At 43.8% G+C, this 144,179-nt stretch overlaps 1 protein-coding gene across 5 annotated transcripts; it reads right to left on the reverse strand.

The window, feature by feature from the left end:
* Positions 1–2,242: 2,242 nt before the first annotated feature.
* Positions 2,243–115,816, reverse strand: FNDC1 (fibronectin type III domain containing 1). 5 transcript variants are annotated; one of them, XM_032338580.1, is made up of 23 exons: positions 115,536–115,816; positions 87,141–87,335; positions 84,735–84,821; positions 84,222–84,290; positions 68,662–68,868; positions 62,541–62,639; positions 60,887–61,004; positions 58,779–58,966; positions 57,937–58,044; positions 54,604–54,792; positions 50,631–53,348; positions 48,804–48,904; positions 46,230–46,341; positions 44,827–45,267; positions 24,559–24,627; positions 22,759–22,902; positions 20,460–20,690; positions 17,463–17,571; positions 12,908–12,987; positions 9,297–9,326; positions 8,372–8,533; positions 6,116–6,238; positions 2,243–3,032 (listed from the first exon to the last, which is right to left on the reverse strand). In XM_032338580.1, the coding sequence occupies exons 1-23, from the start codon at positions 115,639–115,641 to the stop codon at positions 2,917–2,919; spliced, it is 5,802 nt and encodes a 1,933-aa protein (XP_032194471.1). In that variant the 5' UTR covers positions 115,642–115,816; the 3' UTR covers positions 2,243–2,916. The 5 variants fall into 5 exon arrangements, with proteins under 5 accessions (XP_032194471.1, XP_032194470.1, XP_032194469.1 ...); XM_032338579.1 differs by having other exon boundaries at positions 60,887–61,001; positions 87,141–87,359; XM_032338578.1 differs by having other exon boundaries at positions 87,141–87,359.
* Positions 115,817–144,179: the final 28,363 nt, after the last annotated feature.

A 144,179-nucleotide genomic window follows, 5' to 3' on the forward strand; every position in this document is an offset into this window, starting at 1 on the left:
GGAACTGACCAAATGGCTCTTCTCTCGTACATGCTAATGAACTATTTATACCCGAGGAGACACTTTCAGGAAATGTGCAGTCTGCTGGTGCTCTCCCCGACAGGGGCCTCATTTTGGCATCTTTCTCCAGTCTTCGATAGCAGGCCAGTGGAGGCTGAAACTGGACAGAAGTTCCAGAGGGGTGGGTGGGAGAAATGAAGGAGCCACTTCTGTGTTTATCAGGAAAAGTCACTTATATCTGAAGACCGTATCTTTCGCTTGGCCTTATGAAACATGTTTGAATGTTATCTGTGTGAAAAACAAGGTTTTTAGATATCCTTTTTAAAATAATCTCTCTTTCATGGATAAGAGCCCTAAAAGCTACTTAGAGGTTCCCATCCTGTTTTGCAAACTAAACTGTGAGTGATAGATGAACTTGGTATCTAATCTGCTCCCTAAGGAATGCTAGTACTTCCCAGGCTGTCGGAATGCTTGCAGTTTCTTTACTGTTGTTTCCTGTGGAAAGGGGATCGTGGAATCTGAGGAGAACGTCAGCTTTCACAGCCCCATGGAAAGGACCCTGCTAAGTTTCCTTCTAAGTTTTACCTTCGAACCCACCAGATACATCAGGCTGCCCCTCAACACAGTACTGGCACTGAAAGGAATGGATGCCAGGAAGCTGGACTGAATTCTGCCATTAAATCATTCCGTAGTAGTCTGGGGGCCCCAGAAAAGGGTACGTCTCCAGCTCCCCACCCCGCCACCTGCTTCTCCAATGCTGAAACCTTTAAGAAAGAAGACAAAACCTTCATGCCACGGAGCTGCCTGATTCCATGGGACAGCCGAGCACATGGAAAGGACACCATGTTTGAAAAAGAATTAGAATAATGTGGAAAGAACCAAGATGCCCTTCAACAGACGAATGGTAAGGAAGATGTGGTCCATATACACTATGGAGTATGATGCCTCCATCAGAAAGGATGAATACCCAACTTTTGTAGCAACATGGACGGGACTGGAAGAGATTATGCTGAGTGAAATAAGTCAAGCAGAGAGAGTCAATTATCATATGGTTTCACTTATTTGTGGAGCATAACAAATAGCCTGGAGGACATGGGGAGATGGAGAGGAGAAGGGAGTTGGGGTAAATTGGAAGGGGAGGTGAACCATGAGAGACTATGGACTCTGAAAAACAATCTGAGGGGTTTGAAGGGGCGGGGGGGTGGGAGGTTGGGGGAACCAGGTGGTGGGTATTAGAGAGGGCACGGATTGCATGGAGCACTGGGTGTGGTGCAAAAATAATGAATACTGTTACGCTGAAAATAAAGAATAAATTAAAAAAAATAAATAAAATAAAATAAAAATAAATTTTAAAAAAAGAATAATATGTCTTTAAATAAATGTTGTCATGTTGCCGTCCAAAGGGATAATAAGCATGTATTTTGAGGAGGAAATACTCAGGCAGGGAAGAGGAAAGGATTTTTTTTAACTGGACTTTTAAATCATTCGGGACCTAAAACCTTGATAATTCTGAAAACATACTGGATATGCCCCCATAGAGGCAAGTGGTAGTTTTCACCCAGGTCTGGACAGACTGCCACCTGAAGATATGGTCCATATATACAATGGACTATTACTCAGTCATCAGAAAGGATGAATGTCCACCATTTGCACCGACATGGATGGGACTCGAGGAGATTATGCTGAGTGAAATAAGTCAAGCAGAGAAAGACAATTTTCATGTGCTTTCACTTACTTGTGGAACATAAGGAATAGCATGGAAAATGTTAGGAGAAGGAAAGGAAAAGTGAAGGGGAGGAAATCAGAGGAGGAGACAAACCATGAGACACTACGGTCCCTGGGAAACAATCTGAGGGTTTCAGAGGGGAGGGGCGTGGGGGGATGGGTTAGCTCGGTGGTGGGTATTAAGGAGGGCACGTATTGCATGGAGCACTGGGTATTACACCCAAACAACGAATCATGGAACACTACATCAAAAACTAATGATGTCCTGTATGGTGACTAACATAATTAAAAAGAAAAAAAAAAAAAAAAAAAGATTGTCTCCTGAGGTAGAAAGCACTCGGCTTGCGTCTAGGTGGCCGGTGTCAGTCGCTGTCACTGCCAGCTCCCCATCACTCCCAGAGTCCAGCAGCGATCACTCTGCTGGTCTCATTACGCAGAGTACAGATTCTTTGGACACTTCTAAAAGAGGCTCATAAATAGCACCTTTGCTCCATAAAGTCCCACACGCATTTATCTAGTAAACAAGTACAAATTTAGCCATTTTAATCAATGTTCTTGCAGACAAGTGAGGATATGTATATGCCTATATACACACATATATATCTTTCAAAATTGAGAATTTACAAATATGATTTGATACATTTGGTCTAGCAATGGGTACACCCACGAAATAAATCTTAAGTATGGATATATTTCCTTTGGAGGTGTTTTTAGTAACTCAGTTCTACTGCATAGTGAGAGATCTGAAGCTTAGATCCGGCGACTTTCGGAAGAGTCCAGTGATAAAAGAGAAAGTGTGCAGCATTCCATGAAGCAAGCACAGCATATTGATGCTGTTCCCTGGAGACACTGATGTGTCTGACTTTTGTGCCTATAAAGTGTGAAGACTGCAGTGAGTCAGTGGGCATTCCCTGCAGCTGTGTGTTTCTGCTGTCTCTGGCAGGTGCTATTACAATCAAAACACGTGGAGAAGCGAAGTTAACAGCAACATTGAATTCTGTGTGTAGTCCAGGCCAATAAGTAGGATCGAGTTCCAGATGGGAGATGCCTGAAATGTCCAGTGTCCATCATGTGGTCTTGCTGGAACCAGGAGTCCATGGGGCTTGGAACACTGTCTTTTCCTGCTCAGTCCCTAGTGCAAGTTAGTCAAGGGGGCCGGAAGGATGAGCTTTCAGTATGATCTTCCTGTAGTTACCACTTCCCTGGAATGGAGACCCCACATTCATACCAGCCCACGTAGTAGTAAGGGGTTCCAAAACCGATGTTGCCGAAGCTGACTGGCTCCTGGCGATACTGGCGGAAGTAGCCTACGAGGGTAAAAGGAGAGGAACAGAAAGAAAATGCATGTGTGATATTGTGATTGATAATAAGAAATCTATATTTGGTCTTCATCCCTGTTCCTGGCACATAGCTCCTAAAACCCTAGGACTTCCTAAGTGATGAGAGTGGTATAGGTATCTTGATATTCCTAACAAACCCCATTAGACCACTCCTGAGTTTATGCTGATGGGAATCCTTTCAGAAAGCATCTATGGATGGGTTAGTCACCAGAGAGACCAGTCATGGGATTAGAGGTGAAAGTCCCACCTCCTGCCCTCTGTGGAGGGGAGAGGGGCTAGAGATTGAGTTCAATCATGAAGGGGCAATATTTTCTTCAATCAGGCCTAGATAATGAAAAACCCAAACACACCAGGTTCTGAAAGTCCTGGGTTGGTGAACACATGCAGATGCTGGCAGGGTGGTGCTCCCAAGGAGGACACTCTGCGTTCTCTCCCCACACTGTGCCTTTGCATCTCTTCCATCCGGCAGCCCCCAAATTGTACACTTTTGTAATAAACTGGTAGGTAGCCTAGTAAGTAAAATGTTTCTCTGAGTCCTGTGAGCCACTCTTGCAAATTACTCAAACCCAAGAAGGGGGCAGTAGGGCCCTCCAATATGTAGCCAATAGGTCACTCAGATGGCCGTCTGGACTTGTGACTGCCACCTGAAGTTGGTCGGGGGAAGGGTGTTCAGTCATATGGGACTGAGCCCTTAACCTGTGTGGTCTGATGCCACCTCTGGGAACACAGTGTCAGAACAGACTTGATTTGTAGTACATCCAGCTGATGTCCAGGAATTGCTATTGGTGTGGGGGAAAATCCCACACTTGGAATTGGTGTCACAACTGTAGTATCAAAAGTGGACAAACCAAGAGAAAAATCCTCATCCTTAGAACCTCTGTTCAGACAGAAGATCTCTGAGGAATTGTTCTTATAACAAATGTTACTTCCAAATAAATACTACCATTTTTATGTGGGTCACAATAACCCCTTGGGTTTATACCAGACATGATTTGAGGGGATAATCCAGTCCCACACGTGTGTGACACAGGTGGAAAAGTGTCCCCTATTTCTCTCTCCCCACAAAAGAAGATCATTTGTAGCTGCTCTCGAGGGAGACTCCCTGCAGGGTGAACAACTTCCAAGACTTAGGACCTCAAGCTTCCAGGTTTAACTCTTGAAGTCTGTGGTAGGTTTTTAGATCTTTCAGGTAAATCTCTCAAGGAAAGAATACAATAGCACTTTTGAGCCATTATACTTTAAAGTAAAAGCGAGGCCCCAGTCTGTTCAAAAAAATTTTTGGCAACTACTCTTTGGCCCTGTTTACTCTTGCCAGATGAAAGGTTGCCTACCATCCTACCAGTGAGCATGCTGGTTAGGCAATACCTCTGCTCAGAATCAAAACCATGACCACAGCAAAATACAAATAATGCCTAGTAACCCTGGGTCAATGCAAGATCCTGAAAAAAGGAAGAAATGTTATATATTTTGTATACTAACTGTGATGGTTAATTCTATGTGCCAACAGGGCTAGGCCATGGTGCTCAGATATTTGGTCAAATATTATTTTAGATATTTCTGTAAAAATAGTGTTAGATGAGATTAACTTTTAAATCATCAGATTTTGAACAAAGTAAGTTATTCTCTATAATGTGGGTGGGCCTCATCCAATCAGTTGAAGGCTCTTATAGGAAAAGATTACACTCCCTGACAAAGTCTGTCAGTACACTGCCTTCAGACACAAACTACAACCTAGACTCTTCCTTGGGCCTCCAGCCTATTGACCTGCTCTGCAGATTTTGGACTTGACTGCCCCTATAATCATATGAGCCAATTCCTTAAGACAGCTCTCTGTCAAACTCTCTCTCTGGTTCTGTTTCCCTGGAAAACTCTGGCTAATACACTTACTTTTCTGTTCTGTATATTTTACTCTATCTTAATTCTTTGAAAATAGGCAATTTGTGTTTACCAGTCAATCGTATTTTTTTTCCAATTTAAAAAAATTGATCTCGTGTTTTGAAATTGCCAGATCACTAAGAGTTGGGTGCATAATGGAAAGAGTGTTGGACTTCATTCAGTTGTTCTGTTTATTTTCTTGTTTTGGCAGTTGAGGGAATTAGTAGCATACTGCAGGTTGTTAAACTTTGAGATTAATATTTTTGTTCTCACCCTGTGATACCATAATGAAATAATTATTACATTACCTCCTGAAGTATATGATAAGCTATGGTTGGTTTGCATGTTTGTTTACCTTTCTTTCTCTGCACCTGTGTTCATGCTGTCCTCTGCCTGGAAGGCTAATCTTTACATGTCTAGGTCTTTATGACTCCGCTCAGACTCTGCTTCTTCTTTCCTGAGAGCCTCAACTAGCCTGCCTTCCCTGAACTCAGTTAGTGATTACAACCTGCACAATTACCTAAAAATAGTTCAACTATGTGATATAACTCCTGTCATTATCTGTACTTTAAGTTGTTCACTCTTAGTTGCCCTTCACATATTTATTTCCTCTTCCCAGTTATGGAGCAGGGAAGAGATTTTTCTGAAGTATGGACAAGGTCTTATATTCCTTTGTACCCCTGCCTCCTAGGTTCACACAAATTCCAGCACATGGTTGGAGTATTTTTTTGGTTCCTTATTTATATGATCCAAAATGCTGTCAACATCCATCATTTTTTAAAATTTTCTTATAGTATGTTTTTATTATTTATTTAAATTTTTAATTTTTTTAAATAAACATATAATGTATTTTAATCCCCGGGGGTACAGGTCTGTGAATAGCCAGGTTTACACACTTCACATGCCCTCCCCAATGTCCATAACCCCACCCCCAACTCCCAACCCCCCTCCCCCAGGAACCCTCTGTTTGTTTTGTGAGATTAAGAGTCACTTATGGTTTGTCTCCCTCCCAGTCCCATCTTGTTTCATTTATTCTTCTCCTACCCCCTTAACCCTCCCATCAACATCCATCTTTAAGTGGTAAGCAAAAAGGAGAGCTATGATGATTTCCTCCTTATATTAGCCCTCCTTTCCTAACCCACAGGGTAGTATAATCAGGACTTTGTTGGAATTACCTTGAATGGTAGGGAGAGCTTCTACATAGGACTGAGGCCCTGTTCTTCCATCAAGATGTGAATCCACAAACTGGCAATGATCTTCACCTCTTCCCCAACTGTCCCCAATGCTGTAGAATGTGTCTGCATGAGGGAATATCATGGGTTAGTGACTGGTCAAAACATAAACACTTTTCTAAGAGTTTGCGCAAGCTTTGGAGACCATTTGAACTGGGTACTTAAACTTGGTGTGTCATACTTTCCATGTTGGAAAAAGAGTAATAATGGCACCAAAGTCAAAGTGTTGTAAGGATTCAGCAAGATCACATACACTAAATACTTAATAAGTCCTCAATAAATGGAAACTATTAATATTATAGGCAGTTTCAGCCTATAAATGGTAGGGCTTTTTACTCCTTGGTTTTAAAAAAGGAATAGATAAAACCACAATAGGAATGTATTATGAAATAATTACAAAAGGCATGAAATCTGTAAAAAACAGAAGAACCTATTTTCACACACAACTAGAAATAGGGTGTGTGTCTGTGGCATAACCTGCTGTCCATGGTCCTGAATCACCGCTGCACAGTAGGGCATTTTTTCTGTCGACCCTGGGACACTGGAGCTGGCTGTGTAATTTCTGCCAGGAATTCTGATGCAGGGGAAGGCAAGTACAATGGTGGGAGAGAAAATAAAGAGCAGAGAGAAACACACAGTAGGTACTGGGAGAGGCATATGCACTGAGAAACTGCCAGAGAGGAAAATGGTAGGGAAGACTTTGTTTTGACATTGTCTTTAAATGATCACCACTAGCAAGAAATGAAAAATCTATAGCAGCCAAGGAAAAGTTTTAAAAACGTAAGTACTAAAAAAATTAAAAGTGTGCAAGTTCAAAAATAAAAACCAGATTTGTGTAGGTAGGGGAATCAAAGCCAGCTGGGTAGAAATGACATTTTGAAATGTTCATACTTCAAGGTGCTTATGGTATTCTTTGTTTCAATTCCCTACCATAATAAAAATAACGTAATTTTTGTTCAGGCATAGAACAAGTAATTCTGAGGTATGTTTAATCATCTACATTTTTTTTCTGCATAAAGGTGTAGCAATGGCAAGGGCAGGAAGGGGGTGGTTTTTCCTTGATATTTCTAGTTTATGCTCTTATCTAGTATTATTGAATACACAGCAAAGAAAACTGGCCTTCACACTTTTAACAGAATTTTGGACCTCATTTCTAAAATGTAGTGGATTTTAAAAAATAATATATTTATAAAGTAATGTATTTAAAAGAAATACAATGAGAGAGCACTTCACACCTACCAGGATGATCATAATGGGGAAAAAAAGAACATGGAAAAGAATAAGTGCTGGCTATGATGTGGAGAAACTGGAACACTCACATATTATTGGTGGACTGTAAAATGTTACAGCCACTTTGGAAAAACAGTTTGGCAGTTCTTCCAAACTTAAACACAGAGTCACCATATGACCCAGCAATTCCACTCCCAGGCATGTGCCCAGGAGAACTGAAAACAGGTATTCAGACGAAAACTCAGACATGAAGGTTCATTAAAGCATTATTCAAAATGCTGCAGAAGCAGAAACGACCAGAAATGTCCATCAATGATGGATGAATAAACAAAATGTGGTCTATCCATATAATGGGGTATTATTCAGTCTTTAGAAGGAATGAGATTCGTTTATATGTTACCATACAGATGAACCTTCAAGACTTCAAGACAAAGGGACAGATACATATTTCCAGTTCTACGAGGAAGCTGGAATAGGCAGATGCATACAGATAGAAAGTAGAATGGAGCTTACCAGGTGCTGGAAGAGGGGAAATGGAGAGACTGTTTAGTGAGTATAAGTTTCCTTTTGGGAAGGTGAAAAAGTTCTGGAAATGGGTAGTGGTGATGGATATTTAGTATTTAGTATCACTGAATTGTGCACTTAAAAATGGTTAAAAATGGTAAATTTTATGTTTATATATTCTACCACAATAAAAATACATACATTAAAAAAATAAAATGTAGTGGATTTAAAATATATATATAAGTGTGTGTGTGTGCGCGCGCAAGCGCGTGTGTGTTTCTGGATGTCAAAGTAAAAACAAGGAACTCCAAAGTAAAGCTTGAAAAATTGATTTGTGTTCAAGCCACAGTGAGATATAATGGGTCCACAGCTCAAATACATTCTGATGCACCTGCTATGTCAAGTTAGTACCTGACAACACACCTTCTCATACTTTCCCATACCTCACCATTCTCAAAGACCTACCTTTCAGATTGTCACTGAGGTAGATCTTATACCGCAGTGAATTACAAAGAACAACTCCCACAAATTTTTTATACCACGTCCGCTTCACGTACTGCCGGCCGTGGCAGTCGGTGTAGCTAGGGTCATGTTTGAAAGCAAATGGGATCCAGATGGGCTCACCACCTTGACAACACAAGACACACTCTGTCAGTCGCGGCATTCCACGATGTGTGTTCTCACACAAAATAGCAGAGAAGTTGACTTATTTATCAGTCCTTCCGCTCTTCTCAGGGCTTTTCCCGCCGCCCCGGTAGGCGCTCTTTCCCTCATTCTGCTTCTTTCTTGGCACTGAAGTACCACAGAGGAGCTTCTTACACCTGAACACATTTAAAGTATTTGAATTTCTACAAGGGATTCTTGAAGTAAGAAAAAGCCCTTCAGCTTCAAGGAAAATAAGATATAATGGCATATTTGATCTTTTGGGATACGCCATCCTACCTGCCCCCTACAGCAGTCCTCCTCATAGACTCTCACTGTTCTCTTCACTCCCAAGAACTGTCTTGAACTTAAGAAATAGAGCGTTCACAGTTTGTTTGAAATATGAAGTAAAATTCTGTTGTATATTTAATGTATTTTGCTACCTTTTCAGCCATTTAAAATATTTAAAGACATTATGTAAATAAAGTTATCTATTTTATAGATATTGGTCACCCCATAACAGTTTCTTTTACATAGATTGGCTGCTATGGTCCTATAAAAAAAATTCCCAGATCATTCTTTTCCCTAGATCAGGATAAAGGGGGCAGGGAAACCAAAGAAGTTGTCAGAAAATCATAAAAATGCAAGAACGGTCTAACATTTCTACTTGTGAGTAATCATAGCAATCTCATTGTCAATATCCAACTTGGTTACTAGAACGTCAAGTTTGTCAAGAAGAGAAACTTACCTGGTGGCCTCACAACAAGCAGAGGATTGTCTGTAAAATGAAAAAAGAAAGTAATGACTTCACTACCCTATTTGATAACCATGCAATTGTTGAAATGTTACTGTGGTGGAGACAGCTAACTTGAAGAGCTCCCTGGAATAAGTACAAATAGAATTTATTCCAGTGGTGCCAATGTTTTCCTTAGTTTTTATTTTCTAAACATTTCCTTTTGAAAAGTATCCTTTTCTAGTTAAACTATCTTGATATTTGTACGGAAGTTGTGGGTCAGTATTGTCAGATTTTGGTTTGGAGTACAACAGAATAATTCAATAATCATCATTTTTAAAAGATGTGTCTGTCTTGAGAAAACAGTTTTGTGGTTTCTTAAAAAGGTAAACATACACCTACTCTATGACCTCTCCATTCCACTCCTAAGTTTTTACCCAAGAGGCATTAAAATGCATGTCGGTGCCAACACTAGTACATGAGCATTCATAGCAGTTTTGTTTGTAATTGTCGAAAAGTAGAATCAGCTCAAATGTCTATTGGCCATGGTCGCCAAACTGTGGAAAGAACCAAGATGCCCTTCAACGGACGAATGGATAAGGAAGATGTGGTCCATATACACTATGGAGTATTATGCCTCCATCAGAAAGGATGAATACCAAACTTTTGTAGCAACATGGACAGGACTGGAAGAGATGATGCTGAGTGAAATTAGTCAAGCAGAGAGAGTCAATTATCATATGGTTTCACTTATTTGTGGAGCATAACAAAAAGCATGGAGGACATGGGGAGTTAGAGAGAAGGGGGTTGGGGTAAATTGGAAGGGGAGGTGAATCATGAGAGACTATGGACTCTGAAAAACAATCTGAGGGGTTTGAAGTGGCGGGGGGGGGGGTGGGAGGTCGGGGTACCAGGTGGTGGGTATTATAGAGGGCACGGATTGCATGGAGCACTGGGTGTGGTGAAAAAATAATGATACTGTTATGCTGAAAATAAATAAATGGAAAAAACTGTCTATGAACAAGTGAATGAGTAAGTTATGGCAAGTGGTTAAGTTATGATGAAATATTGCTAAGTAATTAAAAGAATGAACTATAAATAAGGCAACAATATGAACACAATGGTTTTGCTGAGGGGAAGAAGCCAGACAAAGGGTTCATATTGTATGATTTCATTTATATAAAATTATAGAAAGCACAAACCAATCGAAAGTGACAGACAGCAGATGAGTTATTCCTTGTTAACAGGGGAAAAGATGGGCCCATGGAGGGGGCAGGGGAGCTGGGTTGCACAGCAGCAGTCAGCAGGCTGGGGTGACGCTGATGTTCACTAGTGTGATTGTGGCGATGGCCTGAAGGGGGCAAATATACCTTAAAACACATTGAGTTGTACAGGGTACATATGTGCGTCTTACTGTATACCACTTGCATCTCAATAAAGCTATATGTAAAACATCTCTATGTCTTAGCTAAAGTAATGCCCCTTAGGAAAATATGGCAGCGCCTGGGTGGCAGCGTTGGAGAAACGTCTGACTCTTGGTTTTGGTTCAGGTCATGATCTCAGTGTTGTTAGATCGAGCCCCATGTCGGGGAGTCTGCTTGACTCTCCCTCTCTCCCTCTCCCTTCACCCTTTCCCCCAACTCTCTTTCTGTCTCTAAAAATAAATAAATAAATCCTAAAAAAAATATGGAACTAGTCTTTAAGCAATTCTGTTTTAGAAAAAAAATTCATTTTTATAAAATAACATGGGCCATTCTCCTTTTTTTTTTTGAAAAATTATCACGGAGTAAGATTACTCTTTTAGGGTAAATACCCTGTGAGTTCGAGCACATGCATTGATTCACAGAGCCCTACTACAATCAAGACATAGAACATTTCCATCACCCCAAATCTGCCGTGAGCTGCCCCTTTGCACAGACCATCCTTCACCCCCACAGAAGAGTGACCTACCCTTAGCTATAAGTGTAAACGCTCATTTTGCTCTCCTGCTCTTAAGTTTCAATAGGCTGCTGGAAAAAACCTCAAATGCTCCAGGGTGGAGGGGAACATGTAAACCAACAATAGCACAACAAAACAACATCAAAAGTTGGCCCCATGCTGCAGCCTGTGCTCACGCATGCATCATGCGTTTTCTATGTTTGGCAAGTGCCAAAATTCAATTACTTGATAGTCTTCCTGTTGTTAACCTAACCTCTTATGGCAGGGTTGTGCAAAGTGAAGGAGAAATTTGAACAAACTGACTGAATAAAGTGAAGATGGCCAAAACTAATAATTGTCAAATTTCAAGTAATTGTCAAATGGTGTGCATGAGGATCTCCTGGGAGCTGACGGTAAAAGAGGTCTGCATACAGGGCCCTGGAGTGCCGTCACCCATCCTTTAGGGGTCACAAAGTATAGGGTGGGGGCATGGTGGGGCTATTCTTGGGAGGGAGAGTGGCAGAGAGCTGTCTTTTCCAATTTATACTGCAGTCTCAGAAATTACATTTATATTTCTATTCTCAGATTTGGGGCCAATTTCTTGAAAGCTTCCTAGATTTGAATTATTTTTTTTTCCTATAGACTTTTATTATGTTAATTTTGATAGTCACTAAAGGTCCATTTCCTTTTCAGAAAATGTAGCCGTGAATATAGACACGTTCCCTACTTTAGCAAATTAGCCCTTGAAAATGGTTTTCTTTGACTCTTTCTTAATTACTAATGAGGAACACACTTCTTAAATGAAAAAAAAAAATGAAAACACTCTTGAGGTCCTTTGCCAACATTTCCAATATGAAGCTTACTCTCACAAAAGATTTTATTTTTTTCCACTTAATTGTGAGTCAGTAGATTTCAAAGAATACACACTTAGAAATAACTTCCAATGATCAATATTCTGGGATCAAGCTACATGTGGGAAATAATCTAACTGAATAGAAGCTAGAGCGGATTTAGTGCACAGCTGGTTCAGCCGAACCTCTGAAGGTGGCCTGGCTTAGAGGCAGAGGAACCAGCTCCCAGTGTGGCTTCCTGTGTGGAAAGACTGCCCACCTAGGATCATCACCATGGCCAGCTCAGGGTATACTGCTTCCGATGACCCCAAGATGACCACATCTTACAGAGGGCTGGAGAGCTCTGTACACCAAGCATCCCCCAGTGCAGGGCCATCCTCTGAGTAATACTGCTTCTAAGATTGGAAAGTATTCTAATTAAATCCTCCATATTAGGACCTCTTTGTCTCCTAGTGAAGGAACCATCTTGGAGACCTGACTAATTGGGAGAAGCAAATGACTCTCAGCCCACATGACATTTACGCTTTTCAGCTGTTTGCAATAAAAAAAAAAAATTAGCTCTGCAACTAAACATTTTACAGAGAGATTCAAAATTATCTTTCCCACATGGCTGAAAACTAGATTTTTTTCCCCTTTCTTTGGAATGTGACCTTTTCACTTTCCAGCCAGTTCCTCTTCATTTTGTTGTCCAGCACAAAGAAAACGATGTTTATTTTATAAAGTGATATCCAGTAAGACTCACTAAATAGAAAAGTGAGGACTTCACTTCTTCAGTTTTTATTCTATTGTGGTCACGATTCCAAATTATTTGTCTTTGAGGAAAACGGGGGAAAAATGAGAATGTGAAGTCACAGTTACCTGATTCTGTAACAAATGAGACCGAAGGGCTGATGGGTCCGTAGCCATGTGGATTTTTGGCTTGAACTTTAAAATAATACCTGAAATTATTAAAAAAAAAAAAAACAACAAACAGTTTTTTTGAAAGAGAAGATTGTTTAACTTCTGTGTAATAAGACAGATCCCAAACTACTGAGCACTTACCTCTGTGGCAGGGTTTGTGTGTTATTTCATAACAAATGCATACATTGCTGCTATTCATATTTTTTCTGAACTTTCTCACTTTCCAATAACTCAAAATAATGCAATTCACAGCATTGACCAATGTGGCTGATGGCAGGAGAAGGAGCACAGGGGGAAAATAAGCCATGTAGAGAGCGTATGCTCCTTAGGGCATCAAGACTGTGTGGCCCCACATGGGCTTGCCCCTGGATTGATGCTCCTGCTCCGACCCACCTGAGTTCCACAGCTCAAGAGGGAGAAGCTGGAGCAGCAAGACGCTTACAGCAAAATTCAAAGTTAACCTAATTCTTATCACTGGACTGCCTGTGAAAAAGCGTGTGTTTGACCCAGTAATGATACTCATTGTTGGTGGAAGGTGCCAGCCCGCCCTGAGGTTGGCCTCCTCAGTGGAACGAACGTGATAATGATGTTTTGGGTGCATGACAAGTACCGTGGTTGGCTCTGGAGCTTTAAAAGTCATGGAGTCCTGAGCTTCTGTGCCTCCAGGAAAGAAAAGCAAGTCCAAGAAGAGGAAATGGAAAAGGCTGGGAGAGGTTTTGCTGTCAGATTTATCCTTGTCTTGGAACAGAGAATGTACTCGTTCGCCTAGAGGGAGACTGATAGGCAGAGCGGGTGGGAAGTCCCCAAACATCTTGTTCTGTGCTCCGATGAGCTACAGGACAAAAAGTGATGGTGAAGTAATATTAGAGACCAACAGAGCAGCTGTGACCCCCTATATCCATGGTTAATCTCTGTATTTCCTTTCCCTCTGGGACACCCGACATTCCCTGTGCTCTCCAAGTCCTGAGCTACTTACAGGTGAAGAAGGGGGTAAGAAACCCCTGAAAGGGGAAGCTCTGCCATTGCAGAAATTTCCTGACAAGTCTCTTCCTATGTCAGTCTTGACACACAGGTTCTAAGCGCTAATTAAAATGCACTCTATTTTCAAAAGGTGGATAATTTATTCAAAGAACAAAGGCATACTTCCGTTACACCACTGTCCTGACGCCAAGCCTCCAGAGCTCCTGAGATCACCAAGGGAGCCTCCGGCTTCACGGTTACACAGAAATATTTGACTTTGGGTTTGAATAAACAGAGAGCAAAGAAAGGCTAATTTGGTAAATTTAGTCTTCTTTTCAGGCTTTCAAGAAAGTCATTCACATCTCATTTAGAAGAGAATCCTTTTTAAATTTCATTTTTAAAAAAAGATATGCACAATTAAGAACATATGAGTTTCCAAATCTCAATTCACTCAGTGGTCTGTGTTTTCCCAATTATGCATACTTTTATTCAGTGGTTATGGAGTTATTTAAGACAAAATTCTACAGGCAGTGGGTTTGGCATATGTCAATGATACTGGTTAAACTTTAAAGATACTTTTTCTTTCCTTAAAAAGGGAAATCAAACCCTAAGGAATGACACCTCCTCAGAGGCTACATGAAATATTTCTGCCGAACATTTCTTAAGCCTGAGTGGTCCTGACACCAGTTCTCAAGGTCCACAGAGGGAATCATGGCTCTACGGTTGTGGGGAGGGTACAGGATGCCAAACTGGTCTGATTCCTTCACTGTATCAGTTCTGTCTCCCCACTGAAACCCCAGTGTTCTCATCTACTTTCTCTGTCCCCACAGTTCCTCCAACAAGGCCCGCATGGCCGAATTCCACAGACATATTTCCATTTGAACCTTACAGAATGTATTAAAGCAAATTTAAATCCATGAAGTCGAAAAACACAAAATTATGGGGGAAAAGTAAGATTCCTGTTTCCCAAACCATATTAAACTCCTTCTAGAAAAAAAAAATCCATCTCATATTCTGAACAATCTCTGCCTCACCCAGGTAACAAGAGAAACCCATGCCTTGCCTTCTTACATAAGTTCTTGACACCTTCTCCTGAATAAGCCCCCACAGTCAGAATCCTTGTGCTTTGAAGGATGGATGAATTACGCAGATTCCAGAGAGTGGTCTGGGACTGAGTTGGGTAAACAAGGCAGGCAATCCCCAGACTGAGTTATAAAGAACCAAAGCTGGTGTCTTACATTCCGGCCCATCTTGAGGGGACTGGCTTCTTGTGTCTCCTACAGGGACGCGATGGTGGTGGGTTCCTGAGAAGCCCCGAGGATAGTGCTAAAAACGGGGACACAATAAGGGTCCTTACATCAAGCTGTTTATAAGGGTTTTGAGGAAATCTGTGTACAAGAGCCACATGTTCTCTATGCCCCTGCCCAGCGCCCTCCATCAGGAGAAAGAATAATTGAGCAGGCATCCCAGAGAGAAGGCTACAGTAGCAGCTACTGTTCCCAGCCCTTCTATCACGGCGCTGAATGTGGGTAGAGGGTAAGAGAGAAGCCACAAGGGACTCCCAAGGCCCTCTGGGACCAGCCTCTCCAGCCTCCCCTCCTCCTGCTCCCATCACCCTGGCCTCCTTACCCTTCCAGAACATACCATGCTGTTCAACATGCTTTCCACCTAAAATAACCTGGCCTCACCCCACCTGGCTTTTCCATGTTCAGCACTGCTTATCTATTTCCCCAGGAAAACTCACCACTACCCACCCCCTCCCCCACAAGCTCAGGAAGAAAGTCTCCTTCAGGATACTGATTAGTCAACGTTTCTAATTATGCTGCTGCTAAACAATCTGTCTCTGCCAAACTGTGAGCTCCGTGAGGACAGTTCCTCTGCACTTTAGAGCCCACCTCCCTGACCCTACTGCCTCCTTCTACCCTCACCCGCTTCCTGCCCCCAATGCCATTCCACCCTTGGTGCATAACCTGTGTCTGGTGCCGAGCAAACACCTAGTACGAATAGAAGGAATCGTGGGCACTCCTTCATACCAGTTGAAAGAACAAATAAGCCTTTATCTTCCATAACCATCTCCTGACATTCTAAACTCAAGATCAGCCTGGCAGCAAAAGTTAGAGAAAGAACATTGACCAGAGGGGTAGGGGGGTCAGGAGATGGGGATTCAAATTCCACCACAAGAAGCTATGCAGAAAAACCCCTCCGGTACCTCTTTCAGTTTTGGGATGCTGAGGCTGTGCTGGGGAAGCACCCTCACTCTGTACACAATAAGGAGAATTGAGCGTTGACTCCACTGTCTTAAATGTGTTCTTTGCTTGCTTTAATTAATCCATTTTCTCTCACTATTAGGGAAAAAATAAAGTCCTTTCTCAGGTTCCAGTTTTGCTCCTTGCTTTTTATTTGCCAAATCCACAAATCGATGATAGTTTATGAACTAAGTTTAGCTCAGAGAAGCCCACGGCACCCCCAGTACCCTGAGGAAAGTTCTCTGCTAGTTCAGCAGAGTCTCAGTACCCATGGCTATTAATTAGTTTCTAACCCCTTTGGCACATTTCTGTTTAAGGAGAGTATTTTTTTTTCAACTTTTTCCATATTCCTCTAACTATACAGGATATGAGAGATCTTAGACCCACAGATACATCATTTAGAGCTCTTTGCCCCTTAACTATGGGGCTTAATGTGACCCTGGGGTGCTGGACTCATTTGCATGGGCTTGAGAGAAGCAACCATTAAATATTCAAGAATCCTGCAGGCCCACTGGAAGGCTGGAATTGGCCACGGTGGGAGTGCTCACACTAGAGAAAATAGTAAGCTCCATAAACCAGGGACTTTTTCTTCTCCAGAGAGCTGGTTTACATGCACACCATGCTTGATCCTCATGTGCTTGGTGCTTTGCCCATTTTAACCGACCAGGAAAGCTTTCCTGATGATCATTAATATCAAAACCAGATAGTGTGAAAGAGGAAATGCATGCTCACTCTGTTTGTGACCCTGGGAACAAGTTTTGTAGATTTCACACTGAGTGCCACAAACTCTGGCTCCCAGAGGGGCCTCTGGCCAGCCAGCCACTGCCCAGTCTAGGAAGGCATGTGTGTAACCTTATTAATGTGCAACATTCATCTTTCTAAATGGTCTGAACTTCCACATCACAGAGTCTGAGTACAGTTAACTAATATGTTCAGCAATGGCTGCCTCATTAATGCTACATATGAAGGCTGTGCTCTCTAATGTCACCACCTGGGTGCCTGCACATGGATCTGAGTCCCTTTCAGCACACAGAACAACCTTTGTTTCCCCAACAGTAGGTAGTGTTTAGTCTCTGGAAAATTGGTAACAAAATATAAACACAAAAGTCTAACAACTCTAATAGATGCAGTAATTTCTTCTAAGAGAAATATAATGACATATGGTGGGTAATTCCTTGAAGTAAACAGAGACTACAAAAGAAATCATAAAACCTTTCATCAACCTTTTCATTTCTAACCTGAGGATACCTGTGACCATGCACACAGGTCTTTCTCTCTCTCTTTCTTTAATGACTGACACATCATACCTTGTGTTTGGCTTCAGGTTCTCAATGGGCAAATGAGTTACTGAGGAAGCTTGAGTGGACCACTTGTTCCTAATGAAGTCTTCATAGGATGCACTGTAAACCAGGTAACCTGCAGATGGAGATACAGAAGGATCCACTGAGCATCAAGGAACCACATCACCCCAGAGGCGTGTCTGACGGAGGGGGATGCAGAGGAGGCCATGGCACAGAGGCATTGCCGTCTGAGGGTAAAGTTCAAGAATGGGAGCAACCTCCATGTTGTGTCTGGATCGGTATAATGGAAACTTCTGATGAATTCAGATGTGGATAATAAAATTAAACACACTTCTTGACAACTGCTCGTTCCCTACTTCTCTTTATCTCCCACATGTCCCGGCCGCCTTCATTTCCTCAGAACTAATCACCTCAACTGACCTTGACAGCACAGAGAAAAAGACAGTGGAAGAAAAGCAGCGACCTCCACGGAAATATTTGAGAATTTCTTGTCAGAGATGTATACAATTGTCCTTACACGAAATGACAAAACTCTTGATAGCAAATGTTGTGTGTTTGTGTATGCACAAACGTGCACTAGCATGTGTATGTGGGACTAAAAAACTCCAGATCTGCAGTGGTCTCCTCACCCAGTTGGTGAAGGCTCTCCCTTGATTGCTAGCTGTTGAATATCTGTGCCTGCCCTTGACCTTGATGTCTAGTGACAGAAGTCAGGCAGCGCCTTCTGCCTTCTCTGCTATGAATGGACCCCAGCGGGCCCTGATATCTGCCCAGCCTTCAAGGAGACCTCGGAAGGCCAAGTGAAGTCATGGCTCAGCGCATCCTCTACAGTCTCCCATGTTATACACAAAGGAAGAAAACATCCATCAGGAATTTCCCATGTGTCAAACATTCCAAACACATTCAACCAAGTTTTATTTTGATTAATTCTCCTATTCCTAGTATGTTGACATCTCTATCCCCATTTTGACACAAGAGAAAACTGAGTCTTACAGAGCCATTAAAGCATGATATGAAACTGAAGAAGCATGAAACGGAAATATTCAGTGCCCTTGAGTCATGCAGGTTTTTACTTTTCATTCTAAAATAAAGGGGAAGACATTACAAGGTGGCACAACTAGACTGCTTTTTGTTTTGTTGTTTTTTCAGTGATCCAAGATTCATTGTTTATGCACCACACCCAGTGCTCCATGCAATACGTGCCTCCTTAATACCCACCACCAGACTGCTTTCAATGCCTCCCTCTGGTGCACAGTGAAATGGGTCAGGTATGGGGTGTGGATTGGGTGGTCTAGCCAGCTGGCTACTGTAATATCCAAGGGACAGATGGTAACAACTAAGGTTAACTTGGAAGTTAATGGAGAGAAATGTATGGGTTCATGAGAAACGTGGAAGGTAAAACTGATCGGATTCAGTGATGAATTGAATATGGTGGGGGAAATTAAGAAGATTTGAAGACAATCCCATGCTTACAGAAAAAGGGTGAAGAATAGGGTCATTCTCTGAGATAGGAAACTCAGATGAGTAGGTTTGGGAATCAGAAGGATCATGAGTTTGATTTGGGATATGCTGTCTGAGATGCTTTGGAGACATTCTAGTGATGATATCAAGTGCCCATTTGGTTTGTGTTTGAAGCTCGGAGGAGAGATAGGCTTAGCCTTGAGCTATAAACCAAGGACTCATCTCCAGGATGAATTAAAACTATGTTCCTGGGTAAGATCCTGGAGAGAGAAGAGATGGAGCAAAAAGGAAAGAGGAGTTGAGACCATGCCCTGAGAAGTACCAACACTTGATTCTGGGGCATTAAATGTCTGTCTCACAGATAAGCCTATGAGAATGACTCAGAGATTGAAAGAAACAGGTCACAAGTTTAGGGGGAGGAAAATGTTAACAGCATCGAATGCATCTATGAGGGAAGCTACTTTATTTAACAACCTGTGGCTGCTGATTACTTTTCACAAGAGTCATTCTGGTGACATAAAGAGAGTGGATTAGAGGCACACAGCTAACCAACGGGCATATCAGAAACAGGTGCACTGGGCTCCGTAGCCCTTTCCACACTGTTCCCTGGAGTTCATTCTTCTCTTCTTTCAACACATATTGTGTGAGAACTCATGAAGGGCTGCTGCTCCCTCCACAGGGTTTCCTCCTCTGCTAACAGTGATATCAAGCCATGTGTGCTTCCCGTGATGCTGTAGGTAACAATGGCTGGTGCTATGTTTGGTCTGTTGTTCTACCTGCACCTAGCAGGGCTGTCGTGACTGAAATGTTCCATGGTCATCAATTTAGCAGGCACAGCTTTAAACTGGGAATGCCCAAGTCCCCAGAAATACCTCCTCTGTATTATTTATACTAGGGACATGAGTACCTGTGATAGGAGTACTAAGGTTTGGTTTCGGATGAGGTGTAGGGTACATGATGATGTGATGAAACCGAAATCTCCAGGGAGCTTTGTACTCTATGGGATTCGTATTAACAAGAGAACGTGGTTCAGAAAGACACCCTCTATAGGAGAATACAGGAGCCGCATCTGAATTAAGTCCAGCGGCAGAATCTTGGTCCCAGGGTTGACTCTTCCACAGGACAGTGCACATTAAGAAGTCTTTCAGGGCCTGTGCTGCAGGGTCTGACCTTTCAAGTGGCTATGTGGACTCTGTGACCATTTGTGGGATTACAGAATGTTAGAGATGGAATCATATTTTGCATAGGAAGGAACCAAAGTCCAGAGAGATGAAGCAGCTAGTTCAAGGTCATACAAACCAATGTGGGACTAAGATTCAGGACTTTTGACTTCCACCTGGTATTCTTCACTACTTCACAAGGCTTCCCTTGTGGCCTGTATGTCATCCTTTTGAAAGGAGGCATTTGCCTTCATCCATCCAGTCCACCCATCCATCCACCCACCCACCCATCCATCCACTTATCCATCACCCATTCATCCCGTATAGTCTGTATTTTCCACCTACAGTCAATGAGAACTCTGAGCATCTGCCTTGGACACACCTGTTACTACATCTCCTGGGGTGGCTTTGTCCCAGTCCACAATGACAAATGAGTGGCAGCCTTCCATGGCGACCACAGTGATGTTGCGGGGGGGATGCTGCGGAGGCAGGTCATTCTTCCTCATGTCATTTGGAATGATTTCATCCAGGCTATCCACTTGGAAGTGATCCAGAGCATCAGTCAGAGAACATGGGGCTGATGGGTCTTTACTTAGGTATGTCACATAAGGAGCTGGAAAAGAAAAGAGATACCCAACTGTATTGTTGAAAACTTTCTCTAGAGGCAGAAACAGAATGTCTGCTGGATGGACCAGACCCACCATCCAGTCTTTCCCTGTTAGACAGAGGCTCCAGCACCATTATCCCCTCAGCCCTGATGATAAACTCATAAACACATCCTTAGTTCTCCTCAGTGGATCCACACATTCACATCTTCCAATCCCGAAGTTTCAGAAGATTGGTCTCCCCGTCAATATCAACGACTGGGTCTTCAAAGTAATTTTGAAGGACCCCTAAACTATAAATGAATGTCATATAAGTCTGCAGCATTCCACCATTTGTATGCCCAGATGTTTGGGAAGGTATGAATCAGGCCCAGCTGACACTTAACTAGAGCTCTCTTGGCACTGTTCACCTCCTAGACTGTGCTGGAACCAGGAAAAAAAAATACCCTGATGAGGACGTGCACCTTCTAGCCTCGAGTCATGGTGGTCTTCCCTAGAGCTTCAGAGATACCCAGATCATCCAGGATATTTGCACAAGGCCAGGCCTGAATAGCCTTTACAACATTACTGCTAAGTACAATACAGCTACTCACATCTATTGACAGGTTCATGGTTTTCTACACACATTATCTCAGTGGATACAAGGGCCCTGGGAATAAAGCAGGACATGGACAGATATTCCATCTTCCAGGTGAGCCAACTCATGCTGAGAGGGCCCACAAAGCGAGGCTCAAACAAGGCTCTACCTCCAGCCCACACTTCTTTATTATCAATGCTCTGTAAGAAGCAGAAATGTCAAGGAGTTGGAGCTGGGGCTTCATATATGCAAAACTCTGAAGTCTTTTCAAGTAACAATTTCTAATACTTTCTAAATGTCCCACTGCATCTTTTGGTATAGGTTCTCATTCTTGGTGGCCACTGAGACTAAAAGCAATTTTTAGACCCTCTAATATCCAGTAATTTATATAAAATTAGACCTTGAGAGCTTGTTGATGGATCTAATCAGGTAGTTCTGGGGAGTAATGTACTATGCTTTGAAGAGTTTACAAACATTAAAAAAAAAAAAAAATAGCCGGACAATAGTAAGCCTCTCAGTCTTGAGAAGAGTTCTGTGGAACAACAAACAATAGTGCTGAAAGCATTTTCATTTCTGTTCTGGAGCCACAGAGAGGACGGACCAGAACATTCAGCAAATTCAGTCTGCTTAATGCCAGGGGCCAGCATTAGTGCTTGCCTCAGGAATGCTACCTCAAATTAATATTCTTGTTCTTCAAGCACATGAGATTAAGACACTCAAGACTACATCTTGGCTGGCAAGCACTTTTCTCTGCTTATGGCAGAACATTTGTTTTGGAAACAGAAAAGTGTGATATTAGTTTAAGCTGTTGCCTGTCTCCACTTGGTAATATTTTTTTCCGCTTTGTAATGTACTAATCTAACTGTCTCGTTAGTGAAGTTCATTAAGGGCATGGGAAAAGAAGACTCCCAAAGGGAGTGAAGCACAGTGTAGCGAAATAGAATTTCTTCTTGAAATTGTTTAATAACTGAGAAGGAAGAGTCAAGTAAACATCTAGATTCCTAGTCCCCAAGGCTAACGAAAATTAGGAAACAACAGAAGAAAAGCCGCTTTGGCTCTATGGTACCTTAAGATGTACGAGTAGCTCAACTCAGTAAGCTGCTCATCTTTGAGGGAGAACTTAACAATGTATAGGTGAGTCTCAGTGGAAGCCCCAACTTGGAAAAGTTGCTAGAACACAAACAGTCATGTTCTCTGCTCCTGAAGATGTTTACAAGTATTCTTACCCTTGGTCTACACGAGGCAGACTCTTGAAGCTCTACTTGATTGGATATACCAGATGTTCTCCTGCCAACCCCATTCCCATGAATCCTGCAGAAAACAAGCTAATATGCCTTCCAGCAGGACTGACTCACGGAGTCACCCTGAATGGAAACTTCACTCTGGGAAAGCTTCTGCTCCAAATGTGCTGCCTTGGCCAAGTCAAGAAATTGGTTATGCTCTTCCTCAAAGAAAAAAGTTAAAACCCATGTTTCTCTGACAAAGGAAATTCTATTTACCAACAAATCGTTTCTTTCCAGCCAAATCGAACTCTTCTCCAGGAAAGGAGCTAATGGAGCCTTCTGGTGAGATGATCTCGGGCACCGCAGCCGTGGTGGAGGGCCTGGTGGTGGTCGGTGGCCTTGAGGTCTCAAATTCATAATCTGAAATGATATAAAGGCTTTGTAATTGGGCTCCTCCAGAAAAGGGGCATACCTTCTCGAAATTCAACTCAAGATTAAAGCACACATGTACCCACCCCTCCAAAATAAATGCTATGCCTGAACCTAATTTGTTCCCAATGAAAAAGTATCCCTCCTACTTCAATCCCCTCAGAGAAGCAGCTACAGATAAAAGAAGGGAAGAGGGAAAGGAAACACATACGAGCAGAAAAATGAGGCTTTATACTCAGAGCTGGACAGAACCTTAGAATTCATCCAGTTTAGCACGCTCCTGCTACTGGCCCCCGGACATTCTGTATCTAAATATTTTTCTCTTTTAGAGCCATGAAAGAGTCACATCAGAAAATAAACTTGATTTTTTAAAAAAATTTACCTTCTGGGTATGGGCTTCTTTCCTGGGGACTGGGTGCAATGAATCCTATTAAAAAACTAATCCTTTAACATTTAAAAAAGAAAACTCTGCTCCCTTTCAACCACTCAAAAATAAAAAGAAAGTAAGCATGGAGCTTAATGTTTTCAGAGATGCTAAGAAACTCTTCTTTTTCTCCTGACATCTGTTGTTTTTCTTTTAAGTCAGTTTTTTCTTAAACTGTGGGATGAAACCATTTTCAAGCTTTACGATGACTGCATCAAAGGTGACATTATTCTCACATCAGGGTTTGGGGGCCCCTGGAGTTACAGGTAATGGCAGACAAGGAAGCACAAAAGTGAGAATATCCTGAGTATCAAAGGCCAGCCCTGCCATGCAGACAAAATGCCCACAGGAAAATTGCAGAGACAATTTATAAAACAGACAGAACCATCACAGGGCCACAGGGTCATACGCAGACTAACTGCACTGGCTCCAGATTCTACCCAAAGCATATTACATTCTCAGTCTTATAAGCTTATACCTGCTTGAAAAGATTTTGTGATTAAAAAAAAAAAAACAAAACCTGCATAGCACTGCATTTCTCTTTCTTTTTCTCTTTCTTTCTTTCTTCCTTCCTTCCTTCCTTCTTTCTTTCTTTTCCTTCCTTCTTTCCTTCCTTCCTGTTCCTTTTTAGAAAGCGAGAGAGCGCAGGCATGCACATGAGCAGGGGGTGGGTGGAGGGGGAGGGGCAGAGGAAGGGAGAGAAACTCAAGCAGGCTCCATGCCCGGTGTGGAGCTCCAGGCAGGGCTTGATGGTTCCAACACTGAGATCATGACCTGAGCCCAAATCAAGAGTCAGATGCTCAGCTGAATGAGCCGCCCAGGCGCCCCCATAGCACTGCGTTTTTTAAACACTATTAGGAAAGGAGAGGAAAGAACAGTGAGAGGAGCAGACAGAGGAAGCGGAGTCATGGGGTAAACCAAGTCAGGTCACACGGGGTGGTGGAAGTACAGGCCCAGACCCGCAGCTCCGGAGCTCCAGGGGGCAGGGAGAGAACAGGGACAAAGGTGCTCGCGTGGAGGCTTCATTCGCATATGAAACTCACAGTTTTCCTTTGGATCAAATAGCACTGGGGGCTAACTTGGAAGCTAGGGTACAACCGCCTTCCCTGAGCATTACCATGCAGCCCAGAGTTCTGAGAGACACTTGGAAAACTGAGATCATCCACGTAGTAATTAAAGTGAGAGAAACTGTCCGCATCCAAACTGTAAAAATCAGTGGGTACCTTCGTCATAGATAACGTATGCCTCTTCTGTGGGCAATGCGGTGTCAGTCTCCAGTCCTGAGAATTCATCTAGTGAAGAAAAAAGGGAGAAAGGTTTCCTCTCAGTGGCTGGGAGCCGTGCCCCCGGCAGAGCGTCCAGTCCCCACCATCCTTCCACAGGGGTCAGTGGCCAGGCCAGAGTCGCCCAGCTTTCTCAGAACGGAGAGCATTAGAACCCAGACAGGAAAACCAGACTGCCTTTCCTTTACATTCAGGGGCGGGAACCCTGAATGCCCCCTGGCGATCGGAGGAAAGCCACCCACTAGCACACCCACTTTCTGGCACAAAGCACCTTCTGACCTCCCTACCACACACAGTGCTCACTCACCCGCCTGCCCAGGGAGCTCTCAGGAGGCCGTGAGAAGGGCCCCAGGCCAGCAGTCACAGGCCTGAGAACACACATTCTCAGAAAGCAGTGGGGTGGGAAACTGCTGCTGGGGGGGGCATCCCTCCACCTGCGAGCTCCCTTGTTTATTAGGTCTTCATATTCCTTACCCCCTCAATCTTGCCACAATCACATATTCTGGAAGCAGGTTGATTTCCTGCCTCTCCCATATTCTATGTTGGCAAACCACACCAATGTGAATTACCTGTGCCTCACTGCTTCCCTTCTAACCCCCCACCCTCTCTGGTAGGAAGCCCGCAGCCCAGGGCCTATGAGATGCTCTAGCACCTGCTTTGCCATTTAGGTGGGGACCCTCGGTGTGTTCTGATGGGGCCAATGGATGTCAGCAGGACAGAAGTTGTAAATTACTATCCACCCTTCAGGGCTCAGGACTGTCATTTCAAGAACAGTGATTAAGACATATTTTTCGGGACAGCTGGGTGGCTCAGTGGGTTAAAGCCTCTGTCTTCGGCTCAGGTCATGATCTCAGGGTTCTGGGATTGAGCCCTGCATTGGGCTCTCTGCTTGATGGGGAGCCTGCTTCCCCTTCTCTCTCTACCTGCCTCTCTGCCTACTTATGATCTCTCTCTATCAAATAAATAAACAAAATCTTTATTTTAAAAAAAAGCATAATTTTTCCTAGGTTAGCCCAACGTCAGTACTCGTGGATCCAAGAGGAATCACTTCTGGGGTGGTTCAAATCGGTTTTCAAGTTCACACCACCCGGTTTGGGGCTATTTGGCCATTGCTTCCTTGGGTGCCATTTTCTTTCCCTTGTCAATTGAACTTTTAAGAACATGGTCTTCTTTTTCTTCATTCTTGGTTCACATTCATTTCTTTTTATTTTTAGCCAGATCAAAAATGAATAAATTGTATAACTTTGCAACCCAAAAGCAAAGAAGAAAAGGGAAAAGGATAGCATTTCTTTGCTGGATTCTCACTGTGGAGTGTAATTCTTGTACTGGAACACTGCAGTGCACGCAGCAGGCCACAGAAATCATGCCTTTTACCTATAGACTGGGATCACTTCTTGAATGAGTGTCTTTTAAGTCTTCTGGCAAAAGTAAACATTCTACTGAGTGATTTAGTGCTCTTTTTTTTTTTTTTTACTTAAGCTCAAATAAAGTCAGGCATAATTTTCCTAAAATAGCACCATCTTGGCTCCAAGTAAAAGTAAATTCCAGATGGAAGAAAGTGGTTTTTTTTTTTTTTTTTTAAATTGACCCTCAGAATTTGTCCCACCTGATTGCCATTTTGAAGCATTGGGAACTACATAAAATTAGATACTTTATATATCAACTCAGCATCATTGTCAAAAGCTTCCAGCTTTTCACATGAAAGAGCCACAGCTGGCAGGCACCAACATAGTAGTATGGTTCATTCTCTGAGTGGTTTGCCCAAATGGTTATGAAAAAAATTGAGTGCAAGCTATCACCAAAGAACTAGGGTCTTGGCTCCAGAGATATTTAACAAAACTATAAAAAAAATTCTGAGTAGAAGTTTAAAGAAAAGGTAAGATAGCCCTTTGAAAACCAAGGATATTCGTAAATCATAAAGTTTGTCCAGCTCAAGTGAATTTTCAATTATTCTCCTTGTATTTTCTGTTTTCAGAGTGAGCTGTGAGTGAGTGGACTCATTTTCCATAATGACTGATGTTTTTCTTTAATGGCCCAAGATCATGTTACAAATTATTGAAGATGTTCAATTTCCACACATTTCCACACATGCATGATAGCATCTGATCCACTGTAGAAATGCAACCTGAAAAACAAAGACCACTGGCTTTTACTTGTGAGTTAGAAAAATGGAAAGTGCCTATAGATTAAGACATTGCTTAGATACCCAAAGACAAATAATAAGGTACCATGAAGAATATGAGATGAGCAGAAGGCACTGTCTTTACTGCAAAGAATTTGTTATTTAATGGGGGAATCAGATCAAGCAAAAAAAAAAAAAATGTGTGTGTGTGTGTGTGTGCGCGTGCGTGCACGCGTGCGTATGCATGTGTGTATGGCAAGAAAGCAAGAAGAGTAAAAGCAACAGAACACTGAAAACCAGCATATAATATGCTTCCAGGAATATACATACACATATGGCATGCAGAACAAATGAGGAAGTACGTAAATACTGCTTGAATTACTGGAATTGTTGAATGACACAAGGTTATTCCTAGAATGTTATTTTAAAGCAGCGTTTTAAAGGAAAAGAGTGCATGATTTAACCAGGGGAGCCAAGACTTTGAGATCTGAAAAAATGATTTTAAAATTGGAGGGCTAGGGGCACCTGGGCAGTGCAGTGGGTTAAGCCTCTGCCTTCTGCTCAGGTCATGATCTCAGAGTCCTGGGATCAAGCCCCGCATGATCAGAGAACAGAGAACAAGGCTCTCTGTTCAGCAGGGAGCCTGCTTCTCCCTCTCTCTCTGCCTGCCTCTCTGTCTACTTGTGATCTCTCTCTCAGTCAAATTAATAAATAAAATCTTTAAAAAATAAAATAAAATCGGAGGGTTAGAAACAAAATTTTAGGACTTCACCAGTGGGATATAATAACAAATGGGTGACTAGGTGGGATTGTGGAGCAGGGGTCTTGAAGGACAGGTATTCATTTGCTGATCACTAATGTAGGTGCTAGATCATAAGCACTACCACAACAAACATTTGAGACTACTGACCTACAAAGTGCTATGGCTAAGTGTCACTTGCTTAATACCTACTATGTACACATGGAGCCCCAGCACTTGTGAGTATACATTATGGACTTCACTAAATACAACAAAAGAGAAAAGCTATGAGAAAAACACAAACCTGAGAGCAGAGTAAGAGGAGACAAGATATAGATGGTTCTGCAGTTCATGTGTGAGGGAGAGCCTTGGGACTGTCCCTCAGCTGACATCAGAGCCTCTTACTGAAAGCATCTCTCTGCTTTCAGTATCATTACAGCATTTACAAAATAAATATCAACGCCACTAAGAGTTGTTTCACCAACAAATGACAAACTCCATTGTATTTCATAGATAATGCACAGGATTTTCCAGAGTAATTTGGACTGATTTTCAAATTATAAGCCATCTTTAGAAACTAATTCCCACCCAAGATGCTTGCTCCATTGCCTCTCTCCAGCATTGGCCCTGGCAAGTTTCATTCCAATGATGAAAGAAACTGGGACTATGTGTGGTATCCCCAGGCAAGTGGGGGCTGGTGGAAGGAAGCCCAGTAAAGAATAACAAAGAGTATTGGGCCAACAGGCCCAGCTTACAGATGGAGGGAATGGAGCAAATCTAGGAAGCATGATGAAGGGGAGGGGCAGATGGCAGTGGAGTAGGAGGACCCTCAGGAATGTGTCCCGTGAATACAACTAGATAACTATCAAATATTCTGAACGCCCCAGAAACCAACCTGAAGATTGGCAGAACAAGTTCCGCAACTAAAGGGAGAGAGGAGCCCACATCGGAGAAGATCAGAAGTGCAGAGATGCAGCTTGGAAGAGAAACAGATCATGGCTCCTGTGGTGGGAAGGGAGCCATGGTCACAGAGAAAGGCAAGAGATGGACTCGCACACAGGGAAGTGCATGGGAAAAATGAACCCCCATAGCAATTGGCTTAGAAAGTGAGAGAGGCCAAATTTTGTGACTTCTGACAGCCAGGAGGCCTTCAAGCCTAGAGTTTTAAAGGTCAGTGGGCTTGGCTCTGGGAGAGCCCAGAGGGTATTAAGGCTGCCCTTATAGAGAAGGCTGGGCAAACAGCATGACATGCAGCATGGAAACTGTGATCCGAAGCTCACCTGGAGCACACAACGAGGAGGCTATTCACTCATCTCAGACTGCATCCCAGAGAGACGGCATTCACAGACAGACCACTCCAGGAGCAAAGGAACTGGCAGGCATCGTTTCCCTCTCCCACCCCTCCGCATAAGCACAGGGCTACTTGCAGGAACCAGCACAGTGCCAACACTGGGTTCCTAACTTGTTTACACCAAGCCCCAACCCCCTGGAAGAACTGCCATTCCCCAAGTCACAGTTTCTTCAGTCCCAGCATGGCAGACCCCCTCCACTGGAAGATCAGCCCAAACCACTGCCAGTATCACATCTTCTGACCTGGGAGTTTTGCAAGGTCTCAGTTCTGGCAGTGATGGTGACAGGTCTCATTTCACAAGCAGACCAGAGCACACCTCCTCAAAACTCATATGTTTAGGCCAGGAACCAAACATGACTCACAACAAGCAAAGAGAGACTTTGGAGATGGCTGGTCTGAAGGATAACATGGCCAGGACACAACAGCAGAACACATGCAACCCACATTGAAGATACTCTCAGAATCACCAGGTCCTGATGAACAGGGGACCCTGTACTGCAGGGTAATACAGAACCTCTTCTCCATAAAGCCATTAGAACAAGAGACATGATTGACTTTCCTAACACAGAGAAACAGTCAGAGAGACTTAAACAAAATGAGAAGATGAATAAATTTATCTCTAATGAAAGAACAGAATGAGGTCACAGCCAGAGATCTAAGCAAAACAGATAGAAGTAACATGCCTGATGGAGTGCAAAAGTAGCGATCATAAGGATACTCATCGGGCTTTACAAAAGAGGGGAAGACATCAGTGAGACCATTAACATGGAGATAAGAAATAACAAAGCAGAGATAAAGGGCTCGATAAACAAAATGAGAAACATGTTTGATGGAAGCAGCAGCAGTTTGGAAGAGACAATGAGATGAATTAAAAAACGTAGACTGCTATGCTGAAAATTTAAAAAAAAAATAGATGATCGGGAGAAAATTCTCAGCAAAGGAAATTTGTCATATAAAAGCATGGTAATAAAAGACATTTTATTTCATAAAGTAAAAAAAAAAAAATCTCCAGAAGAGGAAGACGGAGACAAGATGGTGGGGAAGTAGGAGGAGGCGCCGTTTCAACCTGTACCCTAAAGTGAGCTGATTACCTACCAAAGAACTCCGATCACCCATGAAATCAGCCTGAGATCAGAATTACACACATCTGGATCTCTATGGGGACAGAAGACACCGGTGGGCAGGTACAGCAGAGTGGGAATGTCGGACTGATATCAGAAGATAAACAAAAGGAGGAGGGAGCCTCCAGAAGCGACCCATTGGAAAGTAATACCCCCATTCAAGAGTGCCCTGCACTGGGGACCAGCATTAACTTGGAGTCTGGTTGAAAGCACTCAAAAAGAGCAAAGGATCGCAGGGGAAATTGTGGGAATCAGGGCGGTTACGGATGGGAGCTTAAGTCCCCGGACCCAGGACAACCACCTCTGGCACTGAGCCAGAGAGAGTGCAGCAGAGAAACCAGGTCTTGGTCCCTGAGCCGCCAGCGCATCTGAGATCGCATGGGGTCCGGCTCCCATGAGGGCCTGGGAGCCTTGCCAGCCGGCACAAGCACAGACTTTTTACAGTCCCCACCCGAGGGCCATGCCGAGCTATCAGAATCTGAACTGCACCCCACGCTCTCCCCTAAGAGACGTGTGCGCAGGTGCCAGCTGGGAGCTCTCGGACTCCCAGCCCAGGCCAGTGGGAAAATCTCAGTGTGCGGTCACTGCTTGGAACCTCTCTGGCAGTCTGGAGCTGCCCAGACAGCCACTGCTGTCGTGGTTTTGGGTACAAGCAGGAGTTCCTGTGTCTCCAGGGACCGCAACTCGGAACGTGCTCTGCCAGCGGCCGAGGGGGAACTTATGTGCTCTAGAGCACTTACAGGGGAGCAGACTGAGGCTTCTCTCTGAGAGGGAGGTCGGGGTGCAGTTTGCTTTCCTCCAAACCTCCCCAAACCATCAAAAGCTGTCAAGGCAAGAGAAAACAAAAACAAAAACAAAAATGAACAAACAAACATAAAAACCTCCAGAGAACAAAAGCCTGAAAAACTGGTTTCCTCAGAGTCCACCCCCTTGAGGGGAGCAGGAGTACTTAACTCAGGGAACATTGCCTGAAAACCCACGTGGCAGGCCCCTCCCCCAGAAAGCCAACTAGGAAAAAAAAAAAAAAAGGAAAAAATAAAAAAGACTACAAGAGAACAACCACAACTACTTCATAGATACAACTTTTATTTTTAATCCGTTCCCACTATTCTGGTTCATTTTTCTTTATATAGATAACTTTTTAACCTATTTACCATCACAGTGAGATGTCCAGTACATCAAATTCCATTATAACCTTTTAACCTGAACTTTTTGATACATATACCCATGTTTTTCTTTTGCTTTTCTATTTTTAAATTTTTTTAAATTTTAGTTTATTCTTTTTTATTTTTATTTTTTAACATTCATGTAGAGTTAAACTTCAAGGTAATCCCCTTTCCCCAATCAATGCTACTCCTATAGGTAACCAATTTTTAATCCCCCTTTATCTTAGGAAAGTTGAGTCCTTTAACAAAGATATCAGGATACATCCAAGAAGAATCAAAATAACCTTCCTCGCCCACACTGAGAACTTATAACCACTCTCCTAGTGTTAGGAGTGTTCTGTGTATCTGTGTTTGTCCTGATAGTATCTAAATCTTATACTTGGGGTTCTTTTTGACGACATTCATATATATATATATATATATATATATATATATTTGACGACATTCTTTTTATATATATATATTCTTTTATATATATATATATATATATATTCTCTTGTCATATACTTTTATCAGTCTTTTTGTTTGTCTGTTTTTGTTTGTATACATCATAAATCTTACCTTGTGGCCCATTTGGGCTGAGCCTTCTCTTTTATCTTTCTTTTTTTTTTTTTCCTGTCTCTCTCTCTCTTTCTTTTCTTTTTCTCTCTCTCTTTTTTTTCCCTTCATTTGGGTGGGGACTCCTGATTGCTCAGAAGCATTCCAGGGTGCACCTTGACTGCACCACAGTCGATACATCCAGCTACATCCGTTCAGCCATCTCTCACCAAAATGACTAGGAGGAGGAATGCCCAACACAAGAAAAATACAGAGGATGGGCCTTCTGCAACAGAGCTAATGTCTATCAACATAGACAATATGTCAGAAAGGGAATTCAGGCTAACAATTATTCAGGCAATAGTTAGGTTGGAGAAAGCCATGGATGACCAAACGGAATTGATTAGGGCAGAACTGAAAGCCACCAGGGATGATGTTCACAATGCTCTCAATGAGTTCCAATCTAATCTAAATTCTCTAAAAGCTAGGGTAACTGAGACAGAAGATAGAATTAGTGATCTGGAGGACAAACAGAGAGAAAGGATCAGGAGGAAGACTGGAACAAACAGCTTAGAAACATGAAAACAGAATCAGAGAAATAAATGATGCCATGAAATGTTCCAACGTCAGAATTACTGGAATCCCTGAAGGGGAGGAGAAAGAAAGAAGTCTAGAAGATATAGTAGAACAAGTTCTCCATGAATATTTTCCCAATCTCGCAAATGGAACCAGCATTCGTGTACTAGAGGCAGAACGGTCTCCCCCAAGATTATAGATTCTAAAAAAACATGAAGGAAACTGATAGTAAAATTGAGAAATCATAATTGTAGATACAATCTCTTGAAAGCCGCTAGGACAAAGAGGCTCCTTACATACAGAGGAAAGCCCATCAGAATAACGTCAGACTTGTCCACAGAAACCTGGCAAGCAGAAAGGGCTGGCAAGATATATTCAGGGCACTAAATGAGAAGAACATGCAGCCAATAATACTTTCTCCAGCAAGACTGACATTCAAAATGGATGGAGAGATAAAGAGTTTCCAAGACCGGCAAGGCTTAAAAGAGTATGAAACCACCAAGCTGACACTGCAGGAAATATTAAGGGGGGTTCTATAAAAGAGGGAAAATCCTAAGAATATCATTGAACAGAAATATAGAGACAATCTACAGAAAGAAAGACTTCAAAGGCAACATGATGTCAATAAAAAATGTATCTATCAATAATCACTCTCAATGTGAATAGCCTAAATGCACCCCTAAAATGACACAGGTTGCAGATTGGATAAAACAACAGGACCCATCCATATGTTGTCTACAAGAGACCCATTTTGAACCTAAGGATACACCCAGACTGAAAGTGAAAGGATAGTGCATCTTTCATGCCAATGGACCTCAAAAGAAGGCCGGGGTAGCAATTCTCATATCAGATAAATTAGATTTTAAACTAAAGACTGGTCAGAGATACAGAAGGACACTACATAATTCTACAGGAACTATCCACCAAGATGATCTAACAATTGTAAATATCTATGCCCCCAATATGGGAGCAGTCAATTACATAAGAAAACTATTAATCAAGATAAAGAGTCATATTGATATGAATACATTAATAGTAGGAGATCTTAACATGCTTCTCTCAGTAATAGACAGATAATCCAAGCAGAAAATCAATAAAGAAGCAAGAGCATTGAACGACACATTGAACCAGATGGACCTCATAGATATATACAGGACATTCCACCCTAAAACAACAGAATACTCATTCTTCTCAAGTGCACATGGAACCTTCTCCAGAATAGACCACATACTGGGTCACAAATTAGGATTCAACCAATACCAAAAGACTGAGATTATTCCCTGCATATTCTCAGATCGCAGTGCTTTGAAACTGGAGCTCAATCACAAGGAAAAGTTTGGAAGGAACTCAAACACCTGGAAGCTAAAGACCACCTTGCTTAAGAATGCTTGGATCAACCAGGAGATCAAAGAAGAACTTAATTCATGGAAACCAATGAGAATGAAGACACTTCAGTCCAAAACCTATGGGATACAGCAAAGGCAGTCTAAGGGGGAAATATATTGCCATCCAAGCCTCCCTCAAAAAAATAGAAAAATCCAGAATACACCAAATGTCTCTACACCTTAAAGAACTGGAGAATCAACAACAAATCAAACCAACTCCATACAGAAGAAGGGAAATAATCAAGATTAGAGCAGAGATCAATGAGGTAGAAACTAGAGATACAGTAGAACGTATCAATGAAACTAGAAGCTGGTTTTTTGAAAGAATCAATAAGATCAATAAAACATTGGCCACACTAATCCAAAAGAAAAGAGAGAAAGCTCAAATTAATAAAATTATGAATGAAAAGGGAGAGATCACAACTAACACCAAGGAAGTAGAAACAATCATCAGGAGTTATTATCAACCGTTACATGCCAATAAGTTAAGCAACCTAGATGAAATGGATGCATTCCTGGAAAACTATAAACTCCCAAAATTGAACCAGGAAGAAACTCACAACCTGAATAGGCCAATATCTAGTAACGAGACTGAAGCAGTGATCAAAAACCTCCCAAAAAACAAGAGCCCAGGACCTGACGGATTCCCTGGGGAATTCTACCAAACTTTCAAAGAAGAAATAATGCCTATTCTCCTAGAGCTGTTTCAAAAAATTGAAAGGAAAACTTCCAGGATCTTTTTTATTAATTAATTAATTAATTAATTTATTTATTTATTTATTTTTATTTCTTTTCAGTGTAACAGTATTCATTGTTTTTGCACCACACCCAGTGCTCCAGACTCCTTTTATGAAGCCAGCATTACCCTGATCCCCAAATCAGGCAAAGACCAAACCAGAAAGGAGAATTTCAGACCAATATCACTGATGAATATGGATGCTAAGATTCTCCACAAGATCCTAGCAAACAGGATCCAACAGCACATTAAAAAGATAATCCACTATGACCAGGTGGGATTCATCCCTGGGTTACAAGGATGGTTCAACATTCGCAAATCAATCAATGTGATAGAACAAATCAATTAGAGAAGAGAGAAGAACCACATGGTCCTCTCAATTGATGTAGAAAAAGCATTTGACAAAATCCATCATCCATTCCTGATTAAAACACTTCAAAGTATAAGGATAGAGGGAACATTCCTGAACTTCATAAAATCTATCTATGAAAGACCCACAGCAAATATCATCCTCAATGGGAAAAAGCTCACAGCCTTCCTGTTGAGATCAGAAACACGACAAGGATGCCCACTCTCACCACTCTTGTTCAACATAGTATTAGAAGTCCTAGCAACAACAATCAGACAACAAAGAGAAATAAAAGGTATCCAAATTGGCAATGAAGAAGTCAAACTCTCTCTCTCTTCACAGTTGGCATGATTCTTTATACAGAACACCCAAAAGACTCCACAACCAAACTACTGGAACTCATACAGCTATTCAGTAATGTGGCAGGATACAAAGTCAATGTACAGAAATAAGTGGCTTTCTTATACACTAACAATGAAAATACAGAAAGGGAAATTAGAGAATCAATTCCATTTATATAGCACCAAGAACCATAAGATACCTGGGAATAAACCTAACCAAAGAGGTAAAGGATCTGTACTCAAAGAACTACAGAACACTCATGAAAAATATTAAAGAAGACACAAAAAGATGGAAGACCATTCCATGCTCTTGGATCGGAAGAATAAACATTGTTAAAATGTCTACACTGCCTAGAGCAATCTATACTTTTAATGCCATTCCGATAAAAATTCCACCAGTATTTTTCAAAGAGCTGGAGCAAATAATCCAAAAATTTGTATGGAATCAGAAGAGACCCCAAAATGCTAAGGAAATGTTGAAAAACAAAAATAAAACTGGTGGCATCACGCTACCTGATTTCAAGCTTTACTACAAAGCTGTGATCACCAGGACCGCATGGTACTGGCATAAAAACAGACACATAGACCAGTGGAACAGAGTAGAGAGCCCAGATATGGACCCTCAACTCTATGGTCAAATAATCTTCAACAAAGCAGGAAAAAATACACAGTGGAAAAGAGACAGTCTGTTCAATAAATGGTGCTGGGAAAATTGGACAGCTATATGTAGAAAAATGAACCTCAATCATTCTCTTACACCATACACAAAGATAAACTCAAATGGATAAAAGACCTCAACATGAGACAGGAATCCATCAGAATCCTAGAGGAGAACATAGGCAAAAACCTCTTCTATATCAGCCCCAGCAACTTCTTTCAAGATATGTCTCCAAAGGCAAAGGAAACAAAAACGAAAATGAACTTTTGGGACTTCATCAAAATCAAAAGCTTCTGCACAGCAAGGAAACAGTCAACAAAACAAAGAGGCAACCCAAGTAATGGGAGAAGATATTTTCAAATGACAGTACAGACAAAAGATTGATATCCAGGATCTATAAAGAACTTCTCAAACTCAACACACACAAAACAGAGAATCATATCAAAAAATGGGCAGAAGATATGAACAGACACTTCTCCAATGAAGACATACAAACGGCTATCAGACACATGAAAAAATTTTCATCATCACTAGCCATCAGGGAGATTCAAATTAAAACCACATTGAGATACCACCTTACACCAGTTAGAATGGCCAAAATTAACAAGACAGGAAACAACATGTGTTGGAGGGGATGTGGAGAAAGGGGAACCCTCTTACACTGTTGGTGGGAATGCAAGTTGGTGCAGCCACTTTGGAGGACAGTGTGGAGACTCCTCAAGAAATTAAAAATAGAGCTTCCCTATGACCCTGCAATTGCACTACTGGGTATTTACCCCAAAGATACAGATGTAGTGAAAAGAAGGGTCATCTGTACCCCAATGTTTATAGCACCAATGGCTACGGTCGCCAAATTGTGGAAAGAACCAAGATGCCCTTCAACAGACCAATGGATAAGGAAGATGTGGTCCATATACACTATGGAGTATTATGCTTCCATCAGAAAGGATGAATACCCAACTTTTGTAGCAACATGGACAGGACTGGAAGAGATTATGCTGAGCGATATAAGTCAAGCAGAGAGAGTCAATTATCATATGGTTTCACTTATTTGTGGAGCATAACAAATAATGTGGAGGACATAGGGAGATGGAGAGGAGATGGGAGTTGAAGGAAATTGGAAGGGGAGGTGAACCATGAGAGACTATGGACTCTGAAAAACAATCTGAGGGTTTTGAAGGGGTGGGGGGTGGGAGGTTCGGGGAGCCAGGTGGAGGGTATTAAGGAGGGCACGTTTTGCACGAAGCACTGGGTGTGGTACAAAAACAATGAATTCTGTTATGCTGAAAAGAAATTAAAAAAAAAAATCCTAGAAGACAGAGTAATGGAAAGTAATCAAACTGAACAAAAGAAGGAAAGAATAATTATGCAAAACAAGAACAAATTTAAGGAATTCCATGACTCCATCAAATGTAATAACATTTGTATTATAGAAGTCCCAGAAGAAAAGAGAGAAAATGTGACAGAAAATTTATGTGAAGAAATAATAGCTGAAAATGTCCCTAATCTAAGGAAGGAAACAGAAATCTGGATCCAAGAGTCACAGAGACCAGCCCCCTGCCAAAACCAACAAAAGCAGATCCGCACAAAGACATACTGTAACTAAATTGGCAAAATATAGTGATAAAGAAAAAAATACTAAAGCAGCAAATGAAGACAATTACATACAAAGGAAACCTGATAAGGCTATCAGCAGATTTTTCAGCAGAAACTTCCTAAGCCAGAAGAGAGTGGCATGATATATTCAAGGTGCTGAGTGGGAAAAACTTGCAGCCAAAAATACTCTATCCAGAGAGGCTATCATTCAGAATAGAGGGAGAGATAAAGAGTTTCCTAGACAAACAAAAACTAAAGGAGTTTATAACCACTAAACCAGCCCTGTGAGGAATATTAAAGGGACTGCTTCAAATAGAAAAGAAAACCAAAAATGACATGAATCTTGGAATACTGAAAAAATAAAGTTTAAAAAAAAAGAAATATAATACCAGTAAAAATGAATATTTCTGTAAAAAAATAAGCCAGGGAACTCACAAAATAAAAGGATGTAAAAGTATGATGTCATATATCTAAAACATGGAGGGGGAGAGGAGAAAAGAATGGGTTCAAACTTAAATAACCATCAACTTAATATACACTGCTATATGCAGAAGATGTTATGTACAAACCTAACAGTAATCACAAATCAAAACCACTAATATATGTGTAAAGAATAAAGAGAAAGAAATCCAAACATATCACTAAAGAAAACAAGTAAACCACAGAAGAGAGAAGGACAAGAAAGGATCAGAGAGAATCGTCAGAAACAACCACAAGACGAGTAATAAAATGGCAATAAATATGTACCTATAAATGATTATTTTGAACGGAAAGGGACCAAACATTCCAATCAAAAGACAGAGAGTAACAGAATGGATAAAAAGAAAACCCATCTATATGCTGCCTGCAAGAGACTCGTTTTAGACCTGGACACCTACAAACTGAAAGTGAGGGGGATGTAGAAATATTTATCATGAAAATGGATATCAAAAGAAAGCTGGAGTAGCAAAACTTAAATTGGACAAAATAGACTTTAAAACAAAGACTATGACAAAAGACAAAGAAGGGCACTATAAAATAATAAAAGGGAAAATCAAACAAGAAAATACAACAATTCTAAATATTTATGCACCCAACATGGGAGCACTTAAATACGTAAAACCATTATAATGAACATAAAAGAACTACTCAATAATAATACCATAATAGTAAAAGACTTTACTACCTCACTTTTATCAATGGATGACATTGAAATCCAAACATAGCACTAAACAGAAAGTCAAAAGAAAACAATGACTTGGAATAACACACTGGACCAGATGGATTTAACAGATACATTCAGAACATACCAACCTAAACCAGCAGAATACACATTATTTTCAAGTGCACATGGAATATTCTCCAAAAGAGATTACATATTGGGCCACAAAACAAACCTCAACAGATTCAAAAAGATTGAAATTATACCTTGCATTTTTTTCTAACCATAACATTATAAAACTTGAAGTCAACCACCAAAAAAAAAAACCAAAATCAGCTAAACTATGGAAAGAACCTAGATGTCCATCAACAGATGAATGGATCAAGAAGATGTGGTATATATACACAATGGAATACTATGCAGCCATCAAAAGAAATGAAATCTTGCCATTTGCGACAACATGGATGGAACTACAGCGTATCATGCTTAGCAAAATAAGTCAAGCAGAGAAAGACAACTATCATATGATCTCCCTGATATGAGGAAGTGGTGATTCAACATGGGGGCTTAAGTGGGTAGGAGAAGAATCAATGAAACAAGATGGGATTGGGAGGGAGACAAACCATAAGTGACTCTTAATCTTACAAAACAAACTGAGGGTTGCTGGGGGGAGGGGGGTTGGGAGAAGGGGGGGTGGGGTTATGGACATTGGGGAGGGTATGTGCTTTGGTGAGTGCTGTGAAGTGTGTAAACCTGGCGATTCACAGACCTGTACCCCTGGGGATAAAAATATATGTTTATAAAAAATAAAAAATTAAAAAAACAAACAAACAACAACAACAAAAAAACAAAATCAGAAAGGCCACAAATACATAGAGGTTAAATAACATCCCATTAAACAGTGAATGGGTCAACCAGGAAATAAAAGACCTCTAGAATGGATAAACAAATTTAGTAAAGTCACAGGATGTAAAATCACCATATAGAAAGTGCTGCATTTCTATGTATCAGTAATGAAGCAGCAGGAAGAGAAATTAAAGAATCAATTCTATTTATAAGTGCAACAAAAATATAAGTCACCAAGGAATAAATCTAACCAAAGGGTGAAAAACCTGTACTCTGAAAACTATAAAATGGTGATGAAATAAACTGAAGATGACATGAACAAATCGAAAGACTTTCTATGATCATGGACTGGAAACAAATATTGTTAAAATGTCTATAGTACTCAAAGCAATCTACACATTTAACACAATCCCTATCAAAATACTGAGAGCATTTTTCATAAAACTAGAAAAAATAATCCCAAAATTTGCATGGAATCACAAAATACCATGAAAAGCCAAAGCAATCTTGAAAAAGAAAAGCAAAGCTGGAAAATCACACTTCAGAGCTGTGGTAATCAAAACAGTATGGTACTGACACAAAAACAGACACATAGATCAATACAACAGAATACAAAATCCAGAAATACACCCACAATTATATGGTTGATTAATCTTTGACAAATGGTGTTGGAAAAACTGGACAGCAATGTGCAAAATAATGGAACTAGACAATTTTCTTACCCCATACACAAAAAATAAACTCTGAATGGATTAAAGGCCTAAATCTGAGATCTGAAAGCATAAATATCCTAGAAAAGAACACAGGCAGTAATTTCTCTGACATCGGCCATAGCAACTTCTTTCTAGGTAAGTCCGCTGAGGCAAGGGAAACAAAAGCAAAAATAAATTATTGTGACTACATCAAAATAAAAACCTTCTGCTCAGCAATGGAAGCAATCAACAAAATTAAAAGGCAACGTACTGCATGGGAGAAGATATTTGCAAGTGACGTATCTGATAAAGGGTTAGTATCTAAAATATATAAAGAACTTCTAGGGGCGCCTGATTGGCTCAGTGGGTTAAAGCCTCTGCCTTCGGCTCAGGTCTTGATCCCAGGGTCCTGGGATTGAGCCCTGCTTCGAGCTCTCTGCTCAGCTGGGAGCCTGCTTCCCCCCTCTCTGCCTGCCTCTCTGCCTACTTGTGATCTCTGTGTCAAATAAATAAAATTCTTAAGGGAATAAAAGAATTGCTATAACTCAACACCAAAAAAACCAAATAATCCAATTAAAAATGGACAGAAGACATGAAAGCCATTTCTCCAAAGAAGACATTCCAGATGGCCAACAAACTCATGAAAGATGCTCGTCATCACTTATCATCAGGAAATGCAAATCAAAACTACAATGAGATATTACCTCACACCTGTCAGAATGGCTAACACAAAATACACAAGAAACGCAAGATAAGGGAGGATGTTGGTGGGAAAGCAAAATGCTGCAGCCACAGTGGAAGAGTGTGGAGGGTCCTCAAAAGTTAAAAATAGAACTACCCTAAGATCTTGCAATTACACTACTGGATATCTACCCAAAGAATACAAAACAGAAGCACTGGGTGTTTTATGCAACTAATGAACCATTGAACACCTCATCAAAAACTCATGCTGTACTATATGGTAGCTAACTGAACATAATAAAAATAAATAAAATAAAATAAACTTATCTATCTATGGAAAACTACAAAAAAAAACCCACACTAATTCAAAGGGATACAGTCACCCCTGTGTTTATAGCAGCATTATGTACAGTAGCCAAGATATGGAAGCAGCCAAAGTGTCCACTGAAACATAAATGGATAAAGAAGTGGTAGATATATATAATGGAATATTATTCAGCTGTAAAAAAAGAATGAAATATTGCCATTTGCAATAGCATGGATGGAGCTAGAGAGAATGATGGTCAGAGAAAGACAAATACCATATGATTTCACGCATACATGGAATTTAAGAAACAAAACAAACAAGCAAAGCAGAAAGACAGAAAGAGAGAGAGACTGAAAGCAGGAAACAGGCTCTTAACTCCAGAGAACAGATGGTTACCAGAGGGGAGTGGGGTGGGGGTTGAGTAGGAAATGGGGGATGGGTATTAAGGAGTTAACTTCCCATGTTGAGCACCTGGTGATTAAAATTAAAACTTAAAAAAAAAAAAATAAGGAAGCCTGGAGAATGAGTGAGTGCGCAATGAGGTCTGGCAACGAAATGAAAGAAGTCCAAGGAGACACTGAGGTTTCAGACCTGGACAGCTCTCTGGGTTATTGCGAAAAAATTGTTACCCTGTCTCATGTTATTTTAAAGAGGAACAATTTGGGGGATGCCTGGGTGCCTCATCAGTGAAGCTTCTGCCCTTGGCTCAGGGTCCTGAGAATGAGTACCATGTCCTGTTCCCTCCTCCTCAGGGAGTCTGTTTCTCCCTCTTCCTCGGCCCCTCCCACTGCCCCCTTGTGCACACACACACTCTCTCTCTCAAATAAATAAATAAAATCTTAAAAAAAGATGAAAATGAACAATTGGTTTTCTGACAAGAGAGTGAATTGTTTCTGTCCACTGTAACTTCAGTTCAATCGCAAGCCCTTCAGGGGCACAGGCGGTCATCTGTGGTTCTTCTGTATGTCCCAGAGAACCTAATCCACCTGCACTAGATGATTAATCATCACTTGTGAATTTTATTTTACAAAATTTTGAATGAAGCCAGAATAACAAAAACAACAGTTACTCTATCCTTTCTAGTTTACCACATGAACTTTCTCATAATGACACCACCACCACAATGATAAAGATAAAACATTTTTCAAATAAATTTACTCCAATTCTACATCAGGACTGACCTAAGGCACCAAACATAATCCTGCTCACTTTCCCTTTCAGAACCTATCATTGGAAGGTACAAAAAATCACCATCTCCATAGCATTATTTATTAGGGAACTGGAAATCAGAACCACCGAGAGACATCACTTCACATCCACTAGGATAGCAAGAATCAGAAAGACAGAAAAGCAAGGTATTGGTGAGGATATAGAGAAATTGGAAGCTTCATGTGCTGATGGTGGGAATGCAAAATGGTGCAGCCATTGAGGAAAACACGTTAGCAGTTCCTCCCAAAGTTAAACACAGAGTTACCACTGGACACAGCATCTCTCTTACCAAGTGTATACCCTAAGGAACTGAAAACGAGTGCTAAAAAAATTGTACACACTGTTCATAGAAGCATTATTCATAATAATACCCAAAGGTGAAAACCACCCAAATGTCCATCAGCCAATAAATGGATAAAATGTGGTTTATCCACACAATGGAATATTGATCAGCAGGAAAAGGAATGAAGTACAGATCTACTCTACAATGTGGATGAAAGTTGAATACAATTCACGCTGAGCTGAAGATGCCAGACACAAAGTCCACATCTTGTAGCATTTCATTTATGTGAAAAGTCCAGAAGAGACGAACCCATAGAGACGGAAAGTGGATTCGTGGTTTCCCAGGGGTCAGCGGGGGTGGGGTGGGGATGAGGAGTAATAACTAATGGGTACGGAGTTTCTCTGGAGGGTGATGAAATTGTTCTAGAATTTGATAGTGGTGATGGCTGCACAATCCTGTGACTATAATAAAAGCCACTAAACTATACACTTTAGAAGAGTGAACTTTATGGTATGTGAATTGAATCTCAAGAAAGCTATAATTTAAAATTTTTTAAATAAAAATAACTACAATTAGAATTAATACGGGGAATAAAATAAAGTTGTTAGTGGAGCAGCATAAATAAAAAAGGAAGGTCAGCCATACAGGAATGTTTTTAAAATAATAATAATCATACATCATAACATTATATAAAGATCCTAAGTTTCTCTCCACAAATTTACTTTTTCCAAAGACTTTGTATTGATTTATACTTATTTTGAAAATGCTGCCTAGAGGCAAATTATAATTAATACTTGGCTACTAATTTGGCCGGGGTTGGGAAGTGGATGGATGACATAAGAGAAGTGAAAAAATACACATACATCATGATTTTCCAAAAAAAGAAGAAGAAGAAACAAAAATACCAAGAAAAACATTGACTTTCATGCCACAAAGAAGTCCCAAAATCCAAAGTAAATGAAAAGAATATGGTATAAGCCCTCTTAGACAAAGGAAAATGCAAAATATTCATAATAATAGTAGTAATTCAATCCAAAGCCAAAATAGTCACTCCCCTGTTTGCAAACAATTATTAAGTAAATATCTGTTCCAATTACACACACACACACACACACACACACACACACACACACACACTAGTGTATGCAGAAGAGAAAGGTCAAAGGAAGTACATAATGTTTTCATACCAGAAATCCAAAGGTAAATTCCAAATCATGCTCCCTGGGGAAAATGATAGTGTGTGAATCTTCTCCCCAGTGACCGTCTTCTCAGCATGGTTCCTTATTCTTTGGTGTGAATTTTTAGATGGGTCTGATGTTCCTGTTTACTTGGAGCTTTTCTGCAGGGTGGCCGACTTCAAAAAGAATTCCCATTTTGAATACAGCATCCAAGTTCAAGCTGATCATGGTCAAGAAGGCTGTGTAAAGAATTCTGGGTGTGCAAAATAATTCCTGAAATGAATCATCTTCACTCTGCGTCAGCTTAAAAAGACATAAGTTTCATAGCCTATGTGGTGATTCTTTTCCACCTAAGGGAAAGAAGATGAATTATTCTCCTCCAGGCCAGACACCAGTATAGGATGACCTCTTCCAAAGCAGCCTGAACAGGGACTGAGCAGAAAAGATGATGAGTCTGCAGGTCCACTGGGACCTGACCGAAGTGTCCTCGCTTCTATTCCACAGGAGGAACTGGCCATTCTCAGCAGGAAGACATGGTAGGGGCAGAGGACAGTCCTGACTGCGTGTCTCATAGCAGAGGAAACAGCACAGTCCTACCCAGTGGAAAGCAGTCCTACCCTTGCAGCCACCAGAGCCCAGTCACTCAAGGATTAGCATTTTGCAATGATCGAGAAAGTATTCAGGACACTCTACTTTTCTAGGAAATTCACAATGAGACCATTCAAGGATCTGAACGATCCAACAGTAAGAATCACTATTAGCCTTGTTTAAATCACATAGCTAATCACAGAACTTTTTTTTAACGTAATGCATACAAATCTACTAATATCCAGTAAAACACGCTTGGGGAAACGCTCGTCCATACTCACAATGTTCCATGTTTTAGCTAAATTTTTTGATTTGGTTTGTGATAAGGGTTGCCAGATAAAACACAGGATGCCCACTTAGATTTGGATTTTAAATGAACAGCAAATAATTTTTCATATTAAGTGTGTCCCATGCTGTACTTTTATTGACTAAATCTGACAACCCTGGTTGTGACACATACCCCTGAACAAACCATGTGGGACTTGAAATGCCTCTTGTTGCCATTCCCCTGTGCATCCTACTTACCTCTCCCTACACCCTTTATGACCTGACTTGAAAATGAAGCATGCTAGTTACGTGGGCCACCATTACAAGGAAGGCCATTACCTTCTTCAGGGTAGCACTCTGGCACCCCGCTGGAGCCTGTTATGAGGTTGCCATTTTCATCATGCCGTTCTAAGGTCCCAGGGGGACAGGTGGGAACAGGGGTGGTGGGTTCAGGGGTGGTAGTAGTGGTGGTGGTCGTCTGCGTAGTGGTTCGAATGGTGGTCGTTGGGCGTGTGGTGGTGGTCGTTGGACGTGTAGTGGTGGTCGTGGTCGTGGACGTGCGGCGGGTGGCTGTGGTTGTGGGCCTTGGGGTCGTCGTGGTGGGTCGTGTGGTTGTGGTGGGGGCACGAGTGGTTGTTTTGACAACTTCCAAGCCCACCAAAGGCTTCCCTCCTAGACTCAGAATGGGCTTATCCTGGGCACTGGCCACGGGTTTGCCATGCCGCCCCTGCCCAAAGAGGGGCAGGCCATCAGGGCTCACCACGGGCGTTCCTCCTAGATCTGAAACAAAATCAGACAAAGGCTGTGCAACAAGATGAGATCATCCAGAGGAAGTCAAAACCAAATGTGAAGTGTCTTCTCAAAGCTTATGGATTCTTTTATTCGAATCAGTAAAAAGCAAAGGAAACATTAAAAGGATACTCAGCAGAGGTAGCAATATCGGCTGCTATCCAGTAATTTCTCGCCGTCTTATATTGTCCCTTACTCTGAATTACCTTATATAATCCTCTAAATGCTTCATCGATATGCCCCATTACCCTGAAATAACTCTTAGTCTCTAGTCAGGGAAGTAATTCTTTCCTCCTCTTGATTCCTACACCTAAGGAAGAAGAGTGTTACTTTGTACCTGGAGTGGCAAACTTAGTCTGTAAAGGGCCAGAGAAGACAGAGAGCCAGATATTTGAAGCTTCATGTTGCAGCTTCTCAACTCTGCCCCCATGTTGCAGCTTCTCAACTCTGCCATTTCTGTGCAAAAAAGCACAGAAAGTACACAAGGGAGTGTGTCTATGTTCCAATACAACTTTGAATATGGACACTAAACTGTGAATTTCAAATAATTGTCACATATCACAAATATTGCTATTCTTTGGTGTGTTTTTTGTTTTTGTTTCTCTTTTTGTTTTTTGTTTGTTTGTTTTGTTTTTGCAATCATTTAAAAGCGAAGAAACTATTTTGAGCTTGCAGGCAGTAAAAAACAGGCAGCAGCCAGGGTTTGGTCTTTGAGCTGTCGTTTGCGGACACCTGCTGCTCTGGGCTGCCCTATCTCAAGAGGGAAGTCGCGTGCCACCTTTTCTGGAGGCAAGAGTAGAACTACAGTTGTATCAAGGAAAAAGCTAAGTTCTGCCCCTTTGGGACACTCCTTTCCACATGGCTAAAAATAACTGGACCAAGGGCCCCATTAAAAATGGGCAGGGATTTGTTATCCCACAGCTAGTTTGTTGCCTAAACCAATTCTCACTTACCCACAATGGTGCGACCATCTCCTCCTAGTTTAATTCGAAGAGGATTTCCTTGTGAATCCTGGAGGTACCTTCCTTCTGCGTTCAACACCAACCCACGATCCAGATCCACGACCTAAAACCATGACACAGATTAAAGAATATACTGAGCATGAATCCACCTGCACAAACATATCCAAGAAGGCTCTGCAGAAGGAAACCATAATGTGAGTAGAAAATATTATTTTTGTCTGCATCATTCACAAGGCCTAATAAGAATAAAGTGCAAAACAGTCCCATTTCACATTATAATGGCTTAACCATAGAATATACAAATTGTTTTCAATTTCTCAAATATGCAAAAAATGTTCATAATACTGCTACCATTTAGTATGCTGTGTGTAATGCCGAAAAGAAGCAAATAACTTAAGTATTCATCAGTGGAGGGAAGGGACTAAATAAAATATGTCCCATCCACATAGTGGAAAGCTAATGGGCAATGAAAAGGAATCGGAAATTCTACATATATTGACATTAACTGCTACAGACTGAGATTACAGGACTGACTATTTTGCAGAAATTTAAATATATTCATTTGTGTATATAAGCTTAAAACTGCAGAGAAAAATAATCTGGATAAATATATACTAAACTGTTAGCAGTGGTTATCTCTGGGGAGTGGTTTGGGATGTTGATTAGCTTAGAAATTATCTTTTGCATATATTTCTGAATTGTTTTAACTTCTCACCATGAACATGTACAGCCAGTGTATTAAAAATATGAAGTGTTTCATATGGGATCGGGAGGGAGACAAACAATAAGCGACTCTTAATCTCACAAAACAAACTGAGGGTTGGGGGGGTAAGGGAGTATGGAGAGGGTGGTGGGGTTATGGACACTGGGGAGGGTACGTGCTATGGTGAGTGCTGTGAAGAGTGTAAACCTGGCGATTCACAGACTTGTACCCCTGGGGCAAAAAATACATTATATGTTAATAAAATCTTTGTTTTCGGGCGCCTGAGTGGCTCAGTGGGTTAAGCCGCTGCCATCGGCTCAGGTCATGATCTCAGGGTCCTGGGATCGAGCCCCGCATTGGGCTCTTTGCTCAGCGGGAGCCTGCTTCCCTCTCTCTCTCTCTGCCTGCCTCTCCATCTACTTGTGATTTCTCTCTGTCAAATAAATAAATAAAATCTTTAAAAAAAAAAATAAAAATAAAATCTTTGTTTTCAATTTAAAAAATTAAAAGTTTTTAAAAAAGCATGAAATGTTTCCATCTGGCTGTAATGTCAAACACTGAAGTTGCTATAACAAAAAACAATTTAATTTGTAATTAAATCGCCTAATAGAGAATGTAGGCAAAAATTTCATATTCTAAGAAATTATAAAACTTTGGGGGGAAGAGCTATTCTTATCCCTGTTAAGGAACAAACTCATACTCTACACTGGTGGTTCTCTAACTATGGCCTGAACCAGCAGCCTCACTGGTCAGATCTGCTAATTACCTAGCCCTACTCCAAACCTTATTTGACACACCCCCAGAGATTCTGATGCTCCATAAAGTCTGAGAACTGTGACTGCACAGTAGGTCACTGGAGGAACCCCTCCCAGAGGGCCATTTCTTGGATGCTGTCTCAGTAATTAAAAATAAAATAAATAAATAAATAAATAAATAAACCCTTCTTTTGAACTCTACTCCACACTGTTTCAATGTGAAATTTTTTCAATAATATTTGACTTTAATATACATTCTTCCTTTATAAATTCCTGTTCCTTTAAGAAATGATAAAATGTATCTTGTTACCTGTGACTAAAAATTTTATGAAGTCTCTGAATGTTTTCCTAAACCTTACCGCTATAAAGGAATTTGTGACTGGGGATTCCCAGTCAAAATATGAATAATTTTGTGATTCTCTGAAAAAAAGTCTTTCAAATCCTTGAACATTGTACAGTGTTCTGCCCATTATCCTCTAAATTACAAAAAATTCCTAAGCATTTAACCCCAAGAAGTTAAAGTCATTTATTTTAAACACATATAAAATACTATTAATTATTTTTTTATTTCAGTCAAACGACAATCATTGGAAAATTCAAAAGGTGATCTAACAAAAATTGCCTATTTGATCCAGTGTTTTTTGGTTTGCTCAGTTGTTTTTACCGCACTTTCTTTTATAAAGGATCTGAGACAATTTGGAGAAAAATGTGTATATTAGTTAATCAAATAATAAAAAATAAAAATAAAACGAAGCTAACAGAGGTGGAGAAAAAGAAGTCCATTTGAGGAGCTAAGCATCAGAATCTACGTAATTGCTGTGAGGTTGGAAAAAATATTTGTGTGATCTTCCTAACCAGTCAAAGCAAACAGGAAGTAAAGGCCCACTTATCTTATTAATTATGAGAAAAACACGAACTAGTCACTCAGAAGAATAAAAGATCCTTCTGAGCACAGGAAGAAGCAATATAAGAATATATTGATGTATGAGTAGTTAAAGCTGGAGAAGAATACGAAAGACCATTTCGTTTATTGCTACACAGTGCCCACCACTTTTCTCTTTCCAACAGCATGAAAACAACTCGTATGTGTAAAGAAGTTTACCCTACCCACTTTGTTCCTTGAGGGCCATTGATAATTCTTTGTCCACTTGGATTTCCATTACTACCAGGAAGCACTTCCCCTTCTACATTTGGTCGGCCATTATAACCTACATGGCACACAAAAGAGAACAATAGCAGCAACAACAACAAAGCCAGAATCTGGTGAACTCAACACTCCTGTAAAGTTGGCTTCATACCAAACTCTAAGTAATAACACATCATTTCGAACAGAAATACTAAACAGAATTTTAAGACAATAATTAGTATATATTAGACTACAGTCTTAAATTGTGACTTCTGAGTACCAAATATGAATGTCTATGAAAAGTACAATAAAGTGACAGTTTTCTGACAATATTGGGGAAAGGAGAGAGTCCAGCACAAGTTTTCTAGATAAAGCTTAAGACAGTAGTGGCTAGCATGTTTATTTTAACCATTTAGAAGATGGAGGGAAGCAAAGTTGGAAGGATGGAGAAACTCTCTAAAATATACTAGAAGTTGTTCCGCTCTTCTTAGCAGATTATACTAAACCCAACAAGTATTTCTAGCTGAATCAGGTCCAATCATCAGCCACCAGCTGTACATGCTCAGTGCTGGCCTGTGTGGGGCTGCTTAAGAAGTGTCTGCTCAGAGATAAAGTCGAAGGTCCCGTTAGCTGCCCCTTCAGTTGCTGCTCTGTCTGTCCCTAGCACCTGCCCATCGTCCTCCTGGCATTTCTGATCAGCTGCAGTTACTCAAGGTCTGTGCTGGGAGCACTCTGATCCAGCCCCACCCATGGCATAAAGTACTTGGGCTTTCTGAGGGTCAGAGACTTACTTTTCTCACTCAAATAGCGAATGAAAACTAAATATTAATTGAATTTCTGCTGTATACAAGGGAATGTGGATTTTATATCTATTATCAGGGTCTAAGGTTTGCTTAAAATAGTCCATTTTAAGAGTAAACTGTCCTCTCCATGGGGCATTGTTCTATTTTTTTTTTTTTAACATTGGGCTAAGTACAGTCTGTACATAGTACAGACTAACAAACACTAATACATTGATTGAGGAATCTTCCATTAAGTACCAATTCCATGCAAGGAGAGTGCACGGTGTCACTAAGCTGAATGCAGACATGGACTAAACACCCCAGATCCTGCCCTGGGTCCACATAGACTTCAATTCATAGCTGTCTACATGGTGTCCTCAATGTAAGTCACACATCTGCCTCTTAATCCTCCATATGACAATCATCTTTAACATGCATTTTCTGGAGGTTTTAAATAACATTCACTGATTGAAATATCTAAACAATTCGCACACAAGACACTGAGTTTGTCCCAGGGTGTGTTGAGAGTTTTATTCGCAGAATCAACAAGAACAAGATCCAGCCTACACAGTTACCTAATTCCTTTCTGTGGATTCGTTAAATATACCCTGGCAGGTGAGCAGCTAAAAATAACCTAAAATACAGGAACCTCGTTTGGCATCATGACCGTGAAGCATTTTCACAGATTAAGAGCACATGTTGGGGAATGCAAAGAGGTAGTATGTGATCGAGGCATGGCAGAGGCCTGGAGAATTAGCACGTCTGGAGTGGGAACTGCAGCTCAGCCCTCAGAGCTGTCTGACCTCGGGGAACCGCGCAGATCCCTGGGCCCCTAGTCACTCATCTGAAAACCAGGAGACACAACACAAGAGGCAGTTAAGAAGATGAAATCAGTTACATCTGTAAAGCTCTTAACACAGTGCTTGGACGGAGCAGAGACTCAATAATGTAAAATAAAAGACTCTCAAGAATTGCTACGAACCCTTTTGAGGACCCCAAAGAGAACGTTATTAAAAAACGAATTACCTTGTCTGGCAGGGGATCTGGCCGGCTGGCGCGAGAGGGGGTTCCGGAATCTCGCGTTCATCATGCGCTGGCGCAAGGAGAGCATGGGGGTGGTGGAAGAATAGACCGCAGGGGCGCGGCTGGTGTACCGCTCCCGGGCCGGGGTGCCCGTGGGGGGGCTCGGGGTGGAAGGGCTGCGCTGGGGGGGTCTGGGCGGGAGGTGCGAGGCTCTCGGGGAGCTTCCTGGCGGGGGAGGAGGAGGACGCTTCACAGGAGTGTCGTTCTCGTCCTGGGGGGAGCCCACCCTGGGGAGTGAGAGCACGATGGCAGGGTCCCTCTTGTCCTTAGCGATGTTCCCATCCACGTATTTGCTGGCCCTGGGACTGGAGGAGGAGGGCCACTTTGGAACAGAGGGGAGAGGGTCCTTGTCCTTTCCTCCTTTAAAAAACATTGCGTCTTCACCCTCCTCCTCTGCCGAGACCGACTGCTGAGACTTAGAGGTGAGGGGCTCCCTCTTGGACGGCACGGCCTGGGGAGCGCGGTCCTTGTTCCCCACAGCCTGGGGCCCCACTCGGCCCGGGACCCTGGGGCGGGCGTGGGGGTAGTGGCGGGGGCTGCCGGGCCTCAGCGGGGAGCTTGGGGGTCTGCGGAGGTGACTGTCGCCCGCGCCTCCTGCGTGAGCCTCCAGCTGGCGGGGTTTGGGAAGGGACAGGATGGGGTCGCTGGCCCGGGCCGGGTGTGCGGGCGCCCGGGCGGCTCGGGCCTCTGCTTCTGTGCTGTCGTGGCTGTTTCCGCCAGATCTGCCCTCGGAGTCCTCGTCCCGATGGTGGGGCGACGTGGGAAGCACCCCTCGGGAGCTTGCCCTGTGGGGGGTCTGACTGCCTCTGGCCGCGTAGGGGTCCGGGAAAGAGGGCGCCGCGGGGTGGGGACGCCCAGCCTGGGGCAGCTCGGGCTTGGGTTTGGACAGCGGACGCCCCACTTCCTTGCTCTGGGGGCCGCGGGACTGCGGCTGCGACACGGAGACCGCGGGAGAAGGCTGCCCTTCCGGAGCGCCGGCCCGGGCACCCAGCCCCTGGCCGGGTGCCGTCCTTCTGGGCACGCCCGGCCCGGGGTGGTGCTGGGACCGAGTCGCGGGCCGCCGAGCGGGGGCCAGCTGCGCCTTGGGGTCGCCGCCCTCCACACCCACTTCTGTGCTCTGTTGCACGTCCAGCGCCTTGGAGGCCAGGGATTTGCCCTGAGGATGCACACCTGCCTCAGTCCCCGCGAATTTGGGGTTCTCCGCCAGGGGCTCCTTCCTCTGAAGGCTCGCCCCTCTCTGCGGGCCTTTTCTTAGGGGGTCCACGCCCAGGGAGGCAGGCTTCCTGGAGGAGGAAGACATGTGGTCGTTTACCACGGTGGCAGGAAGTGGCTTCTCGTCCTCCGCTTCGCTCTCTGCGCCGTCTCCATGGATGCCCAAGCCTTGCCTGTGGTCCGAAGCTGGGTGAGAATTCACCCTCGAGTGGACTCGGGGGGACACGGTGGACGGCGGGGAGCTGGAGGGATGCAACCGGGGTCCTCGGCCGCGGCCAGCCCGGCTTGGATATCTCGTATGGGCAGCAAAGGGCTTGTTTCTGAGCAAACTGAAATGTCCAGAGACAGGCGGACCTGCGGGTAGCCGGGCCCGAGACGTCGGGGCCGTGGCTTCAGCCTGCCTGCCCCTATCTTCTGTGTCATTGTCACCATTCTCATCAGAGGCATCCTCTCGCTCAGAGACCTGTGTCCTTGAGGAGAGACCAGAGGACCAGGAAGACTTGGACTGTGATGGCACACTGGACTTGGAGGTCGGGGTGTCCTGACCATCCTTCCAGCCCCTGGACAGTGGAGCCCCGGGGTGTGGTTCCGTGGGCAGCGGCCGAGATGATCCTTCCTGGGGTGGAGAAAATTTCGAGGATGAGACTGAGGCACCCGAATTTTCCTCCCTACCCCCAAAATGGGGTGCTCTCCGCGCCGGCAACGCTGGTTTTGTGCTGTGGTGCGCAGGGCCTCTGTCCCGCAGGGCGCTTGAGGTGGCCTGGCGGCTGGGCCACAGGGCGGGCCTGGCCTGGGCGGTGCTCTTAGGAGACAGCCGCTGGGAGGCCCCGTCCTTTGGGTCCCGGGAGCCGGTGGCTGGCTCGTCCTCCTCTTGGCCCACTGAATCATTGTCAGTAGAGCTGGGGGGCAGATGGGTGGAGGGCCCCCCTGAAGGGCGGCGAGGGCTACCCTCAATGGGTGTGTGGCCAGCGGATGAAGACGTCCCTGGATGGGGGTGGGAAGACAGAGAGGAGCCACCCCGGTCTGCGCCTTCCTTTCGGGGCAACACTGGGGTCTGCACTCCTACTGGGGTCCTCCCAGGAACAAGGACAGGGGGGACAGCTCTACTTGGTGGCCTCTGCTGTGGCTTCTGCTCTTGGGTCTCTGAGGGCAACGTTGGTGGGTCCCCCTGGGAATCCAGCTCCTCCTCATCAGTGATTTCTGTCGACTGAAGATCCAGAACTTCAGTCCTCTTAGGGTGCAGCTGGGGTCTTCTGGGCACCCCACCATTAGCCAATATTTTGTTCTTCAAGTCAAGAAGAGGGTTCTTGACGTTTCTGCCTCGGGGAGAAACAGGCAAATGAGTGTGTTTTGTGGAAGCAGGAACTTTGGGAGAAGTCTCTGGCTTTTCAGATTTCCAGTCATCTTCAGCATGGGTCTTCTGCTGCACATCGGACTTGCCGGAACCGGCTATAATAGATTTTAAAGATTCTGCCGTCAAAAAAATTGAAAGCTGAGAAACATCAGGTGAGTATTTCACAAGCCTGGTAAAAAGTGTTGAAGATCTATACTCAAAACTAAATGGGGATGTGTTGTGTGTGATTTGCAGGTGACAGGTGAGCAACAAATCTGTAATTTTAAGGCATTGCAAAGAGTTCCCTATTCCCCCTAACATGTCTGTATTTGTTTTCTCCTTCTTACTTAAAATCCCTTTAATAATGTATACATTATAATAGGGCCTGAACTCAAAAGACTCCCGGGGTAGGCAAAACATTTTATTACAGGTGCGCTACAATTTACTCTTTCCTGAGAGCCGGGTTGAATGCAGGAAAGGGCGCTGCTGGAGCAGGGAGAATTTATACGGCAGTGGGGGACCCAGAGGGAGCAAACCGCATCTATTTGAATTTTTCCACCACAGAACTGTTTAATATTGCACTGTACTGTGACTCCTCACAACACACCACGCAGGAGACAACTACCAACATCTGGTGTAAATATGGGGAGGCAGAAAAGAAAACACAGTCTAGGAACCATGAGAGACTGTGGACTCTGAGAGACAAATTGAGGGTTTTGGAAGCGAGGGGCTGGGGGGATGGGTGAGCCTGGTGGTGGGCATTAAGGAGGTCACGGATTGCATGGAGCACTGGGTGCGGTGCATAAACCATGAATCTTGGATCACTGAAAAAATAAAATTAAATTAAAAGAAATAGAAAATACAGTCTAAAAACACCTCACTCCAATCTGGGATTTTATTAACCTCCATTTTGACAGTGATCAGATAATGAGGTAATTTAAATTCTTCTGACTAGAGCTGCACTCCAAAATAATGGAATATAAACTAAAAATCTTAAGCACTATCTAGAAATTGAAGAGAGCTAGTAATTAAAAATGTCACATTACATCAGTAAAAATGTTATTTCCCTGTCATCATAAGCCCCAAATTACACAGTGTTATAAAATCAATCACATAATTAATACATTCATGTTATTGGAATTAATACATTCATGTTACATTCATATGACTAGAAATCAATAATCTTTTAGTCTCCGGCGAGACCAATTTCCCAATGGGCAACAAAAATATTTCAGAAATCAACAGGTAAGGGTAGCCCCCCAAATCGTCAACACAGCAGTTCTAAATCGATGAGCATGATTCAAAGTAAGACACCACATTTAGCAGTAATGAAGAGAGACAGAGATAGAGCCACAAACACACAATGCTTACTTGTTGGCATAGCGACAATGAAGGCTTTGGAGTGAGGCCCCAGTCCTCTCCTGTTTGCGGCCCGGATTTTGAAAAGATAGCGTTCCCCAGGCTGCAGACCATCCACTAGGGCAGAAGTAGTCTCTCCAGGATAGGTGAGGGACTTTGCTCCAAATGGTTTGAGAGCCGGGGCGTATGAAAGAATGTATTCTGAAATGATTTGGCAGACGGTTGGAAGGAGGAAACTGAAAACAGTCCTGTGTCCAGCAGACAGACTGTATGGGCAGGATGAATTAGAACGTGCATTACTAAAATTAATACTGTAGCAATGCACGCCAAGTCGGCAGCCGGAGCGTAAAGACACAACGGACGGTGAACTCACATCCATTCAGGCTACGAGACAAGGCCATAGAGTGAATTCTCGGGCAGATTCCCATTTTCGGCAAATTAAACATATGGAACCCAGGAGGCCAGTCTTCACACAACGACCAAATCTATTACACTGCATTGGAGTTTTTCTTCATTGTGCTTATTTAATTTACTAATTTACTATGTCAGCATTAATATATCCTGAGTAGAAAAACCCGTGGAAGATTTAAATGACAATGGTCAGAACTGAGTCGGAAGAGCTACCAAGACCTCAAGGAGTCTCGGAATATTAATCTGGGCTATTTTGCATTAATCCCATATATGGAGTATAATTTCCCTTTTGTAGGAATTACAATCCTGACTCAATATACCTAGGTAAGGATATTTCACAGTATTTAAAACTGTAAGGAAAAGGTGCCAGTTCATAGATTTATGTGATGTCTAATGTTTCCATCTCCAATCACTGATATTTATGAATATGTAATGCACTTGAACTTTGAAAATCAGAGCAAATTCAGTCCAAGCAACTAATATAGTTGTATGGCTTCTATGGAAATGCTGTACCATAAAGAAGCCATGTTTTTTTTTGTTTGTTTGTTTGTTTGTTTGTTTAAAGATTTTATTTATTTATTTGACAGAGAGAGATCACAAGTAGATGGAGAGGCAAGTAGAGAGAGAGAGAGAGAGGGAAGCAGGCTCCCCGCCGAGCAGAGAGCCCGATGCGGGACTCGATCTCAGGACCCTGAGATCATGACCTGAGCCGAAGGCAGCGGCTTAACCCACTGAGCCACCGAGGCGCCCAAGAAGCCATGTTTTGAAGCAGAATTTCCACCCTTGACTAAAAACTGTCATGCCTCTTTTCCTCTCAATGTACTCAAGACTTAGAAAGTTTATCAAATTAATGTGAGTAGGAGCTAACCACAAAAACTCATCTGAATCACAGAAAAACCAAGCAACTGTCATACTATCTTTCTCATATCTAGAGAAGCACAGAAGACCTTTCCTCTTCCCTGAGATCTAATCTTTAAAAAGTACATAAACCTAAAAACTTCAACCAAAAAGGTCTTTGCAGCATTTTTCTGAAAAAAAAAAAACACCCCACATTCTTTTCTTTTTGAAAATGAACAAACTAGTCATTTGTGGTGGTCAAAAGTAAAAATTAAAAGAACCCACTGTCTATAAAATTTGGTAATACAGGTTTTTGTAAGAATTCAATTCATCTGGAAAAAATGTAACCATGTCAAACTATATTCTTCCATTGTGTTTTATATTTGTCGCACATACAACTCCCCAGTGTGATTATGAATTTTCAGGCCCACCATCACTCCTTTGTGAAAACTGCCTAAGCAGAGTTAAGATTCTTGAGTTCTTTTGGACACAAAAACTCAGTAGCTGTTACTATTTTTGAAAATATTTCATTGACTACCAAGGAGGTTCATTCGCCAGAGAGCTATAAATATAAACTAAGATGTGGGAGAGGGAAAGAAAGCAAATAAGTAGCATGATAATAAAGTCAGGAAAGGAGCAACAATGGACTTTTTTATAACTAATGAAAGTCATCAGCCAAAAATGTCTTTATGCAATTTTCAGAATCCTTGCCAGCATCATGACAAACTGTCATAAAAAGGATGATTTAAAGGGCCAACTAAATATTTCTTCTCTTCATTTGCTTCTCATTTATTCCACTGGGAAAAAAAATGAGCAAGAATACTACAATATATTCTTTAAAATCTCCAAGCAAATGAGAAAGCATTAGGTTTAGAAACTACTCCCCTAGGGGCACCTGGGTGGCTCAGTGGGTTAAGCCTCTGCCTTCGGCTCGGGTCATGATCTCAGGGTCCTGGGATCAAGTCCTGCATTGGGCTCTCTGCTCTTCAGGGAGCCTGCTTCCTCCTCTCTCTCTCTCTCTGCTTGCCTCTCTGCCTACTTGTGATCTCTGTCTGTCAAATAAATAAAATCTTGAGAAAAAAAAATAAAAAGAAACTACTCCCCTACGTGTGCCTCCCTTAACTTCCATTGTTCCATCTTTACAGGTCCTCAAAGATAACTGAGATATCTTTGAAAGTTGAATACAAGAGAACATTTCAGCTTTTTCAATTAAGAAATTCTCAAAAGAGGTTAGTAGATAATTTTCTCAATTTCTTTAGCCTTACACAAACCTTTCATAGTTTTTGGACATAGATGTAGGTTGTCTTCCAAAATCAAGCAATAGTATAATGTACCCTTACGGCACATCTGTATATGCGATGTCAGAGGGAAACCACCATACAGCCTTCTCAAGTGTCTCTGAAAACACTTCTGAAAGGTTCTTGAATGTTTTTACACCAAAAAGAAGTAATTTGTGTTTTTATTTCATACTCTCAAGAGATTATTTTTAAATTTAGCTGTGAATATTTTATTCTATTTTAATTTGGTTTCATCTTTGGTATTTTTTTTTCTGTTTTAAAGTCACATTTTTCCTCAACCAAAAAAAATTTTAATTAAAATCTGACAAATAGGAAAAAATCCCTTTTTATTTAATTTTTACTACTTTTTTTTCAAACCCATTAAATACCTATGGTCTCATTCAAGACATCTGTGGTCCCACAGGGTTTCTACTTACTCCCACATTCCGTAATCTTATTGGTACAATGAGAAGATCCATAGAATGAAACACAAGGCTGTCATTTGTATGGGTAAAGGTTATGATGTCACACCCATACAATTAAAAACACCCCTCCTGATAGCAGCACCGAAATCGCTGTGGATAGGGAAGATGAAAAGTCATCTTTATGAGGACCTGGATCCTCCTGACAATGAGACCCCTACATGAAATAGCCTTGTTCGTTGGGTTAGCGCCCCATACACATATGTTGCTTCCCTATTGCTCTCGCAGTCACCAAGCCTGCTGTTAGAGTTGGTGTTGATCAGAGGCAATGTACACATCTCTATTTGGAGTATGTCTCTTCTGTGTGCACTCGATACCTTAAATAATGAGGTTCCTACCTTTCACTTTCCCCTCGGTCTCAGGCAGTGCGTCCCAAGCTACAGTGACGGCGGTAGGCTTGCCGTTGACTGGCCAGACATTTAAGTTTTCAGGAGCTGTTGTAGGAGCTACAAAGGGACAAGGACCCAAGGTTTAAAAATGCTCTTATGGGTATTTTATAAGTAAGGGACATATGGTTCCTGCAAATAGATTTTTCAGGGCAGCACTACTATGTTCATTGTTAATATACACGATAGAAAACTCCACTCTGTGTTACTCTTTGTGCAATATAGTGGTTATGTCAGTGCTACTGACTCATGTAGTGAGTTCAGACATATCTAGGGAAATGCTTTTAGAAATTCAGAATATCTCTCATTGATGAATCTTGAAATATATAAATAAGATTATAATCCAGTTCGAACTTCTTTTTAATAAAACTTGTAAAGACATCATTTAAAAAAGAAAATAATTGATACTAAGTACAATTCTCCCCCAGAATCAAACGCAAGCTCAGCCTCAGGGAAGAAGATTCTCCCTACCCTCCCTGCCCTCCATGCATTACCCAGGGGCATGCACACATCCTGAGGTGATTTGTAATTATGCTCTATTCTGGGATGTACTATGCTCCACATGTCAGGATAACATGCTAATGAAGACGGCCAGTGAAGGATAAATGTGGGCAACAAGGCCCGAACTTCTTTGCCTTAGTACCTAGAAACACATCCCAGATTTAGGGTTAATGTTACTTTTTTAAAAATGGCCCTGCTGGACTTTATCACCATTGGTTTCTTAAATGATCCTTAAATCTTATTTTCAGGGCAATTCCCAAATGGAAGATCCAAAGGCCATTTTAAATACAGACCAGATTCTGGTGTTCTCTGGAAGACAGATGTACTCCATTTGCCATCTCTTTCACCCTGTGAAATACGGACTGCAAATTCATACATGGTGTCTGGAATCAGGTTCTCAACCAACACGCGTCTGTTGGAGGTCTGCTTGTGGTCCCACCTTGCCAATTCCCCCTTTTCTCGATAGCGCACAGTGTACTGTCTATAAGGAAACAAGGCAACCGGTTGACCAATTCTCTGCAATTGAACGCTAGGTTCCTTGCTATTCTTCCTTCCCCATGAGTAATAACTTTGGGAGGTAAGGAGAGAAATTAAAGAGGACAAAAATCTACATTTTTTGACTATGTTATTAAGTCAAAGAATTTACTCTTAAGTTCCAGGAAAGGTGTCTAAAGTCAGCCAGGAAAGATGGAGCTTAGTGTCTTACAGCTCCAAGATAAAGAAGGGACGGGACAGAAGAGGGACATGTTTGACCAAGCAGGTGCCTTCTGAGGGATGTGTGTGTGTGTGTGTGCAGACATGTGGTGTGAAAAAAGCAATATGAAGAACTGAAACTGGCCCAAGGTATCTTGGTTCTCCAGAAAAGACAGACAAGAAGATCCACTTCATCCCAAAGCAGGCATGTTTTCTATAGGTTCAGGGGGAAAGGCAGCATGTGGTTTTGAGTAGAATTATTACCATGAGAAGGAGCGAAAGTGTGTAATAAACAGAGCAGGATAGAAGAGCTTACAAAAGGAACTCTACTGTATGATTAGCAGGGAGAGAAATGCTAGGAGCAAACATGGTAGTAACGATCCCAGACAGAAGACATCCTCCACACTCAAAGAGCTGCAAACTCCATTTATTGTATTCCTTTGCCAAGATATGTTCTTTGCAGCCACTTGGCAGTAGAAAGCATCTGAAGCATTAACAAGGTGATATTTAATAAGTCAAGATAAGACTTCAGTTGCAGACACAGCCTACCAATTAATACAAGAGTCTTGCTAAGAAAACTCAGGCCCTTTATCATTTTGATCAAGATACTGGGAATCAAAGTCCAGTGGTAATCAGGAACAAAATGGAAGAGAATCACTATGAGTTTTCTCACTTTCTTTCAAATGCAGCAGATGTCTTTTTCTTTTTCTTTACTAACAGTAACAAAACTGTATATAATACAAATAATGGTGTGTGTGTGTGTCTGTATAAAGAATAAATATATATAATAAAAATATTAAAATATATACATAAAATACATATATAATCTCAGAATTATACTCCATTCATTTTTTTAAAGGACGTTCACTTTTCTTGGTTGTAGATATGTTCAAAAGTTAATATATAGGGTCCTAAAAGTTAATATATAGAAATCTTGGCTTTTTCTTGGTAATATAAACTATTCAGTAGTTTAACAATAAAATTTTAATGTTTATATTAATCTACCACTAACAAGGAATGGTGTTCACCAATGTTTTTTAAACACAAAGATTACTTTAATCTTATGATTAGTTTTTCTTCTACTGCTATTGCAAATCAGTATAAAAATCTGAGCAGCATAATATCATGAGCTATTATAATATCTAATATTATCAAAATATCATTATGAGTCAAAACAGTGCCTTCTGCTATGCACAAATGAGCTAGATATAAGGCAATTCAGTGTCTGAAGAATGAAGAACTACAGTGTGCAAGGCCTTTGACAAATGTCCCCTTCTCTACATAAAAATCCTTCCTACTGTCACCCTTCCTGGTTAATAGGAGGAAAGGTAAGACTCCTCCTAAAATGGGGTCACGTCCTCTGCTCACAAATAGATCACAGTGAGACAAGGCAAAACCCACATGGGGCGAAGAAAGAAAACGGAATCTAGGGAATTTCCAGACACAAGACAAAACTCTGAACAAGTGAAAAGTGAGGTCCTGCTGTGTGCATTACACACAAGGCCCTGGTCATATCTGATCTGAGGAAAATGTGTGACGGCACCCGAGACTAGCTAGATTGTCATAGAACAGTCTACCACCCAGCTACAGGAGAGTCCAGCACTCACATGTCAGAAGATACAGTCATGCAAATAAACACATGTCTCTTAAGGACCAGAAATTCACATCTCTCATACTAAAACAAAGACAAATAAATAAGGGAAAGTACCTTGATGCAACAACTTTCTTTTGTTTTTCCAAAACAGGATCCACCCAGGCTACAAGCACGGATTGGGATGACATGACCCGGACATTGATGTCTTCAGGCACGTCTAGTTCATCCTCTTCTGAAATGACAGCGGGACATGTTAGAGTTATCTCAACAAGAGGATCTGCCCTGAGTCCTCTGGCCCCAGAGTTCATTATTCATGCTATATAATTTTTAAATTGCTTACACTTGATGTAGATAAAATGAAAGCTAAGCAATTGTTTGCTTGGTCAATGTAGAACAACCAAAATCTCCATTCTTGTTCTTACCCACAGTCTAATAAATGGGCAGTTTACTTGAAAAGTTCCCCAATACAGCTGACCTAAAGAACAGTGCAAAAGGGATGCTTTGTCTTGGTCCAAAATACTCCAAGTAACTCAGTGTTTTCTTAATACATACTGTAAGTGTCTGGGAAATAATACAAAATTTACAGGAAGCAAAAGTTTTGGGGGAAAAAAGGTCAAGCCAGAGCATTTCCTTAGCAATCATGGCATGAAATGAAATTCTGGTTCAAACAAATGCACAAATCACATTGGGTTCAATGTCCTCCCATTTTAGAAAATGTGGATCCACCAAGACAGATTAAAAGTTACACGTTCAGACATAAAGCAGAGTTCAGTTTGCCAATTTCCAAGAGAATACATCATACCCACGAAGCCTATAGTTTCTGTTCAATCTCTACCCAAAATGAGGACTTACAGGCTTCAATTTTGCTTTTAGTCTCTTGAGGGTTTTATTTTTTTTTTCTTTTCACCTTCTAGGGACCATGTTTCAAAAGGATGTGACTTTTCTACAGGTAGGGGAAGGTGGAAATAGCTTTTTAAAAAACAATGTGGACACTTTTTCTATAGCAGTAAATACTGAAAAATAAAAGTGCAGCATCATGTATTTGAGATTTCCATCACACAATGTAAGCAACTATAATCATAAACAAAAATGATAATATAGAAATATACATAATTTAGTATCTGATCTGTCAGATAAAACTGTAATCACAAAAAAATTGTGAATTCCTGAAAATAATCATGCTGCAGATTGCCTCTTTAAATTAAGGTGCAGGACCCAGAATAGGTATGTGGAATTTGTTAAGATGTAGTATTTTAAAAATCTGTGAATGGATGTAGGGAAAAACATCCCTTGGTAAATGAACAATGGTCAGACTATGAGTAAGCCTCTACCACACTTTTCTCACTCTTCTCAATGCTACGTTTAAGAGATTTGGGCTAAAATTAAGTATGAGGGCAGATATTGCTCACTGCCCCCTCCACACAGACTCTCATTTCTCTCTGTTCATGGTCTGCTACCAAGGGCAACTGATGTGTGGGTTAGACTGTGACTGTAATTGGACCAAATGCTTGGCCAGTCCTACAGCGGCAAATCTGTCGCACGGGGAAGCCATTCAAAATACACAGAGAAATATACTTCCTCAGACGAACATGCTTATCTCTGAGTATAAATGAAACATGCTCGTGCCCGAAATGTGACCAAGCCGGTCCCAAGGTTTCCTTCACACTCAGTGACATCCAAGTGATTTGCCACTTATGCAGCATCATTTGGAAACAACCCGGCATCCACACAGACCAGGACGTGAGCAGGTTCGTCCTTGGAAACGTACCTGAAATCTTCCGTTTCGTTAGGGCAGCCCTGTAGACAGGCTGACTCTGCCCCTGTGAGTTCATGGACTGCAGGGAGACCACATACACCGACTCCGAGGCTGTGGACCAACCGGCAATGGGTGAGGCTCCGTGCTTGGCTTTCCGGGACACACACCCTCTGTGTCCGCATCCCCAACCCACAGCCCCACTCCCTTCCCATCTTGTCTTTCTGGAGCATTCCAACTTCTTCAGGATCATTAAAGATGAGACCAAGAACATTAGAAAAATAGGCTCAAGAAAAACACTATCGTGTGAGAAAACGTGGAAGTGATCTTTACCTGTAATTCTTGAGAAATGGGTTTCTATTTCCTCAACATTGAAGAAAGATGACCGATGTTTAAAAAAGAAAACAATAATATAGTTGCCCACAGAATCCCCCCAACTTCTTTTTACCTCCAAATAGAGAAGAGGGCTCACTCTGGGCTTTTATCTGTCATCACAAAGAAGGGAGCAAGACAAGAAGAGTGAGTGTACCAGGTTATCAGTGCAGACAGGATGCTGGGCCCTTGGAAACTGAATTCCTTAGAACTGAGCCTCCGAAGATTTGCTAAGAGCAAATGTCGGAGTTCAAACACATCCTTTATTTCTAGATTGTTCTTTCAGTTAGTTCCTTCTACGCCACACTCCATTAGTACCTAACCGAATCTAAACTTGAAAACTATTAGGAAAAAAATTACAATGATGAAATAAAACTTGTAACTCTTGAGTACCATGAAATCATAAAATCTGGGATCCAGATGAAACCTTGATTAAATTCCAATTTGGCCTTCTACTTTATAAGTAAGGACATAAAACCATGAGAAAATCGATTTGCCCCCAGTCATGCCCCTAAGAAGGACTCGGAATCTTCTCTGAATCCGGAGTTTCTAATGCCTAACTCCCAGCTCTATTGACTGAGTTTCCAGTAACGGCCTTAATTAGTTTAAGAATAAAAATGAAGCAATATGATATATTTCTTTTTTTTTTTTAATTTTTTTGAGATAGAATGAACACGGAGAGGGCAGGACGCAGACAGAGAGGGAGAGAGAGAGAGAATCTTAAGCAGGCTCCATGCTCAGTGTGAAGCGTGGCATGGGGCTTCATTTCACCACCCTGAGATCATGACCTGAGCCCAAATCAAGAGTGAGATGCTTAATGGGCTGAGCCACCCAGGCTCCCTAGTATGATAGAGTCCTAGTCATACACCATCAGGTAATACACCATCGGGTAATACACCATCAGGCAATTACACCTTCAGGTAATACCTAAGCAAAACTTGCAGAGATGACAGAGATGCTAGTGAGAACCTGTAACACTCGGGGACTCTGTAACACTCGGGATTGGGGACTCTGTAACACTCGGGGACTCTGTAACACTCGGGGACTCTGTAACACTCGGGGACTCTGTAACACTGGGGACTCTGTAACACTCGGGGACTCTGTAACACTCGGGGACTCTGTAACACTGGGGACTCTGTAACACTCGGGGACTCTGTAACACTGGGGACTCTGTAACACTCGGGGACTCTGTAACACTGGGGACTCTGTAACACTCGGGGACTCTGTAACACTCGGGACTCTGTAACACTCGGGGACTCTGTAACACTGGGGACTCTGTAACACTCGGGGACTCTGTAACACTCGGGGACTCTGCAACACTGGGGACTCTGCAACACTGGGGACTCTGTAACACTCGGGGACTCTGTAACACTCGGGGACTCTGTAACACTCGGGACTCTGTAACACTCGGGGACTCTAACACTCGGGAACTCTGTAACACTCGGGGACTCTGTAACACTCGGGAACTCTGTAACACTCGGGAACTCTGTAACACTGGGGACTCTGTAACACTCGGGGACTCTGTAACACTGGGGACTCTGTAACACTCGGGGACTCTGTAACACTCGGGGACTCTGTAACACTCGGGATCGGGGACTCTGTAACAGTCGGGGACTCTGTAACTCTCGGGAACTCTGTAACACTGGGGACTCGGGATTGGGGACTCTGTAACACTTGGGGACTCTGTAACACTCGGGGACTCTGTAACACTCGGGAACTCTGTAACACTGGGGACTCTGTAACACTCGGGGATTCTGTAACTCTCGGGCACTCTGTAACACTCAGGAACTTCAGGCATTGCAAACTCTCACAGTAACGGGAAAATTAACCCTTTGTTTTTGCAAACAGCATGTCAGTTAAACATAAAAGGAGATCAACATTCAAAAACCTCACACAGAGCAACTTACAAACTGCAATAGCCAGTCACATTTCATGGGAAGGGGATATTATTTGACAAACTTTGAACAGCCTATCTCTCTCTCTCTCTCTCTCTCCACACACACACACATACATACACACACATAGGGCAAATGAAACTCGTGCTTTGATGAGTAAACTATTATTTAGGCTAAGGTTCTGACATGCTACCACCGGATTTTGAAATATATGTTTCATAAAAGAGAAAAATCAAGCTTGTAACACTGGGATTCATAGAGCATCAAACTAAGCTTCCAAAAAGAGAAGTCCCATAGGATGGTTAATTTCTTGGTGCTACTGACAAAGGAAGCAGCCAAAGGTCAACAAAGAAAAACTCTGCCATCTAACCTCCCAACCCAGGAACACAAAAAAAGAAACTTAAAAAGCAGTGTGCCATCATTTATCAAGAGCCCCCAAGAAATGAATAATTTCCCGCAACTGATGTTTTTACTTATTTGTGATGTATTTCTTAAAGTTCCTAGATTGTTGTTAATACCCAGATTCTTGACTTGCTAGCTCTCTACACTAAACCTGGCCTGAGATTACCATGAAGTAGAATAAACCAGAAGAGTCCACGTGTCTGGTTCTGGTCTCGGCTGGGCTGAGTGTGTCACGCCTGCCCCTCATTTAGTCCCAACAAAAGCCCCATGAAGAAGCTATTCTCACAGTCTCCTCTTTGCAGATGAGAAACCAGGGGCAGGGGGATGAGATGACCCAACCACAGTCATGGACAAGGTGTTAGGGCCAGTGTGACGCCAGGATTTACTACAGCAGGTGAGGGAGGAGGCCCCAGAGCCAAGTGCTGGTTATGGAGCAACAATCTCTTTTTCACAGAAATAACGAAGACTCACTGGTACAATAACACACTCCGTTCTGCGCCCCTGATTATTGGTACTCTGGAGATAAAATTTCCAAAATGACCCCAGCATCATCAGCCCAGTGCCCCCTGACGCCCCAGCCACCACAGCCCCTTGTCAGAGCCAGTGTATCGGCTCTGAACTTGGGACTGTCTGTCATAACTTCCTGAAGGCCCCACACTCACGCACTACTCCTTTAGTACTGTCCCGCTCCCACGTGAGTCCGGGCACTTGCTGTGTCCTTTGGCCTCTGTCTTCCATTGCTGTCTATGCTCCCCTGGATGGGCTTGGCCCGCGGTGCCCACCACACCACTTCAGGCCCCCCGTGCCTACTCTACGGTTTCTGCTTTCACGACACCCTGTCTGGGATCTGTCTCTGTGAGGGACTGCTGGGGCCCCGGTACCCCAAGAGGCCTGACACGGAAAACGTCTAGTCACATGTGCTTTGTGAATGAGTGGGCGGGTGGGACTTTTGCTGACAGGACCCCACCTCTCTCCAGGTCTCCTTGACCATTCTCTGTGGGCACCACGCTCTCAATGGCATCTCGGTCATAAACATAAGTAAAATCCTACATAGGAGGAAATGAGGACTCTGGCCTCCCATGACACAGCAGGTCCAACTGCAACATCCGCTCCTGGAACTCACAGCATCCTCCCCATTATGATAGAGCAAGTGTCCAGGGAGACCTCTTCTTCTTCTTGGCAGTCTCATAGAGCATTGGGGATGGCAAGTCCAACACTTTTTTTTTTTTTTTTGGTGAAAATTCAAAAGCCAAAACGTCGTGGAGGCGTAGGAGGCACTGTCTATCAGGCTGGGACCGGAGCCCAGCCCTGACCTCAGTTCCCACATTGGTTCAAGTTCAAAAAGCAGAAAAATCTGTCTGTTGCCCTTGGATGAGCCAGGGGTCACTACCAAGCAAATGAAGAGACAGCAGCACCGGTCAGGTGAGAAACTTGTTCGCACTAAACCAGGTTTTACTGCATGGTATCTACGAAGGACTCAGAACAATGAAAACTTCCCACTGGAAACATGCTGCCCTGCAGCCTCGGGAATGCAGAAGGAGTGACTCCCCTGCTGCTGATACTCTGGGTAGAATCTGGCCCATTTCCCCGAGGAGTACACTTATTCAGGGCAAGGGGTAGGTTTGGGAATGAATGACCGATGCGTCTCCAGATGACGGGGCCTCTGGCTCTAGGTCTCGCTGCTAATACTGAAGTCTCACAAAACACGCTCAGCTCAGATGTCTCCAGTGCCTTCTACGATCCCACGTGGTTTCCGGTGGCACTGGAGAAGAGAGGTAGCTTGTCTTTTTGTTGGAGGACTGTCGAGTCTGAATACTGAGAAGGTTTGTATATTATGCCCAGGAGAACACCCACCAGAATTGTTCAAGGTTCTTCAGCAGGTGGCTGAACAGACAGCTTGAATAGGACAGTGACTTCTTGGTTATACCAGAAGGGAATGTAGCGTGGCTTCCACTAGTGTCTCCAACCAGCTCAAACCAGCCCCGAACACGCCTGCCATGTGGCCCACGGGGTTGGCCTTGGGCGTCCTGAGGAACTTGGAGCTTCTTGTCCAAATTCCAGAATCTGTGGTCATGCCTTGAGCAGAGGGGATTGTGTTTCCGGAGCACTCGGGGCACCTGGGGCCAGCAGACCTTCCTCCCACAGGCAGCCCTGGTCCCACCATCACCTGTCTCACCAGGCTGTTTCCTGAGCTCCAAACTACTGGTCCTCACTGCTGCAAGCCTAGAACCCTCACTCTGGCTTCCATTTCTCTACTTTGTCTCGCCTGTCTCATTTCCCGCCACTTGCCTGTCCATAAGTCTGACAAAGACTTAAGGAGGCAACACAGACACCACTGCCCTCTCACCAGTGACTCTGTTCATAGCACAGACCTTCCGCTCTGTGCCCTTCTGGGCTCCTCTGCCCGGAGCCGGCTCTCCTTCCCACCTCCAGCCCATCTCACCAATAGAGGCCCGGCCCGGCTGGCATCACCAAGTGAAGAGATCACCAGGTCCTACTGGAGTCTTCTGGGAGGGTCCAATAAAGAACCCCCCTTCCTCATCCAAGTACTGATCCAATTTGGAAGAGACTGAAGAATAAGCAGTGGGGCCAACATATTTGCTGCTGGCACCGGCTATGTTGGAGATCATGGGGCAAGCATGCTTTCTAGTATGAGCGGCAGAACCGCCAGGCTCTGCTGCCCAACCCTAGGCCCTACGTGACCTGTGCCCAGAGGAACTGAGTAGATCATGTGCTCTCTACAGTCTGGCTTCCCTGTGGGAGGAGAACACACAAAGGGGCAACCCACGCTTCCCCGGCACCTCCCGCCAAACTCCTCCGGTCAGCCAGGGGGTGTGAGCAAACGGAGGGAACAGCAGGAGTTTGCAGCGTCGCCTTGCTCGGACTGCGGCCTCCGCCACTGTCCAGACCTGTCAGTGAGTGAGAGCATCCAAGGTCAGGCCTCGACCCCAGCTGGAACCATCTCTCCCCATTCCAGCAGACGTTCCCATCTGCATCCCAGGGCCAAAGCGTCCTTCACACAGCAAGGGTCTGCAAAGGAAGAAGGCGGGCCCGGTGTGCAACTCTACCAGCGGCCACATTTCATCTTGAAAGGACCCAAGGTCTAGGGTCCTGGGAGCTAAGACAAAGCTTGAAAGAACAAAATGGTGAAAGCAGAGACAAGATGCGAAGAGCATCAGCTTCCCTCCCACGTCCAGGGTAACGAACGGCCCGGCTCAAGGAACTGGTGCTGAGATGAGGCAGCAGCTGAGGCGCACGTCGGGGGCTCGTCCTGCCACTACCTGCAGGTTGAAAGGACGAAGGCACGGAGGACGGACAGAGCAAAGAGCACAGCTAGTCATCCTCATACCTGGAAAAGGAACAGCACCGCGTCTCAAATACAATCTTCGCTTATGAACGAGCTTCTAAACGTTGACGTGATGGCAAAGGTCACCAACACATCGGATACCATAGAACATCGAACTCACCCAGTTTTTTAATTTCGTGCGTCCGCTCATCTCTCGTCAGTGGGACATAATTCATCTTCCGGCCACTTTCTCCGTAGCCCAGAAGAAAACCCCGTGATCTGCGTGGACTCTTGGCTCCCGACAGGCGCGGTGCCTTCCACGCAACGGAGAGCCGGTCGTCTGAGGATCGGACGCGGACACGCAAGGGCTTGTTTGGCACTTCCTTTTCTTAAAGGGGACATGACACAGAAATTATTACACAGTATACCCCTAAGAGTGAACCGCTGAGTCTGTAAAGTCTGTCTAAAGACGGAGCAGCAACAATTAGCAGCTGGGCTCAAAACATCCATTTTTGGTAAACCAGTGCTAGTAGGAACACTTTTCTCTCCAGGGTATCAACACTCGATGCACCCGTTCCTCCCCGCGCTTCAGACAGAGAGGTCTCAAGAAGTCATTTTGAGGCTGCCAGCCAGAAATTTTGGATGTTTTACAACGTTCCTTCTTGTCTATTTTGCCTTCTTAAGGCCAAAACTATATATTCTCTTGTGAGAGCCAAAGGTCAAGTGTAAAAATAGAGCAAACACACTTGTGCATTATTTCTAACAGTCCTTTCCTAAGCACTTTCCACTCTAAGGTTGAAAAGACAGGCTTTCCTTGTTTTTACAGGAAATCCCTAAGAGTGAAATGCTAACTGGTTTTTGTGTTTTACCTTGGTTTCTCTGACCCGGCTGTCTTGCCCCTCCAGACAGACACAGCAGCAATCCCCAGTCTGTGTTCTTTCCTTGTGAAATCGATGTCTAGAAATCCTCTTGATAAATGAGCAATCTCAAGAGACACCCTGATTGTTAACTTTTTCAAAGCAATGCCTTCTGGTGACCAATACTTAGTGTTCAAAGTCTTGCTTTTACATCAATTAAGAGCTGATAAGTTTGGCAACAAGGCGGGCGCGGGGAGGGTGTGACGACCACACTGCCCGTTTGGGACATTAGCCGCACTCTGGCCCGACATCAGGGATACAGTTTGGCTAATGAGCATCTCTCCACCTACAGAAGCCAGGTACTTCCCAGGCATTATTCTTCAACCATCTACATTGGCCTTACTATTAGTCAATTCTCAACTAACTTTTTAGACTAGAAAATTCCCAGCTAAGCAAAGACATAAAAATAAAATCTAATGTCTCAAGTTAGTGTGAACTTCAAGAATGCAATAAATCAATAGCCATTGGAGATGGTTATTCTGAAAAGTCAGACACGCAGTGCCCATGTCTTGACTCTAATCAAAAGGAATATCCTTTAGTACATGAGCTGGAGATTACCTACTCAGTTATTGGGCACCCTCATTCCTAAAGGCGTCTACAAGAATACCAGGTTATGGTTCAGTAAATACTTTTCTCTATATGCACAATGGTCATTATTAAGATTTTTTGATTTTGACCCAAAAATGCAGCCAAAGGACTAACTACATAGAACTTGCCCTTACAGCCTGGGGTCATGAGTGTAACCACTTTCCGTAGGGTTCTACTAAACTGATTTCAGTTTTGTTCCAAGTTGGAGGTAAGCTCTCAATTTCAAGGACTAGCCTCTATAAAAGTTAAGGACCATCAAGTAATTGCAGAAATGATAACTACACTCATTTATATAGTTCAAAAGAAAATAATTTGCCAAACTATTCAATACTGATAAGCCAACTCATTAATGGCACAGCACGGAGTAACTGTATGAGTTCCTACATTAATCCTATGACCTGGTAGCTTATATGCATTCCCAATGGGGATCTCTCATTCATAGCCTTAATAATGTGGTGCCCATGTTCCTAGAAAGGTCCAGGCTACTAAAACTTATTAAGTGTTTGAGTTGTCCACAGGTGACTGTGTCACAGAGGTGAACAGGAATGCCCTTTGTCAGCATTGGTCACTGATGAATAGACCTTGTGTGGGGCCTGAGTGGGAATTTTTTTAAATACTGAGGGAAATGTCTCATAAAAACCACATATGAGAAGCAAAATCTGGATAACGAGCAGTATGTTTAGTCTCATTTATCAACAACAATGTTTTGGTTTGTTTTTAAAGTTAGCAGATTGGCAGAGGACATTCATTAGAACAAAACACATAACCAAGTTGACTTTCTCAGCGATAGTGTTTGTGCCTTTTTCAGCTTTGTGCAAAGGCACAAAATAGACTTGACATGAGCCATGAGCAGGGGCATAGAAGTCAAGAGAAAATTTCACAGGAAGCAAAAACCTTTGCTTCGTTCTGTCTTTACAGCTTCTAAGTCACGTTCCCCTTTATGTGCCTCCTGTACAAACTGTCACCACATGCACAAAACTCAGTTTCAACAGAAGACCCTCCTGTGAGTGATGACACAGATTCCCTGAGGGTGAGCCACCTGAGGTTGGGGTTTGATTTCATGGGGTTCCCAGCTTTGGACAAGGGTCGGTACTATGTTTTTTAAAAGCTTATAAGGTGAAAATTATCCCTGTCAACAACATAGGATATTTATTTTACTTCTGTAAAAAGTTCATACCTCCTCAAGGCAACCTCTCACTGATGTGGGGCTGAAAATGATGCTTGCTCAAGCTGCCACCGGCCATTTGCACTGCTAGTATTTTGGGCAGAAATGACAGGGTTATCACCGCGGTCTATTTCCTGAGACAGCAGTAAATGGGACAGATATTCATGGTGCTGTTATCAGCTGGACTGTCCTCGGTGCACCCCCATCCCGGCTCTTTCTAAATCCCTCTGTGGCCTCTGGCAATGCTCCCATCATTCCAGAAAGCAACACATCAGCTTGGGAGTTCTGGGTGATCACCAGCAAAATGGGCGAATGTACTGAGAACACACATGTGGGTCTTATAGGAGTCGGGAAAAAAAAATCAGTTATTGAATGGAGATAGTATTCTCTGCCATGGGGCTCCCCTCCAGTCCTGGGACACTTCCAGCCACGCACACCACAGGGCAAAGTGTTTCGGGAGGATGCACTCTCACTGCTGAGCCTTGGGAACACAGCAGGTCTCTACTCCAAACAGATAACCCCTGACACTCAACAGTAAAGCACTGACAAAACTCTAAAAAGGAAAAAGACCATGGGAACCATGACAGGGTCCCTGAGAAACAGGAAACAGTAAGGTTCCAAGGACAAGGACCTTGGTCTCAGATGGCACAAGTTTATTGCCTCAGGTGCCCAGCTTGTGACTCTGTCTTGATTCCTGCCAGGCCCAGTAGGCATCAGCCACACTGCTGCCCTCAAACTGTATGGGCTTTCACCACAGTCTCGAACCTGCTCTGTAGCCACCCCACACCAGGGCTGGAGAATGAGGCCGGCCTCCTGAGCAAGGGGGAATGGGGAACAGGGCTGAGGCTAGCCCCAGCCACCAAGCACACTGCCTGCTTTACATAGAACTTCACAGTTTACCGTAAGCCCTCACATGGTTTATTTTAATTGTCCTTACAAGAGCTTCCAGGTTAAGTAGGATACATGTCATAATCCCCAAGAGAAAACTGAGGTTTGAAAAGGTGAAGTCGCTGACCCAAGGCCACACGGCTACTAAGTGTCAAGTGAGGACATGAACTCAAGCACTGCGGGCTGGGTTCCATTCTCATCTCCCTAGATGCCTTCCACTTCCACTCTCCCGTCACCCCATGTGCCATCCCGCCAACCACCTAACCTCTTCTGCCAAGGAATGTGAAGCAAGGTTCTGAGCTAGACAGACCCTCCTCAGGGCATGAGTATAATGCCTGGCACAGTAGGCATTAAGTGTGTGTGTGTGTGTGTGTGCACGCACACTTAAATAGACCAGACAGTACACACAGCAGGTAGCAAATGAATAGGAGAAGGCCTCTCATCAAAGACCGTCCTGAGACCTCCTCCCACCAGACACAGAGGTCACTGACTCTGCAAACCACCGAGTAAGGTGAAAACGGCCCCCTCAACACAGTCCCCCATCTTCCAAACCTTGGTTTTAGGAAAAACCAACTGTAATTTTTTTCAAGTATTTTGAAATTTTCCTTTCTTTAATATTCTGGGATACATACCATCAACCATTTTCTTAAGACCTTTTATAGGTCATCTGGTAATCTTCTTTTAAGCTGATGCACACATTAAAAAAAAAAAAAACTACCCATATGGTTCAAATTCACTTGCCATGAAATTATTTTAGTATTTTCTTTAAGCCCCATGAAGTTTTTCTGATAAATCTCCCTTAAGTCTTCTATCATGAAAATAGGAAGTCGCAATTGCCACGAGTGACCACATTCACACTGACCGGCACAGAGGATCTTTTAAACTTGGCAGGATACAGTCCCGCCTCCACTGCTCTTGGAACAACAGAATCAGGTAGATTACTCAGAATGGGTCCATCGCAGAAGACCCACAGCACTTGATTACACACTGTCTCCTTGGCAGGGCAGCTGGGTGTGACGATTACCACCTGGATTATAGCAGACTCCAGAAAGCCAGACAGGACTAGAACATCTCTGCAGATCTCTCCTGCCAGCTACGAAAATTTGCAAACATTCTGAAGTTATACAGAATCAAAATCGGTTCTTTTCACAAAGAAAAAAATTTAAAAATCAAAGGATCAACAAGGTGCTGTGCCCATCTACACTCCAGCACTGGCTGAACATGGTTGCTTGTGCACTCAGCTTCCACAGGCACCGAAGTCAGGGTCTGAATCCGAGTCTAGTACTCCCAGGCTGGGTGACTTTGAGAACCTTCACTGAAGCTCAGTTTCCTCTTCCGTAAAGTATAGACAGCATACGGAGTTTTATAAGATAATCCACATAAGGCATTTAAAGCTGTACTCGGCTTCCATTAAGCACACATTAATTGTTTAATTAAATGTGTTTGAGACTGTGATAAAGAGGAAACCCCCCATTTATCAGCTTCCCTGGATGGGTGTGCCGCCCCCTCCAGAACGTGAGCCATGGCTGGACCACGAGCTTACGGTGATGCTTTGCATACAGGGGGCACAAAAATATGTGTCCCAAAGAACCAGACATAAGCAGAAGAAAGCGCTATTGCCAAACACTCTTCACACTGAAAACCTTCTCAGCTATGAGGTGGTCCAATCCAGACCCCTTTTTCTGCACCATAAACTGGCAGCGCTATTCTTCATCAACATCTAACAATTGTCAGTTACTCGGAGCAAGTCCCTGCTCTTTGGTGGCATAAAAGAGTCCATGACCACTGCTGTCCAGTGACCGCTTTCCTCAGCCCGGTCTCAGGTAACAGGACATGCTCATTTTCCTACAGAACATCCACCATCACTCAGCACACAGCTCCACTGAGCAGCCTGGCACCCCGCTTCACTGCCCGCCCAGCTTCACAGACATAGACAGTCCCAATCCTCCTCTTCATGGCCCAGGAGGGCTGGCCTATGTGTTATCTGGCTCTCCGCTCCCCTGTCCTCTGCCCCCAGCACCTTCCCCCAAATTCCCAAACATCAGACCCTGAGGGCAGCAGGGGCACCAGTCTGTACAGCCGGAAGGGGTCTAACCTATGAGGCCAGTGCAGTGACCCTTATCCCGCAGAGTGCATCAGACGCACCTGCAGGGCTTGTGAAAACACGCCCCAGCCTCCACCTCTATCAGAGCCAGGTGCGAGTCCAAAGCTTCTGTGTACTTTTTTTAAAAAATTTTATTTATTTTTTAAATTTCTTTTCAGTGTTCCAGAACTTTTTTTTTTTAAAGAATTTATTTATTTGACAGAGAGAACAAGAGTGCACAGCAGGGGAGCAGCAGAGGGAGAAGGAGAAGCAGGCTCTCCACCGAGCAGGGAGTCCAGGGAGGGACTCTACGCCAGGATCCTGGAATCATAACCTGAGCAAAAGGAAGATGCTGAACTGACGGAGTCACCCAGGTGCCCCAGCTGACGTGTACTTTTGATAAATAAGCATAAAGAAGAGGAGGGAGGGCAGGAAAAGGGGAGGGAAGATGCATTAGAGGGTGTGCAGATCAACTGTGGACAGCCAGAACAGAGACAGGATGTGGGCTTTGCTGTCCCCACTCAGAGTATGGACTCCCTGCCACTGACGTAGGCCCAGCCCCGGCATGGAGTGACGTAGGCCAAGGGCTCCTTCCTGAGAGAGTTCTGACTCGTCGTCTCGAGACACTTCTGAATGTTCCACGAAACTCTCCTTCGACACCAACATATGCAACACTTAAACTGAAGTCTTTTCAATGCTATTGTTTTCTGTTCCAAAAAACATCCCAATAATCTGACTACTAGGTTTTTGTGTGATATTTGGATAGGCCTAGCTATTTAACAATAAGGAGAAAGGGTACCTTATTTCTTTATTTTAGAATAGTGACTGTCACTCTGTCACCAACCTTCATAAATTATTGGATCCCTACCAGGTAGATGGCATTTGACAAACGTCCTCACAATCGCCCAAAAATGCCCTGTTTACAAAGTGAGGCTGAGGATGCTTAAGGGGGAATTTCAAAGCCAGACAGCAGGGGCAGGAAACTGGGCTGGACCTGCGGTCTGTTGGATCTGTAACCCTCCCTGTCTCCACTTCACTCTTGTTCAGAAACTCCTAGCGGCTACAGAGTTGGTGTCACCAGCAGCCACACTATGGCATAAGCATGGTGCCTGCCCTGGGAGAAAGTCCCCCTTGGTACCTCATAGACACCGCGGAGTGAAGGATCTGGTCTGCTGCTCCAGGAATCACTGTCCATGACCTCCATGCCACAAGTATACTACTTAGAGAAAATGCCAACATTGTCCCCAAGACCTCGCTGCTCTTAAGGGAAGTCAGTCCTTCTGCTCCGTCAGGAGCCACTCATCACATGAGTCTCTTGACATTTGTCCGTTTCAGCGCTCTGGGAAACACCATGCAATGAAGAGCCCAGCACCTGGGCAGCCAAACCGACGGCCTGCCTGCCTGACTCATCCTGGGGAGCAGTTGGGACATGAGGGAGAATGGTTTTGCGACTTGCACACATCTCGCCACCCTCAGAGCTACTGAAACAGCAGCCTTAAGCCCACACCTAGAGGCAGTACATCCTCACTGTCTTTCCAGGGTTTAGGAGAGGACAGAAGATCTTGAAAGAAAAAAAAAGAAGAAGAAGAAGAGAAAAGAAAGAAAAACAACCTTGATCTCCCCTGAACACACCACAGCCAGTGACTAATAATGTTATGGATTGTGGAAGTCCAAAGAGCCTTTCTAAAACATCAGACACTAATTCTTAAAACAAACAAGCCAATCTAAGTGTCTTTGGTCAAGCTTTCTCCTGCCCCAGGACCTGTGCAGTTCTTCATAGACTCTTCCCTCCTGCTCTCTGGGATCATGCATGGACACCCAGACTGTCACTGGATGAGGGAGCCACAGGGCATCCTACTTGGCATGGAGTAGAGAAAGGACAGTGTAGTCAGAGGCCAACCGCACAGGCTGGTGTGAGGCTGCCAGCACTTGTGCCCTAAAGGGTGACCGTCAAAATTCAGAGGACTGTCTCAGAAACAAAGCAAATACAGTAAGCCCTCCTGGAACCTCTCCACAGAGGTCATTTTGTCTTGTCTGCTGTCGGTTTCACAAGATTGTGGAATCCCTTTATCCCTTAGCAGAGCTCCTCAAACTCTTCCCTGAAGTTCATTTAACAGCAAAGAAGATGGTGGAATCCCAGAAGCCTGGAGCAAGGCAACGTATTCATAATCTTTTTCTCAAAATCCCACTTCAGTCTTGTAGACTACTCTAATATCTTGGTGTTCATTTTAAAGTAGAAAGTAACATTTTGAAAGATCATGCAGAAAGCACTTCCTGTGGACGTGGCCAGTGTCTCCTGTGCCTTCAAGGACTCCTGGCCGGGCAGCGTCTTCCCAGGTTCTGAGAAGCCCAGTCTGAGAAGCCGCGAGAACCCCTGGTACATGAGCAGCTTCAGGCTGGCATCCAAAGTGTCCATCCGTGGCTGACTTTGACCCCAGCAGTGCTATGAATATCAGTAAAAATGACTTCATACTGGCAATGTCACCCCACAACACTAGGGCTGCAAAATGCCAGGTCACCCGAGATGGGGCTCTGCACAAGTTGACTGTGAAGTCCTGCCCCGGGCGTGAGAATGAAGAGGTTCAGCAACTACTTCCATGGACACATCCCTCAGTTCTTACAGATCTTAAGCCTTTTGAGAGGCATCGCTCCCTACACTAAGCCGACCATCTTCCAGTATAGGCAGAGCGAGGGTCTGCTTCCCCCTCAGGACAGCAACTCATCTCTGAGCCTGGAAGGACAATACCAGCCACAGATGTCCTCAGCCATCTGTGACAGGAGCTTGCAGGGAGCCAGCCCTGGCCCAGCCCCATGGACACAGCATGGGGGGATCAGGGAGCTGCTTCGGCTGTGGAGGTCTCCTCCACTGGAGATGGGCAGGGGCTGTCACAGGAAGCATCTGCTCTGGATGACTCTGGGGGTAATGTTGCCTCCAGAAGCTCCTCCTGAGGACCCATGAGGGCCACGGAAAGCAAGAGGAGCAACAGCCCATTCCTGATCTCCTCAACAGCTGAAATGCAGACATCTGGCATTTCTTCACCCTGCAGGGTAACATGGGGTCAACCTCCTAGACTATGGAAGCCAAGATGAAGGAGTGGGAAATATGCTGAGGAAAACTGTCTCTGTTCCAAGGTTTGTTTGGTTCAGTTTGTTTGTTTTAGTCTAAAGCTCTTCTGCCTTGCTTTCATTCAGCAGGGCCGTAAGTAATGCACTTGTTTTCTGGAAATAAAAGACCTTGTTTCTGTCGAGTGGCTGCTGATTAATTCAACTTTTTACTGTGACCCAACGTGCCCTTTGCAAATGGAAGACCGGGTTAGGATATATGAACAGGCTGGTAAGTTCAAAGAGAAAGGCTGTCTTTCAGGCCTAATACCTGCATTTGCAGGGATTCTATATAAGGACCACATCCCCCTTCAGAGACCTCACAAGGGACATAACTGACCTCTTTTTCACTCAGACATGACAGGAAAATCCTGTGAGGGGTCTGCCATCAGACAGTGGCAGCTGGCCCCCAAGATGCTGACCTCATCAGAAGCATTAGGTATATTAACGACTGCAGGACATGAAGGCCACACGGATGGGGACAGTTCATCTCTCCAGCATTCAGGCCCTGCCCTGCCCTGGGAGCAGCCCCTCATCAGCCTCTGAAGAGAGCACCCACCCCACACCTGGGGATTCGGCCTCACTCCCGGTCACCAGCTTCCTAGGCACTCACTGATGGGAAAGTCTGTGAGCACATACATTCATCGATGTGGAGGAAACGCACGGTATGTCGGGGCGGGGGGGGGGGGATGTCTCTCCAGTCCGCGACAGCTCCTGATTCCCTTCCAGGCATTTCTGTGGGGGCTGGAACCCCTGAGGCCTTTGTTCTGACCCAAGAACATTCTAATGGGAGAAGTTACACAGCTCTGCAAACAAGATTCCACTGCCTACATTTTCATTGTTGAAGAACGGGCTTGCAGGCTGGGGAAGTCTACACTCTAATGGGAGAGGCGACTTTGGAAGGAGGCACTCGGATAAGATGGGAGGCCCCAGGAGGAAGGGATATCCCCATAGCAGATGGATCCTGCTGTATACACACCTCGTCTTCACAGACCAGCCACCTCGTGGAATTCCAATCCACAAATGTACTCCATGTCATTCCAAGACACTGAAGGCAAGAATTAGGATCTCAGACTGATCGCCGCCCCCCTCTGTGGCCAACACTCTGCCCTGCCCAGGACCACCGCCAGCAGCAGCAGCTGAACTAGCCAGGGGTGACCCTGACCTTCTGACACCCCACTCTGCATCTCACACTGCCCTAGCCTAGCCTTGTCACTGCTCATCTCCCCTCCCAAGGCGCAGACACTGAGTGAGTGGAAGCAGCCTCCAAATGCACTTCTGTTTAGCAAGCATTTATGGAGCACCTACTGTGTGCTTGACCCAGGCCCCGGAGATACAAAGACAAGTAAATCAAAGCACCCTACCATTGAGGCAGCTCACCATCCAGGCTGGGGAGCAGAAACTGATTTTTGCCCTGTAAACTGCACTTAATAAAACTCATGATTGCATGAGAAAGCTACTGAGAAAATCAGGCCAGAGACATTACTAATTCCCTGTGGGCCAGGGCGTTAATTGAAACTAGCGTGAGAAAATAGGACCATCTGATCGTAATTACTTTAAAAATTCTGGACTGGGGTACACTTTAAGCACAAGTCTGGCACACAGCAGCCCCTGGCCTGGCTCCAACATTATGGGATAGAGCCCCGAAGGGAGCAGCACTGTGTGTAAATGCTCACTGGTGTGCTACACCAGTGACCTTTTACCCAGAGTGACGCCCACCATCTAAATATGTTAACGGGGCCTTCTTCCTGGCTCACAGGGTGGTGGTCTGCCACGCCATCACACACAGAGAAAGGGCAGTAGGTGGGACAGACAACGGGCCGTGGGAGACGTGTGTCTGGTGGATCACTGGAGATGATTCTTGATTCTGTGCACCTCCGTGTGCTCAGGCACAAATTCAACACCTAGGAACTGCAATTCAGCATTTCTCCCTTTAATAATATGATTTTGATTTCGCTGACCCAAAACAGTCAAAGGAGTGGAGGAAAAGGCACAGAATCATTTCTCAGTAATACAAATGGTTCCCAATTGCTTGCAAAGTTTAAAATCATCCAATAAAAGTGGTGGAATCCATACACTTCATGTCCTCAATTCACAAAATTTCCAAGCTGAAAGGAATCCTAGAACTTTAGAATAAAACTTAGAACCTGAGATGGTTCTTAGAAAGGAGACTAGAATCTTTCCATGAAGACCCAGCATTTCACAGCTGAGGAATCTGGATCCAGGAATATGCTGGAGCTGTAGCCGGGCCAGCCATGGACAGGGTGGCGAGTATAGCCTGGTGGTGACTATGCTCTGAAGTCAACAGGTCAGGAAAGGGCCCATAGCAGGACACTATGATTAGAATTTCCACCTTCCACATCAGTCACATTTAAATAAATTGGCAAGAAGATACACCTGAAGGTCAGTGCTCGTTCTGACGAACTATTGATAGGAAAGGCAAGAATTCATAATTTTAGATTATGAAACACCCACTTCTCATATGACCATAGGTATTTCCTAATAAAAGGAATGCCAGGGAAGGAATAAAGATGCCAAACTGTGGTTTACATGGTTTCTTAGTTTCATCATTTCCATGTTAAATAATTCAACACCTGTTCAACAGCAGGTATCAGCCTTTTGAGGCAGGCACCGAGGAGACTAGTAGAGCTCCATGATGGACCCGAACCTAGGCTTACCCTCAGGTCTGACCATGTGTGCAAAGCAGCTTCACGTCTATGAAGTCAATCTTGAGGAGTCATGGGGACAGCAGTTCCCCTCAGAGACAAGAGGAGGGAAGGGAGATGAGGGTTTGGAAATCATGAGAAAGAAGAGGAGTGGTGTGACGCTGATGACCTCTATTTCAGAGGGAGGCAGGAAGCAAGGCTAGAAGCAAGAGGAAAGCAGGAGGACGGAGACTGAGCAAAGTGGCAATATTTTAGACCTGACAGCCCATAGAAGAAAGGAAGTAACCTTAGTGAGGACACGGAGAACAATTGCCAAACAGTGCTGAGGACCCAGTTGGAGTTAGCAGACCAGCTGCAGGGAGTCACAAATGTGCAGATCAGCTTAGCTCTTTGCTTCTCCCACAAGACTCAGAAATTCACATGCAAGAGAGAAGTCAGGGAGTAGAGGCTCTAGTATGGGGACGAACAGGCCGCTGAGGCTGTCCCAGGGTCCGGGGAGCTGCCAGGCTGTCATGAGCAGGACCGGAAAAGACAAGAAATGATCCAGGACCAGCTCTGGACTGTGGAAACGGGAAGGGTCTGTGGACCCAAAGCCCGAGTCGGTCCAAAAGGGAGCTCAGGAGAGTGAGAGAGTTGGAAAAGTGAGATGACTGTGGAGAGGAGCAACTCGACCACCGGCAGCAGGTGGTAGCAGCTGGAAACCACGAGGTGAGGATGTCACATGGGCCACCGCCATGGAGGACGCCCTTGTGGACAGGCCATTAGGAGCCAAGCACTAAGTTGCTATTTGTACTGGGGGAGCAACCTGGAGGTCCGAGAATGGATGGGCACAGTTATGCTGGTACTGGATGAGAAGGGCCAAGGAGAACACTGAACTCAAGTCGGAGCTATAATTTGTTTAAAAAATGAGCAAACTTCATGGGCTGAAATATAATGTAAGAAAATATGAGGCAGAAATCCGACTTTTATCCCAGGATTATGTCTAGTTTGGGCGCCACAGCTTAAGGACACCATAAACAACTAGATTTTTAGAAAACCATCACCTTATTAAAAATACACGATCCTATTGAGAACGAAAATTTTCCAGATGAAGAGCCTGCTGAAAGGAGAATGACCTGTCCGCCAAGTCCCTGGGCTGGCTGGAAGCAGAGCTGGGCCGTGGTCTCGTCCTGACCCCAGTGTCACAGACCAGGGGACCCCACATCCGGTACCAGAAATGAAAAGCTAAAACAACTTCAGAAAAGAAGTCTGCAGGGAAGGCAAATAATAAGATGGCAATATCTGAAGGGACTTGGGACCTTTCTTCCCAGGGGACAAAACAAAGGGATATGGGTTTGTATCTCAATATGAGGGATTTCACATTGAAATACAGAGAAAACTTTCTGACTAAAAGATATAACATGAGCTATCCAAAGCCAAAGCCAAAACCTCTGCCAGAGTTGCAGTTCTGCTTAGTCCTTCTACTTTCTGAGTCCTGAGGGCTTTCAGATTTGGACTAGTGACTAGTCAGATTCATTCGAGTTGACCTGCTGTGTCCTTCCTCCTCAAGCTCCCACTGGCCAGTGGTCCCCATACCATCTCGGCAACATGCCACCATCTTAGCACCTCCCCAACCTGGCTTAGTCTATATCTCAGTGTTGTTCATTTTTCAAAGAATTTATGATTCTGCTACAGGCTGAATTGTGTCACCACCACAAATTGATATGTTGAAGTCTTGACTCCGAATTATCCCAGTAAGTAACGGTCTTTGGAGACTGAACCTTTTAGGAGGCGATTAAGTTACAATGAGGCCATTGGGATGAGCCCTACTCCCACCCGGCTGGTGTCCTTTTAAGGTGTCTTAAGACAGCAAGAATGTGTGCTCACAGTAGAAAGCCAAGCCAAAGAGAGGCCTCATGGGAAATCAAACCTGCTGACACCTTGATCTTGGACTTTCAGACTCTGGAACTGTGAGAGAAAATAAACATCTGTTGTTTGCCACCACCCTCTGTGGTATTTTGTTATAGTGGCTCTCACAAGCAAATACAGATTTTGTGGGTTATTTTTTGCTTACATGTTTATTGCCTTTCTTTCCCACTAGAATCCAGTCTTCATTAAGGCAAACCTTGTTTGTCTTACCCACTATTGTATCTGTAGCATCCAGACCTGCCTCTGGAAAGCCAATGACACTGAATGAATCAATCTAGTAATTAGTGAAAGACAATGAGGTCGAGATAGGTCTCCACCTCAAAAAGAAGCCTTCTGGGATTTAAACTGAAACTACTGTTTCCAGCAAAGCGAAAGGATAGATTTTCCTCTGGTTTCAAATAAAACACTCAAAGAAAGTGAGATGTTACCAGTCAAAGCACTAAAGGGAACCCCTGGGGCCTTCCCACAGGAGCCAATGCCAATGTCTACATTTTGAAGACAAATCCCTTCCTTTAAATGAAGATACCTGGAACACAAAATACTTCCTTTGTTTAATAGGATTGTCATTTATTTAACCATTCCTCCAAACAGCAGCATAGCATATTTTCCAAGCCTTATAAAAAAAGGCATAGATGCATGCTGATCATTTACTGATAATTTCTCATAAATTATTCTTAATATTTTTATTACCAGTGAAATGTAATTTTTTCCTGGACCATTGTAACCAAGTCTGTGCATTCTGGCATTCATTTTTTTAAAAGAAAAAATTCTGCTTTATATCATATGCTGGAAATAGTTTCAGCTAGCAATTTCTTCCAGTATCTTTTTTATCATAATGTAAAACAAATATAGCATTATGTATTACAGAAGAATGCTCTTTGGCAACTAGGGCACACAAAGTCTTCTACAGAGAGAGGTTAAACGATTTCACAGTATGCAAAACCAATAATGAGTTGGAGCATGATTGTCTGTGGGTCCCAATTCCCAGTGTTTCTGTAACCCAGAATTCACTCAGAAAGATCAGAGACACTCATATACACACAGGCACACACACACATGTTTTTATTAAAGAAGTCATCAGAAATTAATTACTTAAGAAAAAGCAAAAGAAAATTACTTGTTCTAAAACCACAGTCATTCAGAAAACTTTATCAGAAAAATTATAAAAAATAAAATGGTCATTTAAAATACAAGATTCCAATACAAGGCACTGAACATCTGTCAGTAAAAAGTTTACATATGCCCCTTCAGGCTAGAGAAGCTCGGAATAAATACCCTTGCCTATTTTGCACATTTCCTAGGTGTACTACCATCATGGCTACTCCTCACTGTCATCATTCTCTCAGTTTTTATCTTAGCCCTTTGCTCTTATTCCTCCTGTCATGCTCATACTCTCTCTCTGCTTCCACTCACTCTGGAGCATGACTCTGGAATCCATGCCCGCCCCTTAGTTTTCTTTCCCAACTTTCATCTCCCTGCCTCCAGTCACCTCCAAGATGTCTCCCTTCCAACACCCCATGATAGCCGCAAGTCCAACATATTAGAATAAAAACATATCACCTTTCTTTGAAAGCCAGCTTCCTTTTCAGGTTGCTTCATTTTTCTAACCCCTTTCTGTGGAAATGGGACTTTGAAACTGCCTACACCCGTCAAAGCTGACCTGAGAAGTTGATTGTGGTCATTGGTTTCAAGGTACTCACCTTCCTCTCAAAAACAACATCAGATCGATGGACTTAAAAAAATGGTTCACAGAATAGAATACAGGTCCTTGCCATATTGCCTTTGGGATATTATCCAACCACACTCCAAAATAACTGCACTCATTTTGCATTTTTTTTTCACCATTAATCGAATATATTCAAAAAATACAAGAAATGAAAACACTTCTCCCAACAAGCAAAACAATATGACTAGACAACATCAACATCCAAATGATAAAACAGACATATATACAAATATGGAGCAGAGATGGAAGGCAGGTGCTCTGACATACCACAAAATATTCCACGCTCATAAGAACAGAGAGAAAGACTTGATGTCATACATTTGCCAATAAAAGCCACTTCTTGGTGGATTCCATTCATTTATGCCATCCGCAGGTAACAGAGCAGTAAACATCCTTATCTTGGCCAGGGCTGCCATCTCAACGACCATATTTGCCTGTTAACAGTGCAACAGTATCCCCAGATGTAGACGCAGACAATTCCCCACACCAGAACACAAAAGAACAGTGGAAAATGAGCAAACACGGGCTGGAGTCTGGGCCATCAGGTGCAGAGCAGATTGACCGAAACCATGTGCCATGTGTGTTAGTTTAGCAATGGGAACTACATGAAGGTTGGTAAGCAATGTGTGTGACAGAAGCACGACCTTCTTGCGAGATGGTGCTTCAGTGAAGACATGAACCAAAGGAGGACATAGTACCTGTGACGGTTTCATTAAATGGTCCTGGACCCTTAATGGGAAAACCATCAATCTGGATCCATTCACCTCCTAAATGAGGAAAATGCAACTTCATAGTTAGAAACGAGGACGATCGGATTTTCCACATTTCAGAGCAGCCCTAATATATGTTTAGTGATCTTTTCAACAGTCCTCAAAAAAAAAAAAAAAAAAAAGGATCCGCTCAGGCCACATCAGTAACGAGGCACCTAAGCTTTCTGGACAGCACATCTTGTTGGCCTTTTGCACATGGCTTACTCTAATGAGTACTCAAAAAATTTAGGACAAACCACTAACAACCTACATTAAAACTACTTTAAAAGAAGGAATAAGTCTCTCCTAGCTTTCCACCTTTCAACTTGCTGTACAAGTCATTCTTGCTCAGGAACTCTAATTTAAAGATTCTAAATTTGTCTAGATCTGAGAAAGCAAAGAGGGATGTTTCTCCCCACCGAAGAAACAAAAATACAGCCTCCAATTCTAGGTAAGACTTACCAGGCGGGCTTTCAGCTCTGTAAACCGGACGGCTCACTCCATTGTGGTTTTCTGCAGTAACCAGCACAAAGTACACTACCCCCGGCTCTGAAACATATGGTTTATATCAAGCCACCATTTCAAATCTCCAAGAATGACAGTTTGATTCACTAACTGCCTCCCTTACATAACCAAATATAAGAATCTGAATTAAGTGACAAATCTAACTACAGCTTTCTCTCTCTCTCTTTAATCAATATCACTAATCTTCCTCTCATGCAACAAAAATACACCTAACCCAAAGAAGACAAAATTTATTTAGTACAAAGTACATGGCATGTCTAATAAACCTGGATGCATAAGCAGTCAACAGAAGCGGCTTTTGCAACTGTGAGATTAATGTAGGAAATAAGAAGCCGCCATCCACTAACTAGGTGTTTTATAGCCTACAGCGTCAGTAACTGCAAGTAATATCTCCCCCTGGAAGCTTCAAACAGAAATCTCCAACAAATAGAAAGAAAATGTCAGGGTAACTCATAAAATTTAGCACACGGAAAATCTTCATTGCAATACATAGAGCTTCATGAAATTCTCTCCTTATGATAATAAAACACTCTCTTTACTAGGTCTGCATGTTGTCTTTGACCATTTCAACAAAGACCCAGAGAAACAGCTGCTGGAAACTTGGACATGCTAATCTTGAAATAACTGGGCTTCATTTTGACTTGTATCTAGGGGTCAAGTTCAAATAGCCATGGTCTCTTTGGCTGAGCTCCTGAAGTCAGTGGGACGGGAAGAGAAACCGAGAGGCCACATTATCGTGTAAGTGAGCCCTGAATTTGCAACGGCAGAAAGGAAAACTCCAGTAATGCTGGTTTTCCTGAAGATGAATTACTGTGAAAAGTAAATGAAGGTGCCAATTCCTTGGAGAGATGAGAGTTTGCAGGTATTTGCCCAGACGGACAGTTGGAGAGATAAGGGTTAGTTGTGTCAAAGGCAAGAAGCATCTGTACATTTCTCAAGGTGTTAAGTGTTCCCATAACAGAACCTTGGTTCTCAAGCCAGAGGCCCAACGGGAGAGACAGGGCAATGCCATCGAACATCCCTGCTGTGCTCCAGGTCGGTAGGACCTCTGTCTGACTGCGGGAGGGCCTGGTGGCATTTCAGGTTTGGCACGGTCTGCCGGACTAACTGGGGACTGCTCTCTAAGGTCAGACACATGGAAAATCATGCTTCACCAGGCACTTTCTCTCTTCCTTCTGAGGTAATTCTTATTTCAAAGAAATTTAATCCACATGTCTCTGATTCCTGCTAACTCATCAGTGAGTTACTTGGGAGACACTTTGTTTTTCAGTAAGCTCCAGGGCTCTCTTTCTGCATGTTTTTCTTCTCTGCAGTGATCATAACAACCTAAGGTTTGAACAAGCAAAGATGACCCGGCTCATGCCTCTGGCCCAACAGAATCTCCATTTAACCTCACTGTAGGACTTTGTAGGGTCATACTGATGTGGAAAATATTCAGAGAAATGTACGTTTAGCTGGAACCACAAAGAAGGAAATCCGGCTCCCTTTATGTTCGTTCTATATTCTTTCTGCTCCGTTACTCAGAAAGCCTAACATATATAATGCTATATATGCAGGAGGTGGAGAGGGAGAAAGTGTGTAGACTATGGCCAGGAATGTGAGGAGCCACAAGTTGATTTTGATCCACTAAAGGAAGGCAGGAAAATGGTAACCTGGCACAGGGAGACCTGGTTGTCAGAGATGCTGACTTCTGTTACTTCCTTACAATCCATCATGAGGTTGAACTGTAGAATAAATGCGAGTTTCACGCTCACGGGATCAAAAAAGCAAATGATGGAGGATCCCAAGGAAGCAGCTCCAAGCCTAAGTTCAAAACCACCTATGCCTACACTAATAAAACAACATATTTAGGAAAATTTTTAAATATCGCAGACTTTCAGAATCAACTTTAATGGGGGGGGATGTCGCATCTTTGAACCAGATGTGGCTAAGTGTGACATAACACACACACCCTCACAGGGACATATTATTTGAGTAATCTCTAATTGATTTATAAATTAGAAATCTCAAGATTAGGCTACAAAGTAGTTAAGTTTCTATGAAACAAACAAAGGACCCACATGTTTTCCAAAGTCAAATTCAGAAACTAAAAACTGGTTTCCTACATCTATTTGGAGAGCTATCCAGAAATACTTGAGTTAAGATGCAAAATGAGGAAGTCCAGGGCAAGATAAAGGTTGAGCAACAACCTCATGACCTTGGCTACCTGTTCTCAAAGAACCGTGAGTTTCCTGGAGCCTGGCCACACTGTGTCTCACAAACAGCCACCCTACCTAAGAAGGGAACTGAGCATGTTGATGTACAGTTAGTTCTGACTGGGAACAAGACCAGAGTGTCACTTACCCACATCGTCAATAAGGAAGGAGTACGTCTCAGCATTCACCTTGATGTACTTAAGACTTTTCAGTGACTTCCCATAGGCAATGTTGTAATGCTCCACAGGTCTACTGGTAGCATCTTTGGGTGGGTCCCACGTGACTTTCAGGCCCATTTTAGTGGACAGCAGTTTCACATGCCTTGGCTTCAGTGGGTGGTCAGCTATGCAAACAGCGCAACTATCAACTTAGGGGAACGGCAGATTGTGAAAAGGAATTTTTTCCCAATGTTCTCTGATATTGTTATCAAAAGAGCAAATGACTTTTAATTTGTCTGGTCCTAAAGGCGTTAAGTATAGTCACGATTGAACATCGTTATAGTATGAGAGCAAAACAAACATATCAAACCCACAACTTTCATGTGTTTTGGATAACGGTGGGTGGTAAATTTAAAACAAAAGTGAAACAAATCAAAACAAACTCTAGGCATTCTCTGGCTTGATCATGTTGCCTTGCTAGTGCAGGAATAACGAATTCATAATTTGACACACTCTCCAGAGGCATTCATATATTGATATAAGCTTTTAGTATTCTGTAAGGTACAGTTGGATGATCTTTCAAATACCTCCAAAAAGAACAACATAAAATTGTCATGATGAGGATGACTATCCATTGTATCCAAAGCATTCATTTCCACAAAGAAAAAAAACCAAGATCATCAACATCTTAAAAGGGAGGAAAACCTCTGGTTCATCCGCATAGAGCTAATTTAAATGTTTCCATATTTTGTCCCAGAAGAAGAAAAACAAGTTATTAAGAAGCATAGTTACATTTTTATCTTCAGTTATGAGGTTCCATAAATGTATTCTTGATTTTGAAAAATAACCGAAACGAAACTCAACATTTTGTCAAACAAAACCTCTCAGCTCACATTATAACAGATCCTGCAACATCGCATAATATAAATAGATGCTAAACATTCACACAACAGTCAAACAAATTTTAGGCAAACCTGGATCTGAAACTGTTTATTCAATGATGGAAGGACCTCTCAGGAAAATGAAAAGTAATTTAAGAAACCCAGAAAACCTTTAAACTGAGTAACATGAAAAAAAAAAGAATTTTTTCATGTGATGACACATAGATTGGTTAGTATGTGATTTTAATACTGGATGAAAATTCTGAACACCATAAGCACAGATGACGCTGGCATACATCACTCATCCCTCCCCAAATTGCCCCACCGCCTCAGGAGTAACGTGATGGAAAAGGAGAACTCATATGGTCCCACTCAAAGAAATCCAAGGTATGGAAAAGAAGAGAATGAATCATGGGGGCATCTGGGTAGCTCAGTGGGTTAAGCCTCTGCTTTTAGCTCAGGTCATGGTCCCAGGGTCCTGGGATCGAGCCCCACATCGGGCTCTCTGCTCAGCAGGGAGCCTGCTTCCCTCTCTCTCTGTCTGCCTCTCTGCCTACTTGTGATCTCTGTCTGTCAAATAAATAAAATCTTTAAAAAAAAAAAAAAAAGAAGAAGAAGAGAATGAATCTGATGATGTCAAAGCAGTAAAGAAAGAGTGCCTGTTTTGGAGACAAAAGCATGTTGTCAGACTCCAGGCAGGAAGCAAAATCCACAAAGCCTCCGCTCCCCGGCTCCAGGGACGAGGGTCCCATAAACCCACAATTGGAGAAATCATAGACAAGAAACCGAGTGCTCTCTACAAAATTTTGAGTTGAGGAGATTGTACACACAAGGTGCCGGTGACTTTCTTGGGATTTACTATGGCTACTCTTCAGTCATTCTCATGTACCCTTCCCTCCTCACCCAGGAGAAACCTTCCAGAACTTACTTAGCCAGAGGACTGGGGTTCCCTTCTCTGAGTTTCCTTTCTTTCCCCCCAGGCTTCACTACAAAACCTCTCCTCTTTCCCTGCCATCTGACTAGTTGTGATTTTTTCTCGTTGTGATCCCTATTTCCTCCACCAGCAGCAATCAGTCCCAGGAATTCAGTATTTCACACAGACTGAAAGGTGTTCAAGAGCAAAGCAAGGTCCCCCCAAAATGGCAAAGGACTGCTCACAGTTGGGCATCCTCCCAAGGAAGGAAACCAACGAATGGATATGCGAATGACGTTTTTCTCTATAATTCGCTTCCAAATCTCCCTTAGGGAAAGTTATGTCCTGGATACACAGCTGAAAACAAGAGGTCAGTGACCCCCAAGCACTGTCACATCTTCTCTTGGGCGTTCATGATTCAATCAGTACAAAATCAGTACCATCTGCCTAGGCCTGAAAACGACTGACTTTCATTACTGATACTCGGAAGAGAAGACCAGTTTATACATACACTCGCTGTTCTTCCCAGCCCTGCCTTGCATCTATCCTTGGACACAACCTAGAAGGATTTCCAGCTTACATGAGAATCCACACTCAAACCGTCCCGTCAGCCCAGCATATGGGAAGACATTCCAAACCTTCAAGGAGCATAAGCATGGTGATATGCAAATAAGGAAGGGCAAGGGGGAAATACCTCTGGGTTGCCAAAATCTAATGACTATCGTTTACGGGGCTTACACAATCGGAGCTTCCAACTGTGTCTGTGCATGGGTTTGTTTGTTCTCTTCCTGCCAATGACCAAGTACTGTCAGCGTGTCTCCACTTGATAATTGCCTGAGCCAGCATTTGTATGCTGAGAGAAAAGCCATATGCTGCGCAACGACGGTAAATACAAATGGACCGGAGGGGGGCGGTTACGGCGTGTCTACCACCACCTCCCACTACTATGAGCACCTAACCCAGCGTTACAGGAGGTGCTCAGAACGCACACCACCTGGGAGGTGTCATTTATTCCCTCCATATTCCCGACGAAGAAAGAAGGCCGGGAGCAAGGTTAGGGTTCACCCAGAGTCACACAGCTGCACCAGAGCTGGAGCCAAATGCAAGCCCTGCTTTGTCCAATTCCAAAGCCCAGCTCTCCCCTTCCCAGCTCACAGACCCTCAGAAGCTGCTCCTGCGCGGATATGACCTGTGACCACTGCTATTGAAAATGAATTAATCTAGGAAGCCACCACCATTCTAAAACAAATTACGAGCCTCCAGAGCGGGGTTTATCATCTCTCCCACCGTGCCGCTTTCCTCTCTGGGGGACACTCCTGCCCCCCATACACCGTCATGGCACCTTGCGCTGGGTGTCTCAACCTCCCTCCTTTCTGGAAGGAATAGAAGAAGCAGAGCACGTGCTCTCTCAGGGACATTTGCCTTCTTACCACAAAACTTAAGACCAAAGACTTTTCTAATACTGACAATTTAGGCCTCAGAGAGTTGCCTAATGAAGGTCATTTGTGAATAAAGGTCTCTGGGAGACCTGGAAATCGCACTTTCAAGGCAGTTCCTTCAGTTTCCATAAGGTAAGTCCTGAATTTAAGGTTTTCCAAAGGTGCTAGGCCAATCTACCATGACCCTTTCTTCCCCCCTCCCCCCCAGCACACACAAATTGGGTCCGTTAAACAAACTGTATGGTGGCTTGATTAGCAGATATTTTCACTCCCTGGATTGTTATCTACTTTGATATTTCAAACTGGTATCATTTTTGATGCTTCCTGGTAAACATCATCTGTGTCTGCTTAGAAAGAATTGGAGGAAGAGAAAGAGAGGGGGCTGGATGGAAAGCCATCTTTGCTGTCCAGCCCCACCCAGAGCCCCTCACTCTCAGAGAACTCATCAAACCATCATCTCCCAGTGGAACAGTCAGTCTGGGCAGGCACAAATCAATGTATGTGCACTTGAATTGCTTGACAGAAAGCTTCTTCTTGAGACTAGAAATGTGACCATATGTTCTATTCTTGATGATTGTTTTTGTAGGTCTCCTGATTTCATTCCTTACATGTGCAGTCAAGGCATAAAGGCTGTGAAACTGGTTTCCAGGTCTGCAGACTGCATTCTGACTCTGTGCTGTGGGATCAGTACTCTGGGAGCAAAAGGATGAAACGTGACAAAGTGATTCTTGATTTATTCTAACTGTTCTTAGAAATTTAGACCAGACCACCCTCTCTGCTAAATAAATACCACACATAACATTTTGTAGTAGTTTTCTGTATTCTTATCTGATAAAGATGATACCAGGTACATTCTTTAAAACTATAAATCCCATGAACTGCCTCTCTAAAAAGAAAAAAGGACAAACCCAAAGTCAAGACAACAGGAATTCTATGACCCAACAAAGGGAACATGGGGAGGTAACCTCACAGAGCCTCCATGACAGGTTAGGGCTATGACAAGTTGTTTTTTCCTTCTCCCCAGGATACAAAATGAGGAAATGAGCTTAAGTGGCAACCCAAGGGATGCTAAGTTAAGTCAAAAGAATTTTCTGTCCGTGCCTTTTCCCGTTTCTCCCCATTCAAGGAGTCTTTGAATGGAGCAGATGGTAAGATGATCCGGACAGAAGAAAGAAGTGAGTAGAGTCTGCTATGACTCCAGCAATTTCATACCATGAGAAAGTCACTTCCATAGTTCATGCCAGTAAACATTATCCAGATTCAAGGATATTTTGCCAAGTACCAAGTGGCAATGGTACTTTTGGTGATCTTTCAGATGCCCAGCAATTGCCAGGCTGGATGTTTCAGAGCCATGGCTCCAATGAGACCTCTACTGGTTTGTTCAGGAACAGACAATATGGACACAGTCAGCACCTAGAATTGTTACTGTGGTCTAGCTCCAAACTTCCGGTCTTATCCAAGAGTGCTCTAGGAGGCCAGTTTATTTCCAGGGTCAAAGTACAAATCCACTTTTGTTCAAGGATGGAGACCAAAATTCCAATGACTCTGGAATGTCTGTCCTTATTAGGTCTTCAGCTTTCGCAGAGTGACCTCAAGGGGTTCTCCAGGGCTGGTGAATGCCCTTGGGAAGCCAGAGCTAGATTCCCAGGGCCAGGCTGGCCTGACCAACATCTACAGGGCTCATTTCTCACAGTGGATAGGGGTATAACACCTCACCTGGCCCTTGCTCACCTTCCCACTCTGGCATCTTACTCACTTTAGGTACAGATCTGTTCAAGGACTCATATCTCACTGTCAGACCTCCCTCTGTTCCTTGAGAGGCATAACGGCTCTGAAAAATAAAAACTAGCCTGGGTTCCAGAGAAGAAAGGAAGGCCCATCCCAGGATGGCTTTGGGGAAGGGAGTATGAAATGCTACACAGGCTTTGGCTACTAGCAAAACCGATGACAGCAACATGCCCAGCACTGGCCTAACCATCCCAGACCAAGAGTCTGTACTGCCAACGTGAGGATCCCATGTGAGTTCCAAATGGAACGTGTTTAAAGTGAAATTCAGTATCTCACTTCTCTTTTCCTTGCTTCAGACACCACCACCCATCCGCAAGTGTACAGGCACAGCCACAACAAACAAAAATACATAATTCCTAGCAAGGGAATTCTGTGAAGGGCTATTCCTCAGAATAAAGGAAGGGAAGTTCAAAATCAGTTGATAAAATGAATCAATGGTAAAAGTAATCCAAAATGCACACAATTCATAGAGAAATCATGCCTTGAGTGAGGACTGTGATTCAAAACAGTAACTGAATATTTCTGGATCCAAAGTGTTGTTTTGCTAGTTTCTTTGTCTCATTTTACTTTGAAAAAATAACATAATGGCTTCATCAAAGTCTCCGAATTGGTGAAAAAAAATCAAACCATCAGGTTTATTGTCAATAAGGTTACATTAGAGAGGGTGGATCTGATATGGGACCATCACCATGCTTCCTGTCTCCCTCCCTTCAGGACACAAAGGGGAAAGTCAAGCCTACACAGCAGACCCCTCAGGGCCACTGCCTCACAGTGGGGGGAGAACAACAGGCCTGAGCCCCCACCCAGTGCCTTCCCATGCACAAGTCGGAGAGGAACCAAATGCAGCCTTCCACCAGGAAGGCAGACCTGAAGAGGAGGCTCATATGCCTGTGTCTTCCAATGCATTAACACCATGGAGTAGAGAAAGTAGACCGAGAGAGACTGGACTCTAGTCCCTCAAGCCTCAGATAAAGCAAGTCTCAGGGAGGACAGGGAGCACAGCATGAGGCCAGAGGCCAGAAGTGAAACACGAGGTGAGGAAAATGGAAGTCCCCTTAACATATCCAGCAGGCTATTTGCTGGCCCCACTGGGCACGACCATTAACCTGAGGTCAAGTGTGGCTGCTTCCTCAGAGAGAGGATCAAGACCACTTGTCCCACCTTCAGGGGCCTCTGCAGAACTAATCACTGTCCCATTTTTATGCTCTTGGGGTGAAATTTGGGGATCCTTCCAGATCCCAAAAAGCTCTGAGATGAGGAAGACTCATTCTTTGGTCAACTCCAAAGCCACACTGATCTCTAGGCTAAAAATTCACTCTTGCCTTTCCTTTCCAATCTCATATTTTGACCAGTCCATGCTGTCCAAAGTAGTCCACCAGAGTTTAAGCAAGGGGATGATCTATCATACACATATTCTGATAATATAATACCAGCAATATTAAAATGTTCCAATTTCAATGTAAGTTCATCCCATTATGAAATTCTTAAGGAAAATTTAGAGTCCAAGAGTGAAGCCTTCTGGGTCTTACAGCTTAAAATCTAAAGAAATTGAGGTCTAAGTTTTTTTCCACTCTTACTTCCCGTTCTGTCTAGCCTCGGCCAGAGGAGATTCATCTAGTGCCCAAATAGGGTCAGAGCCCCTGCCATCCTTCTCTGGAACTGGTGTGAATTCTTCAGGATTCCCTGATGTATAAATAATTAAATCCAAAGTCTTCCACCTGCCTAAATTCTTAAAGAGCCCCAAGACCCTCAAATCTCTATAAGCCAGCAAATCCAAAATGTGCAGTGTAAAAAACACATATTAAGTTTGTCTATCCAATGAAGCCTCTCCCAGTTCTGGTAATAGACTTCTGTTCATGTGAGCTCAGATGGCTCAGGAGACTTCATTGGAATCGTTCTAACTGGAACCAGATCCTGGGCACCGCCTCTGCTTTCCAGTCATGAGGCTGTGGCGGCAGCATCTTAGAATTGTTAGTGACAGCTTTCATGCCACATGGAGAAGAAACCAGAAATGGACAGAATGTCCAGGGGCTGTTAGAGTCCTGGTTCCGAGGTTCAATCCTTAAGGCCAGCTGAACCCCCTCACTTCGGAACATACAGCTCCACAAAACAATGAATTTTGGGACTTATATGAGTTCAAGTTGGGGTTCTGGCCACTTGCAGTCAGACCCTGATGGATTAATCAAGATCTTCTATGAAAGTCAAAAATATCTTTCTGAAGCTACCCCAGTAGCCAGTACGTTTAGTCACAAAACGCTGCCAGTGTGCAGACAGACACCCCCCCTCACCCCAAAATTAAAGCAAATACCAGCCAGGGATGGCAGCCATTCCTAGCTGAGGGCTCTGTGCAGCCCACCCAGTCTGGCAGTTGATGCTGAGGAGAGAGAGACAAACTTGGTTAAGAAGGAAACCCCCAAAGGAATGTTAAGAGCTTTTGAAATAAACTAATACAGTGAATCTTGGAACATTGAGAAAAATAAAATAAAATTAAGATGTTAAAAAAAAGAAAGAAACTAGTCCCTTAAAACCCCAAAAATTTTTAAATTATTTCTTAAGTATACTAAGGATTGCTCTTTAATGCAACAAAACCTTCATGTTTATTTAAGTCTCCCTACTTTGTCTGTATTTGAAATGCAAGTTTTACTTTCCACTGGAAACCGCCAAATACTTCCCAGACTGAAATGAAGAAAACACAGATGCAACCATGAGTGTTTGACCAAAAATTCAATCAATAAGCCAGAAAAGGTTAGGATATAAACCGGGGTAGGGGAGGAGGTTTTGAATCAGTGTGATCTACAACTTTGAGACTATAATTCTAAGGAAAGGTGGAAAAATTCGGCCCTTGTCCATAAGATACCAGACATAAAAGGAATAGTCACAAATGTAGAAACAACCAGATGGTTGGCAACACACGGGCAAAACACTGGAATGCCCGGCCAAGTTTTAATAACTTGTCAAATGGATGGAATTATATTTGCCAAATAATTATGATGCTCCCCTCAAAAACAAACAATGACAACCAAAAAACAAAACAAAACAAAACAACAACAACAACAAAAAGAAACAACCAGGGCAAATACAGGTTGTTTTGCAATGGTGTGAAGAAAAACTGATATGAGTATAATCTACATATGGTTGACTGCATTTTCCACCTGGAAGACCAGGTCTGGGTAGACATAGTCTGAGTATTAAAATAATGGCCTGGCTCCTCTTCTGACATTTCACAATATGAATGGGGTTCAATAAAATTGTTTTCCACAGTTGGCATGGTTCTCTATGGATAACTGCTTTAAAAAATAAAACCTAGGTCTGGAAGTCTAGGTCCTTGGAGTCTCTAAACTTAAAAAACACTCCACAGACCTGAAAGAACTTTGCAAACACAACCTCTGACCCCACCATGGGGAAGCCACACAGCGCTATCCTCGCGTCAGAGAGAAACACCAAGGCAAGCAGATGTCCCAGGTCCTTCGGGAGATCTGAGGGCAGGCAGGGCTCTCTAGACTTTATCCCTGGCCTGCATTCCTCAAAACCCAATCCACCTTCCCTTGTCCCAATGTGCTCCCCTGTTACTGGGTCCCACTCTCATGCCCAACGTGTCCTGTCACGTTCACCTATTGAGGGCATACACAAGTAGAGGGAGAAACCAGAAGACTCAGGATGCCCCAGACAGCTCTGGTGTGTGGCTGGGGCATCCTGACCCTCACTGCCAGCAGACTTTCCTAATGAACAGAGGGATGAGTGAGGCCACTAGGCTCAGTGTGTGCTCTGCTCACCTCTCTCCTCAGCTAAACCTGAGTTCCCTGCCCTCAGGCTATTCCAGTATTTTTTATCACAACAAAGCATCATTTTATTCAGAATAAATGGCCAAATTCACAGGCGTGCATGGCAATGAGCTTATAAGGGCACTAGATGGTCACCGAATACAATTGTGAATCACATTTTTTCTCCATCAGCTCAAAGAAGCCAAATGAAGCCATCCAAATCTCAAAACTCATGCCACTGGCCAATCTTGAATAGAGTTTGTCTGAGTCCACTTCTGTGCTCCCCAGACAGTTAGCTGTCATCACCTTCCTCTGCCTCTGCGCAAGCTTTTTCACCTGGGGCAATTCTCAGGTGGCTACATGTCAGAGAAAGAGGCATCTTCACATGTAGCTTCCATAACCTGCTTCCCTGGGTCATGGGGTGGGGTGGAGGTGGGGGTGGGGGGTGAGGGGGCATGGTAGTGTTGCACATAAGCTGGCCATGCCCTGGGCTGCCCAGCACTCCTGCCAGGACACAAGAACTTCCCAAGGAAAGATCCCCAGTGTTGCATGGGCTGTACTCTCTTTCCTGTGTCCCTTTCTCCTTATGATGAAGTTCTAGAACCTAGGTGAGGTTCGGTGAGCTGAGGTCCAGAGCCGATGACCAAGAAAGAATTCTTGAGACATCTTTGGTGCAAAATGGTGGTTTATTAAAGCACAGGGACAGGACCCGTGGGCAGGAAGCTGCTGCTGCCCCAGGTTGTGAGGGATGGCAGGTTATATACCTTGCTGTTGGGGGAAGGTGAGGGGAAGGGAGGTTTCAATGGAGTTTTCATATGTTAAAGAGGGCCTACAAGGTGCGGGGAGGAGGCCTTGCCCTTGTGGCTTGATCAATGCCGTCCTTAGGCCAGCCATTAACATCAAGATAGTTGGGAGATTCTTGGTGGGGTGTTATGATCCTGCTATCATTTACATTCCCTTCTATCTCAGCCTCCTCCAGATCCGTTTATGGTGGGGAGGGAGACATTAGGGCTTCGGGAACTGAGAGTTATTTGCCTCTGGAAATTTGTGCTATTGATAAGGTAACCTCCCTGTATGTAGATCTCTAGGACATCTGTAGAGCAAGGAAGATTCCTGTCCTGCAGGATTGTGATCTCTGCAAGTTAACTATTTATCGTTTTATGGCAGTCAGGGGTGCCCGAGGAATGCCACACATATTACGGAGGGGAGCGGGTGGAGAGGGGGATGCGAGGCGCCAGCTTCTGCTCTGTCCTCAACCAGCCTCCTGCTCCCTCATCACTTAGAAGTTGACCCCCAAGCTCCCACCCAAGGCCACCTCCACCCAAAAAAGGCTGTCATTCAAATGCCATCTCACTACCCTCAAGGGTTTATGGTTTCCTATGGGAAATTTCTGCCTAGAACATTCTAGATTCTAGGTTGTTTATTTGTATTGGGGGAGAAAGTGGGATGAAGAAATAAAGGCAGAATATCTGTTAATATAGTTTACCTCACATTAATCCCTTTCATTATCTTCCTTCCTCCCTGTCAGACACCTTGAGGAAGATCTATAAAGCAGGAAAACACACAAAATAGACAACAAAATGAAGCAGCGAGGAATTGTTTCAAAACAAGCAGCAAGTGGAAAAACTAAAATCAAAGCCCAAAGAATACTCTTAACGTGAATCTGCCTTCTCCCTCAAGATGTCTTCTAAGAGTTTTAAGTTGAATTTTTTATTAGTTTCACTCAAGAATGGCCAGTTTCCCAACTAATTTATGACAGTTTAAAACTTGCACTGAATTCAGAAAGTGTCATGGCAGATCCATTTCTGGCTTCTTCCTCCCTTGACTTCTTCCACAATAGAAACTGGGATGCTAAATATCCATGATCCTTCAGCCTTCCCAGTAGCCATGGGTGGTCATGTGATCCATTCTAGCAATTGACACATATGAGGAAGTTACTGCTATCATTTCCAGGAAAGTGTTATAAAGGGGATAGGACCCACTGTCTTGTGCTTTTGACCTTTTGTACCTTCCTTTATTCTGCCATGGGATGTCAAAATGACACCTAACCAGGCAGCAGCCATTTTGGAACATGAGGTGACAAGCCTGGGTGTAATGGCCCAGCCTGGGATGGCAGACCAGAAAAATGGAAAGAACCTGGTTAGCCTCTCTGCTCCTGAGATTATTGATGAGTGAGATAAACAATTCTCTGACCTGTTTAGCAAGCGTTTATCAGATATTGTGCCATTAGTACCCAGTCCATTGCTACCTGCTGTCATCATTTCTGGACCCATAAAATCAAGCCACATTTTCTCTTGATTTCTAAATGAGAGCTGCTTTGTTTTAACTTAAATTATTTCTGTCGTTGTTGTTAAGGGACCGGCTCTGGGAATTTGATTTTGACAATGTCAATACTTTATTTGTCAGTATGCCACAGACTTGAGTCAGTACTTCTGTCCAGAAAATGATGCAGCCAAAAGTTAGAGTAAACTTAACCCACAAAGCTGGCAGAATTTGATTGTTAGGATTTAAAATTTTAAAGCTCTTGGCCATTTTGTTCAGGAACTAATATAAGCAAAAGCTACTGTTCCAGAGAAAAGACAAGAATGTTTCCCCATATAAACCACCAGCTTTCCAGAATGATTTAGGAAAATGGAACTGGAGTTATTGGACAGATATATTTACTTATTTATTTTTTTTAAAGTAAGAAAACAAAAGACCGAGAAGCAAAAATACCTATGGATTGAAAAGGAATACAGAGCTCATGCCTGCTGTTGACCGGCATCAGAGATCCCAGTAGACCCCAGTACTTTCCAGGTTTTTGTGGGATCTTTTGCACATTCTTCAAATTCAATTCGCAACTGAGGAATAGTTTCTCAAAGAATTACCATTGTTTGCTAGTCCAGCTTAAAGTCAGCCTACTATAAACTGCTTGACATGCCAGCCAAAAAACACTCCCTGAAAATTCATTCCTTTTCCCAAAATGTGAAAGTCATTGCCTAACTATGTTAAACACTTGGGTATTACTGTCACTGAAATCACCACTCATCTTACTCAGAAAGCTCCCTGAAAAATACCCTTAGAAGATAAGCCAAGCAAATGTTGTGGAGAGACAGGTATGAAACAGAGTAAATGAGACAGACATGACCAGAAGCCAACAACCACATGGGCCCAATGACAACCCAGACTACTACTAATAATCATCTTTTAACATATGTTCTCATATTTTAAAAATTAATATTTTAGATTATCAGTTAATAGTTATGAATAAAGGCATGGGCAAACAATCTCTCAATAAAGAGGAAAGAAATGCTCAACACACTTCATGAACAAGGAGTTTAGGTTTTGTAGTGGGGTCATATGTAAACAAGAAAAAATAGAGAGGGAAGTAAAGAAAAAAAAAGAATGAATATTTGTTATTTACCCATTTAGTAAGAGCCAGACATCTCATTTATTTCTGCAACAGACATACGTTGAATACCTACCATGTGTCAGATTCTGAGTTAGGCACTGGGGACTCAGAGGTGATTAAAAAGAGTTTTAGATTACCATGACTCTCAGCTCTTGAATCTCCATAAAAACTGTATCAACTGTGCTTTGGTATCCCCATTTTTATAAATGAGGAAACTGAGTCTCAAAGAGTTCAGTGACTCCCCAGGGATACACAGCTAGTACATTATGGTGTTAAAACCAAGACAAATCCAAAACCAAAGACAATGCTCTTTATACTACTCTTTATTGCCTCTCAGCTGCAGTTACAACTTAAAGAGATAAATGTAGGCTTGGACAGAAATCAGAACCAAAGTTATAAAATTATAAGTTATTGGGGCTCCTGGGTGACTCCGTTGGTTGAGTGTCCAACTCTGGAACTCAGCTCAGGTCTTGATTTCACAGTTGTGACTTTGAGCCCTGCACTGGGCTCTGCACTGGGCACGAGCCTATTTAAAAAAAAAAAAAAACCTGAAAGATATTGGTGACACCAGAATTCATGGTGATACCTGAGCTCATTGTGCTAAGTGAACTCTTACAAATACTAGGAAGAGTCCATGTTGCCAAACACTCATCTCTTGGTCCTTGACTTACTCTATCTACTTCCAATGATAGCTGAGGGGTTCTCCTCAAAGTACCTCTTCTTCTGTATTCCCTGACCCCACTGTCACCTGCTTTCCAGGACACCATCCTCCCTGGTTTCTCTTCCACATCATTGGTCTCCTTTGCCAGAACTCAAATGTTAGAGTACTCCAGAGTCCAGCTTCTGGCCCTCTCTCTTCTCTGCATGCACCCCGCTTTGTCTTCTCTCCCTCCTTAGCACATCTAATCCATGATTGCAAATGCCATTCATAAAATCATGGCTCCCAAATTCATAACCCCAGTCCTGGCTTTTCCTATTTTTTTTTAAGATTATTTATTTATTTATTTGACAGACAGAGATCACAAGTAGGCAGAGAGAGATCACAAGAGAGGCAGGGAGACAGAGAGAGGTGGAAGCAGGCTCCCGGCTGAGCAGAGAGCCTGATTTGGGGCTTGATCCCAGGATGCCAGGATCATGACCTGAGCTGAAGGCAGAGGCTTTAACCCACTGGGCCACCCAGGCGCCCAGGCTTTTCCTATTTTTTTAAGATTTATTTGAGAGAGAGACAGATAAAGCATGATTAGGGTGCAGGGCAGAGGGAAAGGGAAGAGCAGACTCTACACTAAGCATGGAGCCTGATGAGGGGTTTGATCCTAGGCCCCCAATTCATGACCTGAACTGAAGGCAGATGCTTATCTGACTGAACCACCCAGGCCCCCGGCTTTTCCTTTGAGCTTCAGTGTGTCCAACAGTGTGCAAGATATCTCCAGTGGGACCCAAAGAATATAGATATCTGAAGAATGACTGGAAAGAAGACATTTTAATTTGAACCGTTAGTTATAAAGAGGAGAACGAAGGGAAAAGTTGCATCTTGGAGGACAGAAGTGGAAAGTCTTTCAGTAAGAAGGGCCTAAAACAAAAGAAATAGGTCATCAAAGTTTCTCTTGGAAAATATAAAACTGAATTACTTCCTCTTCTACAGCTATCCTCAAGGACTGATGTGACAATAAAATGTGAAAGAAAATCATAAGGCACTCAACTAATGTGGGAGGCAGAAGAGCCACAGAGGGGATGATGTCACCAATTAAAACCCAATAGAAAATGACTGGGCATAATTTCCAGTACCTGGGCTCTTGGTCAGTTCTCCCTCCTCACATAGCAGGAGTAGACTTGGGGTCTTCATATTCCTCAGGAAATAGTCTTTGGATTAAATTTTAAAATCTTAAAAGTTGAAAGGAAATTTATGTATTCTGGTCAACTTCCCCTTTTCAATCTGCCTATCTATTCTGTGCCTAAAACAGTCTTCAGTAGTTTCCATGATTAGACAGATCTACCGAGTCAAATTCCCCACATTCCCCCTCTTCAAAGGTATATCTCCGTGAATGTGCTCCTCAGCTGGGTGACACAGAGTTAGTATGCAAGTTGCTGCTCTGGGAATACAAGTGAATAAATTCACAGCTGTGTAAGGAAGGCAGTGATCTTCAGGCTTTGGAGGGAAGCACTGTACTCATGCATGAAAAAAAGAATAAGGGTATCAGACACTTAATATCTACTGAATGCTACTAATTATGAACATTATCAGGGCTCAGAGGGTGAGGAAAGGAAGACTTTCTCAAGTCAGGATGATCAGAGAGCAAAGTACGACATTGGTGAGATTCATGGAGGGTCTTTGTCAGAGATTTCCCCCATGTGTGGGAGACCTAACCAGTGCTTTCCACAGCTTGAATTCTTATTTTAAATTTATTTATTTTTATTTAAATTCAATTAACATATAACGTATTATTGGTTTCGGTGGTAGAGGTCAGTGATTCATCAGTCTTATATAATACCCAGTGCTCATTGCATCCTTATGCCCTCCATCACTAAGTTACCCCATCCCCCCACCCTTGTCCCCTCCAGCAACCCTCAGTTTGTTTCCTATGCTTAAGAGTCTCACAGCTTGAATTCTAAGAGGAAATTTTTTTTAAATATTTTATTTATTTATTTGACAGAGAGAGATCACAGTAGACAGAGAGGCAGGCAGAGAGGCAGGCAGAGAGAGAGAGAGGGAAGCAGGCTCCCCGCTGAGCAGAGAGCCCGATGCAGGACTTGATCCCAGGACCCTGAGATCATGACCTGAGCCGAAGGCAGCGGCTTAACCCACTGAGCCACCCAGGCACCCTCTAAGAGGAAATTTAATCAAGGCGTTTCTGTGAGTCTAATCCAGCCTGCCCTTTAACCCTGAGAATGCTCTGAATTGCTTCCTATAATAAAAACTCTTTATAATTTCAGAGCATCAGTGGACCCCACAGAACTCATCCCAGAGACTCTTAGTTCAAAATCCTCATGTTCCTCGAGAGAGACACGTAAGTTGCTCAGACAATACCCCATGTCTCATCTCCAAGACTTCTTCCTTCCGGGTATTGAGTCAAAATGTGGTGATGACACTACTGTAAAATATTAGCCTGTGTCTCAGGGAAGTTGAGGAGCATAGTGTCCTCTGCCTCTATTTTCTCCTCCCCTTGGCCCTGGTTTGATCAGATATCTGCAGGTACATGTGTGGATTCTGAGAGTTATGAACCATAAAAGGAGGTTTTAATTCTCCCAGTCTATCAGAAAATAATAGAAGGCAAATGTTGGATGGGGTAGGAAATGTGAAAAAACATAGCCGGCCAGGGCACATGTTACAACAGAAAAAGGACATGTCATTTTTCTATGACATAAAGAATGTCCAAAATTAGATAGTCTGTGAGAGAGCAAGGCTGCCTCACCTCATCATCTAGAAGTCTCAACTAGAGACTATAGTCTAGATAAGAGAAAGATAGTGGTGCATCCCAAATTTTACTGAACAGGAAAAAAATAAAGATTGAGTGAATATTCAGGTGAGACCACCAGGAAAAGTCCTCACACAAATTTACTGATTTCTCCTGCTAATCTTATAATTTTATGTATATCAGTGTAAAAACATTCAGAACTTGTTGAACAACAGTGGCAAGAGTGGACATCCTTGTCACATTCCTGATCTCATAGGGAACCGCTTTTCCCCATTGAGAATGATATTCACTGTGGGTTTTTCATAGATAGATTTTATGAAGTTGAGGAATGTTCCCTCTATCCCTATACTTTAAAGAGTTTTAATCAGGAATGGATGCTGGATTTTGTCAAATGCTTTTTCTGCATCAATTGAGAGGACCATGTGGTTCTTCTCTCTTCTCTCATTGATTTGTTCTATCACATTGATTGATTTGCGAATGTTGAACCACGCTTGCAATCCAGGGATAAACCCCACCTGGTCATGGTAGATAATCTTTTTAATGTCCTGTTAGATCCTATTAGCTAGGATCTTGTTGAGAATCTTGGTATCCATATTTATCAGGGATATTGCTCTGAAATTCTCCTTTTTGATAGGTCTTTGCCTGGTTTGGGGACCAGGATAATGCCAACTTCACAGAAAGAGTGCACTACTGGGTATTTACCCCAAAGATACAGATGCAGTGAAAAGAAGGGCCATGTGTATCCCAATATTCATAGCAGCAATGACCACAATCACCAAACTGTGGGAAGAGTCAAGATGCCCTTCAACAGAAGAATGGATAAAGAAGATATGGTTCATATATACAATGGAGTATTATGTCTCCATCAGAAAGGATGAATACCCAACTTCTGTATTAACACGGACAGGACTGGAGGAGATTGTGCTGAGTGAAATAAGTCAAGCATGGGGTGCCTGGGTGGCTCAGTGGGTTAAGCCTCTGCCTTCAGCTCTGGTCATGATCTCAGGGTTCTGGGATCGAGCCCTGCATCGGGCTCTCTGCTCAGCTCAGCAAGGAGACTGCTTCCCTCTCTCGGGCTGCCTCTCTGCCTACTTGGGATCTCTGTCTGTCAAATAAATAAATGAAATCTTTAAAAAAAAAAAAAAAGAAGAAGAAGAAAGAAGTTAAGCAGAGAAAGTCAATTATCATACGGTTTCACTTACTTGTGGAACATAAGGAATAACATGGAGGACGTTAGGAGAAGGAAAGGAAAAGTGAATTGGGGGAAATCAGAGGGGGAAATGAACCATGCGTGACTGTGGACTCTGAGAAACAAACTGAGGGTTTTGGAAGGGAGGCGATGATGGGATGGATGAGCCTGGTTGTGGGTATTATGGAGGGCATGTATTGCATTGAGCACTGGGTGTGGTGCCTAAACAAGGAATCTTGGAACACTGAAAAAAAAAAAAATAAAAACATTTGGAATTTAACTCCATATCTGATGAGTAGAAGTTAATTAGAAAGTACTAGATGATCCTATATTGCTACACATCACATTCAATGCCATTATTTATTGCTATATCAATCCTGATTTCATTATTAAGTCCTTGTATCCCTGTGCCTCAGAGCCTAGCATAGTCACTGGTCACAGAAGATATGAGTTAATTACTTAAAGACTTACTTTATGAATGAAGGATTCAGCCAGGTTTGATCTAGAATTAGGTGAATTGAATGTGCGTAGGTCTTTGGAACTCTGGGTTGACAGTTCAGCACAGAGTACAACACAGTGACTCATGTCTTCCTACGGCTCAACTATGGCCCACTGTTGGAAGCTGCAAGAATTCTTTCACCTACTGAAAAAGAATTGTGTTGGTAGGCATACCATATGTTGTGGGTTGAACTGTGTCTCCCCAAAAGCTATGCTGAGGCTAATGCCCAATATCTGTGAATGTGATTTGGAAATAGGGTTTTTGCAGATATAATCTAGTTTAGATGATATTATGCTTGATTAAGTTTAGCCATGATCCAATGTGACCACTACCCTTATAAGAAGACTCAGAGAGAAGACCATATAACAAAGGAGACAAGAGAATGGACTGACACATCTATTAGCCAAGGAACATCAAGAATTGCTGGAAACCACCAGTCACTAAGAAGAGACAAGGATGGAGTCTTTTCTAGAGCCTTCGAACAGAATATGACCCTGCCCTACAGATTTCAGACTTCCAGCCTCCAAAACTATGAGAGAATAAATTACTGTTGTTTAAAGTCACCCAGTTTGCAATCCTTTGTTATGGCAGCACTTGGAAACTGGTATACCATGAAACATAATTCTCCAGCTGCTGATGGACTTCCAACACAAGCCAACACTCTTCAAAAATCAGGGGCTGACCTCACAATGTCACAGTAAGATGGAGGCAGGACACTGCCCCACACTTGCCACCCCACGTATCCTGTTCTTGTCAGGTCATGTCCATAAATATATTTGCTGTATACCACATGTAATCAATACCAAAGAAAGCACACATCAATACCAACCATTCAGCAAATATTTATTAAGCATCTTCTCTCTGCAGACAGCATATCATTCTAGGCAATGAGGAGACTTCAGTGAATAAAATAACAAAATGTCCTGCTGTCATGGAGCTTATAGTGCAATGGAGGACAACAGCCGATTATCAACTACAAAAGCAAAGTACATGAACTATCAGGTGGGGCTAAAGGTTGTGGAGAAAATTAAGCCAGGATAAGAAGTGTTGGGGGGTAGGGATAGGATTACACTGTTAAACTGGGAAAAAGTAGTCACAATAATGCCTCATGATATGTTGCATAATCTGGAGACAGTGAGAAATGTACCCATAGATGTTTATGGAAAGTTGTTTAGGCAGAGGGAACAGTAAATACAAAGGCACTGGGGCTGGAAGGTCCCCAGCACATTAAAGAACCAGCAAGGAAGCCAAGGAGCTGGAGCTGACAGTGAGGGAGGGTGTGGTATAGAAGATGATTATGTGTAGCCCTGAAAACTTGTTGGGATTTGGGTTTTTATCTAAGAGAGATGGGGAGCTACTGTGATTTCTGTGACTTCATGCATCACATGAAGTAAGAACCACTGTGACTTCTGTTTTGAGAATAGGGTCTAGGGAGAGAGGGCCAAAGCAGGGAAACCAATGAGGAGGTTTTTGCAGTAATCCCGATAAGGTGGCCTGGACCAGGGTGGCAAGCTGGGGAAAGGATACAAGAGATCCCTGCATTTGTTCTTACAATTGCATGTAGTGACTACAGCTACCTCAAAGATGACACTTTAAAAAGCTGTTCTTGAGAAATAGTCCTTTGTGCCTACAGTGGAGTCCAAAATCCTAATCTGGATGCTTGAGGAATAGAGCACCCCAGGGTAGACTCCTAATAAAGGATCGCTGAATGCACCCTCGGAAACCAAGCCACTGCCCTGCATATCACACCAGTCTCACTGTGGAACAGGCTTCCCAAAGCTTTCTGTTTTCTAGGTGGAAGCAGCTATGTGGCACCATTACCTCTCTCTAGAGGGACTTTATTTTATAAAACTCTGCTGTCATAAGATGCACCATCTTATGCCACTAAGAAGGCAGTCTGCCCAGCCATCACGTGGCCAACAGCAGCCCCTGGCCGGGGTCTTCAGAAGGCTGCCATTGCCTGGCCTGGCTGAGGTTGCTGCTCCCAAGCTCCCAGGAAACCACACCTGATAGTCGGGGTCCCTGGCCTCTTCCCCTGCCCAGCACTATGAGTTCTGGCTGCAGTGACTGCCAGTGGGATTTCACCCCAGACAAACACGGCGTCCTCCCAAGCTAGCCATCGTGGTGCACCCAACCGCTCACTGCAATGCCACCTAGTGTAGCCATAGAGCTGGTGCTATGGAACCCGCCATCCACCCTGTGCCAAGGACAGCACAGTTGCCTTCTCAATCTGTGTCTGTTGGCTCTAATCAACCACCTGTCCACCACATAACAGCCTTCAGACCCCTAGAACGAGTAGATGCTTAGGTGGCCTTTGAATAGAGTGTCACTATTTAGACTCTAAGAGCCTGCATAAATAATATCCATTGATTTTCTCCTTCCCAAGTTACCCACCGCTGCTGCCCCCATGAACTAAAATTACTGACACCGTTTTCTCCCTTGGAAACTAAATTCCATCCCCAGAACCACCTTTGACCCCAAAGCCATTGTATTCAACTGTTTAGCTCCCCCATCTTAACTATAATCTACCCACAGGTGGAGGCATGAGACTCATGGTAACTTGGAACCCATTCCAAGATGGGGTTGTGGTATGCTAGAAGATTGCAGATAGAACTGAAGGCAAAGATAGTAGTTGGGAGCTATCAGCTTGGTCTATAAAGTAAGGAGAAACCTCCCAAATCTCAAATAAATCAGAACATAGAAAAGAACCCCCTCCCCTCTGGCCTGACTCCTGCACTGTCCTCCACTCAGCATCCGTGCGACCTCCCACTGTGCGCACTCCTTCAACGGTCATTGGACCATCCAGCAGGGCTGTCCTTCTAGCCCCGAATGTAACCATTCTCACAGGGGCCACTTTGCAGGATCCAGCAGAAATGCCTATTTCTTCAAAACTGTCACGCTGCTTTTTGCCCCTCTGTGCCCTCACACACATGGCATGGTTCTTCACCTGAAATGTCCTTCCTGGCCCTCCTTCCTGAAGTAATGGCCACTCCTCTCCTCAAAACCCAGCTCCAATATGGCTGTCCTGTTTGTCCCATCCAATTCCCCCCACCATGGACTGTCCTAATATGCACCACACTGTGTGCATTCCCTCCCCTACTCCCCTCTGCCTATGCCTTCTGGACAGAGGGACTGTGTTTATTAGACTTGGTATCTCTGCATCTGACATGTATTAATGCTGACTGGCTGAATGAATGGATGGATGGATGCCCTTTAAATGGAGACTCACGCAAAGTTATCATCAGAAGGGACCCTTAGCCATGTCCATAGTCCGATCCCCTCACTTTGTAGATGAGAAACAAGTCTGAAGAATTATGAGCTTTCCAAACTCACACAGTGCAAATTAACAGCCGGATCAGGTGAAGCGAATGTGGGTGAAGAGATGGGACCCAATAAAATAATCCCTAAAAGACAAATCCCAGTGTTTAAAGAATACTGTTTTCTGAGAAGTTCCAAACACCTTAATAATGCTCTTACAGTCTTCTCACCTCTATGAGGTGACATAGGTTAACAACTAATGTCTGTCAAACCCATAGATTAACAACAAATGTCTGTCAGCAGTGTTCCTTGATTTAAATGGTCTGCTGTGAACAAACTTGAATTCTGGGAACCTTGTGGTTACAACACAAGGCTGACAGGCTCCATCATAAGGATCAGGCATCCACAGACAACCACTCTATTAAACTCTGAGGGTTTCTGTAACTAACTAGACACAGAGCATGGATCTCAAGGGCAAGTTTTTTTTTAAGCCTTTAAAAAGATTATTTTTAAAAATTTTTTAAAAAATTATTTTTAAAAAATCTTAAAAATTTTTTTAATCTTTATTTTTTATTAACTTATAATGTATTACTTGCTTTGGGTTACAGGTCTGTGAATCAGTCCTACACAATTCACAGTACTCATCATAGTACATACCCTCCCCAATGTCCATAACCCAGCCACACCATCCCTCTCTCCTATCCCCCTCCCCACCTCTGCAGCCCTCAGTTTTTTTCCTGAGATTAAGAGTCTCTTGTGGTTTGTCTCCTCTCGATCCCATCTTTTTCATTTTTTCCCTCCATACCCCCAACGAACCCGTCGTGCCTCTCAAATTCCTCTCAGAGAGATCATATGACAGTTGTCTTTCTCTGATTGACTTATTTCATTTAGCATAATACCCTCTAGTTCCATGCATGTCATTGCAAATGGCAATATTTCATTTTTGATGGCTGCATAGTATTCCTATATATAGGCATACTATATATCTGTACACATGTGTGTATATATATGTATACATATACATATATATCACATCTTCTTTATCTCTTCATCTACTGATAGACATCTAGACATCTAGGTTCTTTCCATAGTTTGGCTATTATGGACATAGTTGCTACAAACATTTGGGTGCATGTGATCCTGATCACTACATTTGTATCTTTAGGGTAAATACCCAGTAGTGAGATTGCTGGTCATAAGGCAGCTCTATTTTCAACTTTTTGAGGAACCTCCATACTGTTTTCCAGAGCAGCTGCACCAGCTTGCATTCCCACCAACAGTGTAGGAGGGTTCCCTCAAGGGCAAGTTTTAACAGGAGTCACTAAGGAAGGGACAGTGCCTGCCGTGAAGATTGAGCTTGTACCCAATGCCAAATAGATTTCATAACTGGCAACAGGCTCACTACAACCTCATCTGAACTTAACCCTTACTAGAGTTCAACATGCTTCGGTATGTGACAGAATCATTTCTCAACAGCCAATGGCAGTGTGACTGCAGTGTAGACTTAGAAGGACATTCCAAGCCAATCAAAAGTGGTGGTACCCGCTCCCACTGCCAGTCCAAAGGAGAAAACACGGGGAATTCAGCAAACACCCAAACAGGAGCTGGGTTAGCCTTCAGGAAGCACAGAGGATGTGGATCTAAAAGACTGGGGTCCAAATCCCGGGATACCGCAAACTACATGGTTTTGGGAAAGCCAGCGATCTCCTGGGAACCCAGTTCCTTTGTGGTGAGGGGAGGATGTTACCAACTTCACGAGGTTGTCACGAAAATCAGATGGCATGACATAGAAATGAATGTTAAACTTCGTGGCACTTTTAACTGCCAGTTAGTATTAAAAAGAAATTAAAATGCACACTGAAGAACTCTACGTAAAAATGAAAGTAGAATTGTGTAGGGTGTACCATACAGATTATGATGCTATTATAATTTAATCATTTCCTCCACATACAAGGGGCCACAGCCGAAAAATGTGATTAATAACACAAGCAGCTCTCCAGCTATTCTGCTAGACTTAGAAATCAGCCTTAGATCGCGCATCGAGGGAGGTCAACCGGGAGAAACTTGAGACTGATTAACCAGCTCACTCAAAACTGACTCACGGTGCTCAAGAGGACCGTGTCCTCCTCCAACGTCCCTTGTCCCTCCCCGTCTTCCAGCTGCTGCAGTTCTGGGGGGTCGGCAGAGACGCCAGGGGTCTCCCAGGGCTCAAGGGCTGCCAACCTGTGCTTTGGCTTTAGGCTTTCATGCTCCCTCTCGCCAGGGATCATTACTAACAAGCACTCAATTCCAATCTTAACGCAAGATTTGTCCTTCCTGACTTACTGTCTGAAGGAAGCTTCAATGAGGAGCAAAGCTGACAAAAGGCAAACATTAAGGGAAACCCAAAGCAGATAACTGCACGTTTATCCTAATTTTCTTATCTCTGTAAAGCCACCGCAGCCGGGGCACCAGTGCAAGGGGCCGGCGGGCTGTGGAAACGTCGCCACAAGGCCAGCAGCGCCCTCTAAGGGCCTCTGGGCGCAAGCGCGGCCGCCCTCGGGGCCGAGAGGAAAAGGTGGGGGGAGGGGGGAGGAATCTGTCTTCCTCATGACGTCACCTAACTCTCAGTGGCAGATTCCTTATTCAAAATTTCTAAATTTTTACCATTTGGCCCATACTGGAGAAATTTCCTTAATTAAAAAATCAATAATAACACAATTCTCAAAAACAGAATTAAATTCATACTCTTTGCAACAAGACAAGGATAAATTCTAGAAGGAAGGAAAAGATGTTAGCTTATATGTATAACCAATACCCCTATCCATATGCCCTAATATCTGCTTACTAAAACTGATAAAAGAAATAAGCAATATCTGTCCCTGCCCCCAGCTACCCAGCTCTTGTCAAAGGCACCTAAAGTTTCAGGTTTGGATATATTCCAACGTAAATATTCTATGGATTAACAAGTAAATATATGTATGTTTTCTCTTCTTCATTTTTATATCTTTAAATACTCGCCTCTATATTTTCAGACTGCAATAAAATGTCCTGATAAGAGACTTAATGATAACTTAAGAAATCCCCAGTTCCATAGGAACAATGAAGAAATGTTTGCTCCTCATTCAGTGACGGGTGATGGGGTCCTTCCCGAAATGGTTGCTTTTAGCCTCCCCCCCAATCCTCAACTGCAGTAGCAGAATAGCAGTCCCCAATGATGGGCATCTCCCAGTCCCTAGAACCTGTGAATATGTGACCTCATTGGCAAAATGGACTTTGCAGATGTGATTGAGTAAAGGACCTAGAGATGGAGAGATTATCCTGCATTATTCCAGTGAGTCCAATAGAATCACAAGGATCCTCATAAGTGAAAGAGGGAGACACAAAGGTCAGAGTCACAGAAGGTAAAGTGTGGGAAGGAGCAGAGTGACAGGACCTCTGGAAGAGGCCGCTAGAAGAATGTGGGCACCTCTAGAAGCCTGAAAAGGTAAGGACCAGATTCTCCCCAAGACCCTGAAGAAGGAACACGACTCTTCGTTTTAGCCCAGTGAGACCTATTTCAGAGTTCAGACTTCCAGACTTACAAGATAACAAATTTGTGTTGTTTTAAGCCACTAAATTTGTGATGAACTGTTACAACAATAAATAAGAAACTAATACAACCCCCCCCCACACACACACACTCCTCACCTCCTCCCCTGCCTGTTTTCAGGAAATGGGGCTTTATAACTCAACTAGAGATACGAATGGCCAGATGTCACCTCTGGAACCATCCGGTGACAACTCCTCAAGGACATGAATCATCATTCTGAAATTCTGTTATAACCTCTGATTCCACAGCAACAAATTGCATGCTCAGTAGATGAATTAAACATTTCTTTCATCTGGGTGGGCTCCAATGCACATGACAAAAGGAAAGGGTATATCCATCCTTTCTTCTCAAAGAGGACAAAAGTAGGTGGGAAACCCTGCAGAGCTGGGCATAGATTGGGCCATAGGAAGACCCCAAAAGACTTTGGAGTTGGAAGGAATCTTTCCATTCACTTGGACTAGTGGAGACTGACTAGCTGGCCCAAGGCTGGCCACACTGCATGTGAAGGACACCACTCTGAGTCTCAGAGTCAGGCATCTTGATGGAGGACATACTTCCCCTTTCTATGCAAGTGGCTATCAAACTTCCTCTTCTCTGGAATCCTGTCTACTCTTAAATTAATGACCATCTCCCAGAGGTTATGTTTATGTTGGTTTTATCTGTTGTGATCTACTAACCAGAAATATAAACTAGGCATGCATTCCTCTGCATGCATTAAATCATTTTAAAATAGCAGCAGTAAGCCATTTCATATTGGCATTAAAAAAACTTATATTTTATGAAGAATAACTGTTTTCCAAAACAAAAAGAAATGGAAGAGTGGCATTGTTTTACACTTTGGCACATCCCTTCAATAGGAGACAGCAGGATCTCTTCTTTGCTTACGTCTTCAGTCCATTCTAATATGTTGTAGTTGAAGTGCCTGAAGAAAATCCAACTTCACACGGCTCTGTAGTTGGAAAAGTATCTTAACAGCCTCATGAATCTTTTTGGAAAATCTTTGATACTACACCAAAACTCATCAAGTAGCAGTTTCTTCAAGGTTGGTTGTGATGTAGAATCCGAAACTGTATAAAGAATTTTTCACACTTTGTTACATGAAAGATCCACTGGGCTCTCTTGCACTTTGGCTGGATCTTTTAGCTAGGCAAGATTTGGTAACTTTATGCATTGGTCACTTGGAATTTACTGGTTCACTTGGTTATGCAAGTTATCTAAATGCTGACACATTTTTATAAGACAATATTTAGACAATCACATTCATTTATCTCACCACCAATATTGTTAGAGAAGTTTTTAAGCATTGGGAAGCTTTCAAATGATATTGGAGATGACTTGGCAAAATTCCAATTTTCATCTGAAAGCTCAAATTTTATCACTGGCAAGACATATTATCAGCTATTTTACTAGAAGTGACAGGTCCCCTTGTTCATCTTTGAGAAGATGTCTGCCAAATACCCAAGTTTGTCTGTGGTCATTCTTTCTGGTAAATATGGTGTGCCATGAAAAAAGAAGCTAGTTCAGTTCACAACTCAGACTATCACACAAGAGCTTTTCCTTAGGATTACTTGAGGATTACCAGGATTTTCTTCATGATTTTTCTTCAGGATTATCACTGAACTTGGGCAGTCCGCAGAAGTAATTTATGTCCCTTTCCTGTTCCTTCCCACAAAATATTAAAAAGACATGCATTCAAGGGTAGAGATTTGTAAAATTAATAATTTTTACTGTTGCACCAGGACATTCTTAACTGAAACTGGCATATCTCTTCTTCACTTCAATGACTATGAGTTCATTATGGTGCCAAAACCTCAATTCACCCTAAAATACCAGCGGTTTCACCCACCAAGATTTCTATCTTTGCAGCAAACATCAACACGGTGAAAAAAAAAAAACAAAACACAGTATCTTGCCATTTCTTTGAAGATAGTTTTGACCTTGCAAATTCCCTGAAAGGATATTTAGGTTCTAAAGAAAAAAAATTAAAGTCACCCATAACCACCCTAAGAGAACTGCTAGAAATATATGTGAGTGTGTGTCCTCACATTTTTAGAGATATGTGTCCTATCAGACTGGCAAGTGCCACTGTAATCTCAATGGTTGCTTAACAGTTTATTGTAGGGATGGATGGTGGAGGGATCACTTGCTTATTTTGGTTTATGTTTTAATGGACCACCAAAGTAAAGGGTTTCTTTTGATCTTTCGTGTGCCCTGCAAATCTCCTCTGTTTTAAGGAAAGTTCCTCTGAGCTGTGGTGGCCTGCCATTTAGAGTGGCCCTGGGTGCTTTCATTACAAGGATTCTGGCCCCCAAGGTCTGGGGAGCAGGGGAAGGCTTGACTCAAGCAGCTAGCGGGGCCCATGTGTTGATTCAGCCAGAGAAGGAGCGGTGTGCCCATGGCCTTGCTATCAGACCCAGAATCCAAGTCTGGAAGAGCGACTGCAACTATGTACGGCAGGACAGACAGGAAGCCTTCCAGAGGAGCAGATGAAATAAATTATGTGCCCCATGATTTCTTTCACAGCAGTGGGGAGCTATCTGCAGATTATATCTCTTCCTTCCCTTCTATTATTTCATTTAAAGGCAGTAGATATTCATTTCAAAATGTGCTGGTCCATTTCTAGTCTGATCATCATTTTCCTGCAAGTCCCACGTCAACACAGTCGAGCAAAGTGCCAGCAAGCATTCCAGCTCCCACATTCCATGGCTCAGTGAATTTACAGAGCAGAAGGCAAGCGAGGGCATAGCATTTCGGGAGCTGCCACACAGAACCCTGACTCCAGGCACACGCAAATGTAACCCACTGGGCAGGTGGCAGAGGAATCCAGCAGGAGTAAAGCTGGAATCATCATGAAGCCAGGTTAGCATTATTTCCAGCTCTGGCCCATTTTCTGAAACAAAAACTCTTTCAACATTCAGAAAACTTAATTTAGTGGGGGGAAAAAAAGCCATGGGTTGTAGGTGGGAGAGAAAGGCTTTAAAATAGCTTTATTCTCGTTAACTACTGCACCAAATATTCAGTGAATGCTTTCCTAGAGATTGTTAAGAGAGGAAAACAAAATCTACTACTGGTCCTGCCTTTTAGGAAGAAATGACTTCGGGCATCCCACCATGCAGATGAACCTGCTGCAGAGGTACCCACCATAAAGAACTGCAAGATGTGACCCCCCCCAACTGTCCCTCATTTCCCCTTTTTAAAAGGGCAATAAGGACACTAAATAGCATCATCAAGCAAGTAGCCTTCCTTGGAATCACATCTGAATTTTTATAACCCAGCTGGGAGTGAATAGTATCAACAAAAATGTGGACTTCTTGGATTCCTACAAACTGATGGCATAAATACAAGCCTCGCTGTTTCAAGTGTGAAAATGCCTGCACAGGAGGTGGGAACAAGGGCCACCAAAGGCTTAGGGATGAAAAACCCACCACAAACTTTAACTCTCTGCAGGAAACCTTCAGAACTTCTGATACCAGCACGCTGGTATTTTCTGAAGAGCGCGGCTCACGTTTCATCCCCGAAAGAAAGCATCCTTCCCAACTCCAGCCCTGGGTCTTCGGGGAAGGGCAAGCTTCTCCCAAATCGGCTCTCCCACTTTCTCTCTCCCTCCTCTCAAGACCAAAGTCTTCCCCCAGCTCCACAGTTCCCACTGGCTTCCGTCCGAGTGCCGCGGACGCTTGGGCGCCGGGGTACCCGACCCCCCACCCCCCCGGGGCGGCTCGCAGCTTCCCCCCGTGCGCTTCTAGAAGAGTTCTGCCTCCCTGCCTCCCTTCTGGTCTCCCGAGTGCCACCCTCCAACAGGCATCCCTACCTCCGGGCAGGTGAACTGAAGGAAAGGATGCCCACAGGGAAATTCTGGGCAAAGAAAAATAAGACCCCCACCTCCACCGCAATGCCAAAGCGTCGCTTTTCTCTTTTCTTTTTTGTTTTTCCTTTGCCTGAATCTCTCCAGGAAGTTAGCCTGACTGCTCGAGTCTCCGGACTCTGGAGCGTTCGACGGCAAAGTTGAAACCAAGGGCACTGAGGTCCCCGGCACCCATGGTGTCCCCGCGCCCGACTCCCATGCGCCAGGTGCCAAGTGCCCAGACCCCGCGTCCCCAGCCGCCCCTCCGCGCCGCGACCCGCGAGCGATGAGGACGCACAGGTTAGTGACACGACACGCACAGCACAGAGCGGGACGGCGGTCCCCGGAGCGACAGGCAGGGTGGGTGATGCGCGGAGGGTGGACAGAGAAGCGGCGAGGAGGCGCGGGGAATCGGGCAGCAGAGCCCGGGACTGCGCGTACCTGGAGCCCCCGCCGGGGACACGACCGGCAGCAGCGCGGCCAAGAGCAGCAGCACCCAGGGCAGCGGGCACCGCGCGCGCGGGGCCGCCCCCGCCTCGGGCGCCATCGGGAGCCCGGGGTGCGCGGCGGGCTGGGCGGGCTGGGCTGGCCGGCTGCGGGGTGGGCGCTGGGAGAGAGTCAGGGAGCGCCGAGGCGCTGCCGTCGCGGCCGAGTGGGTGCGCGCGCTCTGCACGGTGGCCAAGGCGCGCTGGCCCAGCGCTGATCGCTCCGCCCGCGCACGGGCCGCCCGCCGAGCTTTTTAGCCGCGAGCGGGCGCCCCCTGCCGGCGGCGGGGCGGCGGACTCCGGCAGGAGGGGCACCGGGTGCCGCGTCGGGGCTCCTGTGCCCGAGCGCCCCGGAACCCCGCTTGGTGGTTCTGAAAGTTCGGTGATTCTCAGGGCAGTGAGAATTTCCTCCCTTTGTCCAACGTCTCGTTTTCTGGCTCGGGAAATGGCTCCAATCGCCGCCAAGCCCAAGAGTGACCTGCGATCCCTTCGATAGCCCTGGTTTCAACGCTGGGGACGGGAGCCACGTCCCTTCACCTCTTTCTGCACATCGTGGCCCTTCCTGCGGCTCAGCCCGGCCTTCGCACACCCCGCGCGCCCAGGAGAGGGCTTTGATGTCCTCGGACCCTGCGGCTCAGGCTGTCCTTTCTGTGGAGCTCGTCACCTGCTCTCAGAATCCGTCCTGAAGTACGGGGAGTCTCCAGCCCGAGGCCTTGACGGACCCGGCCTCCTCTAGGATCGGTGGTGTTAACACTGCTTCGGAGCTCCCTGTCCTGGACTCCCACCTGTGGTGGCCCGCTCCCGCCCTCGGAAGCCTCGCGCCCCTCCGAGCGGCTGGGAGCGCCCCTGCAGGCGACAGGGACACCTGCGCCAGAGCGGCCGGCTGCCCCGCGGTTTCCGCGCCAAGCTGCTCCAGCTCGAGCTCACAACCTAACCCTGAGCCGGCCCTCCATCCGGACACCCCAAAACTTGACCAGCTTCGTGTCGTTCCACAGAGAGGAAACGATTGTTGTATGAACTGTGGACCGATGAAAAAGAGAAATGCAGTATCTCTTCTCTGAAACATTGACCTTAAACCCTGGCTGGTGCCTCTTGCCTAGGGATCAGCTACGAACCTGTATTTCCTTCAGCCTTCCTTTTGGGAACGTTTGTGTCGCTTCTCAGTGAGGTTTGTTCTTCATTCACCCTGAGGGTCTCATCTCAAAATGCTTAATCATATATTCTTGAGTGCTATCTGTTTTGTTCTGATTTGCACTACAATCTTAGAGACACTGCTCTGCCTCTACAGAGAGAAAACCAAGGCTCCAAGAGTTTATGCGGCTTGTCCACCTAATGTAGGTGACGCCCCTCCCCCCTCCATCTGACCCCAGGTGCCAGTCTTTTCCACCACACCATGCACCTCCAGATGTCTCCTATTCGAGTTTCAGCAAAAGCATCAGGATCCAAGCAGAGAGTACAAATAAAAGTGTGCTTTACTCACCCTGTGTCCAGTACAGATGGATCAGAGACACCTCTTTATCATCCAAATGGTGATCAGTCTTTGTTAGCAGACAATTACACAACACTTCAATGTTACATTGTTACATTACATTGTAGAATGTTACATTCACCTTCTCCAGGTTTGGAAGACACAGGAGAGAAGTGCTGGTTACATTTCCATAAATACATCATTGCCTGAAACGTGCTTCCTCTGGGCAGAAGTTCTGACTAGTTTCCGCTGCAAAGCGCTACCAAGGCAAGTCCTCTTCTGTGCAAATATACTGCGAATCAGTGGAACATAAAGGATTAAGATGTCAGATACTGATCTAGCCTAAGAATCGTGGAAGATTCTAATTGTGAATGTTTTGATTGCCATGGTAGGAAAACCCACAGACCTTACTCTAAGTTTCTGTCTGGTGGCCCCAGGCCATTAGGCAAACATGCTGCAAATGGAAGCAGCTAGATATCCCAGTTTATCACCTGCCACTTGTCAGTGGGCACAGAACTTGGCTAGATCAAGAGAAAACATTCATTAATTTATTCCTTTATATGGCCTTGGTGGAACAGCTGCTTTTGCATCAAGTAATGTGTTAGAATCTAGGGATACATTGTGACTGAGGGTCAGGCAGCTCCTTCCCTGAAAGAGCTTACACACAAAAATTTACAATCCCAAGCACTGGGCTATTTCAGTTGTGAAACTTACGGACCTCATTCTAAATGCTGCCTATCCCTTCTCTTACTTTATTCTCTTTTTTCCCCCAAGGAGGGCTTTAACCCTGCATGTAATTTCCGTAGGCAGACCTCACTCAGGGTGCACTCACTCTAATCCTGCAGAATTAAGAAGTCTAGTTTGGGGAGAAGGCGTTAGTAAGCCAGGCTGGAACAAAAGCTCAAAATGCCCCATCTCTGAGTTGCAGTTGGCAGTTGGAGAAGTTGGCTGAGGCATTATGCTAGCAAAACACACGTCTGGCTGCCTTCCAGCCTGCGCTGCCCCGGCCCCGCCTCCCATCCAGAGCAGAACAGGGCTGCAGTTCGGTGGTGCAACAGAGGTACAGAGCTGCCAAGCACAGAGCATGTCACACCAGCCACATGCGCCTCGGACCCCATGCAGATAGGCAGGTATCGGTGCTCAAAATGGGGAAACTAATTATTACTTCAGCAAAACTTTAATGAGCTCCTACTGCATACCTCGCCTATATTCAGCGGCACAGACTGGTGGTCACCTCTGAAATGGCATGGGCCAGCTGACACGTGGCAGGGGCTTTGCTATCAGCAGCCCAGTGGGCTACCTCCAGGGCAAACCACAGAAAGGCCCAGCATAATCTTGATGCCCAGCAAGATCCTCATCTCCCCAGGAACACATAACTGGTAGTATCATGCTACCCAGAGTAACCAGCCCTGGAGAAGGTGATGAGGAAGAGAGATTGTTAGCAGTGAACCCCACCCCCTTTCCTCCTGGGTGGCACCCCCTCTCATTCCGCTTGCCCCAGTGCACAACACCCATGGAGCCTCTACCAACCCCTCCCACTACCGAACCTGCCTTTGAGGACATTCTTATACCTCCTTCTAGCTGAAATGTGAGTGACTGCTATGGCTTCATGTACTCTTAACTGTAAGTATGTGGTGCTTTTCAGCTCACAAAGCATGATCTTGTTCACCTTCATGAACCATGAAGGAGGAAAACACACCATTATTCCCATTTCACAGAGGTACAAACTGAGATTAACAGTTTGTATAACTGTCCAACTGTGTATACAGTTATTGTGAGAGCCAGGAGGCAAATCATGACACTCCCTATGCAAACTCGGCCCTCTTTGCATTACAGACTAGTCTCCTAACGCTTCTGTGAATTAAAAGCAACAAAATATCAGCAAGGGGAGGGGTATTTAATACTAAAGCCTCTTTTATTTACACTTTAGAAAAGGCACCTTTTTTTTTTAAGATTTTTATTTATTTATTTGAGAGAGAGACAGTGAGAGAGAGCATGAGCAAGGAGAAGGTCAGAGGGAGAAGCAGACTCCCCATGGAGCTGGGAGCCCGATGCAGGACTCGATTCTGGGACTCTGGGATCATGACCTGAGCCAAAGGCAGTCGTCCAACCAACTGAGCCACCCAGGCGTCCCACCTGGACGCATCAGTTTCATAACTAATTCTTTTTGGCATCGGTTTCATAACCAATTCTTTTTTTTTTTTCTTTTGCATCAGTTTCAGAACCAATTCTTTCAGGCCACATTTGAGAAGCAAACTGAGCCCATTTTTCTTACATCCTTCAGAATCTGGATGAAAGTGTCACTCCAGAAGAAACTTCCTATGATTTTGTACCATTCAAATCCATGTGCTTCTCTAACATAATTCGTGAACTAAGTAATTATTTTTATGACGCTCCTGAAAGAAAAGGTGTAGCTGAGCTATTCCTGGGTTACCCCCATTCCTGGAAGGGCCCTAGTACTCTGCTCCTGCTTCAGCCATAGTCCCATGACTGCCCAGTGGCATCACCTCCATGACCTCGTCCTCCTTTGGGAAACACCCTTTCCTTGGCCGCCAACACTCAGTACTGTCCTGGCTTCTCTGCTTCTGCTACACAATGCCTCCATCTCCTTTGCTGACAGGACCTTTTCAGCTCTGGCTCTCCGTCTGTCTCTTCTCTCAGCGGAAGGCCTTCTTCCCCCAACCTCTCCTCTCCCCCTCCCCCCCCCATCCTGCTACAGTAACTCTGCACACAGCCACCAGCCTTCTTGCAGTCCCCAAGTCACTGTGCTGCCTCCTGCCACAGGGCTTTTGCACCAGCTGGTCCCTTCCCCTATTTTTTCTGCCTTCCTTCCTATCTTCACAACTCAGCTCTTATCAAAGTCTCCCAGACCTCTGCAAGCTGGTAAAGTGCCCCCCGAACTGCACGGCCCACTTGAAGTACCAGATAACTTTCCTTTGCAAGCCCTTCTCACGGCTGTGTGTTTATAGTTCTCCAAGTGCTTATCCGTTGTGCATCACCACCGTGTGACTGTGCGCTCCACTAGGGCTGAGCCCATGTCTGGGTTTGCTCCCCTTGTAGTCCAGGAACTGGCCTGTGACCTGACTCACACAGGTGCACAGCAAAAGCTGATTGAGTGCACGCAGGCTGGAGGACATGCTGCACTCATAGTACAGGCTTGGTGGGATGGGCCCCTGCAGGAAGGAAGGGTACGCCTGGACCTCGGCCCTGCTGCCGCTCCACTCCACCCAGATCCTGGCTGTGCTGAACACCTTCCATGCTTAACCAGTGATTCACTGAACCAGCGGGCAGACATCCTCAGGTTAAGAGACCCTCCTGCAAGCATGATTTGGAAAGACTAGACTTCCCCAGGGTACCTGGGTGGCTCAGTTGGTTGAGCGTGTGACTCTTGATTTCAGCTCAAGTCAGATTTCAGGGTCATGAGATTGAGCCCCACATTGGGCTCTGGTCTGAGTGTGGAACCTTTTTAAGATTCTCTCTCTCCCTCTTTCTCCCTTCTCCCTTTTTTTCTCTCTCTCTCCCCACCTCCCTCCCTCCCTCTTAAAAAAGAAAAAGACTAGATTTCCCATTCTGGATGATCAGTGCCTTGAGTCTAGTAATCACAAGCAAATACTCATTTATTGTTTCCAACATGGAGAAGGAATGAGTGGAAAGTAATTGTGTAACAAATTCAGGGTTTTTTTTTATGATTATTAATTGGTGACACACATCCTGTTTGCTGTTTCTTTAATTCATTCAACAAATGGGTGGGGTGCCTTGAGATTTGCAGACACCATAATTTCTTTAATCAGCTCATTTACCTGGTTTGGTATATTTAATACTACCCGTTGCTGCCAGGGAGGAGTCCTTGTGCTTACAAATGTCAGTGATCACCTTGACCAACACCATCATATCAGAAAGGCAGAGATTGAGGGATACTCCTCTTCTGGTCCAAGGATATGACAGGTTTAGTTTTTTCATATTTTTTTTTTTCCAGAGGGCCTGTGTTTCAGCTATTCCAAATAGTAGGGGCTTAAAGCAGTGCTCATGTGTTGTCTGTCACAGATTCTGTGGGGCAGGAATTCAGAAGCAGTTTGGTTAGACAGTTATAGTTGCAGGCCTCTCACGAGATGCAGTCAGAATGTCAGCTTTGGGGTGTTAGTCACCGGGCTGTTTGCAGGAGCACCCACTTTCAAGAGGATTCCCTCTCATGGCTGGCATGATAGTGCTGGCTGTTGGCTGTTGGCCTCATTTCCTCTCCATCTGGGCCTCCAACAGAGCTGAGTGTGCTCAGAACATGGCGGCTGGCCTTCCCTACAGCAGGCAGAGCAGAAGCCCAGGAAGAAGCAGAACAACCTTCTGTGATATGCTTTGGAAGCATCTACCACCACTTACATCATAGTCTATTGGTGACTCAGACCAACGTTGATGCAGCACGGGAGGGGACTACACAAAGATGTAAAACCCAGGAAGCACAGACCATGGAGGACGAACCTGGAGGCTGACTACCACAGACTGATCCGGTGGCCATGTCCCTGCTTTCTTGCCAATTCCTAGATTCAATGACCAGTGATTTGTTTCTCTTTGAATCTTTACTCCACGCTCACTCCCCTCTGTTCCAGCTGAGGCCACGCTGCTAGGAAATGCACCCCACCTTCCCAGGCCTCCTCCACAGGGTCACAGAACATGACATTCTACCCTCCACTGCCTGTGATGTCCTTCGTCATTGTGTCCCAGTGGCCAGTGTCCCTGAGCATGTTTGTTTTGCCAGGTTATGACTTTCTGGTTTGCTTTAATGGCAAGGATCCTTGTGATTCATAAAATATGACATGATTTTAGCTCATAAATTCTGTGCAGGGACCCATCAAGGACAGATTCCATTTGCAGCCTCATTGCATTTAGCAGGCCCCTCTTAAGGATCCTGTGAATGGAAATGACAGTTTCTTTCCTAATTGCTCCCATCAGCCCCTCTCCTCTGTACTCGCTCATGCACCTCCCTTAACCTAGAAGGTCCCTACCCATTTTTCCTTCACCTAATCAGTTCACTTCAACAATGTTTTTTTGCAACATGTATTCAAATCTTATGCCACCTCCTCCTGGAAGCCTTCCCTGACTAGACCCTCAAAGAATTTTCTCCGAAAATTCCTTTAGCACTTATGTCTGTATCACATCATTCGTAATCATGTGTTATTGTTCCCGCTTGGTGGCAAACTCCTATTCCTTTTTGACGTACCATGGAACCATGAAGAATGTAGAGAACATTCTTCTTAGAAATCATTTTTAGAAATCATTTGTAAATACCTTCATTGATTTTTCAACAAACATGCCTGGAATGCCTTCTACATGTCGAGCACTAAGCTAAATACCAAAAGCACAAGCATAAGTAAAACACAGTGTCTGGAATGATCTTTCAGAAGAGTGATATTTTGGTGGCAAATCACACACAGTCTGATCATGTATCATTCATGACTTATCTGCCGGGCTTAGTAAACTTTATATCAAATACAAGTTCAAATGTAGCGATCAAAATGTGGTCACTTTGCATATTGCAATAGTTAGCAAACTCCTAAATAAGGCTAATTAATCAAGTTGGATATTCTCTTCAGGCACTTGTTTGCTTGGTTTGCAGAGCCTAACATGAAGATGTCATTGAAATGTATTTATTTTTAAAGATTTTATTTATTTATTTGACAGAGAGAGACCACAAGCAGACAGAGAGGCAGGCAGAGAGAGAGGAGGAAGCAGGCTCCCTGCTGAGCAGAGAGCCTGATGTGGGGCTCGATCCCAGGACTCTGAGATCATGACCTGAGCCGAAGGCAGCGGCTTAACCCACTGAGCCACCCAGGCGCCCCTGGAATGTATTTTTAAAAGCAGGATGCATTGTTATAACTGGTGGCAGGAAAGAAAATATGCAAAGTTTCAAATATCGCACGGAAAACTTGAAACTGCTAAACCGCCAAATTATAACTTCTCTGAGAAAAGAGACTGCCAGTGTTTCTCAAATAAGGATGGATAATCTCTCTGGCAAGCATGATCCTCTGCCCACTCCCCTCACTTCCCTGTCTTTGCTCTGATGTCCTTCAGAATATGGTCACTGGGCTCCATGCACATATTCGAGATTGAATCATTCATTCAAGATTGTATCTCTGGGGTTTTTTCCTCTATTGTCCATATACAATACACATCACTAGAGAGTTCTTAGCCTTTTAGTCCTCCAGAATTAAGTCCCCTGAAAGCACCCACTGAATACATGCCAATTCCAGTCCAACTTTCCACCTAGAAAGCCTTCAGGGGAGCCACTGGGTATAATTATGCAGTTACAACCACCATAGTCTTCTCAGGGATGTCTCCACTGTGCTCCCTTTAAAACAGATGGGATCCTATAAACACATTTCACCATTATGTGAAAGAATTATTAAAGATGGGACTGGTATGAGAAAAGTGGGGGATTTGCTACAAAGATGAAATATAGGGGTGCCTGTGGGGCTCATTCAGTTAAGTGTCCGAGTCTTGATCTCAACTCTGATCTTTATCTCAGGGTCATGAGTTCAAGCCCCATGTTGAAGTGGATGTGAAGCCAATTGTAAAAAAAAAAAAAAAAAAAAAGGACTGAAATAGAACCTGACTGAAAAAGGCAGCTTCAGAGTAGTAGAAAAGAGAAGGAAAGGAATTCTGAGACAAAACACAAAACAACTAATTCCTGAGGGAAGGATATGAATTTGTGTGTGTGCATCTGTATGTCTGTATCTGTGCAGCTGTGTGCGTATCTGTGCATCTGCATGTGTGCACATCTGTGTCTGTGTGTGTATGTGTGTGTGTGTGTGAGAGAGAGAGAGAGAGAGAAAGAGAGATGCTTAATGCACTGGAGACATAAGCTTGGTAAGCTGAGGAAACAAAGAAAGTGTCTTCGAAGGGTGAGCATTTGAGCCAGACCTTGAAGGAGAGATATTGCAAGTGGAAACAGGCGATAACAGGACCTTCTCACCAGAGAGACTGATGTGAAGAAGGAGAAGGAGAACTTTGAGAAGTTCAGGTTGGCTGAACTGGAGGATGCATGAAACGCATTGATAGATGGGATACTGGGAAGTAGAATTTATAGAAACATGGTATATGTGTGATGGGAAGAGGAATTTTTTAAAGATTTAATTTCTTTGTTTAACAGAGAGATAGAGAGGGAGCACAAGCAGGCAGAACAGAGGCAGAGGGAGGGGAAGAAGCAGACTCTCTGCTGAGCAGGGAGCCTGATGTAGAGCATGATCCCAGGACACTGGAATTGTGACCCAAGCTGAAAGCAGCTGCTCCACTAACTGAGCCTCCCAGGTGCCCCTTGGGAAGTGGATTTTAAGGGATCCCATGATTAATCACTGGGCTTACCACAAGGCAAAGACTGAATCTGAGCACCCCCAAACTCAGCCTGGACTCCTGAGTGTCCTACGTCAGAAACATCTTCTGTCCCTGGAAGAAGCAAATACAAAACCTCTTTAGATGAAAACATCTCCATTTTAGGCCCTCATGATTTCCACAGTTTAAGGTTAATCAGATAAGAAATCACAAACCCTCAAATAAACAAACACCATGTGAATAATCAGCAGAAACAAGATTCAGGCTCTCAAGTGCTTTAGATATTAGAATTATTAGATGCAAAAAATATGAAATGAGTATGCATGATATGTTCAAAGAAATAAAAAATAGAATAAAAAGTAAATAATAGTTTGGGGATGCCTGGGTGGCTTAGTCCCCTAAGCATCTATCTTTGACTAAAGTCATGATCCTGGAGTCCTGAGGTTGAGTCCGACATCAGGCTTCTAGCTCAGCCTCCCCCTTGTGCACTCTCTCACTATCTCTGACAAATAAATAAAATCTTTGAAAAATAATAAAATAAATAAATAATAGTTTCAACAATACCTAAAACAACTTACAAATGAAAAAATATTACCATGAATAATAAAATTTCAGTGAATGGCTAAATAGTAGATTAGACACAGCAGAAGAGAAAATTAGGCAACTGGATGACTGGTCAGAAAAAATTGCCAAGACTGTAAAACAGAGGTAAAGGAAAATGGAAAAGATAAAGAAAGAAAAAGACATAAAAAAAAAAAAAATGGGAAGATTTGGCATCTGTCCAGCCAAAGTCCAGGAAGAAAAGAGAATATTATGGATTATCATAATTCTTTGCTCATCATCAGTATTTGATCTGTTCATAAATAGTGTTAATAAATTTGAAAACATCTATGAAATAAACTCCTGGAAAATTATAACTTACTCAACTTGACTCAAGAAGAAAGAGAAGGCCTAAATGGTCCTACAATTTTTAAAGAAATTTAATCTGTAGTTAAATATCTTCCCAAAAACAAAATAGAAGTTTCAACAAATTTTATGAGCAAATTCTAAGAAAGGTCATTCCAGTCTCCTAGAAGATGGAAATGAGGGAGTACTGCCCCAGTAACATTCTATGAGGTGAACAGAGCCTAAATGCCAAAACTAGGCAATGATGATATGATGAAAGAAAATTGCAGACAATCTAACTTGTAAACACCAATACAAAAATCCTAAAGAGAAGAACAAATCCAATCCAGCCAAGTATCAGTATGAAAATATATCTTCTCCAGACTTGCTCTATCCTAGGAATTCAAGGGAGGTTTAACATTAGAATAAATATAAGGAACCACATTAATACATTAGAGGAGAAAAACCATATGGTCTTCTTAGTTAACTCAGAAAAAGTATTAGATACATGCCTTTAGGTTTAAAAAAATCTTAAGAAATTCAAAACACAAGGGAGACTCCTTAAACTGATAAACAGTATCTATAAAGAACCTGAATACAACAACACCTTTCTTAATTGAGAAATACAAGAAGCATGGAATGTCCATTCTCATCAGCCCACTACACTGGAGGCCTTGGCAGCCAGCCTTTATTTCAGGAACTTGGCAATTTCTCCACCTGTCAGTTGCACTGCTTGGCACACAAAAGGCAATCTTTTCCATGTATCTTAGTAACAAAACAACACAACTTTATTTACTTAAGCAATCTTTCTACGATCCTATAAGACGCATGTTGGTGATTGATTTAATTACCCCCAGCTCTTAACAAAATCTTGCAAAGCCCCTGCTCCCATATTCTAATTCTCTCTCTTCCGGAAATTTTCTGTTCTTTAAATTCAACAAAAGTAGTTGGAGCAAGAAGAGGGGATAAAAGTCAAATTTTTTCCTCTTGTTCAGGATGCAAGAAATATTTCAAGAAATATTTCAAGAAGCTGGTGGTAGGCACGATTCCATTTCTCAATATCCTTCCTGGTACATACAATTCTTGGTGATAGACTCTTCATTATCACTCATTCTTATGTATGGTTCCTATTGTCCATGAATAACCCGGACATTTCTCCTTGCACAGGGAAATGAACCCTACATGTACTGCTTTTAATGATGGCATTTGCCCAGTTGGAGAAACTGATTTCTTTTTCATATGCTTCAATTCAAATCATAAATTATTCTACTTCTACAGATGGTTTTTCTAATATATAATTCAGTAAGAATAAAATAACAGGCAAACATGATGTTAATTAGAGGAAATTTTTGTAGCATGCTTGACTGTTCTTTTTGCTGGTATTTGACAATTATGTCATTGTTTATAGTTGCTAAGGTGATCATGTGAGAATACTCAGTTTTAGAACACTTGGAGTCCAAGTTTGTGGCTCATATCCTTGTGAATCACTCCACTTATAAATAAAATTAATTTGACACTGGGCCATTTAATCAACTTTACCTCTGGCAAGTTAAATACAAGCCAGTTGCGTTCTAGCAAGAGTAAATGAATTACTTGTTGGCCAACCCCTTGCAGCTAATATCGTTTAGCCCATTTAGAAATAGAATCACTCCACCAGGAAATCAAAGTGGTATTATATTAGGAAAATTGAATAAAAGGAGAATCTCTGGGTATATTACCACAGAACTGCTTAAAGCCAATTAAAAAAAAAAAAAGAAGAAGTCCAGAAGCTTCCAACTGTTGGTGGAAGTTTAAACTGCAATCTCAGCAACTACAGATATTTGCCAAAATATTAAATGGGCATGTTCTTTATGTCATCCACAAACAATAGAGACATGTTCAGGCTAAATTAGGTAATAATAATTTTTAAGATTTTATTTATTTATTTGAGGAGAGAGAAAGAACAGGAGCAGGGGGAGATAGAGAAGCGATTCCCCACCAAGCAGAGAGCCTGATGCCAAGCTTGATCCCAGGACCTGGTGATCATGACCTGAGCCTAAACCAAGAGCTGGATGTTTAACTAACTGAGCCACGCTCCACCTTTTTTTTTTTTCTCTAATATTCTGTTTATTTATTTGAGAGAGAGACAGAGACAGAGACAGAGAGACAGCACGAGTGGAGTGAATGGCAGAGGGAAAAGCAGATTCTCCGCTGAGCAGGGAGCCTGATGCAGGACTCAATCCCAGGACTCTGGGATCATGACTTGAGCTGAAACCAACAACTGGATCTTAATTGACTGAGCCACCCAGGCGCCCCTACATTTGACCAGCTTTATAAGATATCTTTCAGGACAAATCATCCCCAGCTTTTTGCCAATTTTGTGTCACTCGGTTCAAGAACCAAGTTCCCGGGAGGGAGTATCTGATTGGCTTAAATCACATGACAAGAGCATAAGCCACAGAGGTTCTCTCCAGGAAGGACAAACACTGGCCGCACTTTGTATTTGCTTTAAAAAAGCACAGTGAGGGGTGCCTGGATGACTCCCTCGATTAAGATTAAGCACGTGCCTTCGGAAGGCACGTGCCTTTGGCTCAGGTCATGATCCCATGGTCCTGGAGTAGAGCCCCGTGTCCAGCTCTCTGCTCAGTGGGGAGCCTGCTTCTCCCTTTCCGTCTGCCTGCTGCTCTGCCTACTCGTGCCCTCTCTCTGTCAAATAAATAAATAAAATCTTTTTAAAAATAAAACAAAAAAGCACAGTGGAAGACAGCAATTTGAGATGTGTTCTTATTTCTTCTCCCTATCCCCAAAGGTACTGTTGTCAGACTGAGAAGAGCAGACAGACAGACAAAAACAACACGGGGTCAATCTCTTGGCAGCAGCACCTGCACATCAGAGAATCTATTCTTCTTCTACATCACCAAAGTGGTAAAAACTGTTTCTTAATGGAAAAAAATAGTAAGAATGTCCATTAATAAGGTCATAATTAAATAAGATATTGTACATCCAGATAGGAATTCTAGCTTGTCACTGGTCAGTGAAATTAGAGGACACAGAAGGATCTCTAATATACATCCCTAACTGAATCAAGAAAGCTCCAGAAGAGGACGTAAAGTATAACAATGGTCACATACAATTTTAAAAGATGTGTATGGAACAGGAAAGACACATAAAATCTAATGAGAAAACTTCCCTATTTTTGTCTTCCACCGGTTCTTTAAAATATAGCCAGTCTTGCTGGAGGGGAGGAGGTGGGAGGCATGGTGTGGCGCCGTGATAGACACTGGGGACGGTATGTGTTGTGGTGAGTGCTGTGGTTTTTGTAAAACCGATAAGTCACAGACCTGTACCCCTGAAACAAATAATACATTACATGTTAACAATAAAAAAGTTAAATAAAATAAAATATGTCCAGTGGGGAAAGTTCTTTCTCTACTTAAGGGAAAAATTCGGGTGGTATCCTGGCCTCTGTGAACTCATAGGTAATAAGCAAATGCTATGGTTGCTTTAAGTCATAAGCACAGCATCAACTCAACAACTGAAGACGTCTAACCCTGTATAATAATAAAAATCCCAGATTTGACTTAAATTGGGTTTTCTCCCAACCTGCCAGTCTGGAACCTGCTGAACTTGGAAGCCTATAGACCTTGAAGTCTCCTCCTTCTGTTTTCCTTCAGTACGGTCTTCCAACCCTCAGCTTGCTCAAGGACTCTGACCCCACCAGGTTCAGAAGCCGAGAATTCTTGCCCAACTAGGGATCCTACAAGCTGGCATCACTCTTTCTTCAGGGAGCTTTTGGGAGTAACTCACAGGCCTCCTGTAAAGAACATGCAACAGCTCTTTACATGATGTTGGCTGCATTTTTTTTCTCCAGATGGCTGCCCCTCATGTTTGTTGTCTTCGGGAGACAGAGCCACATAGATTCCCGTGGTTGACACCCATTGCCCTCTTGGACATGACTGAAAGTGGCCAGTTCTCTCTCTCATATGGTCCACATCTGGTCCATGACAAGGACTCATAAATCCACGTCCGGTCCTCCCCACCAGCCGTCTCTGGATGCAAACAGTGCACTCGGGCTCCTCCTACTCACTGCCTCTGGCTGAGAGAAACTCTTCATTCTCAGCTGTGCGGCAGAGACCCGCCAGCTCTTACGGAAGGGTCGCCTTAAAGCTCCAGCTGGCTTCAGACAAAGGGGAATCACCTCTGTGTTCCCACCCTTAGGAGATAAGATAGGTATTCAGAGCAACTGAACTTACTTCTTTTCAAAGTAATTCTCCTGACAAGGACTCTCTATTCTGCAGTGACCTAGCTCTACCACACCCTTTGTGTGAGCCGTTCAATCTGTTCTTGACCATTGATTTTAAAATATCTGCACAGTGGCATATTTCAAATACCACCCCATTGCCTTGTGTTTCTCTCTCTCTGTCTCTGTCCCTGTTTCCTTCTGTCCTTAACTGTCTCTCTCTGTCTCTGTCTCTCTCCTTTTCTCTCTCTCTCTCTCTCTCTCTCTCTCACACACACACACACACACACACACACACACACACACACGCACACACCCTTTAATCTAGTTTATCATCTTATTACTCATGCATGTGAGCGTGTGTGTGTGTAAAGTCCTTGCAAAATTTGGAAGGACATACTCTGTATCCATCAGGGTCATGGCATTAAAACTGGATAATTTGAAAAGAATTTGGTAAAAGTACAGGTGGAATTTTGGGAAAGAACAAGGGTTAGAGCAATGCCCCAGGACTAATAAGAGCATGGAACCATTATAACCCACAAGCCCGACATTATCTGGAGAAGGTGGCTTTATGGAAAATGTCACTTTGGTTTCTGGCAGAGATGCAATCAACTCATGGTAACCCAACAGGGAGGGAGTAAGAGGGAATAAAAAACTCGCTACCAATTGCCTCCTGCCCTCCCAACTCCTACTAATGCCTCCCTTTGGCTGACTCCAGTGATAAGCCAGAGAGCAAAGGATCTTTCCTGCTGTCCGCTGTGGTCAGCCCCTGAGAGGCAGGGGGAGAAGGGTGGGGAAGAGATCAGGAGGGCAAATGGAAGTTGCTCAGAAACACATCCCAGAATGCTAATAGCACCTACCTCTGGAGAGAGGCGTGAAAGATGACTTCTGCCCTTTATTCTTTCTAGCTCTGTATTCTGCATTTTGAATTTTTTATAACAACCGTATCTTGATGTATTCTGTGTGCAAAGTTTTTAAAAACTAAAAAATCCATTGAGTAGTTACAGTTACAACTGTATGATTTTAGATGGCACTGTGTGCAGCACTGGAGATTCTCTTCTGCGAGTTTTTTAGTTTCCAGTGATCTGGCTCATGATTTGTGCCCTATAGCTGGTGTTGCTCAGTCAGGGCATACTGGTACTTAGAGCTGAGTAAGCTCCGGCGATACCCAGAGCCAAGCACAGGCCACTGCAGAGTTCTTGCAGGAAGGTTACAGAAACAGCTAGAACTCACCTTTGCAAGAGCAGGGTAACTGCCCCCAAAGACGTCCGTCCACGTCCTAATCTCTGTGTCTTGTGAATGTGTTACCTTAGCAGGCAAGAGGCCTGGCGGATGTCATTAAAGATCCTGAGAGGCAGAAATTATTCTCGATCATCTGGTCGGTCTCAGTGTGGTCACAAGGTCTTTAAAGGGTAGAAGAGGGCAGCAACAGGAGAGTTGGAGAAGATGTGACAGTGGAAGCCAAGGTCACAGTGATGTGACCACAAACCGGGGACCGGGCAGCCTCTAGAAGCTGAAAAAGGCAAGGAACCGATTCTCCCCTTCAGCTGCCAGAAGCAACGTGCCCTTGCCGACACACCTTCAACTTGGCTCTGTGAGACCCATTTTGGACTTCTGGCCTCCAGGATGGGAAGAGAATAAGTTTGTGTTGTGTCAACCCACAAGACTAGGGTCCCTGGTTAGAGAAGCTATCAGAAACTTACACACCTAGTTTTGTGTCATGCCCTGTATTTTCAGACCCCTTGCAGTTAGTTAAGTGAGGCAAAGTGACTGTGTTCTGGCCAGCAGACAATAGATCAAAGTGACAGGCATGACCTCAAGTCTTGGCCCTAAGACTTCCCACGGGATGCCCCTCACTCTCTGGTGGTCAGCTGGAGGATGGAGTGAATCTGGCAGGGGATTCTGAGGCCCTTGGAGATGGCAGAACTGGTAGGTGAAAGAACTCCAGGGCTCAGAACAATCCCCACCCCAACCTGCTTCATACTCTGATATGAACAAGAAATACGTCGTATTACCATAAATCATTGAAACATCGGGGTTGTTTGCGAAAGAAGGCGCTTACTTTGACTAATATAGGGAGACCTGCTTTTTCAATGGTAAGGAGAACATACTTCTACATGGACTCCTGTGGAGATTTTAATGATGAGAAGCCCTCATGGAAACCTAAGGAACAGTTTTTATTCACAAATGCTCATGCTGGGGGTGCCTGGGTGTCTCAGTCATTAAACGTCTGCCTTTAGTTCATGTCATGATCTCAGGGTCCTCCGATGGAGCTCTACATCGGGCTCCCTCCTCAGCAGGCAGCCTGCTTCTCCCTCTCTCACTCCCCCTGCTTGTGTTCCCTCTCTCACTCTCTCTCCCTCTGTCTGTCAAATAAATAAGTAAAATTTTTTTAAAAAAATGCTCATGCTATCCTAAAATCATTTTCTCAGATCTTACAGAATAAATGTATGCTTTTATTTCTAAAAAAAAATCCAAAAGAAAGAATGTTTTCACAATATGACTAATAACAGTTGCTATTGCAGACATTAATCTGATGCTTCTGAAATTACCACCTCTAATGTGCACGAGAAATCAAGGACAGAGCTTCTGTCATTTACCCAGAGCCGGAGACTGATGCCCAGACACTCACGCTTAGTGTGACAGTTTTGACTTCCTCACGTGGCAGGTAATTCACCAGAACCTGCAGAGTCAGGTGACACAAAGACAGGAAGGAATTCTTAAAATTCTTAAAATCCACTTCGGTTTCCAAAAGAAATAAAATATTTGGAGCCAAAGTAGAGGAACTATCACTATAGTCAGATTTCATTCAGCTAAAATGTATAGTCAAGTACTTCCCTAGAGATGCAGATGCACTCCTGAGACATCAGATACCCAGGAATGCCAATGACCATGAATCACAGTGCAGGCACTCAATGGTCCTTGAAAGAAAGAGAAATGGAGATTAAGGAACATATTCCAAATGTCAAGTGGAAGTAAAGGGGCAATAATGAGCAGAATGGTCAGGTGCTCTAAAGCTGTTTTCACCTACTTCCAGTGCCACCACTGAAGCAGCCAGGGCTGCTCAGTTTGGCAAAGGTTCCTGGAAGCATGTTGTCCCAAGTACACATAGGACACACGTCATTTCAGTAAAATGCAAATAATCCAGTCTTTCAGGCTACTGGTATGAATTTCTGAGGACAAAAAGAGCATTTTCTTCAGCTTTGAATCCACAGCCTACAGCAGAGTTTTCCCACAATTTGTGGGTGCTTGATAGAATTTTTAGTATAACCAAAATCTCAAAATTTATGAGGCTCAGTTTAATACGTACTGAGCAATCCAGTGAAAGCCTTCTAGGGCTTTCGTGATGAAAAAGAAAAACAAAAGGAAAAAAGGAAATGAACAGCAAGCTAACAATTTAAGAAAAGTAAGTGAAGTGATGAATATAAGAATATATGGTAAATAAACATTTATGGCTTTCCCATACATACCAGAAATAATCGATTACCATTCAAAATGTAAAAGATTCCATTTTTAAAATAATCAAGTCATAAATGAGAACAACCTTAATGAGGCCTACAGGTGGAAAACTATAAATCTTTTTTTTAAGATTTATTTATTTATTTGACAGAGTAAGCACACAAACAGAGGGAGAAGCAGGCAAAGGGAGAGGGAAAAGCAGGCTCCCTGCTGAGGAGGGAGCCCAGTATGGGGCTACATCCCAGGACCCTGAGGTCATGACTTGAGCCGAAGGCAGACACTTAACCAACTGAGCCACTCAGGAGCCCCTATAAATCTTTATTTAGAACTTTAAAAGAAGGCTTGACTGAATGGAGAGATACTGTATTCATGAAATACAAACTGCTTGGGAGTGTTGGAGTATTGCTATGAATAATTGGATAGATAGACAAGGAACTCTATTCTCTCCCTGGGGGTCTTGCTTCTCTGACCAAACCCTGACTGCTACCAGGAGCTTATCAACATTATCATTGTCAATGTCATTCTCAACGTAATCAATCATAGAAGCATTGGTTTTCTCAGGTAATATTCTATGCAAGCTGAAGTCTGTAAAAGGATTCATTTATTTTTCTATTGCCTTAATCCTTAGAAAGGCAAATATCATTCTCCCCATGCTATAAATAGTTAAATAAATTGATACCAGAAGTCCCTTGAGGAGCAAGGGTCTGACATACCCATTTTTCATTCCAAAAGTTACCGTGAAGGAAAGAGGAGGTGTGACTAGCCTGGCAAACAGGTCTTCCACCCTTGTTTACCTGGAAGAGGTCAAGGGACCACCTCAGCTCAGCTCAGCTCAGGGCCATACGAGGGATTCAGTAAATCAGGTGCGTCTGTGCACATAAAAATTCAACCCTTTGAATGTTTTGCTTTTAAGGGGCTGACCTCCGTCTGCTTGGTTAAACAAAGCTCTTCTGATTAGTTCTAACCAGCCTTGAATTAGGGATTACTTGGCCTTGGGCAAGCTTAAAAGTAGAGCAAGTCAAAGCAAAGCATAAAATGAGGGTGTGATTTTGCATAGGGTTTTTCTTATTTATTGGTTTCACCAACTGTTTAACTTCCCTGAAGGTCTAAGATATTAGAAACTTCGTGCAAGAAAACACCTGCACTGCAGAGCCTCCCTAAACCGAGGAGAGTCGCAAATGCTCCGTCTCACGGGGCTGCCTCTGCACCACTGATCTGGCCCGCGCCCCAGGTTTGGGGGCGGAATGGATCCCAGCCCTCGCTCTCTATACTTCAGGGGGATTTCTCTTTTGATGCCCCGTCCTGCCGCAGTAAGGAGAAACTCACGCAATCTCACACAACCACCGTCAGGGTCTCCCTCTATTTTCCCTGGAGGTGAGTGTAAGGGCAGGACGTGTAGAGGGTACAGAGACTTTGGGAGGGTCCCATGAGACCCTCATTTCATCTGTTCCATGGGAGACCCCACTGAGACGGCTCATGTCCCTAATGACACCATCCTTCGCCCTGGTGGACCTTCCTCTGGCTTCTGTGTCACACTTGGAACAAAAGGACATCTGGCTGCTCCAGCACTCCATGGGGGGTGGGAGAGGGTGACAAAGAGCACCCCAAAGACAAAAACAACTGCTAATATATCTCAAATAACATCCGGCCCTGGTGTCTTGTTAAATTTTGTTCAGCTTGTTCTCCATCTCTCAAGCAAGAAGTAGATGCCTCCAGGACATTAGCTGTGCCTTACATCTCTACACGTGCTCACTGGTCAGCAGAGGGCCAACGACACGATTGTATTGTTGACAATAATCCTGTGGGTAACATGCACTTAGGTATGTCTAGGGGGCTTTCGCCATACAGGGGACCCATGTCTTAAGTGAGAGTTCCCAAAAGGGGACCCTCTGATGATTCGTGTACAAGCGATGGGTTGATTATGAAAGTAGAGCTCCCAGGGCCAACTGGGAAACCAGGAAGGTGAGATGAGGGGCCCAGCAAAGGCTCACTCTCAGGCCAGAGCTCCACCAAGGGTAGCTGATCCCGGTAAATGACACCTTGGGGTTGTCCCCAAGGGACCCGTGGGTGCTGGGACTTAGTCCTATTCTCCAAGACTCCCAAGGGCAGTCCTTTAAAAATGCTGGGGAGCACACAGATATGGTGAAAAGGGCCCGGGGTATGAGCAGAGCCTGGACACGGACCAGTAGAGCATCCCCACTGACTGGTCCAGTGAGGACAAGCGTGGCCCGGAAGGGACGCTGGGGCGCACCACACTGTGGCGTAGCTGTAAGACAAACAGAAGCAGGACAGGAAAACATTAAAAAAAAAAAAAAAAAAAACCTGAAGCAAAGGTTTGCACACCTCTGGTTCACTGAGAATCTTTAACATGTAATGTCAGCAGTATTGTGACTCTTTGAGCAATGGCTTCAGGCCAAGAATTTACCAAATAGAGCTGCAAAAACATCATAGTGACAGTGATTGTCATTTCAGAACGTCAGCAGGCATGCACTGAGATACAGGAGAGAATTCAAATTCAGGTGACAGGCGCTTGGAGATAGGAATGCCCATGGTACTTATCCACAGAGATGCATTACATAATTTATGGAGAAAATGGTCTCGTAAAAAATTAAGGAATTCTTTTACTCTATTTTGCACACGATATTTTAAAGGAGCATTTACGCTGGAAAAGTTGGAAAAGAGAGCATGACTTCTAACTTGGAAGACCTTTCCCCTTGCTTAGAGGAATCCTTCTCCACGTGTGGCAGGTGTGGCTCTGGACCAGCAACCGTCGCGGCCCGCGGGTTTGTTGGAAATGCACGTTCTCAGGCTGACCCTGCAGCTCTGTGGGTGGCCCGGCCTAGTGCAAGCTCACAGCCCCAGGTGATTCCGGTACATGGTGAGGTTTGAGAACCATGAACCATTGCTTTAGAAAACCACCTACGGGGTGGGGGGGCACCTGGGTGGTGCAGCTGGTCTAGCCGCTGAACGCCGGACTCTCGTTTTCACCTCCAGTGAAGATCTCAGGGTCCTGGGACTGAACCCTGCGTGGGCTCCTTGCTCAGCGTGAAGTCTGCTTCGGATTCTCCCTCTCCCTTTGCCCCTCCCCCCACCCTCTCTCTCTCAAATAAATAAATAAATCTTTTTTAAAAGGAAAGAAAGAAAACCACCTATTTGAGGTTAAGTTTATGATACAGAATCAACTTAGAATTAAGATTCTCAGAAAACTTAACCTTATTGAAGCTACACAAGATAGATTTTATTTTAAAAATAACAACATCTTTAATGATTTTCAGGCTCCAAAAACTGTCATGTTCATTATTTTAAACTGTTAGGCATTACAGAAAGGAAGTACATATTTCTTTATATATATACATGCGTCTATGGGAATAATGAGCGTTCCCTTAAATCCCACCACTGAGGAAACAAAATCAGTTAACATTTTGGTGTATGTCTTCTAGATTTTTTCCATATATATATATATAATATATACATATGTATATTTACCAAAATAAAGGGTCATACTAGACATGTTGTTTGTAAATCTTTGCAAAGTACTTTTTTTTTTTAAAGATTTTATTTATTATTTGACAGAGAGAAATTACAAGTACACTGAGAGGCAGGCAGAGAGAGAGAGAGAGAAGGAAGCAGGCTCCCTGCTGAGCAGAGAGCCCGATGCGGAACTCGATCCCAGGACCCTGAGATCATGACCTGAGCCGAAGGCAGCGGCTTAACCCACTGAGCCACCCAGGCGCCCCGCAAAGTACTTTTTAAATTTAAATATATACTGTAAAGGGATGCCTGGGTGGCTCAGTCGGTTAGGTGTTCAACTCTTGATTTCCACTCAGGTCATGATCTCAGAGTCACGAGATCACTTCAGCTCCATGCTGGGTATGGAGCCTGCTTAAGATTCTCTCTCCTCTGTCTCTGCCCTTTCCCCTCCCACTCACACTCTCTCTCTGTCTCTCTTTAAATTAATTAATTAATTAATTAAAAATAAAAATATATCATGAATCTCTTTAATATGAATAGGCACAGGTCTACTATATTGAGTTAACGTCTGCATCATATTTCATCGGAAGGAAAACCACAATTTTTAGCGACTGCCTTATTAATGAATATGCAAGTTATTTCCAACATTTGACTATTATAAACAACACTGCAGTGAACATCCCTGTACTAACGCCTTTGTGTGCTGGGCTGAGTCCATGCCTTGCAGATCTCTCCCCCAAATTATATAATCCTACTTCCACGTGTAAGCCACCATGCTGGGGCACAAAATGTCATCCCTTCCTTACCCTATCCTGCATCTCCTCCCCCTCTCTCCCTCTGAGCTCCCTCTTGAGTTCTTTCCCCCCTCCCCCTCCACAGCCTCTCCCAAGCAGGAGCTTTTTCTGCAGGAGGAAACTAGCTGGACTCGGCCTCCCTCTACACCAACCCTAAAATCATGCCGGAAACTCAGGTAGCAAGGGAACGCACAGGGAAAAAAGACTGTATTAGGAACTCTAGTTAAAAATTCCTTGTATTTTCTCTTTGTCTCCCAAGGAAACCCTGCCTGCGCCTCTGGAAAACTGGCCCCCATCATTTCCCATCCCAGCGGAACCGCAAGGCAGATCACGTCACTCTGTCAGCCAGTGTAGGGACAGGACTTGCAAGGGCTCAGGAATGGCTACTGATCTTCCAGGGTAAAGCCAGGCAGAGGAAGCAAGAAGAATAGAGAGGGAAGCTGATGAGGGTAGACGGAGCAGAGAATGGGGTGGGAGGGGGGGAGGGCGGGAACTTTTCACAGAGGTTTTTGTCGTTTTGGAGCAGGGAGCAGAAAAAGCTGCCGCCTCACGCTCCTCGTCACCTGGAGCGCTGATTACACTTAATACTCCAGCAATTTGTGCTTCCATAAATCCTCAAGCCACTTTTCTTTACGACCTCGAACAAAATTCCACTTCTGCTGCGGTGGCTGCGGGCCATAATAAATACATCTCCGGCAGTTTCAGCTCACAACGTTGCCAGAATCCTTGTGCCAAATTTCAACCGAAAAGTTGAAGTTACAAGCGCCCGAGCTACAAATTTTTTCAATGTGTTTTTCTTTTGACCATATAATGGGGATAGGAAAGAGAACTCCCACTGAAATGTCAAAACGCTTCTGAAGTTGAAAGAAGACAAAAAATACCACCCGTAGACTAGTGATATAAATCATACACACATGCACACACACACATATTTTCCATTCTGCTGTGTCACTTGCACCAATAGATGCCAAGAACAGAATGGTACAACTTTCCGGCAAACCTGAAATTTTAGGAGCTCCTGGGTGGCTCAGTCATGATTTCAGGGTCCTGGGATTGAGCCCCACATCGGGCTCTCTGCTCAGCAGAGAACCTGCTTCCTCCTCTCTCTTTGCCTGCCTCTCGGGTTGCTTGTGATCTCTGTGTGTCAAATAAATAAGTAAAATCTTTTTTTAAAAAACCCTGAAATTTTATAAGAAAAATGTCTAATCACCTGAGCAAGAATGTGAGTCTGACTAAAAGTAATAATACTGTATAACCACCCTTTCTGCAATAAAGGCAAATTACTGTAGTTGGTGACCTCATCGGCCACCCTCCCCAAGCCCCACTTCAGCCCACTGTCCCATTCCAGTCACCTCATGCTCTGGACCACCTGCTCAGGGCAGCAGACCCTCCTTTGCCTCTCCTCTCCCTGGGCTTGCAGACTCACCTTGCCACCCTGACCATGTGAGCCCACTGCCTGCCTCTGTTGGGTTTATCCAACTCTGACCCTGGGTCATGGGGTCCATATAATCCTTCCACCTGCCACCCACCCAGACTCGAAATCCTGCCAGAGCAGCTTGGTCATGTGACATGTCTTGGCCAATGGGAGACCACCAAAGGTGATAGGTGCTTCTTAAAGGAGCTCAGGCCAGCTAGAGAACAAGGGATGGCATTACCCAACGGTTAACCCAGGCCCAGCTGGCCTAACTCCCCTAGAGAGTGGTGAGAAATAATAAAATGTACTTGTTTAGAATACACAGATAATTTGCACATGAAACCAACGGGGATTGTCCTAGTCTTCACAGACTCTGTCCCCTTGCTGACACACTTCCTTATGTTCTAGATACAGTACCTGTATCTGCGGGCCCCAGGGATATAAGGCCACACTTTCAAAAGACACTCACTAGATTTATAACTGAATAGCCCAAAATTAGGAGACACCACTTGCTGGTGTTTGGGCATTTTGATTGGAGTCGCATCATCTTGAAGGGTCCACACTGACTCAGGAACAGCCCCGTCATGACACTGAGGGTCCCCAGAGGAAGCATCACTCAAGGCCTAAAAAACAAGCTCTGCCTGGGAGTGGTCACAGCTCCCCTGACTGAATGTCTCCACGTGTGAGTGCACACCTGCAGACACACACCTGCATGCACACACACACTTCTGTGGCTGCATTGCTTTGTGCATATGCAGCCAGGCTGGTGACAAGGGTCACTGGCCGACCCCAGGAGGTGCTCACTGCCCTCCTAGCTGGGCAGAGTGGACTGTGTGGTGCAGAGCCACTGCTCATGGCCGGGGGCCTTTGGCTGCAGGGACCCAGACTCTTCCCAAGGAGCCTCGAACAGGCCTTGACAGCACAAGCAATGTGTTCATCAGAGGCGCAACTCCTCCTGGAGGCTGGCCGTAAATGGACCTGAGGAAAGCTTCTGGGCCACTTCTGGAAGACGGGAGTGGAGACCTCAGGGTGTGGACAGATGCACCCATGGCACCAAGGGGACTAGGTATCATTCTCCACTTCCTGGGAGACTTTATGGAAAGGTTACTGCTGGGTGCAAAGACACCAAGCAGAGTTAAAGACACACGGCAGGTGGAACAGAAGGTGAAGGCATAGTACTCTCTTCCCACTTTACTCGGCTCCCTTGTCATCAGTTAGTCAAAGAATACATCTGTGTCTTTCCTCCAAATTTAATTGTAAACTGCTGGGCAAGAATCGATAATCCATGTTTTCGGGTGCTAGGCAAAATGCTATGAACAGTGAGAAATACATCCTGACTTGACTTGCCAGGGAAAGGAGTAACATTCCCCGATGTGTCTTATTTTTAAATGATTATAGATCAGATCTCCCCCTGACAAAGAGAAACAATGACAGACTGTATCCATATCAGAATAGATGCACTTAGGGGTGCCTGGGTAGCTCAGTGGGTTAAAGCCTCTGCCTGCAGCTCAGGCCATGGCCCCAGGGTTCTGGAATCAAGCCCTGCATCAGGCTCTCTGCTCAGCAGGGAGCCTGTTTCTTTTCCTTTCTCTCTGCCTGCCTCTCTGCCTACTTCTGATCTCTTAAATAAATAAAATCTTAAAAAAAAAAAAAAAAGAATAGATGTGTTTAATCCGGATGCCTTCAATGGCACAGTGGAGAGAACAGTGGCCCAGCATCTGAAAACCAGATCTCTCGCGCACATTTTTAGCTCCGTCACCAACCTCCCCCACCCGCTCGCACTGGGGAAGGGCCTTCACTCACCTGGGCCTCCCAGGCAGAGCTTGTTTTTCAGGCCTTGAGTGATGCTTCCTCTGGGGACCCTCAGTGTCATGACGGGGCTGTTCCTGAGTCAGTGTGGACCCTTCAAGATGATGCGACTCCACCTCAAAATGTGCAGCATTTGGACCACTTGTAAAGGGCCAGTCTGACCTCCACAGTGCAATTACTTCTTTCTGCTGTAGTAACATAAATAGACACAAGTATAAAATAAGGTATCAACCATTTAGGCTTCTAGCTGGCTCACAAGTATCATCAAAGCACATTCCAAAAACATTGTTCTTAGGAAGCAATAACAATAGTACAAGTCCTAGGGCTCGTCTGGCAAAAGTAATGTAAGAGAGAAAGTCACGTTTCTGAGAGCCCCCAGCCCTCCCCTCTGGGTGTGCACCGCCGCGCAGACTCAGCCTGGACTGGCTTACACTGCATAGCGCTGCGGGCAGTTCTCCAGCTCCTGTGTGGAGACGGGGACCTGGAGCCTCTCCGCGCCTCCCCTGGCAGGTGAAGGAATAACACTCGGCACCAGCCTGACCGCAAACACGATCGCAAATGAGAAAACAGAATTGCAGGACAGTGGGGGATTAGAAAGCAGGCCTCCACAGAACCAAGAATATGCTTGTATTTTAGATCATCCCCGATATTCAAACAAAGCTCTAGTCTTGTAGAGAATTCCAAAGCTTTTCAGAATCTGTCACGATACTTCTGCCAGGGAAATGCAGGAATCAAAAACCCCTAGGGACCTTTCAAGGTTTTACATCCTATTCTGTTAAAATATAACCTCAAGGAGCCTCAGAAATACTGATTGCAGTGCACAGATCGGCCACCAGAGGGAAATAAATATCTATCCAGGAAGATGAGAGGACAGTGGAGCGGCCTCCTCCTCCACCTGCCAGAGCCAAGAGCTTGGTGGCAGCAGTGTGCCCTTGTTCCCTTCCCATGGGTCCTGCACATAAAATAGTTCAACCCAGCTATGCACGTGACAGGTGTGCAAATAACAGACATCCATTCTTTTACTCAAATCAGAGCGCTTTCTTTTTATTATTTTCTCCTCATTTATTTATATGTATGGAACAAACCTTGAGTGCCCTCTATTTGCAAGAAAAAGACATGCTCCCGGGATTCAGGTTGGGCACAAAATTCTTTTTTTTCGTAATTCAATTAGCTAACATGTAGTTCATCATTATTTTCAGATGTAATGTTCAATAATTTATCAGTTGCTTATAACACCCAGAGATCCTTACACCACGTGAGGTCAGGCACAGAATTCTAATGGACTTCTAACCTAAGCTGAGTTGACAGTTCTCAAAGATCCTGTCTCCAAAATCAACCAGTTAGGATCTTCACAAAGTGTGTGGCCTCTGCAGTAGAAGGACATAAGGTCGCATCGTCTGCAAATAGCAGAGAGGTATCCGTACCATGGGCAGCTGTGGGGGACTGGGAGGAAATGTACTGCGTACTGCTTCCATGGACTCATGGACTCTCTTAGTGGAAACTAATTTTGTTTTCTAAGCCATTCATTCAGCTAGCAAACAGTTCCTGAATACTACTTGTTTACTTATAATGTGGTAGATGTTTCTGGAATTGAAAGGAAAAAAAAAAAGCAAAGACAACCTGGGGACATCAGAACCTGCACTGCAGGAGCCATGCCTCTGCCCTGTCTTTCAGCCTCACCCTGCAGTGGCTGGACTCATGTGGACTATGGATGAACTCCCTCCTGTTTGCCCTGCACTGTAATGCAGAGCAGCATCTTCACAGTGCCCACCTGTCACCTCATATTAGTATGCCATATGCCCTTTGCTCCCGGAAGGGAAGGGAGTGGTCCCCCTAAGTCTTTGGGGGGATTGTGTCATCTGTGCCCCAAAATAGCATTTCCAGGGCCCCAGTTCTCAAGAAGCAGTTCCTCATGACACCCCCCTCCCCTGCCAGCTTCAACCTGCAACCTCTCTAGAACAGCTCCAGAGCCTTCCTCTTGCTGCCTTCACTGCCTCCACTCAGGCTCATGGTCCCAAACTCCCTCTCCTCTCCTCCAGCCACAGAATAAACCTCACTTCCATTTAGCATGAAAGGAGTCACAAACTATCTTGTTCTTCTGTGTGACCCCAGGGTTTGACCCTGGATGCTGTATATCAATCTGATCTTTACAGCAGTTTGGGCCCTGTGAAAGGAGACTAGGATGAAGAATCAAAACCAATGTTGCATTCAGAATCAAAGTGTGTAGAGTAAACCTGCTCCAAGAATAACTTTATGGGACACCTGGGTGGCCCAGTCGGTTATGTGTTCAACTCTTGTCTTCAGTCATGATCTCAGAGTCATGGGATCAAGTCCCACATCAGTCTCCACACTCAGTCTGGAGTCTGCTTGAGAGTCTTTCCCCCTCCATCTTCCTCCCCCTCTGCTCCTCCCCCGATCGCTCTTTCCCGCTCTCTCTCAAATAAACAAATAAACTTAAAAGAATGATTTTAAATGATCTAGTTTACTTATAAAGTTTTGTGTAAAGAGATAAATCCTGCCTTTTGGGTAGGAAAGTTTGGTAATGTTTAAGTTCTCAGAAATTATAGCTTTCCTTCTATAAACTTCCATTCCCTCATGAGTATACACCCATCCACCCTTTCAAAAAAGAAATGATTTTGCACCTATAAATACCAGGCATCCTGCTAGGCCTGAAGCTATAGTGAGAAATATAGTTGGGTCTCCATTCGAGAAAACTCAGTGTGTCATGGAACGGAGGCAGGTATATCCACAAATCATCACTCAACCCAAAGGCTTTGCACATGTGTGCTGGTGTGCATACATATAGGACAAACCACAATTAGAGACTCTCAGCACTCCATTTTCATGGTACTGGATGTCCTTATTTCATACAAGATTAAAGACAGCTGGGAGACCACAGAGCCGGAGATACCACCCTGTGGGCTCAGATAAGAAACACTCAAAGACAAACAGGAGACCGAATGACCACACACAAAAGAAGTCGTAACTAACAACCTATGGTGCTTGAGGAAGGCCCAAGCAGAGACTGAGAGGAAGTGGGTGTCAGGAGCTGCTGGTCCAACCTGTTACATCTTTATTCAGCATCTAGGGGAAGGGGCAGGTCATGTTCATCCAAACAGCAAAGGATGCCATGCAGTAGCTGCTATAAATACCAAGGAAGGCAGGGCGCATAAATCAGACCTGGGGATAAGCGAGCACAAAGGGAAACCAAGAAGTCCACAGCCCTGGTTCTCCTGGAAGAAGACAGCCTGAGGGGTAGAGCAGACTGGATGTGGGTTAGTCTGCTTGGGTTACTGTAACAAAGTACCCCAGGCTGGGTGACTTAAACCACAGGCATTTATGTTCTCAGATTCCAGAATCCAAGATCAAGGTGTCAACAGGTTTGATTTCTTCTGAGACCTCTCTCCCTGGCTTGTAGACAGGCACCTCTCCCTTGTCTGCACAGGGTCTTCTGTCTGTGTTTCTGGGCTCAGACCTCTTCTTATAAGAGCTCCAGTGACCTCATTTTAACTTAATCACCTCTTGAAAGATGCTATCTCCAAATACACTCTTGTCCTGAGTTACTGGGTTTAGGGCTTCAATGTTTGAGGTGAGGGGGAGGGCATGATTCAGCCCCTAAGAGATGGCAACCATGACAAACCCCTTTTTCCAATAAAAAACACTTTCCTTTTGGAGAGCCAGATGTCACAGAGGAGGTGATTTACCTGGTAATTGGAAAAGACTAGATATAGCAGCAAGCTGACTTATGGACCTTGGCTTCC

Source organism: Mustela erminea, chromosome 4, assembly GCF_009829155.1.
Source record: "Mustela erminea isolate mMusErm1 chromosome 4, mMusErm1.Pri, whole genome shotgun sequence".
Lineage (NCBI taxonomy): Eukaryota > Metazoa > Chordata > Mammalia > Carnivora > Mustelidae > Mustela > Mustela erminea.

Coding starts and splice junctions, on each gene's coding strand:
- FNDC1 (XM_032338578.1), bottom strand. CDS start 115,641: ATGGCGCCCGAGGCGGGGGCGGCCCCGCGCGCGCGGTGCCCGCTGCCC. Junction 46,342..48,803: donor GCCCTCAAGGAACAAAGTGG/GTAGGGTAAACT, acceptor TCATGGTTTTAG/GTCGTGGATCTGGATCGTGG. Junction 22,903..24,558: donor ATACGTTATCTATGACGAAG/GTACCCACTGAT, acceptor ATATCATTTCAG/ATTATGAATTTGAGACCTCA.